The sequence below is a fragment of the Rattus rattus genome, chromosome 3 (genome assembly GCF_011064425.1).
Source record: "Rattus rattus isolate New Zealand chromosome 3, Rrattus_CSIRO_v1, whole genome shotgun sequence".
NCBI classification, from domain to species: Eukaryota; Metazoa; Chordata; class Mammalia; order Rodentia; family Muridae; genus Rattus; species Rattus rattus.
In genome coordinates, this window is record NC_046156.1 from 62,452,047 (window position 1) to 62,595,024 (window position 142,978).

Sequence of the window (142,978 nt, forward strand, 5' to 3'; positions counted from 1 at the left end):
GATGATACTTTACCTTTAACTGAGTCTGGCCTTGGCCAGCCTGGTCCATGTGTGTCCTCACGCCTGCTCTCTCATCACGATCTCATCTTGTTCTTTCCACATGGTTTCACCACAGCGTCCTCTGTCAGTGGGCCTTCTTCTCTGTCTTTCTCTGTCTCTGTCTGACTGTCTCTGTCTCTTTCTGACTCTCTTGTCTCTGTCTCTGTCTCTCTCTCTTTCTCTCCTCCCTGGGATGACTCCCCTCTCCCCTCCCCCTTCCGCCTCCCCCTCCCCCTCCCCGCTATTCCCTTCTGCCCAGCTATGATCATAGTTGATCAGCTATGTATTGACCAGCCAGAAGGTGATGGAGATGATTGTTTACAAAGCACTGAGACAGATTCTTTGTCTCATACAAATAACAATTCTGAAGTCTGGCCTGCACTCAGCTCTGCCAGTCCAGAAATCAGCATTTCAGTAATGCAAAGACAACCTTTAGGGAGATTATCCAACAGGTTTCTTTTGTTTTTATTTTTAAGGGCATGGTGTTTTGCCTGCATCCAAGTCTGTGCACTGTGTGTGTGCCTGGTGCCCAAGAAGAAGAGAGGTCACATCCCCTGGAACTGGAGTTACAGCTGCCATATGGGTGCTGAGAAGTGAACCCTGGTCCACTGGAAGAGTAGTGCTTTTAACCACTGAACCATCTCTCCACTCCCTAAATTATTTTTTATTACATTTTCCAGATTAATTTGTTCAAACCTAATCTTTTTTTTTTTGTTTTTAAAGATTTATTTATTTATTTATTATATATCAGTACACTGTAGCTGTCTTCAGACACACCAGAAGAGGGCATCGGATCTCTTTACAGATGGTTGTGAGCCGCCATGTGGTTGCTGGGAATTGAACTCAGGACCTCTGGAAGAGCAGTCAGTGCTCTTAACCACTGAGCCATCTCTCCTGCCCTCAGAATGCCCTCTTACCAGGCATTGTATACTTAGCACTTCTTCTTACCTTGGTGACAGTGCACTAAAGCTGGACAGATTGTTCCTTACAAGCTAGGTGTCAGTAGTAGCTATGATACTTCACCTTCCTACCCCTCAGTTCATCTGTAAAGTGAAGACGACGGTAGCACCTGCTCATGGCGCTGTGGAAACCCACATCGCACGTACATTCGCTGGAGCTGGGCTTGGCGCACACTGAGTGCTCAGTGTTGGCCACTGACGTTCAGCAACAGCGCGGTCGTGCTCAGAGGCCGGGACGCAGCTCAGCAGCTCAGCAGCTCAGCAGCTCAGCAGCTCAGCAGCTCAGCAGCTTGTCAGGCTCCACAGTGGGGCCCAGCAAGATGGCTGGGTGGTAAAGACACGTGTCCCCAAGTGTAATAGCCTAAGTTCAAACCAGGACAGGCAGGCAGGCAGGCAGGCAGGCAGTTGTGAACAAGCGTGCGTGCGTGCGTGTTTGCACACACACACACACACACACACACACACACACACACACACACACACACACACACACACACGGTGGGAGGAAAGAACTGGCTCATGCTCTGCTCTCCACATGCTAAGAAGCAGGGCTGGATTCTGGCCCTGTACGATGTGTGAAAGTGAGCATTTCCATGCTGCGTCCCAGAAGAACCCAGTTCAAGGTAGAGAGAGCTGATGATAACGGAACAAATGAACAAAACATCTCACATCTCTCATTCCTGTGCATGCAGTTTTTGTCCCTCTCGCCCTCTTGTGGCCATGGGGCTTGCTGTAGGCTCTAGGTGTTTAGAGAAGAGCCAGAGGGAATAGGTAACCCAGGGTTACTCTGTTCCTCTGTGAGACTGGGGTGTACCAGAAGAGAAGGGCAGTCAACAAGTTCAAGGGGACCGTGCCTACTGCATACTTCTTTCTCCGTCCGTCCCCCTCTTTCTTTCCTTTATGCTAGTGACCCAACCCCGGGCATCACACAGGCTGGACATACACTCTACCACTGTTCCTCCCCAGTGCCCAACTTCTCAGTCCCAAGTTCACTTATGGGGCTAGGAGTGTCATGTCAACCTGCCATAAAAATGAAGTCCAGGAAAGTCTAGGCAGTTGATAAGGTTTTCTTAAGGATCACATGGGGTTCTCAGAAGGAGGAATTAGCTCCTCCCTCCAGAACTCACCACAGAACGAATCTACTTGAGCAATCAAGGGGCAGAAAGATGTGTGGCTAAAAGCAGATTCTGGCTGGAGCCAGCCTGTGTGAATGCTGTCGTTTTCTGTGTGACCTGGGGCAGGACCCTTCTCTACGATTGCCTTCGCCTAGGGGCTGGGGGTTTAGTTCCATGACTGTTTTGGTCTGGCTAGTCCAGGCTTTCCCTGAAGCCATGATTTAAGGAGGACTGTTCTAGGCAGAACCGGTAATGGCCTGGGGCCAGGGCCTTGGGGAAAGCTGTGGCTTCACATCAGGAGAACACAGGCTTCCCTCTGTATGGGGCTATGGTTATCAGTCCCAAGGCTGCAGTGGGCTCAGTCTGTATGTTCTTGAGATATCCCGTGTTCCATTTGTGGAATGTCGTTTAACTTCCCTCTGACTTGATCCCATTATATGACAGTTTCTGCTGGCTTTGTCCCACTTCTCAGCTGTACATAGTATATAAGATGATTTACTTCTCAATAAGCTTGCTTGGCATAAGATACAGCTTGTGTAAGACCTCTCATCCCAAATTTATGTACTTCCTTATCTTCTGATTGCCTGGTGCTATTACTGAACCTGTCACTGAAGAATGACCCTGTTTGTTGAGATCAAATGACAGAGCATCTGCCTACCATGTACAAGGCTCTGGGTTCAATCCTAGCATCATAAGTAAACACAAACAAACAAACATACATACAGACACATTTCTTCTCTTAAAATGGGGTTGATTCAGCTGGGCAGGAAAATACAGACCTTTAATCTCAGGAGGTAGAGGCAGGTGGATCTCTGAGTTCAAAGCCAGCCTATTATATGTAGTGAGTCCAAGGCAGACCAGGAGTATATAGTGAGACCTTGTCTTTAAAGGGGGGGGGCAGGGATGGTTTTGGGCTGGAGAGATGGCTCAGCAGTTAGGTGGTCCTGGGTTTAATTCCCAGCACCCACTTGGTGGCTCATAACTATCTGCACCTTTTTATTATTATTTATTTCATGTATGTGGATACACTGTAGCTGTCTTCAGACACACCAGAAGAGGGCATCAGATCCCACTACAGATGGTTGTGAGCTACCATGTGGTTGCTGGGAATTGAACTTAGGACCTCTGGAAGCAGTCAGTGCTCTTTTTTTTTTTTTTTTTTTTTTTAAGATTTATTTATTTTATTTATAGATGGTTGTGAGTCACCATGTGGTTGCTGGGATTTTGAACTCAGGACCTCTGGAAGAGCAGTCAGTGCTCTTAACCGCTGAGCCATCTCTCCAGCCTTACCTATAACTCTTGTTCCAGGGGATCCTATGCCAACTTCTAGTGCCTGTGGGCACTAGGTATAGGTATACACCTATATATACAAAAAATTAATTGAAGTCAAATGGTGATGGCACATGCCTTTGATTCCAGGATTTGGGAAACAGAGGCAGGCAGATCTCTGAGTCCAAGACCAGCCTGGTCACAGAGCACATTCTAGGATAGCCAGGGCTACTCAGAGAAACCCTGTCTCAAAACAAAACAAAACAAAACACAACCTCCCCCAAAAAATCCAAAATAGCAACAAAAAACAAAACAAAACAAAAACAAAAACAAAACCAAAAAACAACGCAGGCTGGAGAGATGGCTCAGTGGTTAAGAGCACTGGCTGCTCTGCCAGAGGTCCTGAGTTCAAATCCCAGCAACCACATGGTGGCTCACAACCATCTGTAATGAGATCTGATGCCCTCTTCTGGTGTGTCTGAAGACAGCTACAGTATACTTATATATAATTAATAAATAAATCTTTAAAAAAACACAATAAATATTAAAATAATACATACACACATTTTTAGAAGAATAGGGTTAATACTATCTACCTTATAAGGCCATAAAGAAAATCAAAAGAGATAGTACTTAGGAAGTAATTAGAATTATAATTAAATAGCAAATTCTTAACTTTTGGTGGGTAGAGGTTGAGACAGGGTTTCTTTGTGTAGCCCTGGCTATCCTGGAACTTGCTATATAGACCAGGCTGGCCTTGAACTCACGGAGTTCCAAGTGCTGGGATTAAAGGCATGCACCACCAGACCAGCAAGTACTTAACCTTTAATATGTGAACACAGAGCAATTAGAGATTCTAAAATAACACTCATCAGGTGTCTTAGCTCATGAAGAATTCAGAAATGAGAATAGTTGGGGTGAGGGTTCAGGTTTGTACTAACAAGTGTGGGCTAACACGGTAAAGAATGCAACAGATCCAGTGAAACTAAACAATGGGCAGGGGTCAACGGGAGGACCCGTCCTGGAGGCCAATAGGCAAATGTGCAGACAGAGACGAGCAGGGCTCAGACATCGTAGCTGCAGGGAGAGGAGAGAAACATAGTGGGAACAGAGACACATGGGGAATATGAAGTCCTAAGACGGAGACCTGACTGCATGAGACTTTGCAAGCTGGAGAACTGTTGAGACTTCCCAGAGGTAAATGACATGATGAAGTGGAGGTTTAGGAAGAGCCTTCTGGAAGTAGCTCTTCTGGAAAGAACAGGAAGGATGAGGAGGGATGGTTATTAGGAGGTTGTAAGTAATTCTGCTCTGACGCTGGGGGCTTATTTATGTTACACTAGACATACAGGAGAGGGAACGAATTTGATAAATGCATGCTTTCACACTTACTTTCAGAAAAGAAGGTTCACTTAGAGTAAAAACATCTAATAGCATATTGAGGTAGAAAAGGAAAAGCAGGGTTAGCACTTAAGAGAACTGGCTGAATTTCCAGAGGACCCTTCAGCTCCAGCGGACCAGAGGCCCTCTTCTGCCTTCTGTGAGCACACTCACGTGCATAATCTAACACTCTCCCTCTCTCACACACAAATATGTGTAAGTAAAAAAAAATAATAATAATAAAGCCAGATGTGGTGGCATCACAGCACTGGGGAGGCAGAGGCAGGTGGGTCCCTGAGTTCAAAGTCAGCCTGGTCTACAGAGTTCTAGGATAGCAAGGGCTACACAGAGAAACCCCGTCTCAAAAAACAGCAACACTAAAAATTAATTTTGAGACAAGGTTTCATTCTGTAGCTCAAGCAGGCCTTGAACTGGAGATTCTTTGTGCCTTTGCCCCCTGAGTGCTGGGATCACAGTGTACAGGGTATTTTCAATTGAAGAGTATGGAAGCTGCTCTATGTATGTGTCTACTTAGTCTCGCTTTCTGGAATGCATTTTGTTGGTTCCTTAACACTGAACTCACAGGTAACTCATGCCTGAAGGAAGCTTATCTAATACACCGAAGCCTTCTCCAGCTCAGGAATTCTAGACATCACTTCCACATGATTCTGAGGATCATGTTAAATAACAGCCCTGCCAACCATGTGTCACACTAAATATAATACATTAGAGAAAGAGATGCTTATTTATGGAGTAAGCCAGGGGCCAAAGAGAAGCAGTGTCACCTCACTTGGCCTCAGCTGGTAATATAATAACCAGTGACTTTTCCCCCTGCTCTGTGCATGTCCATCAGTGACCATGCACACACTCTGCATCTTGTTGGGGCAATTACAAATCAGTGTTAGCAAGTCAGATGAACGGGCAAGCGCAGAAGCAAATGCCGAGAGTCCGCTGTGAAGAGAGCCCAGCTCCGGGACCTGTGCTGTTGCATAGCACCCTACTCTGAAGGGTCCCAGGCTTGCTTTGCTGCTTTCCTGTTGCTACTGAGTGGGAACTCTTGGGAACAAGGCTCCTGTCATTTAATTCTGCACCGAGCTGTCAACTATGGACCTGCCCCTGTGTGTCTGTAATTTCACGAATGAGACCATATCCACATCACTCTGAGCTTTGTTTCCCTTGTGTGTTCTTCTGTCCTTTCCTTCTTTAAGGAACTCTGGCAATCTTCTCTTACTGACGTACACAAATCTGTTTCCTTCTAACAGCCCAACACCCATAGTACAGATAGGTGTACTATAATGTGCGTATTGACTCTCCTTACTTTATGCGTAAATTTTTTTGGTTCTTAGAAATTATTGATCTGCGCATGGTAGCAATCATCTTGTAATCCCAGCACTTTAGAGGCAGACAGGAGGACCAGCATGGGCTCAAGGCAGACTTATATATGAGGCCAGCATTGTATAGGGATGTGCCATTTAAAAAAAAAAAAAAAAAAAGGCAGGGGAGGCTGGAGAGATGGCTAAGCAGGTCAGGAGCATTGGTTGCTTTTTTGACAACCCAGGTTCAGTTCCCATCACCCACATGGCCGTTCACAATGGTCTATTACTCTAGTACCAGGGAATTTGATACTGCTTTTCCATGGGCAACTGGTACGCACATGGTACACAGACATACATGCAGGCAAAACACGTGTGCATAAAGGAAAAATAAAAATAAAAAACAAATCTTTCAAGAAAAAAGAAGAAATGTGTCCTCCTCACACACAGCATGCACTTTGTCAGACCTCAAAATTATTCTCACACCTGATGTAGCAATGGGGTTTGTCACTGAGTTAAAACATAATTGTATTTCAAATGACAGTTATTGGGTGGTTGCTCACCAACAAGATTGAAATTTTTCTCTCCTACCAATATTATTTGAGGGCTGGAGAGATGGCTTAGCAGTTAAGAGCACTGACTGCCCTTCCAGAGGTCCTGAGTTCAATTCCCAGCAACCACATGGTAGCTTACAACCATCTGTAATGGGATCCAATGCCCTCTTCTGGTGTGTCTGAAGAGAGCAACAGTATACTCACATATATGACATGAATAAATAAATCTTTTTTAAAAAAAGAATATTTGAGAATGTCTATTTACTCACAGCGTGCTAATGCCAGACATTTCCCAGCCTTAAAACAAAACAAGGGTTGGGGATTTAGCTCAGCGGTAGAGCGCTTGCCTAGTGAGCACAAGGCCCTGGGTTCAGTCCCCAGCTCCGAAAAAAAGAAAAAAGAAAAAAACAAAACAAAACAAAACAAACAGGGCTGGAGAGATGGCTTAGTGGTTAAGAGCACTGACTGCTCTTCCAGAGGTCCTGGGTTCAATTCCCAGCAACCACATGGTGGCTCACAACCATCTGGGATCCGATGTCCTCTTCTGGTGTGTCTGACAGCTACAGTGTACTCATATACAAATAAAATAAATCTTTAAAAAACAAACAAACAGGGGTTGGGGATTTAGCTCAGTGGTAGAGCGCTTGCCTAGCAATCGCAAGGCCCTGGGTTCGGTCCCCAGCTCCGAAAAAACAAACAAACAAACAAACAAAACAACAAAACTCTGCCAACCTGATAGACAAAAATATGATGTTTTGGAGTTGCTCAGATCTGCATGTTGGTTATGTGTGAAGCAGAGTGCTTTCCTCTGTTTTGTGTTGGCTGTGTTCTTTTTGTGAAACTACTCATAGGAACAAAGTCCTTCCCCTTGAACTTAGGGGGCCAAAGTCTTACAATCAGAATTTCATTAGCAACTAGAGCAGGTAGCCCAGGCTGGCCTCGAATTCTCTGTGTAGCCAAGGATGGTCTTGAACTCCTGATTGTCTTTCTTCTACCTCCCAAGTGCTGAGAATATAGCTGTGTGCCACCATGCCAAGGTTATTATCACTTAGTGGTGTGTGTTCTTTAGACAAGGCCTCATTATTTAGCCGAATCTTGCCCTGAATATATGAAAATTCTCCTTTCTTGGCCTCTTGAATGCTGGTATTACAGCGTGTACCAATTTTTGTTGAAATTCCTAGAAGGAACAAGGTCCTTCTCCTTGAACTTAGGATGCCAAAGTCTTACAATCATGCACTTAAAAAAAAAAAAAAGTAAATAAAATCTAAACCTAATAACAAAATCAGTTTTCCAATTCTTTATGTCTGAATATCAATACTATGGCATATTTATAACAATTACTGCTATTAGCTAAAGGCCAAACTTCCTTTTCCTTTCTTAGTTTCTTTTTAAACTGTGTGTGTGGTGTTTGGCCTGCGTGCATGTCTGTGCGTCACTTGTGTGCCTGGTGCCTGTGGAGGCGAGAGGTGGCACCGGATACCCGAGACTGGACTTACAGTTTTGAGCTGTCGTGTGGCTGCTAGGAATCGAATCCTGGTCCTCTGGAAGAGCACCCAGTGCTCTCAGCCCCCGAGCCATCTCTCCAGCCCCTGCCTCCATTTCTAATTTAGTGTCTTCTCTCTGTTCCAGGATCCTATCCAGGACACCATGTATTTCTTTTTGCATTTTACTTATTCATTTTGTTTCGACTGCTCGGTTGTAGCCGAGGAATTTCTGCAGCTTGTGCACAGCTGTCATTTCTCATCAGCTTGCTGCCCCGTGGTCAGAGTGAAACTCCTGTATCAGCCCTGTCCAGGTCACAGAATCGCCAGAACTGGAATCCAAGCTGCTAGCCCTTGCTGCCTCCTCCCTCTTCTCTAGGCTCTCAGAGATTCCCTTCTTCCCTATTTTTGTGCCCTGAACAATCTGACTTAAGCCTAGCAGTGACCCATCTTCTCCAAAGTCGATGTTACTTCCCAGCCTGCTTTGCCCAAGGCTGGACCACTCCAAATAGTCCATCAAGTTGCACCGAGTTTAATTATTTGTTTTCAAGGTTCCGTATTCAGGGTGGGCACCAGGTCGTTTGTTAGCTTGGTTTGTTTCTTTTTCTTTGAGTTTTAAAAATTTATTTGGAAAAAAATTTATTTTGATTTTATTTGTGCATGTGTGTGTCAGGGGTTGGGGGTATATATGCATACGCACATAGGTGCCTTTAGGCTGGATGAGGCTATCTGTAGTTACAGGCAGTCTGTGAGCTGCTAATTGTAGGTACTGGGATCCAAATCCTGCTCTCACGATTGATTAGCAAGCTCTTTTAACTACTGAGCCGTCTTTTCAGCCTGGGTTTGGTTTTATTATTAATATCATCATTATCTTGTTTGATGTTTATGGTGTTTTGCCTTCAGGTATGTCTGTGGACCACATGCGTGCCTGGTGCCTTCAGAGACCAGAAGAGGGCACTGAGTCAGATGGAACTGTGGTAGGTACTTTATAAACGTGACCTGAACGAGGGGCTGAGTCTATGCTGTCGGTGGATAAATCTGTTCTGGTGAACTCGTAAGACTTTGTCGTCTTACTGTTATAGTTGGTTTTGTTGTTAGTTTGCTTTAGAATGTATTTACTATGTGTGTGCATGTTTCGTTTGCATGTCTGCATGCTTGATGCCCCAGGAAGTCAGTCAGAAGAGGGCATCAGATCCCCTGGAACCAGAGTCCCAGATTCTAGGTTGTGAGCCTCCGTGTGGGTCTAAGAGGCGAGCCTAGGGGCTGGAGAGATGGCTCAGCGGTTAAGAGCACTGACTGCTCTTCCAGAGGTCCTGAGTTCAATTCCCAGCAACCACATGGTGGCTCACAACCACCTGTAATGAGATCTGATGCTCTCTTCTGGTGTGTCTGAAGACAGCGACAGTGTACTCACATGCATGAAATAAACAATAAATAAATCTTTAGAAAAAAGAAGCGAGCCTAGGAAGCAGCAGCCACTCTAACCACTGAACCATCTCTCCAGCCCCTCTGGTTTGGTTATTTTAGGACAGGACTCCACTCTGCTCTAATTCACAGCAGTCCTCTGACATTACAAGTGTGAACCACAATGCCCATTTGGTTTTCCTAATTGCTAGTCTCTAGTATAATTTTAAGCAGAGTCACTCCTCATATCTGGGTGATTGAGGGCTGTGAGTAGTGAAGGCAGGAACTCTGGGACAGAGGTGATGTGCTGCCGAAGCTCGTGCACCTACCTACTTTGTGCCCTAATCAGAGGTGAGATGCGCAGGTGCAGCGTCCGGGGGAAAGCGGGAACAAATTTGGTTTATGGATGAGAAGGCAGGGTTGACAGAGTTGAGAATTGTCTAGATTTAGAAGCAAAAGTAGAAAGTATGAATGCGAACGAACCCCTGAGGGAGAGGAGCCAGGGACACAAGAAAGGAAAGACCTTTCCTACGGTTAGGGAACAGGGAAGAAACACCCACAATAGTTCAGGGGCGGGCATGGAGCTGGCGAAGATTATAGACATCGCAGCAGTGGCAAAGCCAAGGAGAAAAGAGGACAAACACCTGGGAATAACCCCGCAAGTTACTGCCGGGCGGCATCAAGAGTCTAACTTTTAGTCTCCCCATGGAAAGAAGCAGAAGAACTCAATCCAGGCAGGCAAAACGCACTATTTGTTCCGACTCCTGTTCCATACCTTGAGCCTGAAACAGTGTGGCACCAGATAGCAGTCATTCAATAAAGACCGGTGAATCGTGGCGGAAAAACAGGACTTCAATCTAGATGCGAGGATAGGCTGGCAGGACAAAGGAGGTCTTTTTCTCCTACTACACAGGGAATATTGAAATAGCAAAGACCTCATGCCTAATAGCCTCAAGCAAGAGCCAGAGCCAAGGGCAGAAATCCCTCCTGCTTCCACACTGAGCAGCCCCGTGCTGCGCGCTGGCCCAGAATCCCCACAGAGCACTTTCTCAGGCCTCTGCAGTCCCGCGGAGCCCTGTGTTCAGTGAAGAGAGAGAGACAGCCGTGTAGTGACAAGATTGCTGTTAATGAGCTAGGGAACACCTGCCAAGCGGGTGGGTAGCACGTTGGTTTTCTTTCCTGACTACTTTCGCAGAATTTTTTTTTTTTTTTTTTTTTTTTTTGTAAATGACTCATCTTGTTTCATTACCCAGAGTACAAATTTGTGAGCTAATAAGAGGTCAAAACTCAGGGAAAACAGATCCGCCCTGCACTTCAACTTCTACACTTGCTATCTTGCGTGCAGGAGGGATTCCATAGATGCACGCACACATGGGAACTTTCCTACAGTACACTTTACATTTGAAGTTTACCATATGTCCAACATACTTTAATAAGCTATTTTTCAAAAAGAAAAACATTCCAAGTAAAAATTTTAAACCACACAACTTAGATATTTAACTTATATGCCCTTTTGCATATAAAATTCATCTAATTCATGTTTGTGCTCAAATAAATTTGTTTTGAAATAAGGTTTTTTTCCCCCTTTCTGGTGCAAAGGAAGAAAGCCAGGGCCTCCTCCCGTGATACACAGGGCTCTACATCTGAACTGTACCATAGCCCTAAGTAATTATTTTCAGGAAAAACAAAGGACAGCTCAGAGATCCAAGGCATAAAGCACACCATTGTGGTATTTTTAGACATTCAGGATAAGAACCTCTCCCTTCCCTGAGAATCAAAGAAGAAAAGTATTTTGTTAGTGGGGTTGAGAGCTTTTGCAAACTTTTTGTAACTTTTATTTAACTGGTTGGCTTCATCCTTGGTACCAATCTTTGTGTTTAATCTGCAGAAAACCCTCCCTGTTACAGCCCCAAGGAAGGGATGACTTTCTCCCAGGAAAGCAGGCTACTCTGCTGCCCTGCTGCCCCAGGGTTCCACCGCTGTAGGTGTGTATAGGATGTGAAAGGCATGTTAACCCACCCACTTCCTAGAAGAATCCAGCGCTCAGTTCTGTTTCCTGCGTCTAGAATGTAGCACGTAATCAGAGCTCAGCAGAGGAAAGCTTAATGGGACTTTCTGAAGAGGGTTTGGAAATCATTCTCCCCAAATTTAAACTGCAGTGACCAAGCTTTAGATTTATTTATTTATTATATATGAGTACACTGTAGCTGTCTCCAGACACACCAGATGAGGGCATCAGATCTCATTACAGGTGGTTGTGAGCCACCATGTGGTTGCTGGGATTTGAACTCAGGACCTCTGGAAGAGCAGTCAGTGCTCTTAACCACTGAGCCATCTCTCCAGCCCGTGACCAAGCTTTAAACAGCTCCTAGCTGGGTCTCCCTCATTTCGGTCTTTGGGGTTTACTGACAGATCACAAACACAAACACTTCTGGGTTCTGCTTCTAATCCTAGAGACAAGTAAGTTAGTTAGTTTGTCCTTCCTTCCTTCTTCCTTCCTTCCTCCTTCCTTCCCTCCTTCCTCCTCCTCCTCTTCTTCCAGATTTTGTGTGTGTGTGTGTGTGTGTGTGTGTGTGTATGTTATGCCTGTGATATGTCCGTACACCACATGCATGAAGTGTTCAAAGAAGCCAGAGGCCCGAAGAGCGCATCAGATCCTTTGGAACTGGAGTCACAGATGATGTTGTTGCAATGTGGGTGCTGAAAACTGAACTCAGGTCCTCTGCAAGAGAAGCCAGTGCTCTTAACCATTGAGCCATCTCTCCAGCCTGGCTGCTCTTGCACACCCCAAAACAAAAGGCTCTACTTTAAAGGGGCAGAGGGTTAGATGGGTTTATTTTAAGGACGACGTATGCCACCATGTACATGTGGAGGTCAGAGGACAAATTGTAGAGGTTTAGTTTGCTCCTTCCACAGTGTGGGTCCTGGGGATCAAACTCAGGTCATTAGGTTTAGCAGCTGAGCGCCTTGGCTTTTTTCACTGTTGCTTGCTTTGTTTCTTTGAACTAGGGTCTCACTCTGTAGATCAGCCTAACCTCAAGCGTGTACCAATCCTCCTGCCTCAGTCTCCTGACTGCTAAAATTAGGTACACCCTACTGCTTCTCAGGTTTTGACTTGAAATTCAAAAAGTCTTGAAAAATTCAGCTGCCTGGGGAGGTGGGTAATAAGTTAATATTTACTTTGTACATTGGAGCTAGTCTGCTTCGTATAGCTTATTCATGATTGTGGAGGATAAGGCTGAGCTCTAGGTAGAACTATCTTCTTGAATCAACAGGCCTTAACTACAGGAGGCATAGGGCCAAAGGTACCTGTTACTGTCTCCCAATCCTTCAGGCTTTGGCTCAAAGCCACCTCCACAGAGGGACACCCTACCCAAGCCCCCACCTCTACATCTGGTCCTCCTGACCTTACTTTTTAAAGATATCTTTATTGCTATTATCAGTCTCTGAATATATTCATTAATCTACGTGTGTTTTTGTCTTGCCTTTTATAATACAATCTCCATGTGACATGCCCCTTCCCTGAGTTTGAGGCCAGCTAGGGCTACATTGTGAGACCACACACACACACACACACACACACACACACACACACAACCATGTGGGGGGGGAAGAAAAGCAAGAGGAAGAAGAGAAAGAAGAAAAAGAAAAGGTAGAGGCAGCAGCAGCAGCAGGAGAAGAAGGAGGAGGAGGAGGAAGAGGAAGAAGAAGAGGAGGAGAAGAAAGTTGCTCTTGAGACAGAAGGAAGTTAGTATCGAATTTGCTATAATTGTCCTGCCTCAGCCTTCCAAGTGTTGTGATTTCAGGTTGCATCACCACACAACCAGGAACTGAGATCTTATCTTCTGTATCACAACAGTAGTATAAAATATTGTCCTTCAAAAGCTGTCACCATCCTAAACCCCAGAGGCCCTTCATTTGTTATTTTACAAGACAAAAGGCATTGCCAAGGTGTGATTGTTAAGGATTTTGAACCTAGGTTTGGTAGCCCATGCCTGTAATTCCAGCACTGGGGAGACTTAGGCAGGAAGATTGCCACAAGTTCAAGATTAGCCTGGGAAATGTGGTGGGTTCATGGCAACCCCAGGTTACATTTGAAACCCTATCTAGAAAAAAAAGAAGAAGAAAGAAATGGGTCTTGAGATGGGGAGATTATTCTGGAAGGAGGAAAGAACTTTGTACTCAGAGAAGGCTCAGTCAAATTTAAGGATGCTTCTGAATATATCAGCCTATTAAATTTAGCAGAGTTTATTTGAGCAAAGACCAATTTGTGAATGAGGAAGCACTCAGGACTAGAAGACATTCAGGCTTTTATAGGCTGCACACAGAAGCAAACTAGAAAAATCACTTGATTGGCCGGAGGCAGGTGCCTGCCTTTTTTGGGCATGGTGTGACAAGTTGGTAGCCTGTGATTAACTGAGACTGGACTCCTGCGTTCTCCTAAATTAGGATTCAGTCTGCTTACATGCTAAGTTAGCTTACAGTTTGTTACTACATAGGAACTCGAAATATGGAGATAGCCTGAGGCTAATGACCTCCTCCTTAATTTAACAATGCTACCTTGCTGGCTTTAAAGATGTTTAAAAGGGCCAGGAGCCAAGGAATGCGGAGAGACAAGGAAGCCAGTCCTCCCCAGAACCTTCAGACTGCACAGAGCCCTGCTGAGAGTGGGAAGTCAGGATTTTTGGCCAGAAATGTGAGATAATAAATTTGTGGGTTTTTAAAGCAACTAAAGTTGTGATGGTTTGTTGTAGCAACTAAAGAAAACCAATGCGCACGCGGTCCCCAGCAAGCACAAGGTCCCTCCCTCATAAACACGGCTTCTTGACTACCTTCATTGTATCTTGAACCTCAGTCAGTACCTTAAAGATTTTTTTTCATCTAACTTTTGGTTTTGATTTTTCGAGACAGGGTTTCTCTGTGTAGCCTTGCCCGTCCTGGAACTCACAAAAGGATAGTCTTTTGTTGTCTCAAAACAACAATGAAACAAAAAGGGGCAGAAGGTAGTACATTTAGAAATAATACCATTGTTTTTAATTCGGTAATATGTTTAAATAACCCTCCTAGATACATTCCCTGCCAAGTTTCTTTCATTTTCTTTTCTTTTTAAACGCATACACACAAAGTTTATTTTATGTGCAGTGGTGTTTTGCCTGCGTGTATGTATGTGTGAGCATGTCAGAACTAACAGGTGTGAGCTGCCATGTGGGTTCTGGGAACTGAACCCAGGTCCTCGGAAGAGCACTCAGTGTTCTTAACACTGAGCCATCTCCTAATTTTCTTGTATTATATGCATCTGTCTGTGCATCACATGTAGTATCTATAGAGACCAGAAGAGGGCGTAAAATCCCCTGGAAATGGACTTACCAGCAGTTACAGGCCATCACGGGTGCTGGGATCCAAGCACAAGTACTTCCTTTCCTGCTACCAGGTTCCTTTACTATGCCTGTCTTCTTTTAGCTCTCATCTATATACATATCTTTCCCCCTGGTGCTATGTACTAGATTCAGGACCTTGAGCATGTGAGCGAGAGCCAGCCCTACCACTAAGCAGCTATACCCTACTCCTAAACTATGTGCACACACATACAGACTCATAATTGCATTGCGTGTGCACACATACACATAGTTGTAGTTTTAGGCTGATGTGATGGCAGAAACCTTTAACCCAGCAAAGGTAGGGAGATTTCTGAGTTCAAGGCCAGGCTGGTCTACAAAGTAAGTTCCAGGATAGCCAGGTCTACACAGAGAAACCCTGTTCAAAAGCAAAACAAAACAAACAAAACAAAAATATATATATCATTTTGTTTTCTCTCTCTTTGGAATTTCACTTGTTTTCCCATTGGGACACTAGAAAACAGCAAGAAAGAGGTTTGTTAGGAGTCACGGAATGATAGCTAAGAGCAAAGGCAGCCAGATGAGGCAGAGAACCATGAAGGTCTGACAAGGTCTCAGGCAACCCCTTGGGAATGGGGCAAAGTTGCCAGAGTAGTCAGTCTCACGGTCTTCAGAAATGACCAGGCCTGGGTGTGCACACCATTTTCTATTCGTTTCTAGGGTGTGGGTGGGAAGAATGCAGTCTTGACTTGAACATGATAGTAAATTTGGACAGAGTCGCTTTGGAAGAAGCAAGATAAGGACATTCCAAACAAAGAGTACTGTCCTCCTCGGTGTGTGGGGGTGGGGGGTGGGGTGGGGAGGCTGGCTTCACAGTCCTCCTGCCTCAAACACTGAATTACAAGTGTGCTGGAATTACAAGTGCGCTCCACCACACCCCAACCCCCCCCCTCTCTAGTTTTTCAAAACAGAGGTTCTCTGTGTAGCCCTTACTGTCTTGGAACTTTCTCTATAGACCAGGCTGGCCTCGAATTCATAGAGCTCTACCTGCCTCTGCCTCCTGAGTGTTAGACTTAAAGATGTGGGCCACCACCTCCTGGCACATCTCTCTCTTATATATTTTTACATTTAGTGTGTGTGTGTGTGTGTGTGTGTGTGTGTGTGTGTGTGTGTGTGTGTGTGTGTGACTGAAGAGTGCTCGTGCCGTGCACATGTAGGGAGGTCAGAGGCCAGCTTGCAGGAGTGTGTCCTTTCCTCCTACCACGTGGGTCCTGAGGATTGATCTCAAGTCGTCAAGTTTTACTTGCTGAGATATCTTGCTGGCCCCCAAATTATGTCCTCTCTTACTGGTAATCCAATTGGGGCATAACTCTGGCTACTCCAGTCCACCCCGTGTGTCATGGGAGTTCAGTTCTCCATACGTATTTGATAAGGGTTTCCTGCCTCTCTCTTCTTGCGGGAAAACACAGATGAGAGATGAAGAAAGTTAGTAGACTGTTGGGTATCCTTTCCTCTTTCTCTTGGAGGGTAGTGGAGAGTGGGGGGGCAACAACTGATTATCATGCCTAGCTGCACCTAGCCTGAAACTTACTATGTAGCCCAGGCTAGCCTCAAAGTTTTAGCAATCCTCCTGCCTCAGTCTCCTAAATGTTGAGATTACAGGCATATGCCACCATAACCAGCTTCCTCATTAATTTCTCTAAAGTCTCCTTAACCCAGGTTTTGCCTTCATGTATCAGATACCAGGGTCAAAACTAATTCCTGAGGGTCTAAGGTCCCCTTTGCAGCCTGAACTTGCTACTTAGGTTGACATTCATGGTCGTACTTAGGCATAAGAGTACCAAGAGGTGCCTAAGTGTGTTTCTACCCACGTTCCTTTCTCTATGTAATAGCAGCCTTGCTTTTTTTTTTTTTTTTGGAGCTGGGGACCGAACCCAGGGCCTTGCGCTTCCTAGGCAAGGGCTCTACCACTGAGCTAAATCCCCAACCCCAGCAGCCTTGCTTTTTTTCTCTTTCTCTTTCTCTTTCTTTCCTGGTGAGAGGCTCTCACTCTTGACAACATGGCTATTTTCTTTCTTGCCCGGTAATCTCTATCGAGACAGAGTTCAAAGCACCCAAGTGGCAGCCACAGAATGTCTTTCAACGCGTGCCACTTGCTAAAAGGAATTTAAGCCTTTGGGGATTAGAATTTCTAACCCTGCAGAACCAGGAAGCACAAAGTCCCCTAGGAAGTCAGTGGACAGCTTCATGAAGGGTTCCTCTCCATCTCTCCATCTACCTTTCTGTGGTTCTGGGAAGTGAACTGCGTCTGCCAAGCTTCAAAGACCTTTACCCACACAGCCGTTTCACTGCTCCCGGAGTGTCAGTCTTTTGGGTGCCTAGGTATATGGGTCAGAGCAGTGTTTCCGGTGAGGAAAGGGCCCTACCAGGCACTGTGAATTCCTTTTTCTGACGAGGGTGGGGTGGGGCTGGATTTGATTGAGCCAGGCTTTCACCATGTAGCTGTGGAAGACCTGGAGATTGCACAGACCCTCCTGCCTCTGTCTCTGGGATTCCGGGCATGTACCACAATGCCCGACAGCAATGGTGCCTTTTACATTGGAACAGATGTCCCATAAATACTGGATTCTTAAAAATGTGACCGGTGCTGCAGGCCCCACTTACTTCCATGTCCAGGAGGTCATACATTTTACAAAGCCAGTTACTTTTGCTCAGCCTAACTCATTAGTATGATGCCATCCACAGGATGTTCTAGCAGGCTGTTCTAAGTAGGGTAGCCTCCCTGGCAGCTGGCCTTTGGCTAGGGTGCTATTTGTTACCATGCCCAGGGGGTTTCTAGGTATCAGTGACAGTTCAGACGTCCACCAACCCTCCAAATGCCTATGTCTCCTCTCCTTTGTATATTAAAGAGGAGGAATATCATAAGCCCCATTTTGGAAGGATGGAGATCAAATCAGTAACGCATTGCTCATACATTACTGGTGTTGCCAGACTTCATGAACAGTCCACCAGTCAATGAGTTTGAGATCTGAAAAGTGGCTCAGGTCAGGAAGCTAATCCAGGGAGTATGAGTTAAAAATTAAGCAAACAAAAACTCAGGATCTCTCCTCAGCTTTCTGCCCTTCTACTCGTCCTTGCTTGTTTTAATGTGTGTGCTTGGGGGCGCACATGCGTGTGTACAGGGGTCAGAGGTCACCTTCCTCAGTTGTTCTTCACCTTATATTTTGAGACACCATCTGTCACTGAATCTAGAGCTTACCAATTAATTGAGGCTGACTGACCAGCAAGCCTCGGGGATGGTCCTTGTCCCAGCTCCAACAGTGCTGGGATAGTAGGTATCTGCTGCTGTGCCTGAGTGCTTGGAAGGCTTCGAGGTTCATCACTATACCACCAACCCACCATTGTACCCAGTTTGTTTTCCTTCTCTTCTGGGACCCAAGGATCCAAACCAAGATCCTCAAGTTTGTGTGGCAAGCACTTTGCATTTTCAGCAAACTCCTTGTTTAGTTCCCATCTGTTCTGCTGTGAGAGATGGTTCTATTAACCACTTGTTTCCATTCACAGTGTCAGACTCCTCTGGCTGCCGTCTAGTCTTACTAATCACTACAGTAATTGTGACCCCCACCCCGGGGTCCTGGTAATTAAATGCTGCAAGCAGCCCCTATCTCACCAGACCATCTCTGCTGCTACAAAAGGGCCAGGCTAGAGACAGTGCCACCTTCTCTTTGCTCTGCAGATCCAGGCTTCTCTAAGCTTCTTGGTGCTGTTGATAATTCTCTTCCCAGCGCATTCCTGGGGCACTAGTAATCACAACTGGGCTTTCTGTGGAGCATTCTTTGGTAGGGCTTTTGGCATCTTAAGGTCAACTCTGGTCTGCATACTTCCATGAAGTATTTAGTCTTTTCTTTCCCCAGTTACTAGAATGTTCAGGTATTTGACTTTCTCTCAGCAAGAGAGGTTACTTCCTCTGTTTGCAGGATTCCCTGGGGTATGTCCTTACCGGGCTGTGAAGAAAGTGATGCCGTCCACACCAGGGTTGGTGGTCCATGCCTGCCATCCCAGCACCTGGGAAGTGGAGGCAGGAGAGTTGGGATTTCAAGGCCATCTTCAGCTACTTAGTGAGCTTGAGACCAGTCAGAGCTACACAAAACCTGGTCTTAAAACAAAAACAAAAACAAAAACAAAAACAAATAAACAAACAAAAAAACAAACCCAAAACCAACAGGCCCAATAACAAGAGAAGTGTGGCCTATGCTGATATCAGTTCTCCCTCAGGCATTTTGTTCTCTAAATTACGCTCATCTATTCCCAGAGATTCTGGAGAGACGGCTTGGCAGTTAGGAGCCATCCTAACCCAGCACGGACATGGTAGCTCGCAATCACCTGCAACCCCAGTTCTGGGCATTTGGTGTCTCTTCTGGTACACAGGTATGTGTGTGCACACATATACACACACAGATAAAATAAAAAATATATAAAAAACAACCTCAGGGCCTTATTGAATTAAAACACACACACACACACACACACAACTATACAAGAATAGGACACTCCTATGTAAGGTGAAGGAGAAGGTTTACTGTAGATATGAGGCAGAGACTTCTCAGAGGATTCAGAATGAACTGGGCTGTGATGGGGGAGGGGAGAGCAAGAGAGGAAGAGAGGAGAGGAAAGAGGAGGGGAGAGGAGGAAAGGAGAGAAGAGGGGAGGGGAAGGGAGGAAAGGGGAGGGGAGAGAAGAGGATTAAAAGAGGAGCGGAGAGTGGGGAACAAGTGTCCAAGAGATTTCACAACCCAAAATGGCTGAAATTATATAGAAATCAGAGAAGCTGAGGGGAGGGGTTAGGGTAGGGGCAGGGTATGCCAGTCAGGATGACTCTGTAAAAGGTCCCGAGAGCTGCTGGGAGAGCCCGGTAGTCAGTGTTCCTTTGATCTGTTAAGTAGCCTTCTCAGCCATTTGTCTAGAGGCCTAACCTTGGTAGAGAGCCTGCTTTCACAGCATTCTGGAGACCTAGCCCTGCTCCCATCAGAGTCCCCAGGTACCTCTTAATTTGAATCACTCAGATATTTTGAGGCCTAGTCCCTTTCTCTCCTTACAGGGCCCATTATAGCCTCACAGGACTGTGCTGCAACTGAGCCTTCTTAGCATCCTGGTGGACCAGAGAGAGTCTAGCAGGAAGAGGCCTCTGCAATGTCTCCTTCCCACGGAGGGAGAGCTAGCTCTTAACAGACAAGGGTAGGCACCCTCTTAAGACTAAGACGATTCAGAGAAGTATAGGCAACCAAATCCTTTTCAGTGCCCTCCTAGATTCTTTTTTTTTTCCCCCTTTTTTTCTTTTTCTTCTTCTTTTTCTTTTTTTCCGAGCTGGGGACCAAACCCAGGGCCTTGTGCTTGCTAGGCAAGTGCTCTACCACTGAGCTAAATCCCCAACCCCGCCCTCCTAGATTCTTATGGATTCCTGGCTTTCCCACCCAGGACCCTGAGCTTGATTGCAGATGGGCCTCTGGGAACTCTGGAGTCAGGAGTTTGGTCTTCAGATATTTTGCAGTCACACATTGCTGTAGATAAAGGCCTCTTTATAGGCCATCAAAGGGGCCCTCTGGCCTTCACAGTTAACTCTCAATGTTTGTTAGCTGCGCTCAGCTTTTCATTATCTCCTAGCAGGGCTCAAAGCAACTTAATAACAGCCAGCCGATTCCATGCTCTCTGTGTTCACCACTATCTCTCTGCCTAGCTCAGAGGCCTGAATTGTGGGCTCTGATAGGGCTCTCCCACTTCACCTTCAGGGACACAGTTAACACATGGGCCAACCTCCTTCCAGAATCTATCTGTACCTTAACCCTATCCTGAAGATTTTTTGTTTGTTTGTTACCCATAACCAAACTTATGTTGCCTAGCCTGACCTTGAACTCTTGGGCTTAAGGGGTCCTCCTGCCTCAGCCTCCTGAGTAGTTTAGCAATAAGTGTGTATCAGGAGGGGCTCCACTTCTTTTCTTTTCTTCTTTTTTCTTTTCTTTTGAGACAGGGTCTCTTTTCTTTTCCCTTGTTTTCCTGGAACTCACCAGGTAGACCAGGTAAATAATGCTTTTTTTTTTTTTTTTAAGATCACTCTGGAACAATAGAATCCATTCGGGGTTGGGGATTTAGCTCAGTGGTAGGCGCTTGCCTAGGAAGCGCAAGGCCCTGGGTTCGGTCCCCAGCTCCGAAAAAAAAAAAAAAAAAAAAAAAAAAAAAAAGAATCCATTCAAGTGGTCGTTTGGAAGCAGGTGCTAAGACAAAGCTGTTTGGGGCAGTAATGTCTGTGTAGGACAGGGAGGAAGCAGGAACAGATATAGAGAGTCTTTGGCACAGACCCAATACCCTTCACTGAAATGGACATGAGAAACAAAATCAGGCAAGGTGGACCTTAAGCCACAATGCAAATCCTACCAATGGGAAGCTCTCAAGCGGAGAGAGCTGGAGCTCCCCTTAAGGGGCGTCCAGTCCAGCAGTGAGCAGAAACTGCTGCCCCCCTCCCCCCATGATGCTGTGCTCAATGACTAGAGGCCTCTGGGAAAAGTGCTGTCTTAGCTCTGACACTGGGGCAGATCCCAAAGCCAGTGGAGCTGATCCTCTTTTAAAGGAGCCAAGGCTGCTCTGTCAGGTGTCTCATCTCTGAGTCCAGTTCCCCCTCCTCCCCCTTCTCATGTGTTTTCTGTGTCTGTGCCCTCATGTGTGCCCGTGGCTGTGGTTCTTCAGGAAGCCTCCTCACCTTCGTTTTTTGAGACAAAGTCTCTCATTGCTCACGAATACCTAGAATACCAAGTAGGCTGCTCTAGCTGGCCAGAAAGCTCCAGTAATCTGTCTGTTTCTGGCATTGCACGTGTGCACACACACTGTACCCAGCTTTTTAACTGGGCTCCGGGGAATCGACCTTAGGGCCTCAGACTTGCAAAGTAAGCGCTTTTCTGACTGAGTTCTCATCTCATCCCAGTCTTGATTATTTCTGCCTGTCCACTGGTCTCTGCAGTATGAAATATAAACTTCGGGAAAAAAAATTCAGATGCAGAATTGAGGCAAACCAATCAATCAGTACAGTTCTATCAAAACTCTGAGGCAGGACAGGGAAGACGAGGAGCCCTGAGGAGCTGGGGATGTGTGTATGGATTCCAGTTGCCAGGCTTGTCTTCTTCACTGAGGGAGAAGGGAGAGACGGGAGGTGCGATCAGCTGTTGTTTGAGTGTGTGGTGTGTGGGGAGGAGCTGGCTCTCTGCACAGAGTGTTGTTTCAACAACTCTTAAAAAGAAAAAAAAAAAAAAAAAAAAAACGACGTGGAAGGAGCCTGTTCTTTTTTTTTTTTTTTTTTTTTTTTTCCGAGCTGAGGCCAGAACCCAGGGCCTTGCGCTTGCTAGGCAAGCACTCTACCACTGAGCTAAATCCCCAACCCCGAGCCTGTTCCTTTTAATTCCATCAGAATTAGGGATATGTGACTTTCTTGTTATGCCTCTTTCAATTTTTCAACTGGCAATTTTGAAGATACTGGATTTAGTTGCCCAGGCTACTAGAGAGACCCTGGTAGGTGCTGGAGGACAAAGGAGATAGAGGATGGGGGCGAAGCAAGGAGCTCCCAGATGGGTCTTTCTTTCCCTTGACGGGAATGGTGGTGGGAAGAGTGGCTTGGGATTCTCTGTTCTGAAGAGTTATCTTGCTATGGCTGTGTTTACTCATGCTGCTAGCTGAAGAAAGAACATGACACACCTGCCCTTAGGAGTTCATGAGAACAACATGACTATGAGCTAGGTGTGCTGACAAGCTGTCATACCAGCACTCAGGATACGGAGGAAGGGGTGGCCATGACGCCAAAGATAAACAAATAGATGAATGAATAAAAATATGGATATAAAATGTGGATGCTTTAAAAAAAAAAAAAAAAAAAAAAAAGACTGTGTCTCCCGGTGGAGCCTTGGTTTACCTGGAACACAGAGCTCATCTTCCTCCTGAGTGCTGGGACAAGGGGAGTGTGACCCCACGGCCAGCCTGGGTTCACCTTAATTCTCAGGGGAAGCTGAAGATGGAGGGCTGTGAAGAACTGAGGTGACTTGGCTGGAACTGTAGCTCTCCCAGAAGTGGTTAGAACGTGGTGTCTTGCCTCCAGAATCAGGGCTCTGCTAGGAGGTCACTGGTCTCCATGGCTCTGCCTCCCAGGCTAAGCTGAGAAGACTTGAGAAATGGGTGAGGGGAAGGAAATGCCATCTGGAGACCCTTGGAGGTCCTGGACCCCAAAGTTGGAAGAGCATATGAAGTACTACTGGGACCTGTTCTCCCTTTCCCCTTCCTTCTCTTCCTTCCTTCCCTTCCCGACTCCTCTATCCTCCTCCTGCCTTTATTTTCCCAGATAGGGGCTGCCTTAGTTATTTTTCTATTGCTATAAGATACCATGGCCAAGGCAACTTACTGAAGAGTTTATCTGGACCTTACGGTTTCAAAGGGTTAAAGTCAGTCAGTGTGGCCATCATGGTGAGGAGCATGGCGGCAGGCAGGCACCATGTTGGAGCCAAGAGCTCACATCTCCATTCATGGCTTGAGGCAGAGACAGATACACTGGGAGTGGCCAGAGTCTTTGGAAACATCAAACCCTGTCCACAGTGACACACTTCCTCCAACAAGGCCACACCTCCTAATCCTTGCCAAACAGTTTCACTTAACTGTGGACCAAGTATTCAAACATATGAACCTACAGAGGCGATTCTCATTCAAACTACCACATTTTCACTCTGGAGCTCAGGTTAGCCCAGAGCTTACTATGTAATCCAGGCTGGCACTGAGTTTGTGGCAGGTTTCTTGCCTCAGTCTCCTGCCTGGTAGGATTATGTGCCTGGTTCATCTGTGACCATATTTAATTATCTTTCCTAGCCACACCAAGAATAGAAATTCAACTCCATCAGGAAAAGCATGTTTTAATAAACTATTATTGCTAAAGACTATGTATTTAGTTAGGCATGATGTAGTCCAAGTACCCAGGAGGAAGAGGCAGGGTTGTCATGAAGTCAGGACCTGCCTGAGCTACATAGTGAGTCTGAGGCTTGCCTTACATCATGAGACTCTTGTTTCCAAAAAATAAATAAATAATAATCACAATGAACTATGTAAGTAAAACTCAAGAGCTGAACAAACAATGATAAACATCCTGAAAATGTTTCTCAGTAGTGGTCTCCTGTCCCGAGGAACCATCCTGCCTCCTTCTCGGGCTTGAAAGCCCTCTCATTGTAAAGACAAACTAGGTTTGCTCCTGCTTATGATTAAATCTGTCTCTCAAGGACTGGGCTATGCCCCCCTCCCCCATAACCCTAGTGGTTCTGTACTGCCTGCTCCAGGAATGGCAATCATGCCTTTGTTCCAAAAAGTTGTTTATAACCATCTTGCAACCCTACCTCTGTTTTGTAAGGTTGTATGATGACCTTGTTATGCCCACCTTGCAACCACATCTTTGTTTCAGGAGGAACTGACTTGTTATGTTCTGCTCCCATAACTCAGCCTATTTTGTCCACCAAATCCCCCATTTAGGACTCCCCTGCCCCTGGTCTATAAAAAGCATTGTCTCATCTCCCACATCCAATGCTGACCTCTCAAACCCCGCCACAGGGGAGTCAGTCCATGTCCACGAATAAAAAAGCTTGCTTTAATTAGTTTAGCCAAGGTGCTTTGGGTCAGTGGTCTTTCTCCTCCCATCTTCGCTTTGCACTGCCTTAGGACAAGGCTGGCTGCTTCAATCAAGTCTTACTATTGCATGTCATATAGCCCTACCTTACCCTTCTGCCAGGCCTCAGCTGTCTTGCTCCGAAGCCTTCAGTAGGTAGGGTGTCTTGGTGTAATCTTGCAACTTCATGGCTCTGAGGCTGAGGTTGGAGGATGGAGAGGGTCATCCTGAGCTACATATAAACTGTACAGTTTATCTATTTAATATTTAACACCCCTTATCTTCCCACTATGTCCTGGTCTCTGTGCTCACCCTATGGGCTCCCACTCCTTCTGGTTCCCTCAGCAAGCATGTTTTCCTGCTCCTGGCCACCGGACACTTTCCTGTCTCCATGCATCTTTCTCCAGCTACTTTTTTTCTAGGCAGGTGCTCCCCTGTGACACCCTTCCTCCAACTGGTTGAACCTAGAGCCTTAGACATGACAGGTAATATCTTTCTAATGAGCCAAATCCTCCACACATGCTAGGCAAACACTTCTGAACCAAAGACCACTGACACCCCCGCCCCCACCCCCACCCCTGAGCTGAGGACCAAACTCAGGGCCTTGCTAGGCAAGCTCTCTACTGCTGAGCTAAATCCCCAACCCCCCTGTTTCCTTTCTTTTTCTTGATCTGCACAATTAAGAGAAATCTCTCTAGTATGAACATAGGAATGATCCCTGTAAGTATGTATATAAAACCTTACCTGTTTTCTAAAAGTTCACATTGGGTGACACCTCAATTGGGTTGAAAAGAGACCTTCCAGTAAGCAAATTGTTTGTGCTTTCCCACTGATCCCTATCATGCCACCCCCCACTCCTGGCTTATAGATAATTTCAACAGCTCCAAAATTTTTGTATTTTCAGCCTCAAAGAGAATAAATAACTTTTCTCTGTGGCAGGTAGGTCCAGCAACCTGGCGTTTAAAGTTATCTACTCTCTCTTCAACTCTCTCTTCTTTCACAACTACTTTTCTAGAAAAGGGGTTTTCACTTTTATTTAAGTCGGGGGGGTATCATTTTAGTGTCTTTCTGTGACATCCTCCCCTATGGTGTACCTCTGGTTGGCTTGGAACTTAATTTGAAGATCAGGCTGGCCTTAAACTTTCTGCTAGGATCAAAGGTGTGCACCAGGATAGATTCTCTCTCTTTTGGGCCAATTCATCAGTCTGTTTGTTTGTTTAGTTATTTTTAAAATCTCTTTTCCAAACCACTCTTTGGTCTAGAAGTAACCTGATCCAGGAGGGACACCACCTCTGCAGAAGGTCGCCAAACTGCACATTTTCTCATTCTCTCATTCCCCCCACCCCCTCTCCCTCCTTGTTCTTCCTTAGGGCTCTATCCCTTATAGAAGGCTTCTCTTGGAATGCGGAGACCTAGCAACCCAGCTACAGAACAGGTAGGTGGACTTTCCCCTCCAGGGTCCACGCCCAGCATCTAAAGGCTGGGGGAGGGGAAGGGAATGATCTCCAGCTAACGCCACGGAAATGCTAGCTGTATCGAAGATTCCTCTTCAAACCTAAATATATTACAATAAATATTTACCGAACAAATAAAGGAGAGAACTATTCAGAGGCCAGCAAGGTAAGCTAAGCCAATCTTCTTTTTAACATACCTCAGCGGTTAACATTAGGAGCCAGCTTTAATGTTACCTGCCTCAGTCTGCAGGCAAAAGCACCCCAGAGTCTTTTCGGTGTAGTGGGACCAAAAGCCCTACTTGACAGGCTTTCAAAAAAGGTGGATTTTACAATCTGTGGTTGAGTCCCTTTCTGCTTATAGAGGTTATTCTGATGCGTATAAATTTACAGCACTAGGTTCCCAAGTCATTCATTCTACACGTATTTTATTAAGAGCCAAGAGTGCTGACCTCTGTTATAGGCGTTTGAGATGAAGCGTACAAAACAAAAGAAAATGAAGCTCTCGGCTTTGGCCGAGCTTTTCATAGGGAGACAAAACGATGAAAATGATTTTTAGGATGATGTAAATTAGGTGATTTCATATTACAAAGAAAAAAGGGTGCAAATGATTGTGGAGGCCAGGAGCCCGAGGATGAGAATCCAGGACTGGGGTTCTGGTTCAGATTGCTGATAAGGCAGGCGAGCAGAGATGCAGGACGTGCTGACGTCCGGAGAAGAAATTTTCTGCGGAAAGCGACAGAACAGTATTCCGGCTTATGCGGAGGCAGATGAAGGGTAGAAAGGGCTGTGAACCGAGATTTGCTCTGAGAAGAGCACTCGGTAGGCATTTCCCACAGAACCCAGGGGATGCTCTGGTGCTAAGCTACCAGGGTCCGCAAAGCCCCGACGCCCCCAAAATGGCCTCTTAGGTCCCCCCCGTGCCCCGCCCCCGCCCGCCAGCCCACGTGACCCCACCGCCCCTCCCGTCCACCGGGCTGGGGACCCCGGTTCTGGGTTCCCGCGGTGTCTGCTCCGCCCCTTGCGGGAAGCTGACCAATAGAAGGAGGGGTGAGGCGGGGCGGGAGGTGACGGCCAATGGGGCGGAGCTCCTGAGGAGTAACAGGTTGGTGGGCGGGGGAGAGGAGGGAGCTCAGAGCTCCGAGGGGCTGGGCTGCAGCGGCGCGTGCAGCTCGGGCGGACAGAGCGCGAGCCCCTGCGGGGTGTGCGAGCCCGGGAGCACCGATCTAGACCCGGGTGAGTGAGTCTGCCGCGAGCGAGGTCACCTGCGATGCGGGTGAGCCCTCAGGAGTATGCCTGAGGGGCGGAGTGGAGGCATCAAATGCCCTCCTCCTGGGCACAGGTGCTGAGTTTAGGAGGAAGGGCGGTCAGAGTGCGGTGGCAGAACTACGGGCTGACCCCTACTCCACAGTGCCAGAAACGAGTGGCTGGGAAGGTGCCAGGTGTGAGGCACCTGAGGGTAAGGTTATTCCCAGGGCATGCATGCATTTCAGCGCTACAATCTCTGGAGGTCAGGCGCCAGCCCTTGGGGCAGAATTTCTCTTGGAGACCAGCATGGGGGCGGGGGAGGGTTCATTCTATTGGAGCAAATGGAAGTGCCGCCAGAGGTTCAGATACTAAAGTGATGATACCCGCATGTGCTTGATTTGGGGGGTAACTACCCCCACCCCCTGTCAGACCTTACTGGTCTCTGACACTCTCCTTCTGGCTTTGGAAATGCTCTGAAATGTGGGATCATTCGCTGACCATTTGCCTACAGGTTAAAGCAGTTGCCAGTAAGACACTTAGGTCAGAATACGAGGGCACCAGTCTCTTTCCTAGGTGTGAGATTATTTAAGGCTGTTTCTTTCTTTGCTTTCATGCCAGGGAAAAATTTTTCCTTTTTCCTCTAGAAAGAACTGCGTGTAATCTTCAAGAGAGGGGAATGGAGAAGCATAAATCCCTGAACCCACAAAATAGCTGAAAATGTTTGCTTTCTCGGGGATGTGAAACGAGGATTGATACTGGGTTTCACATAGCCTATGCTAGCCTTGAACTTACCATATAGCTGAGGCTGGCCTTGAACTGGTGGTCTGCTTCAGCTCCCAGGGCCAGGATTACAGGTTTATGTCACCACACCCATCTAGAAATAGTCTTCTTTCTTGAGGCTGATGTAAAATCTTTCATATATATATATATATATATATATATATATATATATTTTCTTCTCCTCCTTCTCCTCCTTCTCCTCTTTCTCCTCCTCCTCCTCCTCCTCCTCCTCCTCCTCCTCCTCCTCTTCCTTCTCTAGATTGGGGGACACTGGTGAGATCTGGGAGTGCAGCTAATTTCCTTGCCGCTTCACAGAATCCTGATTCCCTGAAACCCTAGTAGGCATCCCTGATTCATGATCTTTGGCAGACTAGTACTAGTGATACAGAAACATAGGCAGAACTCCCTAGGAGACCAAAAGACTAGGGGAATTACACCTCCACATTCCTAGGCCACATAAGAGGTATATATTGGGCACCAGACAACTTCTGAGGTGAATTTCCTTGCCTTAGGCAGCAGTGGAAGCAGAGTCAACCTTAGCTTGGCCCCTTTGATGCTCTGTCTGAAGACAGTTGCTATAATTGGGAAATAATTAGCAACCGCTATGTTTGTAGACAAGCTGCCTACATGTTCCTTTCATCCTGAGTATTTGGGAGTATGGGTCTGGCTCTGGGGCCTGCCGATTCAGAGATTTGCCTGATTCTAAGAGGATTCTGGCTTCCTGTGGTTCCCAGACTGGCTTGCCTGCCCTTACCCTTGTGGGTGAAGAGGGGGTAGGGCTGCTTCTCTTTGTGCCAGGGAGGGGGGAACCAAGGGCCTGGGAGTTGACAGAGGTAAGTGTAAGACCAGGAATGCTGCTTTGGGAACTTGAGAGGGAGTGGTGGAGGGAGACAAAGTTCCTGTCACACACTGGCTTGTCACCAAGTTCTTTGTGCATCTGTAACTCCTGTCTCCTCCCCACCTTCTGCCTCCTCCTCCTCCAGAACCTGGGCCTTGGCCTATCGGCTGGACAGAGCTTCCACTCTTGGTCTTGTCCCTCTGCCTTTAGTGGGGACCTGCAAGGTTCCAGTGTAGCCTTCCGGGCCCTCCCTTCTCTTTGCCTCTCAAACCAGTCCAGCCAGTTTGTAAGGGCCCAGTTCTTCATTGTGTTTTACCCCCACTGGCCAAGCAGCTCTAGTTGGCTCTCAGGTTTCTGCTTTTCCAGTGAATATGGTCTGGAGTCCACTTGGGAGTTCTGTTTGTGCCTACAAGGAGCCTTCTTATCAAATGATAAGGTCCCTGAGCGTTCCATTCTTATTTTCACCATTTACTTGCTTTCTTGTTTCCACTGAGATGGTTCTAATTGCCGTTCGTTGTTGTTTGTTTTAGTTTGTCCACTTTGTAAATGTTCCGGTTATTCAATATCTGCACATTGCCTGGCCCTGTGTCTATCAGCCCTTCCTCCATACACCCGAAACACCCCATCCCCCACCCTCACTCACTTCCTGCCAGAAGTCCAGGGACCCTGTCACTCCTAGTTGGAAGCCAGATGCGTATGGCTGGGCCAGAGGTGATGGAATTGGGGCAGGGCAGGCTAATGAGTAACTCAGGAAGAAGTGGCTGTCTGGTACAGGTGTAGTGTGCCTTCTCCCTGTGCTCAGGCAGAAAGGGCAGAGGCAGACAGATGGCGCTGAATTAACTTCTGTCCTGGTCTTTTCCCAGAGTACAGTTGGTGAGAAATGCCCTGGGCATGTGCCAGGGAGGGAAAAGAGGGTCAGGCATCTGGTGAGAGTCCAGGCCCGGACTTCGTGTTGGTCTTGATCATTGTTTACCTGCCTAGGGCTTATGCAAGTTCTTGGAGCTGCCCTGCTCCCGTGGCCCCACCCCACTGTCCTCTGTAACTGAAGGCGGGTAGGTTTCGGGTTTTCCGTGTTGAATCATTTAGAGCTCTGTTTTCTGACCCACCCTAAAGATCTCTCAGTTCTGGCCTCTGACCCATAGGTCGAGGATCTGATAGTGCTTGAAGTCAGAGGAAGGGGGTCTTCAGAACCTAGGGGATCATGGAGAGCACTCCTGCATTGTCTGGACCTCTGGCCCAAGGGGTTGGGCACTTTGCTGTGCCTCCACTGGAGTTCCTTGACCTGAGCTGGAAGATCTGCAGATATCCCTGACAGGGCAGAACTTTATCATGAATAAATCATGTGATTCTCGAGAGCTGGCAGTTTAGGCACACCTGATTGTAAGATCAGGACTGCATAGGGCAGCGAGTCCAGGAAGGCGCCTCATTCCTAAGGCACAAAGAACTCTGTGAGGCAGCCACGGGCATCTCTCTGCTGCCGGGAGAGCCTGCCTCGGTTTGGGATACAGCCTTCCAAAAGTATTCATTTGTATGCTTCCGTGTTCCAGGCCGAGGACAGCTGAGCGACTTTGTCCTGTAGGACTTTATTGTCTAGTGGAGGAGACAGCAAACACTCTCTTAGGTAAATGTGTGGAGGTAAACTGAGGTAGCCCTGCTGGGAGTATGAATACATGACGGAAGCTTTGTAAGAAACTATCTGCTTTTCCCAGTGAGACAAACACAATGGCGCCTCTTTCTTCTATTTCTCTTTCTATTTCTCTTTCTTTCAGATCTCTACCGAAGCTTGGGTGCGCTTTCACACATACACGGCTTTCTATTTTCCTCTGAAGCCCTTTCCCTTTCTGCTCTGCAGCTGCGTTTCTGCCATGTGGTTGGATGCTGACCCCCACCACTAAACCTGCAAACTTTTCTTAAATCAAGGCTTTCCCCTTTTTGCTTCTGGCAACTTCTTTCCATTTCCTGCCTCCTGGCAACTGCTGAGATTGACAGTTTGTCTGCCCTATTGTTTCTCTCTCAAACTCTAATAAAATTGTATCGAAGCTTCCTTCTCAGTCCCATTTATAAATTCTTATATTAATGAAATTTAAGACCCCAAAGGGGGAACTTCGATTTCCTCAGCAGCAGTCCCTAGCTACTTAGTGAGTTCAAGACCAACCTGGGCTACATAGACCTTTGTCTCAAAAAAAGAAAAAAATTAAATGTTATAAAATTGTTGCATGTGAAGATGAAGGCAAACAGTCTGTTTATTACCCCCCTCTTTATAATTTCTTTTTATTATTTATGTGCTTTTTTTTTTTTGCCTGCTTCTCTGTCAGATGCCGTGGAACTGGAGTTACAGACAGCTGTGAGCTGCCATGTAGGTGCTGGGAATTGAACTTAGGTCCTCTGGAAGGGCAGCCAGTGCTCTTCACCACCGAGCCATTGCTTCAGTCTTTATTACTTATTTTATTGAGACAAAAATCTTGCTATGCAACTGATCTTGATCTCACGGCAATCCTCCTGCCTCAGCCTTACAAGTGCTAGGATTATATGTACTTGCTTTCCCAAGTAAGATCCTCACTCTAGTGCAGTGGTTCTCAACCTTTCTAATGCTGTGACCCTTTAATACAGTTCTTCAGGATGTGGTGACCCTCCAATCATAAAGTTATTTTCATTGCTATTTCATAACTGTAATTTCGCTACTGGTATGAGTTGTGATGTAAATATCTGTGCTTTCCAGTGGTCTCAGGAGACCCCTAGGAAAGCGTCATCAACTCCCAAAGGGTGGAGAACCCAGAGTGGTTGAGAACCACTGCTCTCAACCTCTGGGCTCTGCCTTCACACACTTAATTCTGTGTTAGAAGTTTGTGTGGGCTGTGCCCTGAGGAGGTGCCTGCTTTCAGTCTCATGACCCCAAGTATTACTCATTCTCAATGAAGGGGTTCTCCCTGCCCATCCCTTTTTCCAGTTGGGAAGGGCTAGGGATGCTAAGAATGCCCTCAGTGTCCATTTCTCCCCGAAACCCTTTCTCACCTGGACTCTGCCCCTCCTGCCCCTCCTCCCTTCTGCTGCCCAGTTTCTTGGCTTCCTAGAGCTTCTACTATCTCTGAGAGGAACCTTGCCAAGTTTCCTTGGCCAGAACCTCACAGGGAGGTTGAATTGGGTGAGATTCTTTTTCTGTCTGGCACACTTGAGACGACTCCTTCCAGCTTGGTGCTGGGCTCTCCGTTAAAAACTATCAGGAAGAGCAGGGAATCTTAATTTGCTTGGAACAAAACTTCCCTCCCAAGTTCCTGGAGCCAGAGCACACCTGGAACACATTCCATTTGCTGACGCTAAGCGTGAGCAATGTGGACCAGGAAGTTGACCTGAGGAGGGCCTTGGCTCTATCCTGAAGCCTACCTATTCACAAGTCCTTGAACACTCAAACTAGCACGCTCAAATCTGTATTTAAAGGGCTGGAGACGAAGCTCTGTTTGGTAGAGTGCTTGCCTAGCATACATGAAGCCCTGAGCTCCATCCAAAACTCCATAAAACCAGGCCCAATGCTCACCTTTGTAAGACCAGTACTCAAGGAGTGGAAATAGAAGGAACCGAAGTCCAAGGTCATCTTCAGTAGCGTAGGGAGTGTGAGGCCAGCTTTGACCACATATGACTTTATTTTAAAAGAGAAAGAAGGAAGGAAAGTCTTCCCTCCTCTCCTGTTTGCTTGCTTGCTTGCACGCATGCTTGCTTGCTCTCCCCTTCCTCCCTTCCCTTCCCCTCCCCTTCCCCCTCCTTCCCTCTCTCCCTCCCTCCCTCCTTCCTTCTTTCCTTCCTTCCTTCCTCCCTCCCTCCCTCCCTCCCTCCCTCCCTCCCTCTCTTGGTGCTGAGGACTGAATCCCAGATCTCACAGATGCTTTACCACTGAGTCACAGCCCAGCCTGAAGTCCTTTCTCAGCTAGGCAGTACATGTATACGGTACCAAGGTCAAAAGGGTCAAACAGCAACAGGGGAGATCCTGGAGAGTAGAAACCCTAATGTCACTGTCTAGCCCTCAGTACCCTTACTGCAGAGACATCACCGCTGCCAGCTGAAGTATCTTCCCCAGAATGGGATGCCACGTTTTATAATCTATTTATTTTAATAAACTCTACAGTCAGAGGTTTCCGTTTTCAAGGCAGTATAAGAAAGAGATAGGCAGGTTTTGGGGTTCACCTTTACCTGGTGGACCCCATGGCTATTTGTTGTAGGTAAAGATCAGAAATTATCTTCAAAGTCTTAATAAGCCACAATTCTCAGGATTGCATCAAAGGAAATGAATTGTTTTGCGGATGTGGGCTTCAAAGTGTGTTATATTTCATTTTGATTTTTTTTTCTTCCTATGTTTGAGTTCAGACTCGGCCTTGTACACACTAGGCAAGCTGTCTACTAATGAACTATCTTCTTAGCCTTTTCTTTTTTTTTTCCTCCATCTTTATTTTATTTATTTATTTATTTTTTTCCGGAGCCGAGGACTGAACCCAGGGCCTTGCACTTGCTAGGCAAGCGCTCTACCACTGAGCTAAATCCCCAACCCTTTCCTCCATCTTTATTTTATTTTTTTTTTTTTTTTTTTTTTTTTTTTTTCGGAGCTGGGGATCGAACCCAGGGCCTTGCGCTTCCTAGGCAAGCGCTCTACCACTGAGCTAAATCCCCAACCCCCTCCATCTTTATTAAATTGGGTATTTTTTTATTTACATTTCGATTGTTATTCCCTTTCCCGGTTTCCAGGCCAACATCCCCATAACCCCTGCCCCTCCCCTTCTTTATGGGTGTTCCCCTCCCCATCCTTCCCCCATTACCGCCCTCCCCCCAACAATCACGTTTACTGGGGGTTCAGTCTTAGCAGGACCAAGGGCTTCCCCTTCCACTGGTGCTCTTACTAGGATATTCATTGCTACCTATGAGGTTGGAGTCCAGGGTCAGTCCATGTATAGTGTCTGGGTAGTGGCTTAGTCCCTGGACGCTCTGGTCGGTTGGCATTGTTCCTTCTTAGCCTTTTCAAAGTGCGCTATCTGGATCAAGAATATCGGCATCACCCAGGAGAAGCTGCTGAGGAATGCCAATTCTTCTCAGGTCCTTCTCAGGACTAATAAGTCAGAAACTGGGCGTAGACTCCCATACCCTTCATTTCTTCTCCTGCTCAGATAAGATATGAGAACCATTTTCTATGGAAGGAACTGACTAGGCAGCCAGCTCCCTGAAGCTACGTTTCTACTTGAGGCTCTTGAGCTAAAACTTGTTTTCTTCATCTTCTAGGAGCCCTCTTACATGTGGAGCTGGCACTCATGATGGCTGATCCCCGGGGCCCTGTAGACCATGGAGTCCAAATTCGATTTATTACAGAGCCAGAGGGTGCGGCTGAGATAGGCACCCTTCGTCGGAGTGGGCGGCGCCCTGCCAAGGATGCTAGAGCCAGCACCTATGGGGTCGCTGTGCGCGTGCAGGGCATCGCCGGGCAACCCTTTGTGGTTCTCAACAGCGGAGAGAAAGGAGCTGACTCCTTTGGGGTCCAAATCAAAGGGGGCAACAACCGGGGGTCCCCAGGTGCTCTGAGCTCTGATTCAGAGCTCCCCGAGAACCCCTACTCTCAAGTCAAGGGACATCCTGCCACTTCTCAGGGCAGCACATCTGATGAGGAGCCCAGGGACCACTTGAATGGACAACTACTCCGTTCCCAGTCGCAAGCCTCTCTGACAGGGCTTGCTCTTATGAGTCCTAGTAATAGGAGCACCAGCTTGCTGGAACTAGCCCCCCAAAAGACTCCCCCAGTTAACGCCATTGACACTGCTCCCTTGTCGTCAGTGGACTCGCTCATCAACAAGTTCGACGGTCAGAAGGGAAGCCAGGTCCGGGGCCGCACAGGCCGCCGCACAAAGACTCTTCCCCAAGAGCAGCATCGGAAGCGGAGCCAGAGTCTGGACAGCAGGCTCTCACGGGATACACGTGAAGATCGGGAACTCCAGTCAACCAACCACTGGGCTCGTGGAACAAAGTATGACAACCATATGGACGGTTCAAAGACCCTATCCCACAAGCAGAGCCCTTTCAGCAGCTTTAGCCGTTCCCGTCAGACTCAAGACTGGGTGCTTCAGAGTTTTGAGGAGTCACAGGAGAAAGTACAGGATCCGGCCATGGTGCAGGTCAGATGTCATCCCTCCCCATTTCCAACCTACCTGGCTTTTTTATCATGCCACAGACTCCTTTGCTAACTCAGATAAAATAGGAGAGAAATTCTTTGTCTTTTGTTCGTTCTCCATTTTAGCTACTAAATATCCACATACACAACAGACTTCCAAGGGTAAAATTCTAAGGAAAGTGGAAATGAGCATGGAAAGTTAGCCAATCTTCAGTTGTCAGCAAATGCTAATCTGCTAGGCAGGAAGCTATGGAGAGCTCCTTGGATAGTCTTGGTGAAGACTACGCTTTGTCCTTTTTTACTCAGTGGCATAACTAAGTGGGGAGCATCTTTACTTTGAGACAAACACATGTGCATTCTACAGCTCTGTGCATTTATAAACTCTAGTAATCTGTTGGCATTACTGACAAATTACTTGGGACATAGCTCACAGATGGTTATTGAGAAAAGTCTCGTCTGCAGCAATATTGCAGAGATCTACCAGCTTTTGGACATTTTCCTCTGGGCTGTTTCTCAGGCCCGAAGTGTTGTTCCTCATTCTGAGAGGCCTTGTCTCTCAGCTGCCACCCCTGTTCCATTCAAAACACACACACACACACACACACACACACACACACACACACACACACACACACACACACACACACACACACAATATATATATATATATTGTGTGTGTGTGTATATATATATATATATATATTTTTTTTTTTTCTTCTGGCCTAATCTTCCCTCTCTTCCTCTCCTCTTCCTTTTCTTTCTCCTTGTCTTCATTTTTCTCCCCCAGTTCAAATCCACTCCAGACCTTCTCCGAGACCAGCGGGAGGCAGCACCACCAGGCAGTGCGGACCATATGAAGGCCACCATCTATGGCATCCTAAGGGAGGGGTGAGTGGGGTCTACCTGATGGTGGGAGCATACACTTTCCTCCGGTCCCTCTGGCTTCATTTCCCATCTTCCTTGCTTTTCCCTTTTCTCTACTCACCCTTGCTTCTATCCTTTTGTCCTCCAGAAGCGCTGACAGTGAGGCATCTGTGAGGAGGAAAGTTAGTTTGGTGCTGGAGCAGATGCAGCCTCTGGGGGTGAGTGGCCTTCTGTGGGGTCCGAGCAAGGGTCAGAGTCTTGAGGCCTCCTGGGATGGGATTGTGGGCTCACTTTCCACTCCTTATTTCCTAATACCTCTGGCAGATGGTTTCTCCTGCGTCTACTAAGGCCCTGGTAGGGCAGGCTGAACTTACCCGGAAAATGGAGGAGCTTCAGAAAAAGCTGGAAGAAGAGGTGAAGGTGAGGCTGGTGACGAAAGATACAGGAGGATGCCTTTAGCTTGTCCTGGGGATGGATGGAGCTGGCTCCTTTTTGTTTGTTTTGAGACAGGGTCTTACTGAGTGACTATCCCTGACTGGGCTTGAATTCACAGAGTTCTTCTTCACTTTGCTGGGATCAAAGATGTGTGCCACCATACCTAGCTGGACTGGTTCTTCTATGTAGTAGGACAAGTACTATCTGTATTACACGAGACAAGAAGTCAGTGTCCTCATCCCGGCAAGGACTTTGAGTTTCTCTGGATTCAAGATGGGTGGAGCACATTAGAGAGCTAACTACTTCCTTTTCATTTTCCCTAGGAGTCCTTATCTTGGGCTTGCTACTAACTACTTATATAAAGCCTGAGAAACTTGCTTTCTTTTGTTCTCTAGTCTAGTGGTCTAGTCAGTTCATAGAATGCTCACCTCACATGCGTCAAGCTCAGGGTTCAGTCCCTAGTACCAAATGCAACCAATTGTGGTGGTACTTGCCTGTACCAGCACTGAGGAAGTAGAGACAGGAAGATCAGGAATTCAAGGTCATCTCTGTCTATTTATCAGGCTTGAGGACAGACTGAGTTACATGAAACCATATCTCAAAAAAATTACTTATATTCTATGTGTCTCAAGTCTTTTTCTCATAACCATGATAGCAATAATAGTGGAATTCGTTGAGTGTAATTTTTATGGCAGATACTGTCCTGGGCAATACATGATCATTTCAGTGGCTGTGCAAAGTATACTAGGACCTCCTTCTCTAATGAGAAATCTGAAGATCGGAAGAGAGGCTGAGGGAATTGCTGTGGCAGTAAGTTGCAGAGATGGAATGAAAAGACACGGCCATTCTTCCTCTAAAACTTACACCTTTTAATTTTTACTTTTGTTTTTGGAGTTAGGAAGGCAGGATCTCAGAAGGACTGACCCTGAACTCACTATGTTAGCCAAGAATGACCTTGTAATCTTCTTGCCCCTACCTTCTGAATTTTGAATTACAGATGTCCATGACAATGCCCGGTTTATGCAGTGCTGGGGATGGAACCCAGGCAAGCACCCCACCATCTAGCCACACCCTTAGCCCCACACCCCTTATAAATGCTTCTTCCACCTCTCACAGTGTTGCCCTGTACATAGTTGGAGTTCAGCTTGTGTTGGTTTGCAGTTCTCTTGTTAAGGAGAAAGCAATACAAGGTTAATGGTTAAGTGGAGTCAACTAAGAACTAATCTTAGTTGAGTTCTTCAAGTATTCCAATCCTGTTTCCTTCTCAGTAAGTAAAGATAATAATATACTCTCTATTTATTTGTTGCAAAAGAGATTACTCCAAAATGTAACATCTTTTTTTTTTTTTTTTTTTATTGTATGTTTGTGAGCACATTTTTTTTTTTTTTTTGGACTTTCACAAATTTTGGTTTTTTTGTTTTAGGTTTTATATCATCCACTCTGCATCACCAGTTAACAAAGAATTTTTCTCCTTTTTCTTAGACATCATTTTCACTCATATCAAAAAGAAATTTCAACTTTTCAAGCCCTTATTTTCAATTACTTATAGGGCAACTTTTTTTTTTTTTTTTTTTATTAACTTGAATATTTCTTATATACATTTCGAGTGTTATTCCTTTCCGGTTTCGGCAAACATCCCCTCACCCTCCCCTTCCTTATGGGTGTTCCCTCCCCACCCTCCCCCCATTGCCGCCCTCCCCCACAGTCTAGTTCACTGGGGGTTCAGTCTTAGCAGGACCCAGGGCTTCCCCTTCCACTGGTGCTCTTACTAGGATATTCATTGCTACCTATGAGGTCAGAGTCCAGGGTCAGTCCATGTATAGTCTTTAGGTAGTGGCTTAGTCCCTGGAAGCTCTGGTTGCTTGGCACAAAATGTAACATCTTAAAACAACATTTCTCAATGTCTGCTATGAAGAATCAGGGATCAGCCTAGCTGAGTAATTTCAACTCATGGTTGCTATTACTAGGACATTTAGGGGACTTAAGGAGGTTTGGTAGATTGATTGAGTGATTGACAAGGTTTCAACTCTGTAGCCTAAACTGCCAAACTGGCCTGGAATTCACTCTGTAGCCAGGCTAGCCTTGAGTTCACAGTGATTTTCCTGCTTCTGTCCCCCCAAGGACAGGATGACAGTCTTGTGCTACTGTGCAGAGCTATACTAGATCTTTCTACAAGCTTTTCCTGTTCTCCATCTCTCTTCCAGAATCGGCAAAAGCTAGAACCATCCAGGACTGGGCTAGAGAGGCAGCTGGAGGAGAAGGCTGAAGAGTGCCACCGACTGCAGGAGCTGCTGGAGAAGAGAAAGGGGGAGGTCCAGCAGAGTGCCAATGAGTGAGTGTGCAGATGGGTCATGTGACATGTGGGCCATGTGGGTTGTCAGGGCCTGGGCCTAGAGGTGGATCCTCCCAGAGTTGAGAGAAGCAGAGGGGAAATCTTCAGAAGCTAAAGGAGCGGGGATTGTTTTCTCTTTCCCTTTCTGTGGTAATGGTGATAGTGCACGATCTGGAGACAGGTTACCTGAGAATGCTGGTCAAGGTTCTTAGTTTGTAAAATGGCCCAAAAGCTATCTCACAGGGTTATCGTGAGGATATTTACTCACTGGTACAGCAGGTGTCTTCTGTCTGTGAGTGATGTTGTTTATGGGACAGGCTGTGACGAGGTCCGTCAGTGAACCTTACAGGTAGGGCTCTCCACTCTAGAATCTTAGCTCCTGGGGATAGGGAACAGCCAGTGAGGAAGTGTAGTGTGTGAGTGACTGTAACACTTGAGAAGGTGGTGAGGATGGCAGACTAAGATAGAGCAGGAGGGGCTCATGCAAAGACAGCTCCAAGTATTGATTGAAGTTGGGTGTAAAAGTTCGTTTAAGGCTTAGAGCTGGCACGGCTGGTAGAGGCGCTTACCACAGAGCTGGAGGACCCGAGTTCAGTCCCTGGGACACACAAGTGGGAGGGAGAGAACTGACTCCTGCAAGTTGTCCTCTGACTGTCACACTCTCATACATATATTCAAAGTAAACAAATAAAATAAAGGAAATAAAATAAAGAAAAAAATTTGAATAGGGACATGGTGTAGTTCATTGGGGAAGTGTTGGCCAGTTTGGCAAGGCCCTTCTATCTCTAACACTGCAAAACAAAATATGCAAAGAATAGATATTTGAAGGAATTTTAAATAAGTCAATGTGTGGCAGACGTGTAACTGCCTAACATAGTATCCAGTAATGCTATCATCTATTGTCAGGCTTCAGAACATGAAGCTCCTGCTGGACCAGGAAGAAGGACTACGACATGGACTGGAGACCCAGGTGAAGGAGCTACAGCTCAAGCTGAAACATAGCCAGAATCTTGATCCCGGAAAGGAGAGTCTCCTGAAGGTAGGACAAGAGGTGTAGGGTGTAGATTCTCGGTTCCCTCAGCATCTTCAGGCCTGCTCATCCACTGTTTGCTTCAAGTATGAAAAGCTTGTAGGTTTTCTCTAGGGCTTTTCTGTGTGCCTTCAGGCAGACTCAGAGGCAGTGTGAGGCAGGAGGCCAGAATGAAAGTTTTCCTTTATTCTACGGGCAGCTTAGAGGGCATGAAGCACTTAATACCAGACTAATACAAAGTATGAATACATTTTCTTTTTGGAGGTGGGACTTGGCTAAGTTGTCCATTCTGGCTTCCAACCTGTGATCCTTCTGTCTCAGCCTTCTAATTATTAGAGTTAGACGCATATGCTTCCCTGCCAAGCTCTCAATAAATATTTTTTGGCTAAATGGGTGAGCTATTTAATAGACTGAATGAGTCCTAATATGACCATATTGCTTTCACCTTCCTATCCCCCAGGACTTGTTAGAGACCCGGGAACTTCTGGAAGAGCTCGTAGAGGGTAAACAACGAGTAGAGGAGCAGCTTCGGCTGAGGGAACGGGAGCTGACAGCCCTTAAGGGGGCCCTGAAAGAGGAGGTGGCCTCCCATGACCAGGAGGTGGAACATGTCCGGCTGCAATACCAGCGAGACACAGAGCAGCTTCGCCGGAGCATGCAAGATGCAACCCAGGCATGTGACAGGAACTGGAGCTGGAGAAGGAAGATGCCGCCAGGGAGTGGGGCTGCCTTATTAGTGTATTTTTGAACTTTTCATAGTTGCAACTAAGAGTCTTCTTTAAAGGATATGTGAGATGTAGTGAGAAGCCTTGGTTAGGAAACCTACAGGGCAGGGAGATGCATTACAGGCCTTGAGTGTGGTCAAACTCCATAGGAATATAATGGAGGGAGCCTTGTTACAGAGGGCAGAGAGGCGGGCTGCAGCTTCTGAGCATTGTACTTCTTCTGCCTCAAAAGTGAGCTTTCCCCTCAGCCTCCTGGTGCTCATTTTTCTCTTTCCCTAGGACCATGCTGCATTGGAGGCTGAGAGGCAGAAGATGTCTTCCCTTGTGAGGGAGCTGCAGAAAGAGCTAGAGGAGACCTCAGAGGAGACAGGACATTGGCAGAACATGTTCCAGAAAAACAAGGAGGAGCTGAGAGCTGCCAAGCAGGAGTAAGACCCTCCTGCCTTTTGCAGGGGCATTTAACCTGACTCTTGGACCCTCTAGTACCCCCACCGCTGCCTTCTCTCCCGCTTTTATTTCCTAAGCTGGTTGTTCTCCTTGAGTTAGTGTCTATGGCAGTGGCCTCCAGAGGGCTGGTTTCCACTGTCTGGTGAATCTCCCCTATGTGTGACGTTTGACCTTGACCTTTTATCCTTTGTTTAAAACTTTGCTGAACTCAGACTGCTGCAGCTGCGGATGGAGAAGGAGGAGATAGAAGAGGAACTTGGGGAGAAGATGGAGATCTTACAGAGGGACTTAGAGCAGGCCCGAGCCAGTACAAGAGATACTCAGCAGGTTGAGGAGCTCAAAAAGGTACTTGGCACTTGGTGTAGAATGGCAGGTTGGAATGATCTCCTGCCTCACTTGAGACACTTCTGCCCATGATAGTGGGACTGTCTCCATGAGTGTGACTTTCAAGCGTTATCCTAGCAGCTCAGTTTTGGCTTTACAGCTGTGCAGGGCCAGTCTCCTTGTTGGTTATAGAGTTTTCTAATGGGAAAACAAACAAACAAACAAACAAACAAACAAACAAACGGCTGTCAGCAGCCAGTTTGTGGTATAGACAAAAGCTGCTGCTGACTACCTCCTAGACGACATCCTAGGAAGCTGAATACAGATGGATTTGTAAAACTCCAGGGTCATTTTTACAGGCTCAGAACCTTAATTTGGTCAGCACTGCAAAACCTGCTCTTTCAAGGGGAAATTCATTAACTATGTGATAAAACAAATATTTTTTTTTAAGAATGCCTGTTTATTAATTTACATTGAGAAATATAATCCCTGAACTGGGATGTTGGTATCTGCTTGGCTAGCTGACCTACTTGTGGAAACCAAGTTGTAATCCGAAGGCTATTTGGAAAGCACACAGTCTGGACATGGTGCTCAAGGAGCACAGCGTATGATGTGCACCTACTCAGTATCCCAAGCCACAGTTTTGCTGGTTGGTGATACAACACTCCAAGATTCCTACTTCTTTTTTTTTTTTTCTAAAGTCAATCCTTTTTAATCATTCATGGATGATAGTTCATAAAAGAGTCATGAGGAAGTCATAGAAATTAAAATAAACTCAGTTTCATATTCTTGGTGTTGTAGTTTATGAAGGATAAAAACATGGTTAATAGGCCAGGTATGGTGGTGCATGCCTTTAATCTTAGTATTTGGGAGGAAGAAGCAGGTGAAGCTCTGTGAGTTCAAGGCCAGCCTGGTCTACATAGTGAGTTCCAGGATAGGCAGGGCTCTATAGAGAGACTGTGTCTCAACCCCACTTCCCAGAAAAAAGAACCCCTTCACAAAAAACCCCAACCCAAACCAAATCAAAAAAGAGCACAGCTAATTGTTTTTGGGTAACATATGAATAACTATGTTGTTGTGAAGTTAGGAATACAATGAAGGGTCTGAAGTCTATTAATATATTAGCTGACATGGCCAACTTGACACAACCCTCCAGATAAGCTCATAAATCCTTATGCCTCACATAGGAGGTATATTTTATCAAGTATTTAAACAACATAGAGAAGGCTGGAAAGATGGCTCACTGACTGCTCTTCCAGAGGTCCTGCGTTCACTTCCCAGCAACCACATGGTGGCTCACAACCATCTGTAATGAGATCTGATGCCCTCTTCTGGTGTGTCTGAAGACAGAGACAGTGTACTTATATATAATAAATGAATAAATAAAGTTAAAAAAAAAAATAATCAGGGGTTGGGGATTTAGCTCAGTGGGAGAGTGCCCGCCAAGCAAGCGCAAGGCCCTGGGTTCGGACCCCAGCAAAAAAAAAAAAAAAAAAAAAAAAAAAAAAAAAACCAAGTAAACAACATAGAGATTAGGGAAGCAGACTAAGGAAGACCGACACAGAAGAGACCGCGGCCAGCGGCCCTGGTTCTTTGTGAGGAGATTTGTTAGTGTCTACATTTTAGTCACTGAATGCTCCCTGCCTGGCTCTTTAGTCTTCTGTCTTATTGGCTATTTCTAAATCTCAAAAGTGCTATTAACTATTTATAGTTCTATAACTAAGAGATTTAACTACCCTTTAAAAAGAAATTTAAGATGTATTAGTATTTATTGTATCATAATTTTGTGTTTTGATATTATTTTATTTATTTATTTATTTTTTGGCAGTCAGTCTTGTTTTATAAAATTCTATACTATAAAATTTCTCTTTATTTTTAGTTTTTTTGAGACAAGGACTCAGTACATAGACCAGGCTGGCTTTGAACTCACAAAGATCTGCTTGCCTCTGTTTCCTGAATGCTGGGATTAGTGCACACCACATTTGGTCTAAAATTTCTCCCTTTAAAGTTGGTGGGTTTTAGAATATTCATTGTGCTGTGAAACCATCACCATTCTCTAGTTACAGGATGTTTTAATAACCCCAGAAAGCGAGCACCCCATGTCCATGGGCGGTCCTTCCCTATGTGTTCTGACAACTTTGTCTCTCCAGATTTGCATAAGCTGAATATTTCATATAATTGTAGTTCTATAATATGACCTTTTATTTCTGGATATTTTTCATCCGGTATAATCAAGATTCAACTATGTGTAACAAGTATCTTTAGTTTTTTTTTTTTTTGTTTATTTATGTATTCTTCAGTTTTTTGAGATAGGGTCTTTTGTAGGGCTTGCCTGGAACTTGCTATGTAGCTGAGGATGCCGTGAAGACCTGATCCTCCTGCCTCTGCCTTCTTGTGTTGGATTATAGGTGTGTACTATCACACCTGGCTCCATCCAGCTTTATGGATATATGATGTTCTGTTCATCATTAGTGTATTTTGTTCATTTTCCGATGTAAGGACATGTGGGTTGCTTCTGGGTTTGATATACAGTGACTGATCTTGCTATGAGCATTTATAAACGAGTTTTTGTGAGGACTGTGACTTTTCTTAGGCATATTGCTTTAGAATAGGATGGCCTTGTCACATGGTTAGTCTGTTCAGCTTTTCTGAGTCTGCCCAGTTGCTCTCTAAAGCAAACTTTATCATTCATATTTCTTTCCACATGTAAAGTCTTATTTTCCCTGCTTTCCAGAACACTCATTATAGTTGAGTCTCGCCACTGTTTTCTTTCCTCTCTAGGAGCTTCAACGCACCCAGGGGGAGCTTAAAGAGCTTCAGGCAGAGCAGCAGAGTCAGGAGGTGGCTGGGCGACACCTGAACCAGGTGTTAGAGAAGCAGCTGGCGGTGCTGCGGGCCGAGGCTGATCGAAGCCGAGATCTGGAAGAGCAGAACCTCCAGCTACAAAAGACCCTGCAGCAACTGCAGCAGGACTGTGAAGAGGCTTCCAAGGCAAGGGGAGTGGGCCCAGGGCTCAGGAGGTGGAGGCTGAGGGGTCAGGAGGGCTGAGAAGCCAGAGGTCCTGCAAAGTTAACCTATGCTGGGTATGTACCGAGGAGCTCTGGAGGCTCATGTGTGCGGTGAATAGCAGATTTTGGCAGGGTGGCTGCATAGGTGTAGGGGTAAGGTTATCAGGGAGGTTCCTGGCTAGGACCACCTCTCTATGCCTAGTTCCTGTGAGCTTTTAGTGGGTTCTTGGCTAACCCCTTTTCCTGGATGTAAATGTTTACCCCCTTGAGCCCCACGGTCTGAGCCGATTCTCCCAACTGCCCGCAGGCTAAAGTGGCATCAGAGACAGAGGCCATGGTGCTGGGGCAGCGTCAGGCAACAGTGGAAACCACACTTCGGGAGACCCAAGAGGAAAATGACGAATTTCGAAGGCGCATCCTGGGTCTGGAGCAGCAGCTGAAGGAGGCCCGAGGTCTGGTGGAAGGTGGGGAAGCGGTGGAGGCACGGCTTCGGGACAAAGTGCATCGGCTGGAGGTAACATTCCTGTTCCCCTCCGGACGTGGGGTGGTAGTGGTGGTGGGACTTTCTCAGTCATGTGCCCTCGTGCACTGCGACCCCTCAGTACTCAGCCATAGGTTTAGAATGCCCCCATGCGCCGTGCTCCCATCTCAGTATGCGGCAGCAGTCGGTTTTACTGCCAGTGTGCACTGACTGTCCTTATCCCTCATGTATCTATTTCCCTCCTGGCCTGGACTCAGAGGTCCACATGCGTCAACCTCAAGTTCCAGGACTAGAGATGTGTGTCACCACACCCAACATTACCCTTTCCATCTGCCTGCCTCCAGTGCTTCAGCCTAAGCTTTCCCTTCTCTCAGCCCACCTTCCTCCTCTCCCGCCTCCCAGGTAGAGAAACAGCAGCTGGAAGAGGCTTTGAACGCTGCCCAGGAGGAGGAGGGGAGCCTGGCAGCAGCCAAGCGGGCTCTGGAGATCCGGCTAGAAGAGGCCCAGCGGGGGCTGGCACGCCTCGGGCAGGAGCAGCAAGCACTGAACCGGGCTCTAGAGGAAGAGGGGAAGCAGCGGGAGGCTCTCCGAAAGAGTAAGGCAGAGCTGGAGGAGCAGAAGCGTTTGCTGAACAGGACTGTGGACCGACTCAACAAAGAGGTGAATGTAGGGAGTGTGGACCCTTGGGAAGGGGTGCTAGCCCTGCAGAAGCTAACCCTAGAGGTGGGTCAGGATGTGTAACATTTCTTCCCCTCAGACAGTATTTCTTATAGGCAGGATGAAGGTTTTGTGGGTTGACTTTCTTATCCCTCCACTGGGAGTCCTGTCTCACAACAAGATGGGGCCACTTCAGGCTCCCCCCCTCCTAGGAGTCTCAGCTAGAGTCACCTTCACAGACTCCCCGGAGCCTCCCCTACCCCAGGTTTCTGGCCGTCGTTTTATTTCTCCTTCTGCGAAGCTTCAGCCATCCTTGCTTGGGCCTTCTTGTTATTAGCTTCCTTGGCTCTGTGGAGTGTGGTGTGGGTATCCTGTACTTTATGGCTAATATCCACTTATAAGTGAGTACAGACCATGCGTGTCCTTTTGGGTCTAGGTTACCTCACTCAGGGTGATATTTTCTAGTTCCATCCACTTGCCTGCAAATTTCATGATGACCTTGTTTTGTTTTGTTTTTTTTTTCCTTCGGAGCTGGAGACCGAACCCAGGGCCTTGCGCTTGCTAATCAAGCACTCTACCACTGAGCTAAATCCCCAACCCGATGACCTTGTTTTTAATAGCTGACTAGTACTCCATTGTGTAGATGGACCACATTTTCTTTATCCATTCTTCAGTTGAGGACATCTGGGTTGTTTCCAGTTTCTGGCTATTACGAATAAAGCTGCTATGAACATAGTTGACCAGATGTCCCTGTGGTACAGGGTATATGCCCAGGAGTGGTAGTATGTACTTATGTACTTAACCAGTGAGCCATCTCTTTAGCCCCCCCCCCTTTTTTTTTTTGAGAAAAATCTCAGGTAGCTAAAACAGCTTTCATAGGCACGTGCTACCATGCCAGCCAGGATTGTGATAGGCTACTTATGTGTCAGTGATTTCGTCCTGCGGTCTCCGTTCTCCTAGTCCTAGGCGTTTGCTTTCGAAGTCTAGATGACCTAACATAAGCATCTGCATTAGTAGCTGGGTATGGGATACATGACTTTAATTCCAGACTCGGAAGGCAGAGACAGGTGGATCTCTGAGTTAGAGGCCAAGCCTGGTCTACGGAATAAGTCCAGAGCAGCCACCTCTATTACACAGAGAAACTCTGTCTCAAAGCACAAAACCTACAAAAAAGAACCTGCATTATTAAAGATTTAAATTGTAGGGAGAGCAAGGGAAACAAGGAAGTTGAGTTGCTTTTAGCTGGTAAGGTTCTTCCTCCCAATCTTTTTTTTTTTTTTAAGATTTATTTATTTATTTTTATATGAGTATTACAGATGGTTGTGAGCCACCATGTGGTTGTTGGGACTTGAACTCAGGACCTCTGGAAGAGCAGTCAGTGCTCTTAACCGCTGAGCCATCTCTCCAGCCCTTGCATATTTTTTTTTTCCCTTTCTTTTTTCTTTTTTTCGGAGCTGGGGACCGAACCCAGGGCCTTGCGTTTGCTAGGCAAGTGCTCTACCACTGAGCTAAATCCCCAACCCCTCTCCCAATCTTATTTTAAAAAATAAGGCCAATTACTGGCAATGTCAATTTAGAAAAAAGATACATAATCTTATTTTCTCTGACATAGTAATTGAGGGTTTGTCGTAGTTTAGTTGGCAGATTTTCTGTCTTAGTGTAGTATATCTTATAACTTGAGTTCGCAGAAATGTGGTTATTGAAGGTTTATTTAGTATCAGCCACTTTATAGTATTTTAAATAATTAACATAATCCAGTATCAACTCAGCAATGTAGGTGCTGTTGTTACTCCATTTTATAGATGGGAAAATGAGACCAGAGATGATAAGTAAGGGCTACAGCTACGATGTCCAGACATTTGAATATATACTATTAGCTATACTAGGGATCTAGACCAGGCAAGCTAGAGAGAGCTGCTTGGCAGAGAGGAGGCTCTTGGGAGACTCTTGGAAGCTGGGTCTAGAGAAAGGACAGAACATGTACTACAGAGGTGCAGTGTTGACTGGAACCCTTTTCTCTGCATTTCAGCTGGAGCAGATTGGGGATGACTCCAAGCTTGCTTTGCAGCAGCTCCAGTCCCAGATGGAAGATTACAAGGAGAAGGCCCGGAAGGAAGTAGCTGACGCCCAGCGTCAGGCCAAGGACTGGGCCAGTGAGGCTGAAAAGAATTCAGGGGGCCTGAGCCGGCTTCAGGATGAGGTAGGAACGTAGGCAACAGGAACCTGTCCATGGTTTGAAGGTCTTTGCCTCCTCACTGAACCTATGGCTGGAGTGCCAGGGTCCAGACTCAGGCGGAACCACAGACGAGAGCATTTGTCTCTGGGGCTTTCCACCTCTGCTGCACGTTAGGGTCACCTGGGATGAGTTTTAAATATCTTTTTTGCTTTTTTTTTTCCTATTATTTTGAAATAGGATTTCTTTGTAGCTCTGACTGTCCTGGAACTCCGAGATCTGCATGCCTGCCTCGGGAGTGTTGGGGTTAAAGGCATGCACCGCCACTTTGAGGCTGAGAGTTTTAAAAATCTTACTGCCTAAACATCATCTCATACTACTTAGATCACAATTTGGGACCTAGAATCAGTAGATATTTTTCGTTTGTGTGTGTGTTTGTTTTGAGGGAGGGTCTTACTATAGCTGGCTTTGAACTCAGAGATCTATTTGATCTCTACTTGGCTAAGTGCTGGGAGTTAAGGCATGTACCACCACGCCTGAAAGGATTGGTAGTTTTAAAAACTCTTCAAATAGGCACAGTTATGCCTGCTCCCTATTTAAACTTTCACGTCATTCCCATTTGCGTAGAAAGTTTTAAGACAATAAAGAAAATGAACTAAAAGTGACTCTTCCGGCAGCTGAAGCTGGCAGCTCTAGGCTTTCCCACTAATCTGTAGTCCCAGCCTGGCTCTAACGCGTGTCAGCGGTGAGGTATTTCTCCCCTCCGGCAGAGCACTCCCACCCCCCACATTTCAATTGGGCTGAGCTGTACGTTATCTTCGTGTCCAGCTGCAAAGGCTGCGGCAAGCCCTGCAGACATCCCAGGCTGAACGGGACACAGCAAGGCTGGACAAAGAGCTGCTGGCCCAGCGACTGCAGGGGCTGGAGCAAGAGGCTGAAAACAAGAAACGCTCCCAGGATGACAAGGCTCGACAGCTGAAGAGCCTAGAGGTAAAGACACCGGTTCAGGTTCCGGAGGGACACAGGGCTCTGGTTCTGGCGCAGGTGAGATTTATGTGGGAAGAGGAGCCAGTTTATTCCAAGCCTTTTTCTGTACTAGAGAAGCCACAACTGATGCTTTTGCTAGGTTACAGAGTTTTAGCAACTGTGAACTAAACGTAGATATAAGAAATTTATAGATGTCCTAAAAAATTTGGATTTTTTTTTTTTTTGGTCATTTGCTGCATTTGGACAGTAGTAACACTGACCTTCTAGACCTGAGTTCTGCATGTCAGTAGTTGGCTAGAACTAAGGAGTGGCTTTCCTCAGAGTGAATGGTAGTCAATTTGCTGTACTTGAAAGTGAGACTAATAGCCACAAGGGTATAGTGCACTGTGGGTGTGGCATGTGAGACTCATCTCATCCTCTGCATCACCCTGTGTGGTAGATAGTCTTGTCTCCATTTTACAGATAAGGGAAACTGAGGCACAGAGTAAGTAACTTTGCAGTGGAGTGGGTCCACTACTAGAAAGCAGTAGTTCTCATTTCCAGGCCTAACTTCTGCCCATACCGTGCGTCTTGAGTTTGCTTCACGCTTTGGAATGCCACCTGAGCTCCTCCACCTTGGCCTCCCTCTGCCCGGAAACGTGAATTTCACTTTGAGTTTTTCCATTAAGGAAATCGTTCTCCAAGAAGGAACAGGTTCTAGGGTTTGCCTTCCTGGTCAGCAGAGGGCGCTGGCTCCATGGCGGCTTTGAGCAAGCTGGAGCAAGGACCAGAAGAAGGATTCTGGAATATGCCAGGGAGAAAGGGCTTTGGTCTGAGTTTGGCATTCCAGGGCGCCGAGTTGGGAAGAGAATTGACCTTTTGTTCTTCTACCACAGGAGAAAGTCTCACGGCTGGAAGCAGAGTTAGACGAAGAAAAGAACACTGTGGAACTGTTAACAGATCGGGTGAACCGTGGCCGGGATCAGGTGACTTCTCCTCACCATAACACCCCAGCGCGCTCTCTTTCACAGACAACCTAGCTTTCCTATAATCCTGAACAGTTCTGGCAAGGCAGAGTGTACTTCAGGCTCTCATCTGCTTCTGCTCTGGAACAGGTAGACAGGTTTCCTTAGGTGGAAGGAAGCCAAGAACTGGAGTCTAGAGAGAGTCCTGGAAGCCTAGGCTGCTCTAAACCTAGTGAGGACTGTTTCAATTCAGGAGTGCTGGCTGTGGGATTTCCAGAGCCTTCTTTCAAATAGCCCCTTCCATTTGAATTTCTTCTTTTAACTTGACACTCAATCACTTTTTGTGTTTTGTTGTTATTGTTGTTATTGTTGTTCTTGAGACATGGTCTCTCTACGTAGATCTGACTGGCCCTGGAACATGCTATGTAGACCAGGCTAGCCTCAAACTCAGAGATCTGATTGCCTCTGCCTCCAAGTGCTGGGATTAAAGGTGTGCACCACCATGCCTACCTCTAAACATCACGTTAAGAGTAGTCTACCCCTGTCTCCCCTTCCATAAAACCTCTGTCACTATCATAATGCAGAATGCATTCGATCCAATTTCCAAAGCCCCTCTTCAGAATCCAGAGTTCAAAACCTGTTCAGAGACTCAAAGCAGTCTTTTAATTATAAGTTCCACACCCATGTCTAGAATCCAAGGCTCCTGGTGACATCATCTGGCTCTGTTGTTCTTGGGCAGCCCTTCTCCTCAGGATCTGCTGCCTGCAGCACACATACCCTTTCCTCTCTCAGCAGCTGCCCCCATCTTTCTACTGCCAATGTCCCACGTTCTCAGTACTTTAGACGTCTTGGGGTCTCCAGTGCAACTTAAGCTTCACTTTCACAATTATGCAGTAGCCTTTCAGGGCCCCCTGAAACCTATCTAACTGAGTTTTGGGGATACAATCCATCATAGTGAGGTAGCTTTGACACAGTGGAAATGGCTTCCTCAAGTCTAGTTAGGCCAAGAAACATGGAGAGAGGAGTGCTGGGTTATAGGGTGAGAGTTCTTAGTTACCTGAGAATTTGGGAGACTGGTGGTTCAGAGGGTCCTCCAGGGAACTGCTTCTGTTGACTCACTTTGCTGGTTTAGCCTTTGTCTTTTCCAAGTCTGATTCCCCTCGCCCATCCCTAATAGGTGGATCAACTGAGGACAGAGCTCATGCAGGAGAGATCTGCTCGGCAGGACTTGGAGTGTGACAAAATCTCCTTAGAGAGACAGGTGAAAAGGTGTCTTGGGGATAGAGCAGGGGACCAGTCAGAGGACCGACTGGAGCGTTAACCGTGGAATCTTCCCGTCTCTCACAGAACAAGGATTTGAAGACCCGGTTGGCCAGTTCAGAAGGCTTACAGAAACCCAGTGCTAGTTTCTCTCAGCTTGAGTCCCAGAATCAACTGTTGCAAGAGCGGCTCCAAGCTGAAGAGAGGTGATATGAACCTGTCACTCAGTCCTCTCACCCTCCCCTTCTTCCTCTGAGCTTTTCTTCTCTGGGTCTTTCTCTATCGTCTTACCTCACATCTGGCCAATCTGGCTTCATCTTCAGGGAGTCCCCCTTGGTTCTGATACAGAGTAGAGCTGTGGAAATTCTGGGATGTGAATGGCTTCTGTCTTCTTGGATCTTCCCCATCTACTGGTGAAGCCCCTGACAGAGAAGTCCTTGGAGGCAGTACAGTGCTAAAATGCTCCCTTAGAAATAGCAATGGCCATAGACCTTCCTCCCCTGTCCCCCTCTTAGAGAGAAGACAGTTCTGCAGTCTACCAATCGGAAACTAGAACGGAGGGTTAAGGAGCTTTCTATCCAGATTGATGATGAACGGCAGCATGTCAATGACCAGAAAGACCAGGTGAGGACATGACACACAGTGTTCTCTTAGGCCAGGGCAGGCCATCCTCCCCCATAAGTCTCGACACTTCCATTTTGCTTTGTAAGGACAAAAATTAGTCTGAGAGGTCCAGCTCAAGAGGAGTCATGGCCTCTATACTAAGTGTGCTGGCTTTTCTAAGTACTATATTCATATTAGTTCATCGGAACCTCAAATAACTTTTGTTTTGTTCTTATGTGGGGTGTATATGTGTACGTACGTGAATGAACGTGCACATTTGTACAGAGGCTGGTTTGGAATTTGCCAAATAGGTTAGGGTTGCGTGGCTGGCGAGTGTGCCCTAGAGAGACTGAACTAAGATCCAGTGCTTGCTGGCAAGCATTTTATTGTCTGCACTATCTCCTCAGCTCCCTAACTCTTCTCAGCAGTTCAGGGACTGGAGAATTTACACATACAAGGTCACCTTGGGGAGTTAGGAAGGTGGGAGAGTGTATGGATTGTCTCTTGCCAGAGTCATTGCAGGGAGGTCCCAGCCCTTGGATGCTTTCCTAATGTGCTGTTCGGACTTGGTATCCTGCTTAGCTAACCCTGAGGGTGAAGGCTTTGAAGCGGCAGGTGGATGAAGCGGAAGAGGAAATTGAGCGACTGGACAGCCTGAGGAAGAAGGCACAGCGGGAACTGGAGGAACAGCATGAGGTCAATGAACAGCTCCAAGCCCGGATCAAATCCTTGGAAAAGGACGCCTGGTATGACGTGACAGCCCTTCTCTACCTCCTTCTGCACCACGCTCTTGGGGAGTAGGGGATGGTCCCTCCCAAGCTGGAGAAATATGTAATCCCGTACCCTGCCTAGAAGCCAGTATGGTTAGTCCTTAGTGTCTTAGCTTCTGTCCTTCACTTTGTCTTCTCGATCCCTGAGCAGTAGGAGACCGTGTGAGTAGTGTGAGGTCTTAGAAGAATTTCTTAGATTTATTCATTTATTATATATAAGTACACTGTAGCTGTCTTCAGACGCACCAGAAGAGGGCATCAGATCCCATTACAGATGGTTGTGAGCCACCATGTGGTTGCTGGGATTTGAACTCCGGACCTCTGGAAGAGCAGTCGGAGCTCTTAACCACTGAGCCATCTCTCCAGCCCGAAGAATTTCTTCTTTAGTGTGAAAGTACGATTGTCTTAGTCTGTTCTTTTTCTCTCTGACTCAGGCGAAAAGCTTCCCGGTCAGCTGCTGAGTCAGCCCTCAAACAAGAGGGGCTGAGCTCCGATGAGGAGTTTGACAGCGTCTACGACCCCTCATCCATTGCATCACTGCTTACTGAGAGCAACCTGCAGACTAGCTCATGTTAGCTCATGCTCTAAGGACCACAAACGGGCTTGTGGTCAAGCCTGTCCCAGCCAGCCCTGCTCTGCTTTGCTCTGTCCTGCCTGCCTCAGAGTCTTTTTTATTTTTTTCCCCTATTAGTGACCCAGTTCAGACTTAAGACTGGGAAGGGTCAGAATGATGGTGATGAACATTAGCAATGAGCTGGTGGGTGGACTTGTCCTTTTCACTGGAGGAGTAGGTGTTTAGTCCTGCCGAGTCCTTCCTATAGGACCTCTCTACCATCCCTTACGGTAGGGCCGATGGTCAGCATGTACACTGAGTGGGACTGGGAAGGACAGGAAGGGATGGATATTGCCATGTTTGTAAAGCTTTATTTCTTTAATATTTAATCATACGGCTCAGGGAAATAACTCAATGTTGTTCTGCTCCCTCTCCCTGGATCCCTGCAACCTTTCCCCCTCCCACTCTGGATCAGGGAGGGAACATTATGGATTATGGACATGTAGGCATGGCGCTACCCACTTCTCAGATGCTTCTTTTTGCACAGTCATAGGTCCTAGCATCTCTTGAGTTGCAATATTTTTGTTTTCCCCAAGTCACTGGGTCCAGGGGATCTTTGGTCTTTCTTTTCCATCCCTGCCTTGCTGCTTTACTCTCAGTGCCTTACCAGTGTGCGAGATGGATGAGGAAGCTGCTCTTGCCTTTTATAAACCTGCACATTCATACCTCTCCAAAGACCAGCCTTTCCTCATTGGGGGCCCTCAGCCTGTCCAGACCCCAGTGACTGAGCAGCTACAGGCTGCTCTGCCAACCAGCCCCTGGGAGAAGGGCTTTGATAGGCCTTGGTAAGGTGGTGGGGACTGGTTCTGCTCAGGGTTTCCATCTTCCTCGCCCTCTGTGACTGAGGATGCTGCCATGAGGTGGCTGTACCTGGGAACCATGACGACTGTTCATACAGGTTCTAGAGTCAAACATCTAGTCCCGGTGGCCTCCTTGTGGCTTCTCTGACCAGATGTGCCCAGCTTCTGTGGGAGCCAACAGATCCTTGCTTTTCTCAGGAAGTAGGCCCTGATTCAGAGCTTTGCCTGGGGTTAGAAGCTGACTCTCAGTAGAGAAGGGAAGGGGTAATGGAGAATGTATTCCTCCTTTGGGTTTTGGGGTGTGCCAAGCTCTGGTGGGTGAAGGTAATGGGGATGGTTCACCTCTTATCTTTAAAGTAAGTTTTGTTCTCATCAATGACTTGTAATTTCATGATTTAAAAAAGATATTCTGCAAATCAGATATTTTCTCCCAATCCAGCCTTGGTTTATTTTAAATTAAATATTAAAAATGGCATATCTATATGAAATTCTTGTCCTCATTTTTCTGGCTAATTTGAAGGCCTACTCTTAAGGCTTTTTTTTTCTTTACTTTTTTTAAACATTTGTGTGTGTGTGTGTGTGTGTGTGTGTGTGTGTGTGTGTGTGTGCGTATACATGTGAATGCTACATTTGTAGAGGTGAGAAAACTTTTTAAAAAAGATTTATTTATTGTATATATGTGAGTACACTGTTTGCTGTCTTCAGACACAACAAAAGAGGGCATCGGATACACGTTAAAGATAGTTGTGAGCCACCATGTGGTTGCTGAGAATTGAATTCAGGATCACTGGAAGAGTAGTCAGTGCTTTTAAACCACTGAGCCATCTCTCCAGCCCAGAAAATAACTTTTGAGAGAGAACAACTTTTTCATTTTCCACAGGGTGGGTCCTGGGATTGAACTCAATTCATCAGGCCTGGCTGCAGGCACCTTTCCCCGCTAAGCAGGCCCTCTTTCATGAAGTCATTTAAACTGTACATTAAAATGAGGCTTTAGCTCACTTTTCAGAGGGCTCTTAATGGCTGATCAGGGATATAGGAAACAGACTACTTATGGCAGAACCATTCTGTCCTAACAACTTCTGAGAGTAGCACGAGTGCTGTGTAAGTTACTTGTCTGTTGCCATGAGATAAAACAATGGCCAAGACAGCTTATATAAAGAAATGCCTATGTGAGCCTATGGTTCCAGAGGGGTAAGAGGCCATCACCATCATGGCCGGAGGCACGGCATCAGGCAGGCAGAAAGTTGATAGCTCAGATCTCAAACTGCAAGCAGGAAGCAGAGAGCAAACTAGGAATGTTGGGAGTCTGAACTCTCAAAACCTGCCCCAGTGACTTGGTTCTCCAGTAAAACCACATTTCCACTCCCACACCCCAAACAGGGCCTCCAACTGAGAACCAAGTATTCAAATGACAGAGCCTGTGGGGGACTTTCTCATTCAAACCACCACAGATTCCTTCTTTGAGGGCTAAAAGCCAGAAATGAGTTTTTTTCTTTTCTGGGTCATCGATATCCTAGTATTTATCTTCCAGGTATAGACAGAGCTTTATATCCATTTATAGCTGACAAGTGACTCAGAGTCCAGTCCAGTCCCTGCCCACCTCCTCTTTCCCCACCCCCACCTCCTCAACCTAACACTTTAAGGACCTAGCTGTTCACCAAAACGAATTGCTGGCTACAGTGGTACTGCCTAGTCAAACTGATGAGCCCTTACACGCTGTGCCTGCTGTTCCTGTGGACCATCACACAGTGCTGATAGCCATCTACCAGAGGTCAGCCCTCCAGATCCAGCCTAAGCTTGGGAAGCAAATGCGTTGGTGCCTCTGAGACTCTCTTCTCTAGGGTGCAAACTCCTTTTAAGGCTATGTGTCCCGCCTCTCCCAACCATATAAGGCTAGTTTCTGCAAAGCAAGCCCCACCCAGAGCTTAGCTGGCTTTGACTTCGACCTGGGCCACTTGCCAGGGAAAAGCACCTGCCAGACTGGCTTAGACTAGTCTGAGTGAGCTGGTCCTTGGTGCCTGTCTTTCTACCTCTGTGGCAGAACTCTGAGGGAAAGATTTACTCAGTTCTAAAAAGCCCACAGGCTGGGTTTACATTTAGGGAGAGGGAAAACCATAGAAGCATGTGCAAGCCCCAACTCACCTACAGAAGACCAGACCCATTCTTTTCTGCACGGAACCTGGAGAACTGAAAGGAGACAAGACAAATGAAAAATACCACAAGACACCACCTTGTTCTGCCCTAAGTAAAACTCTTAAGTGGCCACCCCACCCTCACTCCCAAGCCCCACCTTTATGTAAATCGTCCATAGCGCGGGTAGGCGAGTCCTGAAGTCTCTCGGCACCGCCCACCTCTCGCTACCGCTCATTGACAAATACCGCTCGGGGCGTGGCCCACTTTAAGCCCCGCCCCCGACGCGTCTATACTAAGGGGCGGTTCCGTGCGCGCCAGCCCAGTTGCTCCCGGACCTCAGAGTTGAGGACGCTCGTGCGACCTCCGCTGGAAGATGAACGGGACGCGGAGCTGGTGTACCTTGGTGGACGTGCACCCGGAGAGCCAGACCGCGGTAGGTCGTCATGTTAACCCCGCCTTCCCGCTCAGGCACCGTGGCTTTCCAGTTCCTCACGCTGAGGTAGCCTATTTCACCTGACACCGGACTCAGTGTGGTCAGCTCCGGGTCGCCCCGTGGGCTTTTTCCTTTGCCCTGTGGCGGACTGTGGAGTGGGAAGCACGGGACGAAACCCTGGCGGCTTCAGGGCTGGGGAGAACCTGTCCTTGGCGAGGACACTGCAGCCCAGGCCCGGGGATAGGGAGCGTTACTCAGGAGTCTCGTGGGCAGCTAGATTGGGTCGTGGAAGACGCTCGAGGGACCGGATCCCAGCGCTGTTTCAGACGGTGTGCCGGCCCAGGGGATTACGCATTTCAGCATTTCCCGATGGCTTCAGAAGCCCTTTAAAGACTTCTGTTATGGCGATCCTTTAACTAGGAAAGGGGGCAGAGGATGGAATCCTAGGGCTGGGAAAGGACAGGGGAGAGCGTGCGAGGGACGGTTAGGTCTCAGACAACTACGGAATTGGTCCCAGATTCTACCATTGGCCGAGAGGATGGATAGAGTTCTCCACTCGACGGTCACCTCTTTCAGATGTCTCCTTTTTTTAAATCTTGCTTTTCTGATCCCCAACCCCCTTTCGTCCAATCAGTAGCTTCCTTGGTTTTGCTTCCGTGTCCAGATGCCAAGTCCTGGTAGGGGATGAAGGAGGTGCCTCGGAACTCCGGTGGAGATCCGAACCCATCTGGAATGGTGGGGGGGGGGGGGGGAGAGAGAGAGAGAGAGAGAGAGAGAGAGAGAGAGAGAGAGAGAGAGAGAGAGAGAGAGATCGTTTTTCCTGTGCAATCCTGTCTGCCCTGCTCCCCTTATGCCCTCCTCACTCCACCACCCTCAGCTGACCACATGATTTTTCTCTCTCCAGAGGGAGAGGCCTGTAATTTGATGCTGAATGCTTCTAGGCGTTGCTGGGGGGAATCCAAACACCGTAGATCTGTGCTAATTAATTTATTTCCAAGTCGTTGTGGGAGAATGAAATGAGAGCCAAAGTGATGGGGAGTTTGCGCCTCCCACCCCCCCCATCTGATTCCTTTGCTTCTGCCTGTCTCAGCATGTTCCTGAGGCAAAGCTAAGCCAGTTATAGCTGGATTGTGGCTCTTCAAAGAATAGTTGTAGAAGAGGTGCTTATTTGAAGTTTACAGTACAGCTGATCATTGAAGTCTGTTTACTGTCCCCTTGACATTTTTACCTAGAAATAGGAATTTTTCTTTCACATTACAAGTCTTAACACTGCTCAAAACCCAGCTTACCCCACCCCCACCCCAGGTAAGAGAGGCTGACCAAAGTGGACAGAATCGAAGTCCAACCAACAACTAGTCATATCCTATTGTCCCAGCCTCAAGTGCTCCATGCTCTTGACATTTTGGAGTGGTTGAGTCAGGGAAAGAATGTGGAATGAATAAGAGGGGTCGTGGGCTTCTTTTTGATTCTTTTTTGCTGTAGAAAAAAGACCCACATCATATAGATGAAAGATCTTTAAAACTACAACATCAACAGTACAGAGAAGGAGATGTCACCAGTTGCTGTCCCTTGATACTTTTATTTCTTGTTTGTTGGGACAGAAAGCAGAGGTGGAAAATAGCAAGGCTAACTAGAGAGCTGTATATCAGAGAGGAGACAGACTAGCCCTGAGACTTTATGATAAAGCGGGGAATGAAATAACCCTTGCCTGGGTTTACTCTTGGAGACATTCCTGGGCTCATGAGGAGGAAGGCAGAGTAAACAGTCAGTCAGTCAGGAGACAGGCTTTGTCCTGGATTCTTTTCCTCTGAGCCAACCTGTAGATAGAGTTTATGGCTCTGGACAGTCCCTGGGAACTATAGTCAGTCATCTACTACTCAGACCATTGAACAGTGCTCAGTGAGGGTGCAAAACATGTGAGTAAAGAATCAACAGATGCCTGATTTATGTGACGCTGAGAGTCAAACCCAGGACTTTGGCCACACCAGGCAAGCATTTGTCTAATTGATCTACATCCCCAACCCATCCCAACCAGGAAAACACTATAGGTACTGAGGATTGAACCTGGGTCTTCATGCGTCCCCTCCCCTTGCTAGTACCCAGAATTTCGCAGTATAGATGGTAGGAGTCAGAATCCTGGGACCATGTATTCCAGGCCATGTGTCTTTTAGTGCTTTATTTATTGATATGAGAGTACAGCTAATACATTGTAGTGCTTTTAATGTTGGACAAATGTAAGGACAGAGTTTTTTAAAACTGCAGACTATAGCTCACTAGTGGGTCTGATATCAACATAGTGGGGCAGAAAACTTTTGAGGTTTGGTCTGTTCCCAGCACTGTACCCCACCTTTTTTTGGGGGGAGTGCCTTTTTCTTCCATAATTAACTGTCTCTATTCCTGTCACTAAGCAAACAAAAACATAGTGGAAATGCTGAGCATAGTAGTAAAAGCCTTTAATTCCAGAACTTGGAAGGCAGAAGTGGACAGATCTCTGTGAGTTTGAGGCTAGCCTGGTCTACATAGTAAATTTCAGGCCAGCCATGACTATATATCAAGACTGTGTTTCAAAACAAAAACCTTAGTGGAGGAGAAATAGCATTAAAAAAAGAAAAGAAAAGAAAAGAAAATCCCTAGAGAGTTGGTGAGGATAGTCTTTCTGACAAAAGCTTTGTGTCAGCTCTAGGCATATTTGATGGGATTAAAGGTGCAGACCACCGCATCTGGTTGTAAAATGTATTTTAATGTCAAAAATGTTTGCTTAAAAGTGGCTTTGGTAAATTATATTGGCGTATAAAGGACAGATAAATCTCAAACTCATTAGACAAGTCTATTACCGTCTTTTGGTTAAAGTAAACAACAGAAGGTAACCTAACTAGCAAAAGAGGAGTTTATCAGAGGGAAAAGAACAGCGCCCCGAAGTTAAAGCTTAAAAGGTCCGAGCCGAGGGGGTCCTGGGAAGTAATGCGGATGATCCCTGCTTCTGGGTGGTTCCGGCCATCTTACATCATTTTGCCATTCTCCTGAGATTCCAGGGGCCATTGTCCCCTGAGATTATCCTTAACTGGGAATGGACAGAGTTCCTTGATTGGCAGGTTTAAAGATTGCCCAGTGAAGTGCGCCAGAGCAAACTCCAAATGTCTCAAGGACCATAGAGGCAGTGTGTAGAAGAACACATGTACACATAGAGTCTCTGGCATGGGTGGTATCTGCCCGCCTTCTCCTTCTCTCCCTCGTTTCCTCCCTCCCTTTGACTTTGTAAATGAAAATATGTTAGAGGGATAGAGAGATGGCTCACAGTTGTAAGCACTAGTTGGGTATGGTTTTCAGTGCCCACATAGTAGCTCACAACCATCTACAATTTCAGTTCCAGGAGATCAGGTGCCCTTTTTAACCTCCATGGGCCCCAAGTGTGTGTGTGGTATCCATACATATAGGAAAAACCCATCATACATATTAAATAAATAAATAATGAAATGTGACGAATACTTGTTCATAGTTTATTTTTCGGCATTTTGAAACAAGGTCTCATGTACCCTAAGCTAACAGTGAACTCCTGTCCCTGTCTCTATCTTCCAAATGCTCAGACTAAAGCACGTGCTGCCATACCGCATCCTGCTCTTGTACAGGATTTAAAAAAAAAAAACTAATATCAAATTGGTTTTGAAAGAATGTATTTGTTTTCTACTTTTTAAGTTCTGCTACATGGAAGTGGCCACTCTGAAATCTTAGCTGTTTGTTCTGGTGTGAGCTTCTGTTTCTAAATAAAATACTTTTAGTAGCATTTTTCTTTCCTCTTTTGAAAGTTATAGTTTTTATTTACTTGGGGGCAGTAACACAGGCATGCCATGCACAAGTGTGGCAATCAGGGGACATGTCAGAGAAGTCCATTCTCTCCTACCACGTGGGTCTGGTGGTCAGGTTTGGCATCAGACACCCTTTTCCTGAGCCATTTAGTTAGTTCCCGTTCCTCACCTTCCTCTCCTCCCCCTTTTCTTCAGTTCTTGTATTGAGGTTGGCCTCAAACCCAATGTTAATATCCTTAAACTTCTGATCTTCCTGCCTTCACCTCCTGACTGTTAAGGTTATAATCATATGACAATGTCACTGATTTAGGTGGTGCTGGGGGTCAAAACTAGTACTTTGGGCATGACAGGCAAGCTTCTAATTGAGCTGTACCCCAGCCCAATCTACACCCATTCTCCACCAGGGAAACATGAGGTATGGAGAATTAAACCTTGGGCCTTGTACATGTTAAGCAACTGATGTACCACAGAGTTGTGCCTTCTGTTTAAGTTTTTTTTTTTTTGGGGGGGGGGTCCGTTCTAGGCAGTTATTGGCTCCTACTGTAGGAATTACAGGGAGCTTAATATTCTCATTTTTTTTTTTACAGACTCCTTTCTTGTGATTATAGTGTAATCACAATTTTTAGTTAACCCATGATTCCCATTAATAGCATTGCGCTTAAGAGCATGACTCTGGGGCTGTTAGATTACTTGTCTGGGATCCTCAAGGCCCTGGATCAGATCAGACTATACTGACTGGATATATTGGCACATGCCTGCAATCCCAGCAGTCAGAAGATTGGTCAGGGAGTTCAAGGCCAGTCTAGGATACATGAGAACTTATCTTAAAATAAATTAATAATTCAAAGTAAAGAAAAAAAAGCATAACTTTGTGATTCTGACTAAATACTTTGCCAGAGCACTTTGGTAATTAATTTCTTCATTCTCAGTTTCCTCATACGTAAGAGGATACAATAATCATGCCTTCTCATAAGATCATTATGAGGATTAAGTAAGATAATATGTAGGAAACATTAAACGTGGTGCTTGGCACGTGGTAAGTGCTCAGGTGCTAGCTTTATTCTCTGTTTGCCACTGGTATGGACTGGATTGTCTTAACTGCATCTGGGTACCACACTGGGGGTGGAGTAAATCTGAAGGTTCTATGTCTATGTGGTTATATGTACAGGCCAGATGCTGACATCAGGATTTCTTTCTCAGTCTCCAGGCATCTTGCTAATATGGCAAGTACTTTGTCCACTGAACTGTCTCCATCTCTACCTACCACATCCCACCCCGTTTTGAGGCAGTGTTTCACATTGCTAGCCTAGTGTCACCCAGGCTAGCCTAGAACTCATGTAGCCCAGAATGGTCTCAGATTTGCTGTGATCCTCCTGCCTCAGCCTCCAAAGGGCTAGGAGTGTAAGCATGTGTCACTGTGCCTGGCCTGACTTTTGGTAATGGGGGGGGGCGTGGGGAGACCCAGGATGGAGAGCTGAGTGACCTTTGCTAGTCAACAGGGCTGAGTTTTCAGTGAGGCTGAGGGTTAGTGGACTCCTTTCCTCTTCTTTTTCTTGAGGGCAAAGCAGCTGGCGTACTCTAGGCTCTCTTCTCTTCATCATTCAGTGTTACTCTTCCTTATACACTACACATTTTTCTCAGTCTTCCCACCCTCCCTCCCTTCTCCCTGTCTGTCTGTCCTTCCTTTCTTTCTCTCTCTCTCTTTCTCTTTCTTTCTTTCTTTCTTTCTTTCTTTCTTTCTTTCTTTCTTTCTTTCTTTCTTTCTTTCTTTCTCTCTGTTTAGAGACAGATTATCTCTCTGTGTAACCCTGGCTGTCCTAGAACTTGCTATGTAGATCAGGCTAGTCTTGAACTCACAGAGATCTCCTGTCTCTACTTTCCAAGTGCTGAGGTTAACAACATGCAGCACACCACACAAGGCTTTTTTCTCCTCCTTCCCCTTCTCTTCCTCCCTGCTCCTCTTCCTCCTCCTGTCCTTTTTTCTTGGCAAACCTGAGTAGGTTTGGGATTTGTTTTATCTGTAGGCTGAGCCTTTGTCTTTCCTGTGGATCAGATGTTTCCTGTAAGACTTCAGAAGGCTAAGTATCTTATGCCTGAGGCTACTTTTTCTTTAGTTAAAAACTGAGCTGAAAGGGGCTAGAGAGATGGCTCAGTTGTTAAGAGCACTGGCTGTTCTGCTAGAGGTCCTGAGTTTGATTTCCAGCACCTACATGACAGAACTCAAACATCTGTAACTCCAGTTCCAGGGGATCTGACAACTTCTTCTGACTTCTGGGCACCAGGCACACATGTATTACATAGATATACATGAAGATAAAATACTTACGTACATGAAACAAAGATAAATATTTTAAAAATTGGGATGCGATTTATTATAAGCTAACCATGAATTTCAACCATTTTTATAAGCCTTATTAAAATATTGTGCCACATGACTCACCAGTTTAAGGTATTTAATTCTGCGTTTTTTAGTGTGTTCAGTGGTCACCTCTGAGGCAACTTTAGAACCTTTTGCTCACTTCATAGAGAAGTCTTCATCCACGGTCAGTCACTCCCCATCCCCACCAGTCTCTCAAGCCCAGGCACCTACTTGTCTGTCTGTCTGTATTTTACTTATTCATTTGCACACTTCATGTAAGTGGAGTCGTGCAGTCTGGGGTCCTCCCAACCGGCTGCTTACAGGTTGCATGCTGCTCTAAAGGCTCACACACATGTAACATGTTAGTTCTACACTCGTTTTACTTGTTTATTTTGGTTTTTCAAGATGGGTTTCTCTGTGTGACAGCCCTAGCTGTCCTGGAACTTGCTGTGAATACCAAGCTCGCTTCTAAGCTTAAAACTGCCTCCCAAGCGCTGGGATTAAAGGCATGCGCCACCACGGCCTTTGTATTTTAGAACTGAATGATATTCCATATTTAACTATATTATCATAGATATATGTTCATATGGACCTCTGAGTTGTTGCTACTCTTTGGCTCTTGTAAATATTACTGGTATGAAGTTTTATAAGTTTTTGTGGACTTCTTACCTTTCCTTTTTACTTGGGAGTGAAATACATGGGAATGGAATTGGATATTCAAAGAGGAGTGAGGGGCTAGGGACATAGCTTTGTTGTTAGAGTGTTCACCTAGCGTGCACGAAATTTCTGGGTTCAATTCCTAGAACCTCATAAACCCAGCATGGGAGGTAGAAGCAAGCTGATTAGTTCATCGGTGGCTACATTGTGAGATTGAAGCCAGCTTAAGAGAACACAAAGTAAGGGCACTCCTTGATCATTGGTGATTACTCCAATGAGATGAATTCTAAAATGATTGAAGGCCAGTCTCCGTGTCACCTGGGTGGGGAAGAAACTCTTGGGTGGAGGAATCTTTCAGGTTTGGAGACTATTGTTTCTGTCCTTGACTCTGCCCCAGACTCATCTGGTAAGTTTATCTTGACACCATGGCCCCTATCCCTTTTATTGCCAGCTCTGACTTTTCAGTGAGGTCTCCAAGGCTGCCAGGTATTCGGGGAGAGCTTGGCTTTCTTGCCTGGGGAGGGAAGGGAGGCTATGAGGGAGGAAGATTACTTAATCCTTAGGCATGTGGCACTAACATTGCCCATATTTCTCTGGGGTGGAGGGAGGTGTGTACCGGATGGTTTCGGTTCCAGGACCTGTGCTCAGATCGGGTGGGACGAGCTTCCCCGCCTGTTGGTAATTATGGCATGTGCCTCTTTGGGTCACGGTGCAGTCTTGTGAAACACCTGTTTCTTAGGGGTGGGCAGGCTTAGTTGGGGGAATGGACGTGTGCCAGGAAGACTGTCGGCCCAGTTTTAAGCCTGGGCAGCAGAGGCAGAGAGAGGAGACTATGGAGTAGGGTAGAGTAGGGCGAAGTTGATAAATGAAAGAGTATGAGACCAGGAAAACCAAATCACAAGGCAGTGTCTGAGGCTAGAGAAGCTTCAGCTCTTGGTGGTATCTGGTCTGAGTGAGTTTTTCCTTCCTGCTGCCCAGAGGGCAGGTGGGAGATCTGCAGGTATATTTTTTGAAGCTGGGGTTTGGGACACCCCCCCCACCCCCCCATGTACATATTCTCACTCACCACCAGGCCACAGATTATGAGAAATGGATGTCCCAATAGGATGTTGCACCCAGTCTCCTCTTCTCATTTTATTTCCCCTGTTGTGGTGCTTGTCTAGGTAAGCATCCAGATTAATGGTAAACTGTTCTGTTAGTTTAGCCGGCAGGGGGAGGGGAGGGGGAGAGGAGGGGGGGAGGGGGAGGGAAGATTTTTTTGTCTTCTGGAGGACACCAGGAACCTTCCGTAGGAGACTGTGGGCATCTGGCCATCCCATTTTATCCCATCCTCTTCTGTGACTTCATGGGGCTTCTCCTCTTGCTGGCCTTCAGGGAGCCAGTGTTATGAGAAGGTAGACATTGTCAGTTATTAGGTGGACATAAGCTGGTCCAGCCACAGACAGGGCTGGCAGTGACTAAGGTGGTCACTACAGCAGCAGCTTGTAAGACTGCACATGCCTCCAGAAGTTGGGTATACGGAGAAGGTGACTCAAAGATTGTCAACCCAGAGACCATTTCTATTTCCTTTACCTTTTTGACCCTGGCTTTCTACCCTGGAACTCCCCACTCCTAGTATTAGTGGCTCCCTAGAAACCTGGAGAGTGGGTTCTAGGGAAACGGGATGTTCCCATGGATCTTTCCCCATTCAATAAGCCTGTGGTGTGAGAACCCCTGGGGCCCCCCGGTTTATCTCCTTGGGGCCTCCCTATTTATCTCCTATCACCTCTTGCTGAGCTTCTTGATGTATTAAGCCCTTAGCTATGTGTTTACCCCCTCCCTGCTTTGAGGAGTGAGTCATGCTGCTGGTTTGTTTGAACAGTGGAGAGGCTGTTGTAATTGGAGGTAGCTGGGCTTCTCCAGAGAGTGTTTATGAGGTTAGAGGCCTGCTCACCTTGTGATTAGTGCCTCTGTTTCTCCCCCAGAGAAGACTCCACTTCCCATGTAGCCTTGCAGAGGCCCCAGTGGGACCATCCTACCAGACACTTTGGGGTGTTTCTAAAGGTCTTTCCTGCCACTCACAGCCCTGCAGCCACTCTAGCCCCAGAGGACAGCTGGGCTCATGGAGCAGAGAAGAGCCCTAAGTTTCCATCCTTAACACTGGTTTGGAGTTGTGGGGTGAGGTTCGTGGCTCTGTAGTGTTGTCAGAGAGCCCTGGACTTTTCTCCAGGGCCATTTTGACAGTGCTAATGACGCTTCCTTTGAGCTGCTTGGGCACAGTGTTGCTGCCATACTTCTGTGGGTTATGAGTACTTTCACACTGTCCTTGCATACCTCCTACTCTGCCTCAAACTGAGCCAGATGGCTATAATCACCCCCACTCTACAGACTGTAAACAGGGTCCAGAGAGGAAGCAGCTTGCAGGATTAGTGGATGCCGGATGGAATTACATGCTCTACTTCTGACTCCGCTTAGTACCTCTCCTCTCCTCTCCCCTGTAATTTTTATTACAGGAGTGTTAGGCAACATGTCCATTACAGTATAGAATATCACCAGGCGAGGCTGGGGGTGGCTCAGTCAGTAGAGTACTTGCTGGGTAGGCTGAGGACCCCTGTGTATCAAACCCAGGCATCGTGACAGGACCCCGAAACCCCAATGCTGGGAGGTAGAGACAGGAGGCTTCCAAAGCTTCACTGGTCAGCCAGTCTAGCTTACTGTGTGAGCTCCAGGTCATGGAGGGACCCCTGTTTAGAAGAAACAATGTAGATGGCTACTGAATGACACTTGAGGTTGACCTTTGGTCAACATACAGGCACACTCATGGGCATGCTCACTTACATGAACATGCACACAGACATGCACACATACAAACCCGAAACTTTGGAAGTATATGTAAGAAAAGGCCCCTCACACCCCTCCCCTCCTCTCTTGTTCTTTCCCTTGGTCCACCTTTGATGTTCTTCCTTTCCAGGGGCTAACCTCAGCCTTGCTGTATTGTCAGGATGACCTTGAACTTTTGATCCTCCCCTGACCCGACTGTGTGTGTGTGTGTGTGTGTGTGTGTGTGTGTGTGTGTGTGTGTCTGTCTGTCTGTCTGTCTGTCTTCGGTGCTTTTCTTGTGTATTTATGTAGCACAAATGCCATGTGGCATCTTGGTTAGAAGCCCAGACTGGAGCTGCAGGTCTTAGATTTGAATCCTGGCTCTGTCTCTGATTAGTTGCATGATGAGACTCTTAACTTCTCAACCTGTTTTTAAAATTGGAACGTTGGTGCCTACTATATATGATATTGCTAGGATTAAATGAGTTAGCACATGTAAAGTCCTTGGAACAGAGCCCAATAGGGACCCACACATAGTAATTGCCGTGTGTAGGAGTTGGCAATTACTGCTGTGTTCATGTACTTAAATAAATGAAAAGCCATGTTTTGGGAATTAGTGTCTATTTATTTTCTTTAATTTAAAAGCCCAAATTCCCTAGAACTCATGTGTAGCCCAAGCTGACTTCAGGCTCTCATCAGCCAGTTTCTCAAGGATTGGGACCACAACTGTAAACCACTTTTTTGTTTTGTTTTGTTTTTGTTTTTGTGGTTTAAAATTTTTCTAAATTTTATTTTATGTATATGGGTGTTTTGTCTGTATATACAGCCTGTACCACAGTGCCCATGTGCTTGCAGTGCCCACCGGGGCCAGAAGAGGGCGTCTGATGCCCTGGAAGTGGAGTTATAGGCAGTTGTGAGCCACCATGTGGGTGCTGGGAACTGAATCAGGTCTTCTGCAAGAGCAGCCAGGGCTCTTAACCTCTGGGCCATCTCTCCATCACCACCCCACCACACACCTTTGTGTTTTGAGCCTCATTGATGTGCCTGTCCCAGAAGAGCATCCTTCGGGTATCTATGGGTCATTTGTAATCCTTCTTAAGATTGCCTGTTTTGGCTTTTGCTGATCTTTTTCATGATATTCCTCAGCCACTGTCCGTTGGCTTTGTCTAGTGTCCCTGACTGTTTTCTCTAAATGAGAGAGCCCGGCTGGGCAGTGGTGGAGCATGTCTTTAATCCCTTCACTCAGGAAGACAGTCAAGGCTACACAGAGAAATCCTGTCTCAAATAAACAAACAAACAACACTCCCCACCCCCACCCTCAATATTTCTCAAAGAAGGGGCATCAGGAAGATCCCTGGGTGGATCACCAGAATTCATTCAAGTGTCTTCAGAGCCCCTACTCCATCCTGTCACTGCTAAGTAAACTGTTCAAGGATCTGTAAAAGAAGCCAGGCATGCTGGGATACTTTAATCTCAGTACTTGGGAGCTGAGATAGGCACATCTCTTGAGAGTTTGAGGACAGTGTATGTATATATATATATATATATATATATATATATATATATATATATATATATTGTGTGTGTGTGTGTGTGTGTGTGTGTGTGTGTGTGTGTGTGTGTGTGTGTAGCAAGTATATATATCATATAGCAAGCTCAAGGCCTGCTGGGTTATACAGTGAGATAGTTGCCTTGAAACAGAAAAAGGGAAACAAGCGAAAGGTTATAAAAAAGAACAGTCAAGGGGCTGGAGAGATGGCTCAGTGGTTAAGAGCCTGACTGCTCTTCCAGAGGTCCTGAGTTCAATTCCCAGCAACCACATGGTGGCTCACAACCATCTGTAATGGGATCTGATGCCCTCTTCTGGTGTGTCTGAAGACAGCTACAGTGTGCTCATATATAATAAATGAATAAATCTAAAAAAAAAAAAAGAACAGTCAAGTGCTTGCAATGTCATATCAGTCGTGGAGTTGCTGCCTTCTTTTCTGGAGTGAGCCTTGGTGGGAAAGGGGCATCACGTTCCATATAGGGCTTTTTATTTATTCTTTTACAATTTCATATATGTATATACTGTGTATTGAACATGTCTACCTCTAACTCCCACACCCCCTCCTTAATTTTTTTAAAGTTTATTTTATGTGCATTGGTGTTTTGCCTGTATGTATGTCCCTGTGTGAGGGTGTGGGATCCCCTGGAACGGGAGTTACAGGCAGTTGTGAGCTGCCATGTGGGTGCTGGTCCTCGTGAAGAGCAGCCAGTGCTCTTAGCTGTTGAGCCATCTCTCCAGCCTCGCTTCACCCACTTTCATACCTTCCTCAACCCAGTGAGCCTAATTAGTGCTGCCTGCTGCCTGGATTGCTGATCTTGTTGCCTTGGTCGCATACAGGTGACCGCAGCAGCAGTGAGATCGTGAGCACAAAGGCCATGCATGTCGTGTCCTGAAGACAGTATTTTGTGGCGCTCCTCCCCATCCTCTGGTGCTTATGTGCTTTTTGCTGCCTCTTCCATAGTTATTTTATTTTATTTTCATTTATTTATTTTTGTTTTTGAGACACCATCTTAACTATACAGCCTTGGGTAGCCTAGAACTTGCTGTGTAGATCAGGCTGGCCTTAATCTCATAGAGCTCTGTTTGCTTCCACTTCCTAAGTGCTGGGATTGAAGCTGGGCCCTAGTCTAAACAGATTGCTCCGTATGACCTGGTTTCGATTCCCAGGATCCACATAGCAGCTCACAAGTGTTTGTAATTACGGTTCCAGAAGATCTGACACCCTTTTCTGGCTTCTTTGGACACTGTATACATGTGATACAGGTAAATACATGCAGACAAAACACCCATACACATTAAATAAAAAATGTAAGTCATGTGCCACCAGGCCCAGCCTATTCACTCTATTTTATATTTTAAAGACAGGTTCTCAAGTAGCCCAGGCTAGCCTTAGACTTACTGTGTAGTTAGTTGAGGATGACCTTGGATTCCTGATCGTCCTCTGTCTCTATTTCCCAAGTGCTGGTTACAGGTGTGTAGCTTTACACCTGGTTTATGTGGTGCAGGGCCTCACGCATGGTAGGCAAGCTTTCTACCAGCTGAATTATATTCCTGACCCGCAAGTTGAGCCTTGAAAGCTGAGTAGGAATTCTCTAAGGAGATGCGGTTGGGGTGGGTATAGTTGCAAGGGACTCTTCCAAATGCTATGCCTTTTCTGCAAGGAGATGGAAAGCGATCCAGGTACAGGTACTGTCATGGATCATGTTGCTCTATCAAATGAAAGGGTTTTCTTTAAGGTTTATTTATTTTATATCATCTGTATGAGTGTTTTGTCTATACATATACATGTATATGCACCATATAGTGCATGCCTAGTGCTCATGGAGAACAGAAGGAGGCACTGGGTCCCTGGAACTGGAGTTACAGGTGGTCATCAGCTGCCGCATGCATGTAAGAACCAAACCCGAGTTTGCTCTTAGTCTCTGAGCCATCTCTCCAGCCACAGTATTTTCTTTTAAAGCCTGTTTTATTGTGTGTGTGTGTGTGTGTGTGTGTGTGTGTGTGTGTGTGTGTGTGTGTGTGTGTGATAGAGGACAGCTTTGTAGAGTTATTTCTCTCTTTACACCTTTACCCACTGAGCCATCTTGTGGCCCCAGAGAGGTTTTTTAACGTGTATGTGCATGAGAGAGAGAGAGAGAGAGAGAGAGAGAGAGAGAGAGAGAGAGAGAGAGAGAATAGAAACTGACAACTTACATAGGAGTTAGTTTGAATAAATTTATTTATCTACAAATAATAGAATGTTAGTTACCATTAAAAGTAGTTTTGGGGAGTTGGGGATTTAGCTCAGTGGTAGAGCACTTGCCTAGCAAGTGCAAGGCCCTGGGTTCGGTCCCCAGCTCCGAAAAAAAGAAAAGGAAAAAAAAAAAGTAGTTTTGGGGCTGGAGAGATGGCTCAGTGGTTAAGAGCACTGACTGCTCTTCAGAGGTCCTGAGTTCAAATCCCAGCAACCACATGGTGGCTCACAACCATCTGTAATGGGATCTGATGCCTTCTTCTGATATGTCTGAAGACAGCTACAGTGTACTCACATACATAAAATAAATGATAAAAAATTTTTTTTTGATTCTTTTTTTTCGGAGCTGGGGACCGAGCCCAGGGCCTTGCGCTTCCTAGGCAAGCGCTCTACCACTGAGCTAAATCCCCAACCCCTTTAAAATAGTTTTGGCTGAGGTAGTAGGATCACAAGTTCAAGCTGGGCCACCAAGTGAGAGCCTGTTTTACAAAAATGGAGGATTGGATCCCCTATAACTACTACTCATTTCAAATTCCATACAGTGTATTACAGGGTATTGGCATGGAAACCAATCGACTGAGCCATAAGAATCCCTTACATTGCTGCTTCAGAGTCAGGCCTGCTCTCCTGCCTCCACCCTTCCGTTAGCTCCCAGCAATCTTTTCTCTGTCTTCCCTCTTCCTCTCTCTCTGTTTCTTCTGTCTCTCTGTCTCTCTGTCTCTGTCTCTGTCTCTGTCTCTCTGTCTCTCTCTCTCTCTCTCTCTCATTTATTTGGCTGACTCCATTCCTGGGCTGTAAGTCTCTTTCTTCTGTGCAGCCTCCTCTTCTGGCTGAGACAGTTTGTTCCTTGTCAGGGAAGGGTCACCCCATGTGACAGGGCAGCTCATATATGGATTAATAATAAGATCATGAGTTATGACATTGGGTGCTTTGTTTACGTGGATATGTTCGGTGACTAGAGAATCCACAGCTAAACCTTTAAGTTGAGCGTTACTTCTGACATTTTTCTTTTTTTCTTTTTTTTTCGGAGCTGGGGGCCGAACCCAGGGACTTGCGCTTGCTAGGCAAGTGCTCTACCACTGGACTAAATCCCCAACCCTACTTCTGACATTTTTAAGCATGTGCATCAAAACTTAAGCAGTATTTTTAGCACCAGTCCCGCCCAGTCCCACTGTTCAGCCTGGGCACATCCACTGACTCCGGCAGTGTAATGTCAGAGTGGCAGACATTGCCCCTTTAAAGTGACTCTTTCAGATACTTCACGGTTTCCCATGGCTTTTGGACATGCAAACCTTTGATAGCCTGGACAGTTTCATAGTATTCTTAAAGTTAACACAAAGATTTAAACCACGTGGTTTGCCCAATTTTGTAGAGATGTCTGGATCAAGAGAGTAGTGAACCATTTTCAACAGGTCATCGCAGGCTGCTTACAGGAAGAGGGTGCCTCCGTTTCTTTCTCATTCATCCAAGAATATTACATATATGGACTTGTATAACACCTACCTTCCTATTTCTATTTTTTTTATACTTATGACTTTCCGGAGATTTCAGGTACATCTATCAGTATTTGTTTCTTTTTATTGCTGAATAAGGTTCTGTCATAATGGATTTACGAATTTAACAGTTCACAGGGCTAGAGATGGCTCGGCTGCCAGAGCACTGCTCTTCCAGAGAACCTGGGTTTGACTCCCAGCACACAAGGCAGTGACCTCTTCTGGCTTCCTTGGTCATTATGCACACATGGTAGACAGATGTAGGGGCAGGCAGAACACCATACGTACAACATCAAGTGAACGAACGCACTGTCACCTGCTCTCTGGGTGGGATTGTGTAGAACTGGCACTACTTCCTGAACAGCCCATGAGCTGATGGCGTGGAGAGAGCTCCCCGGCCTGGCGAGGTTATAACCCGATTCCTCAGGAGCTAGAGTCTCACATCACTCCCTTTGGACTGGGTGGCTCATAGTGGCAGAGGCTTTTTTAAAAAAAAAGATTTATTTATGTATATGAGTGCACTGTAGCAGTCTTCAGACACACCAGAAGAGGGCACCAAATCCCATTACAGATGGTTGTGAGCCACCAGTGGTTGCTGGGAATTGAACTCAGGTCCTCTGGAAGAGCAGCCAGTGCTCTTTTTTTTTTTTTTTTCTTTTTTTCGGAGCTGGTGACCGAACCCAGGGCCTTGAGCTTGCTAGGCAAGTGCTCTACCACTGAGCTAAATCCCCAACCCCTACAGCCAGTGTTCTTAAGCATGGTGGAGGGTTTTTACTTACTGTTTTTCCTCTCATTTTTAGGAATTGGTTCATTTAATCTAAATATCAAGTTTATGCTCAGAGTTGTTCATAGTACTGCTTTATTCTTTTGATAGCTACAGGGATTTTAGAAATGTCCATTTCAGTATCTTGCAGGTGGGGGATGGCTTTAAAACAAGATTCAACTGTGTAGCCCAGGCTCAAACTTGTTATCCTCCTGCCTCTACTACTCAGGTGGGAGGATTACAGGTGTCCTTCACCACGTCAGGTTTTATGTATTACTGAAAACTGAACCTGGGACTTTTTCCATGCTTGTCAAGCATTCTAACAAGTGAGCTATATCTCGGTACATAAATACTATGTTGGTGGTGGTGTTTTTGTTTTTGTTTTTTTTTAGACAAGGTTTCTCTGTGTAGCCTTGGCTGTCCTGTAATTGTGGACAGGCTGGCCTCTAATTCTCCTGCCTCTGCATCCTGAACTCTTTGGCCAAAGGCGTGTGCCACCATTTAATCTAGACAATTTCTCATTGTTATCCTTTCCCAGGTGTTCTAGATTGTGTCAAGCTGACAATTAAAACCAGCCATTATAGTTTACAAGTCTGCCTTTCTCTTAACTAACTGGTAAGATCAATGTGTATCAAAGAACCGTCTTAATTCCCTTGACTGAGATTAGTGGTGCGTGCTTCTAATCCCAGCACAAAGACAGACAGATCTCTGTGAGTTCAAGGCCAGCCTGGTCTGCACAACAGGTTCTAGGCTACATAGTAGGAACTCGTCTCAAAAAGGCAAGTGCTACCACCCCTGACATACCGGGTTTTTCTAAAGGACAGATAAAATTGTTATATGTGATTAGTGTGAGATGATAATCAGCTAATCGTGTGCCAACACTAGGCAGCGTGTGCACTGCCGCACAGTTATCACTGTTGGTGGGAATGTGTCATTTTAGAGAACCTGTGGCAGGGGGGCTGCAGAGACGCTCGAGTTTAAGAGCGCTGGCTGCTCTCGCACCGGACCTGGGTTTGGTTTCCAGCACCCACGTGGTGGCTCGCAGCGCTCTGTAACTTCAGTTCCAGGTGATCTGATGCCCTCTTCTGGCCTCCAGTGGCACTGCACACAGATGGTGCACACGCACATGTGAAGGAAAGCACTCATACGCATACAATTTTAAAAAATCTTTAAAAGCAAGACAAGCAAACAAAAAACACCTCTTGGAGCAGGGGAGACATACCTGCCAGGCAATCAGGAGAACCCGAGTTTGATTCTTGATGGCAGTACCTGCCTGTAGTCTCAGTGCTCGTGTCTGGGGACGGGAGGATTCGGAGGTGCTTTGCTGGCTTTCCAGCCTAGCCAAGTAGGTGAGCTCCAGGTTTACTGAGTTACCTTTGACCCCAAAAATAAGGGGGACTCAGGCAGATCTCTGTGACTTCAAGGACAGCCTGCTCTAAATCGTGAGTTTCAGGACAGCTAGGACTACACATTGAGACTCCCAAAAATGGGGGTGGGCAGTAGTTGAGGAAACACGTGAGCTTTCAAATGCACTTGGCACACACACACACACACACACACACACACACACACACACACACACACACACACACACACACACACCCACTATCATATTCTGCTAATCTTTTTTTTTTTCTTTTTTTCGGAGCTGAGGACCAAATCCAGGGCCTTGCGCTTGTTAGGCAAGCGCTCTACCACTGAGCTAAATCCCCAACCCCTCTGCTAATCTTTTTTTTTTTTTTTAATTTATGTATTGGGGGGGGTATGCTCATGCATGGAGGTGAGAGGACAATTTGCAGGAACTGGTTCTCCTTTTACCATGGAGATCATGGGGATTGAATTAGGTCACCATGCTCGGTGACAAGAGCCTTTATATGCTGGTCAATCTTACTGGGACTGCAAATCTGTTTCTTTTTAAAATATCTTTTATTTTTATTTATTTAATTTATTTATTTTGAGACAGGGTCTCACTCTAGCTAGCTCTGTGGCCTGGAACTTTCTACGTAGACCCATCTGACCTCAAACTCAGATCTACCTGCTTGTGCCTCCGACAATAGTTCAAGGATGCTTTCATCCCTGGATGCCCAGAGCACCCATCTTCTGAGGTTTGGGGTGCAGTCAAGTAGTAGAGGGCTAACATAGGCAGGCAGTCTGGGTTCCATCTCCAGCACTGCAAGGAAAACAGAAAGAAAGGAAACAGGGCTTTCCATTTTCTCCTCCCACCCTCTTGCTGTCACACTTTGACCGTTCAAGCCCTCATTTTTTCCTATTGGAACTGAGGTTCAGAGTGTCTAAGTCCCTCATGCATCCTAAATTTTTAGCCTACTTTTCTCTCACTTTTGTTTTCCTCTCTGAGGTTTTAGTTGTCCCCACAGGTGTTTGGAAACTCTCCTTCATCCTTTGAAATTAGTCGATCTCAGAATCAATACTCATTATCCTGCGGTCTGTAATCTGTACAACTTCTGTATGGCTAATAGAGGCTCTGTTGGATTCAGGCTTTTGTTTCTTTGTTTGCTGTTTGCTTGCCTTGTTTTTGTTTTTGTTTTTGATATGTCTCTCTTGTGTTACTCCAGGCTGGCCTTGAATCGATGATCTTCCTGCCTCAGCCTGTTAAACGCTAAAATCATAGGGCATGTGTGTGTGTGTGTGTGTGTGTGTGTGTGTGTGTGTGTGTGTGTGTGTGTGTGTGTGTGTGTGTGTGTGTGTGTGTGTGTGTGTGTGTTCATTTCCAACTTGGGATTTAGTATATTATTGTTTGGTTCTAGGGTTTATCCTGGGTTTCAAGAACTTCCTGGCTGGTTGTCAGGAGTAGACATTCTGGTGTCAAGAGCCAAGTACAGTAGGGTGCACCTGCAGTCTGAATACTGGCAAAGCGGGGACAGGAAAATCAGCAGCTCAGGGCTATCTTGGGCAACATGAGACCCAAGCTCCAAACAAAAAAATTACTGGCTTAGAGACGGCAGTCCAGGAATAATTTCTCCACTGTCTGAGGAAGAGTAATCTATGCCCTGTGTTCCTGTGATCTGAGAATCGAGGTATACCCAGGAGCCACATGGAGCCATGGGCTTGTACCCATGGGCTTGTGTGGACAAAGACCTGTTAGAGACCTATCTACCCAGGGCGACCTGAAACTGGACAAGCTGAGCACACTGCTCTAGGACTGTCTTTGGATAGGGATAGACAGGCCTGCTAAGAGAACACTTTGGCTGGCTGTTCTTGTGGGCTTGAAAGGTAAGGGGTCACTGTTGCTGTTGTTGTTATTACTAGGAAAGCGTGGACATTCTCAGGCTGACTCTCCAGAGTGAACTGACAGGAGATGAACTTGAGCACATAGCCCAGAAGGTATCAGGGTGTCTGTCGGCGGGGCAAGGCCTCTCAGCCAGTTCTTTCGCTGCTGATCCCTCACCCAGGTGTTGCCTGGAGCCACCCACCTCTGTTGCTGCAAGCCTGAGAGCATCTCCTTTCAGACACACCCAGCTAGCTCAGCCTCATGCTTCGGGAAATGGGAGACCCCCTCCCCCACTAAAATGAAAGCTAACCCAGGTTTTCTACTAACGTTCCTTGTCCCATGTCCTTGTTGCTGTGTGGCTGTCTGCTCTTGGAGGGGAAAGAAGTCAGACTGAAGCTTCTTGTAGGTCGTGTGGGTCAGGGCAGGAGGTCCTGGTTGCTGTGTGGTTTCTGAGTCACTTCTCTCTGTCTCTCTGGCAGGCGGGCAAGAAGACCTATGCCATGGTGTCTGGCCACTCCTCAGGTCATTCTCTGGCTTCAGAACTGGTGGAGTCCCACGATGGCCATGAAGAGATTATTAAGGTGAGCCCAGTCCACTTTCCCTTTTTCTGTCTGCTTTACCCCTCAGGTGCAGCTCAGAGGGGGCTGCTGATTGACAGAGAGCGTGTAGGTGGGAGAGAAGGGAGGGTGCTTCTGCTCGTCTTCAGCGATTTTAACACCCAGAATCGAGTCTACAGTGAGTGACTTTGGCTGAACCTGGCCCCAGGCATGGGGATGAACAGTTTTCCTTCTTTTTCAAAATAGCTTTAGAGGAGGCTAGAGAGATGGCTCAGTGGTTCACCACTTACTGCTCTTGCAGAGGACTTGCGTTAAGTTCTTAGCACCCATGTCAGATGGCTCAAAACTGCAGGTAACTCCAGCACCAAGGAATCTAATGCCCTCCTCTGGCCTCCCTGGGCAACTGTACTCATGTGCACAGACTCCTACACAGACACAAGATTATATACATGTGGCTAAAATTAAAAAAATCTGTGGGTAGAGAAATGGCTTTGAGGTTAAGAGCACCGGCTGCTCTTCCAAAGGACCTGGGTTCAATTCCCAGAGCCTATGTAGCATCTAACAACTGTATGTAACTCCAGTTCCAGGGGATCTAATGCCCTCTTCTGGCCTCAGAGGGCACCTGACACGTGTGTACAGACATACATGCTAGCAAAACCCCAACATGCATATAAATAAAAAATAATTTTTAAATAAAAATAACTTTATAATATATAGTTAGATAATTTACATGTGACACAGTGAACTTAGATAAAATAGTCAATCAGTGGTTTTTAGTATAGCCATAGAGTTGTTCAAATATCATCACTTTAAATTCCAGGGGTTTTGTTTTATTTTTAATTAAAGACCAGGTCCGTGTAATCCATTTTTGCCTCAAATTTTCAGTCTCCTTTCTGCCTTAGCCTCCTGAGTCCTGGATCTTGCTTGAGATGTATGCCACCAGGTTTGGCTTCAGTTCAGAAACATCTCCAGTTATTTCTCCAGCTCTGGCTGCAGCATAATATCTTTTTATTCTTGCCCGTTTTGGATTTTTCTATATATGGAATCAATAACATGTGACACCTATTTTCTTCAGTTTGTTCCCTTCTTAAAAATGTCTACTTTTAATTAATATGTTAATTAATGGGACTCAGTGTGACCTTTCCATGCGTGCACTTAGCATATTTTCTTGCTTGTAACAGTGATTCTTCTAATCTGCCCATCAGTCCGTAAGACAGTGCCATCCTGATTAGGGATTACCGGAATATTGTGGCTAATTTTGAAATTGTCCTTTTAGGTTTTTTGATTGATGCTCAGGGTTCCTAACACCCCTCTGTAAACTTTAAGCTCAGTTTACCAGTTTTTGCAACGAAGCCAGCTTGAGGGGATGGAGAGAAGGCTCAGTGGTTAAGAGAACTGCTTGTTCTTGCAGAGGACCTGGGTTCAGTTCCCTGAAGCCATGGTGGCTCACAGCGGAGTAAAACTCTAGTCCCAGGGGAGCCAACGCTTCTTCTGACTTCATAGGCACGTGGTGCACAGACATGCATGCAGACAAAACACTTATACACATAAATAAGTAAATCTCTCTTAAAAGGAGCTGGCTAGAGTTTTAATAAAGATGGGTTGAATCCGTGGTTCAGTTTGGGAGGGAACTATCTGAGTCTTCCTGTGCAAAAAGATGGGATAAAGAATGAAGTTAATTTTTTTAAGATTTTCTTTAATTTTTTTTACAATAACTAATTCATAAATTTCAAAATTAGAAAACTTTAGTTTACCATTTAAAAATATTTATTTTAGATTTATTAATTTTGTTCTGTGTGCACAACTGTTTTGTTCCAGTTTATGTCAGTGTACCATGTGCATATCTGGCCTGGTGTCCACATATATCAGATGAGGGCATCAGGATCCCCTACAATTGGAGCTACAGATGGCTGTGAGTTGCCTTATGGGTGCTGGGAACCAAACCTCGGTCCTCTGCTCTGCAAGAACAAGTGTTGTTAACTGTTGATCCTTATTTCTAGCCCCTCATTTGCTATATTCTTTTTTTTTTTTTTTAAGATTTATTTATTTTATTTGAGTACACTGTAGCTGTCTTCAGACACACCAGAAGAGGGCATCAGATCCTATTACAGATGGTTGTGAGCCACCATGTGGTTGCTGGGAATTGAACTCAGGACCTCTGGAAGAGCAGTCAGTGCTCTTAGCCTCTGAGCCATCTCTCCAGCCCTTTTTTGCTATATTCTTTTTTTTTTTTCATTTTGCTATATTCTTACATTATAGGCTAGGCTAGATTGGAACTTGCTATGTAATGCTGGCCTCAACTCTTAATTCTGCAGCCTCTGCCTCCCAAGTGCTGGGTTTAAGGACATGCACCACCGTACCCAGTGTTGGAATCTATTATTACTTTTAAGATAGGATTTCACTTTGTAGTTCAGACTAGCCTAGAACGCCTGCCTCAACTTACCATGTGATAGGATTACAAGTGTGAGCTCCCACACCCAGCTGTAAATGAAATATATTATTTTATGTATCTATTTGTGTGAGCTTGTCAGTGTGATCATATGTAGATGCATGTACTTTATGCCTGCACACATATGCAAATGCCAGAAGAAGCCATTGGGTGTCACTGTCTGCCTTTTCTTTTGAGGCAGGGGTCTCTCCCTAAGCCTGAGGCCTGTGCATTCTTAGCTAAACGGGAGGCCAGCAAGCCCTGGTGATCTTCCCTTCTGTGCCCTGCTTGGAGCTGGGGTCACAGGTCCTTGTGGGGAAGCCAGCTTGACACCTTGGTGCTAGAATCTGAACTCCAGCCCTCATGGTTTCAGAGAAGTGCTCTTAACCATTGAGTCACCATCTCTCCAGCTCCTGTAAATGAGATTTCATCTTTGGATTGCTAATTGCTAGAATGTAGGGAGACCGCCTGGTGTACACTGAGGTCATGTCTTTAGCCTTGCTGCTCTAAAGTTGTCATCAATAGGGCTTCTTAGGCTGTTCTCTCTGGAAGGTTCTGCCATCTACAAATAGGCATATTTCTTCCTCCCCAAACCGAGTGCCGTTACTTACTTTAGAGGACAGTGTTATCCCATAATCTAGCAGGGTAATTATTGTAAACATCTTGTTTTATACCCTCCTAGAAAGGTATACCTTTTTTTTTAAAAAAAGAAAATCAAATTATGTTACTATACTCTGTCGTGACATCTTCTCCCATACTTATGACACATTGTAACATCTTTTGTGTCTGCGTCTGGCATTTTAGTGGCTGCATAATAGTCCATTAAAGACCTACTATAATTTATTGAGTTAATTGCCTGTCGTTGGACATTGCGTTTATTTTTATTCTTTTGCAACCATATCTAATACTTACCTGAACACAGATGTATATTCTAACAGTCAGAGATGTCTCCTCAGCTGGAAAATGCTGGTGTGCTGAGCAGAGCAGTAAGTCCCTCCCTCAGCTGGTGCACTTGTCTGGAATGAGTGAGGCCTGCATTTGGTCCCCGGCACTGCCACACAGAGTAATAGGAATCCGTTTTTAGCTCTGCTAAGTCAAATCACCAAGTAGTCACCGGGTAAATAGGTGGGGACAGTATGTTCCTTCCTCCCTCCTGGGTATGGGCTGTGTGTTTCTTTTTTTTTTTTTTCTTTTTTTCGGAGCTGGGGACCGAACCCAGGACCTTGTGCTTGCTAGGCAAGCGCTCTACCGCTGAGCTAAATCCCCAGCCCCTGGGCTGTGTGTTTCTTAACTGAGCAGTGTCATCCTTTCTGCAGGTGTACTTGAAAGGGAGGTCTGGGGACAAGATGATCCACGAGAAGAACGTCAACCAGCTGAAGAGTGAGGTCCAGTACATCCAGGAGGTGTGGACCCTTTCCTTGGAGGGAGCGCCTAGATTCCCTGAGCCTTAGATTTTCAGGGCTACCTTCTTTTATGGGTTCTGATGGTTTTTCCTTCTGTTCCTTTGATGTCACTGAAGTGCCCCCATACCTTCCTATGTGTTAAATTATATTTAGTTCTATATTTCTATTTGTTACTTGGTTTTTTGAGTCAGGATCTCTCTGTGGAACCGTGGCTGTCCTGGGACTCTATGCAGACCGGGTTGGCCTTGACCTCATAGAGATCTGACTGCCTTTGTCAAAAAGCATTTTTGACCTTTCCAACCTCACCCATTAATCAACAAATAATTAAGTATCCTGTACCTAGCCAACTCTGTGATCTGTTTGGTCTTAATCCCATCTTCCTCAGTCTTTCCCTGCCCCTGCCTGGCTTCTTCCTCTCCTTAGCACTTACCACTGGATTCCATACTAGACATCTTATTTGTCTTTCGTATCACGTGTCTTTTCAACTAGCATGACAGTGCTGCCAGAGGAGGGGATTAATTTATCTTGTGTGTACAAGACAGGTTGGGTTGTCACCCCAGTTGAACACAATTCCTCTGTCTGCAGCCAGTGACCCAAAGGTTGTTTACTTTCCCTGCCCTGAATCTCAAGTGTTTGGCCTTCTTTTCCCAGGCCAGGAACTGCCTGCAGAAGCTCCGGGAGGATATAAGTAGCAAGCTTGACAGGAGTCCAGGAGGCCCCCTGCATCAGCAGGAGATACAGGTATTTTCTAATGGTGCTGACTCTCAGGACATGGTAAGGAAGGGAGAGTGGATCAGGGATCTGGTTTCCTGAGAATTCTCCGAGACAGGCTTCCCAGCACATAGTTGGAGACAATCAGCCATGGATCCAAACTCTTATAAGTTGATCCTGCTGAACTTGGGTGACCCTAAGTAAAATGAAAGTCTCTTTTTTTTATTTATTTATTTATTTATTTATTTATTTATTTATTTATTTATTTATTTATTTATTTATTTATTTATTTTTCGGAGCTGGGGACCGAACCCAGGGCCTTGCGCTTGCTAGGCAAGCGCTCTACCACTGAGCTAAATCCCCAACCCCGAAAGTCTCTTTTTTAACAAGGATTTTTGCTTGTGTGTTTATTCCATTTCATCTATCTATCTATCTATCTATCTATCTATCTATCTATCTATCATCTATTATCTATCGAGACAAGGTCTTTCTTTGTAGCCCTAGCTATCCTAGAACTTACTGTGTAAACCATGATGGCTTGTAACTCGCAGATTCACTAGCCTCTGCCTCTCAAGTGCTGGGATTAAAGGTGTGCACCACCACACCCTGCTAAGATTTATTATTTTTATTTTATGTGTATGAGTGTTTCCCTGCCTGTGTTTATGTACCATGCATGTGCCTAGTTTCCCAGGAGGCCGAAAGAGTGTTAGATCCCCGGAACTGACGTCACAGATGGTTATGAGCTGCCGTGTGGGTGCTGGGAAGCAAAGTCAGGTCCTCTGCAAGTGCTGCTCCCTCTTCAGTTGAAAAGTGGAAGTCTCGATCCAGTCCTGTCTCAGCCCTGGGCTGGGAAACTCCTTAGGGGTCCACCATCCTGTCCCTGTGCTTAGCCTGGCCTATGATGCAGGATGCAGAAGCAATAGTGTAGGAGCAAATACTGTATAAATCTTCTCTGAGAAGGTAGTGTGGGATTCCAGCTTTTTCAAAGTTCCAGGAAAGGAATGTTCTCAGAAGTAGGGAATGTCTTCTCGACCTTTCACTTGGGCTCCTGAGAGCAGACTTCTGTCTCCTTTGCCTTTTGCTTTGAGTCAGGTGGTCTTTCTCCAGAAGTCCCCTCCCTGTTCTGAAGGGAATAGTGGCCTAGTAGCTGGTGCCAGATGGGTTCCTTGTAGTCTTTTTTTTTTTAGAGATTTATTTATTTCATTTATGTAAGTACACTGTCACTGTCTTCAGACACACCAGAAGAGGGCATCAGATCCCATTACAGATGGTTGTGAGCCACCATGTGGTTGCTGGGAATTGAACTCAGGACCTCTGGAACAGTAGTCAGTGCTCCTAAGCGCTGAGCCATCTCTCCAGCCCAGTTCCTTGTAGGCTTGACTGGGTTCTGTGTTGTGATCATTTCCAGATTTATTTTGCTTTAGCTGAAGCAGGTCTGTGGAGACCAGTTGTCTGGTGGGAGGCACCAGAACATTTTGTGCTCAGTCAAGAGTCGGGCCACAGTGTCCAGGCCTCTAGTTGGCACAAATAGCAGGGTCACGTGGTGAGTGGTCTGGCTTTGGGTTAGATGGGATCATGGAAGAGCTTCTTCCTTTCTTGATTCTTGCTTGGCCAAAACCTGTCAGGATCCCTACCGCAAAGAGAGCGTGGTGTATATGGCATGTGACGGCTTGTACTCCTGGGTGGGATGTGTCTCACACGTTTTCCAGTCCACACAGCTTTAGCCCGAGGTCTGTTTGCTCCACCCCACAGGTTATAGTTCCCTCAAGGCCATTTTACAGCCCTCTTTCTGTTTTCTCATGGAGCAGTGGAAATCTGTCTCCCTCCCTTGCTCCTCTCTTCTCTTCTGTTTGTCCCTATTCCACCCCTTTCCTGCTTCCTCCTCTTTCCCTCCTTTTCCCCTCTCTCTTTCCCTATAAGATTAAAAAGTGTTTTCACATTTATTTTGCATGTGAACGAGCATGCATGTGAATGCATATGTGCATGCACTTACATCACAACACACATGTGGATGCCAGGGACAACTTGTAAGAAGCAAATTTTCTCCTCTGCTAGGTGGTTTCTGGGGCTTGAACTCAGATTGTCAGATTTGGTGGCAAGTGCCTCTGAGCCATCTTGCTGGTTTGTACCATTTGACATCTTAAAATATAATGCTTCAAAATTATTTGCTTGGTTAAATTGTTTTTTGTTTTTGTTTTCGTTTTTGTTTTTTTTTGGAGCCTGGGGACCAAACCCAGGGCCTTGCACTTGCTAGGCAAGCGCTCTACCACTGAGCTAAATCCCCAACCCCGGTTAAATTGTTTTTAACTCCTGATTTTATTTTTCTTCAAACAGGTGGTACTAGAAAAGCCAAATGGCTTTAGTCAGAGTCCCATGACTCTCTACAGCAGCCCACCTGAGGTAGGTAACAGGGAAGAGACCTGGCCATCCCACCTCATACTTACTTGGTATAAAAAGTAAACAACAAAGACAAAAAAGGCAAAAATACCCTAAGCTTACTGCTTAGAAGCAACTACTGTTGGTAGTGGATCCTCCTACAGCAGTGTCTCTGATTGGCTGCCCCTTGGATGAGCCCTAAGAGCTTAAAAGGAGTTGACGCCTTGGTCCCCTCCTGGGAGATGTGGAATAACTGTTCTGAGTTGTGGTCTGAGCATGAGGACTTTCTTTTTGTTCATGAGTGTTATCCCAGTGCGTATATATACCACATGTGTACCACATGTATGCCCATGCACGGAGGGTGGAAGAGGGTGTTAGATCCCCTGGAATTAGTGTTTTGGACAGTTGTGAACCATTAGGTAGATGCTGGGAGCTGAACCTGCCTTCTCTGGAGGGGCAGGAAGAACTCTTCACTGCTAAGCCATCTCTGTAGCCAGCATCAGGGCTCTTTGAGAGCTCTAAATGATTCTAATATTTATCCAAAGTCTAGTACCATTGTTTTCTAGGCAAAGATACTTATTTAAATACTGTGCTTATTAAACACACCATTTGTGCATGCACAATTGAGGGTCACGTTAAGCACAGTTTTGTTTACTTTCCCTCTTTTTTTTTTTTTTCTTTTTTTCGGAGCTGGGGACTGAACCCAGGGCCTTGTGCTTGCTAGGCAAGCGCTCTCCCACTTAGCTAAATCCCCAACCCCTTATTTTCCCTCTTGTATGCTCTACAAGCATGTTTACTCCCGAGGCACATCCCCAGACACCTGGCTTTTTATTTAAGTCTTTTATTTTTATTTTATTTTAAAGACAGAGTCTCTCTATGTAGTGTCAGCTATCCTGGAACTCACTATGTAGACCAGGCTGTCCTGGAACTCACTATGTAGACCAGGCTGGCCTGGAACTAACAAGAGATCCTTCTGCCTCTGCCTTCGGAGTGCTGGGATTAAAGGTGTGCACCATCACGCCCAACGTTATTTGAGTTTTACATCCTGTTGCTTCATAGAGCTTCATATGGTGGGTGTCCTTTTTTAAAAATGGTATTTGTTGCCTTATGTGATTAAATAGTCAGATATACTAACTGTAGAAAATCTTGGAAATTTAGAAACACAGAAAGTAAACCAAGAAAATGTTAAAAGTTTTAGTCTCAGCATCAGTGGTGGCGGCAGCTTGTAGACAGCCTAAGGACTTTGTGTCTCCGTGAGGGACTGCCGCTGAGGAGGAAAAGCCAGATTCCTGACTGCCCTGCAGAATAACTCCAGGACCAGTCAGAATGAAGGGAAGATGCAGGATTGTGCACATTTCAGACTGGGGGGCACATCAGGAAAAGCGAGAGGCTTAGGAAAAAGAGCACACATGGAAGGACAGGCTTCCCTAGACGAGCAGTCAACCTAGGTGTCTTTACAGTGGTGGATGGTGATCTTGTGGCTTTCTAAATCACACTGTTCAAAGGACATAATTTACAACATGTTTTGAAGACTAAGCAAAACTTTTTTAAAAATTAAGTAAAAAAATACGTGAAGTAGTCTATTTCTTGTCTTAAAGAATTTCCTTTTGTAAATGAAATTGTCAGGTAGTTTGGTTTAAAACATTGTGTTTTGCACCTATTTATTGTGTGTGCACTCAAGTGTGCGTGTACACTCAGGTGTGTGTGCATATATGTATGCATGAGCATTTGAATGCCCCCATGTGTGTGTGAAAGCCAGAAGACAGCTTAAGGGAAATGGCTCCCTCCTACCCTGTGAGTTCCAGGCATCAAGCTTGATGATTGGTCACAAACCTGTTTATTACCGAGCCATCCCATCACCCTGGAAGGTGGTTTTATGAGGTATATTGTCTGGGTATTTGGGATGAGAGAGAAGCAATACTATGGTCACCTTTACAAACATTTGGCCCAAAGTAAGCTGAGGTCTCTTGTTACTTTTAGCATCCTATTTAACTCCCTTTTAGGAAAGCCAGTGTCTCTGTAAGCACCCTCATTTTTCCTGCCTCTCTGCCCTGTCTCGTCTTCAGAGAAGTTACACTCGGATGAAGTTTCTGTCTTTTCATCCATGCACCTCACACCACATCTCTTTGTCTCCTGTTTCTTTGGTAGGTGGCTTTTTGTTTTTGTTTTGTTTTAAGGGGCTCTGTTTGCTCGGTGCTGAGAACTGTAATTATGGCCTCTACCACTAAACCACACACCCAGCCCCAAGGCCAGTTTTTGGGGGTTGGGTGTTTTTGGCCTTCAAGTGTGGAACTGAATCACACCTATTCATTAGTCACAGTGTGTCATAGTTCATCAAGGCCTCTCACTGATCAGACTGTTTTCTTCTTCTTCTCCCACTAACTATAAAATACTTAATCTATATGACTTTAAATATGGCTGTGAGGTGTTTTCACTTTATGTGCTAGATTTTATCTCCTTTTCCTGTTTTAAAAATATTTTTTTCTCAAAATACATTTTAGGGTCTATGTACATTACTGTATGAAGTCTGGTTTGTAGAGTCACAAATGATGGCGCCTGCCTGTAGTCTCAGGACCTGGGAGACTGAGGCAGGAGGATGAATGTCAGTTCGAAGCCTACTTTGTTAGTTGTTTTTCTCACATGTATTTTATAACCTCCTCTCTGTAGTGCTGGGAACAAAGCTCGGAGCCTTACAGCAAACACAGTCTGCTACTTAGCTTAAACGCTGACGTATTTTAATTAATGAAAAAAGTCAGGTCATTAAAGGGGTCTTGTGAGAAGGCTCGTTGAATAAATGTGTCAGAGACACATTCAGGATCCTCTTGCAGGGTTTCCACTTGGCCCAGGTGCTGGAGTGACACTAGAGAGGAACTGACAAGTGACTTAATTAATGTTCAGATTTCAGGACGGTTCCAGCCACGTGCTTAATGCTAAACATGCAGCTCGGATTGTTCTTTTTCCATAGAACACTGCATTTGGCAAATAAGTTGTTGGTAATAAATTATACGGCAATGTCCGCCTAGATTTTCTTACGAGCTCCAAACTGTACCAGATACTGTCTTTCCGACTTTGGACATAGCCTGTGAGATCTGGCGTGGTGAGGAGCCATCCCATCTCATATATGTAGAAATGGAGGCCCACGGGAGCCAGAAGACTACGAAGGCTGGGAAATGCCTCTCTCCACCCAGCTGAGGGTTCTGTGGGGAGGCAGAGGTCTTGCCACTGCCTACTGTAAAGCCCAGAGTCCGTGCCAGGCTCCCAGGGAGTTATGCAGTGTTTCATGCCTTTGCAGCAAAAACGAGAGCGAGACCCTACACGTCTGCTCAGCCCTTACCACCAGCCCACGGTCGGGTGTGTCTGGGAGGGACAGCAGTCGCCTCAGTGAGACACCCTTTTCATCACATCAGATCCCTGTCTTCATGCCTTTGCTCTAAACCTGTCTATCCAGAAGCAGCCCTATTTATGCATCCCGTGTGAGGTGTGAAAACAACAGAAGATGTGCCTTTGGGCTTTGGGTCTGCTGCCCTCTGAGAGATGGGAGTCAAATAGCCACTGTCCTTGGGGAGCCTAGCCTTAAAGGGAGGCGAGGCCATTTTTCTCAGCTCTAATCTGAAACTGGGACTGGTAGTTCATACCTTTAATCTGAGCCAGGGAAGGCCAATGAATGACCACAAATTTAAGGCCAGGCTGGGACTATGTATAGTGAGTCCCAGATCGGCCTGGGCTAGAGAATGACGTGTGTCCAAACAGCAAAGATAGTTCTAATCTAGAGGGAAGCAGGGCATGCCCATAAAGACAGCACACGCACGCACACCCATGCATGTACACGCACGCACACACGCTGAGACGTCATCCACTGAGCCACCGAGATGATCAGGTAAGAGTGACTGTGGCCAAGTTGGGGTTTGTCCTTGGCACCCACAAGGTGGAAGGAGAGACCTACCTCCAGCAAGTGGTCTTCTGACCTCCATACGTGCTCTGTGTCGCACACACCGTCACCCCAATACATGTAAATACAAATACATGTAAAAATGTTTTAAAAGAAACCATTCCTGGTCAGTGGTAGTGGTGAACGGCTTTAATCCCAGCACTTAGGAGGAGGCAGGAGGATCATTGTGAGTTCCAGCCCAGCCTGGTCTACAGAGCGAGTTCTAGAACAGCCAGAGCTGCACAGAGAAACCCTGTCTTGAATGTACCCCCTACCCCCCAAAAAAAGAGAGAAACCATTCCCTTGATGTATTTAAAAGTTACTGTGTCCTAAACAGTTGGGTTATCTGAGACTAGCCAAGTCCCTTAGGGATTAAGGGAGACTGTGTGTGCGTGTGCGTTTTTGTATGTGAGTGTTGTATGTGCGTGTGCGTGCCTGCGTGTTTGGTTGTGCTTTCTTGTGTTATGCTAATTCTTTTGTGAGGGTGATCCCCACAGATAGTCCAAATCCCAGTGTGGCAGGTGGCTTGGAGGGACCTCCTCTCACTAAGTCACAGATGTGGCAGCTTTCCCTTCCTGTCTCTGCACTGATTCTAGCTGGACCCCAGCATGAGTGAAGATGTTGAGAGCTTGAAGAAGACTGTGCAGGGGTTGCTTGCCAAGCTGCGGGAGGCTGAGCAGCGACACCAGTCAGACCGTGTGGCTTTTGAGGTAAGAGTTGGCATCTGGAGAGAGGGTGCCCTGGGGGACTGGCTCCTGGATGAAGGGCCAGTGACTTTCTCAGCATGGACTTCATTTTTCTGGTGGATGCCAGCCTAGAAGAAGTGCAGTGCTCCAAAGCCTTACTCAGCTTGCCTGCCTTTGCTTTCCTTAGATGTTAAGTGTTTGCTGCCCAAATCTGGTGAAGCTCATGTCCTTCTTTTCTCTGCAGTGCTGAGGACAGAGCAGCCCATGCCTTGTGCATGTTAGGCCCTGCTCTACCACTGAACATGGCTAGTCCTTGAAGGTTAGATCTGGATTCTCTAGTCCACTGAAGCTGAGTATAGTTCTAGTCTAGAACAGCAGGTAATTCAGAAGTCATCACTGTCTCCCATTTATAAGAATCATGGGATCAAAGGTTCCTTGTGGGCAAGGACCGTTGCTATCAGAGTCTGGTATAATACATGGCATAAGGTAGGTATTTTGTAAATGTGGACAGTGATTGAATAAATCTGTCTTGTCAAGAAATAACTGCCAGTAGACACACAGGCAGTGTGTCTTAATTATTGTTATAGTCATCTTTAGATTGTATTTATTTTATGTGTATAGCTGTTTTGTCTGCATATATGTGTATCACGTCCATACCTGGTGCTTGAGAAGGTCAGAAGTGGGCATTCGATCTCCTGGAACTGGAGTTCTGGATGGTTGTGACTGCCTCATGGGTGACGGGAGTCAAGCTTGAGTCCTCTGGAACCCCGAGCCCTCTCCAGCCCCTGTTGTATTTGAGACAGGGTCTCATGTAGCTTTGAAAGAATCCCTGATTCTCCACCTTCCCAAGTGCTGTATTATAGGACTGTGGCGTCATGCCTGGTTGACGGGGAGCAGGGCGGGGAGCAGGGGAAGAAGGAGGTCCTGGAGATTGAATGCACACCAGACCGGCACAGTGCCAGGAAGCTAAGCTACATTTATAGCCTTATAGTTGATCTTGTTAAAAAAAAATTACATTCATTTATTTGTGTGGTGGGTGTGGGCCTCTTCCGTGGCATGCACATGGAGGTCAGAGGACAGTTTATAGGGGTCATTTCTCTCCTTCCACCATGGGGCTCCTGGAGATTGAACTCAGGTCATCACATTAGGTGGCAGTACCCTGCTGAGCCATTTCACTAGCCCAATTTTTTTCCCTCCAGTAATCTAGATTGTTTTAGAAGAATTTTTTTAAAAGTCTGTAAATGTAAACCCTCTATCTATTAAGAGTGTGCAAGATCTTCAGTTCACTATGGAAAATTCTTTGGGTATAAAATGAAGTGTACTGTAGTGGGAATTCTAGAATTTTGCTTTCGTTAAAAAAAAAACAAACCCAGAAATATTATAAGAATATGTTTTTTGTTTTAATCCGGGTGTGGGATATGGGGCTGCTTCAGATTGTTCACAGCAACTGACTGTGATTTGTCTTGTGCTCTAGCAGGGGTGTGATTTTTCCAGCTGCGGCTAGTTTCTGCGATTGTGAATATTTGGAATTCTGGGAACTTTTCAGGGATGCATAAATGCTAGGCTCCTGAGAGGCACGGTGGGTTGTTGTTGGCTGTTGGTTGCTGTTGGTAGTGGTTTCCTAGGTAGTTGTACACAGAGAAGAAACAAGAAGAAATTAGGTATCCTGACAGGAAAGATCAAACTTGCCCAAGGAACTCATCAGCGGGTGTAGCTGCCTGCACCTGCCCAGGAGCTATCTAGATTCAAGAATGAAAGACAGACAGACAGACAGACACACCCCTTGGCTAGCTCAAAGGCTGGGCAGTTCTAATCCTCCCCTCAGCTAGCACACATTTCCCTCCTGTAATCCTGGTTTAACGCCATCTAATTCTGTATTTTATCTTTGTTGCCCTGGCTCCTTCTGGGTGACTCCCTAGTTTTTGCTGCCCAAGATGCTTCTGGGCAGCCCTTCTGAGGGCCACATTCCTCCTTCTTACCTGTATTTGGATGATTTTCCTTCTGCAGCACTAAATCTGATCCATCTCCTTCTGAATCATGGCGATTCTTTTCTCTTCCTCATCCCAGTCCCTAGCTATGCCAATCTCAAGGTCATGCCTCATTCTATCTGCCCAGCCATTGGCCATTGGCTCTTTATTAATTCAATCAAAAAACAATTGGGAACAAGGACCTTCAGCGTTTGGACATGCAGATTCCTGATTTTGGGGGCTGGTTTAATTCAAAGCATTAGAACCAACCCCCAACAAGCAGGAAATAGTGTAACTATAATGTTGTCCCCTTTCCAACCCCTGACTTTATTCAGGGATCTCTTTCCTTTTCTCTCTATCCTTTTTTCTCTTTTATCCAGTGTTAGGGGGTTGAAAGGGTGGAAGAAGAGGGGTGGAGAATGTTGGAAGGAAGAACTCACAGAGTAGCAAAAGCTAAGTACAGTGCACTGAGCAATTGTCTGTTCTGTGTGCAGTTAGACCAATAACCCTTCTGTTATTGTTCACTCACAAATAAAATATGTTATGATTGGATTCTCTTCCTCATAGGCATACCGGGATCTTGCAGGAGGACAGCCAGCCTGAATTCTTTTTTTATGGAACTAAAGAGATATTTTTTTTCATTGTGGATGGGTGGTGTGTCGCAGTGCATGTGTGGAGGTTGAGTTTCTCTTTGCTAGAATGGGTTCTCTCCGTCACTGTATTGCTGGGGTGGGTCCTCTCCGTCACTGTATTGCTGGAGTGGGTTCTCCCCGTCACTGTATTGCTGGGGTGGGTCCTCTCCGTCACTGTATTGCTGGAGTGGGTTCTCTCTGTCACTGTATTGCTGGAGTGGGTCTCTCCGTCACTGTATTGCTGGGGTGGGTTCTCCCGTCACTGTATTGCTGGACGGGGTCCTCTCTGTCACTGTATTGCTGGAGTGGGTTCTCTCTGTCACTGTATTGCTGGAGTGGGTCCTCTCCGTCACTGTATTGCTGGAGTGGGTCCTCTCCGTCACACTGGAGTGGGTCCTCTCCGTCACTGTATTGCTGGAGTGGGTCCTCTCTGTCACTGTATTGCTGGGGTGGGTCCTCTCCGTCACTGTATTGCTGGAGTGGGTCCTCTCTGTCACTGTATTGCTGGAGTGGGTTCTCTCTGTCACTGTATTGCTGGAGTGGGTCCTCTCTGTCACTGTATTGCTGGAGTGGGTTCTCTCTGTCACTGTATTGCTGGAGTGGGTCCTCTCCGTCACTGTATTGCTGGAGTGGGTCCTCTCCGTCACTGTATTGCTCTCCGTCACTGTATTGCTGGAGTGGGTCCTCTCCGTCACTGTATTGCTGGAGTGGGTCCTCTCCGTCACTGTATTGCTGGAGTGGGTCCTCTCTGTCACTGTATTGCTGGAGTGGGTCCTCTCCGTCACTGTATTGCTGGAGTGGGTTCTCTCCGTCACTGTATTGCTGGAGTGGGTCCTCTCTGTCACTGTATTGCTGGAGTGGGTCCTCTCTGTCACTGTATTGCTGGAGTGGGTCCTCTCCGTCACTGTATTGCTGGAGTGGGTTCTCTCTGTCACTGTATTGCTCCTGAGCATCAAACCCAGGTCCCCAGGCTCAACGCCAAGCACCTTTGTCTGTGCATCTGTCTTACTGACCCTAGGCAAGAGAAGTTTCGAGAGGAAGATGGAGGATGAAGAATAACACTGAGGATGATGAACTGCCCTGAGGTTAGGGAAGCTGAGCCTGTGACACAGCTTCTCCGAGAGCTGTTGGACACAGTGTCTGGATTGTGGGAGGCTGTGTGTGAGCACCGTCTTCCCTGGGTTGAGAAGAGGGAGCGAGGTTTTGTTTTTCTTGGAGTTTGACTTGGGACAATTTGAAGACCAGTTGGTGCTCAAAGCAGCTGTTTGGTAAAGGTGTTCCCGGTCCCTTTTCCATGACACAGTTTAGAGAATCTGGTATTTATGCCAGTGACCACCTAGTCCTCTGTTCTCTGCAAAAGCTACAAGGAGAGGAGACTAAAGCTGCAACCCCAGCAGGGTCAGGGTGTTGGAAGCCTTGGGAAGTTGAGACGTTCTAGACACACTGGTCGTTTCTGATGCCTGTGGTGGAACCAGCTGCTCCTAAGGAAGAGCTGCCTGAACGTAAACTTCAGGCACAAGGCCGGGATCTGACGCCATGGTTTGGGACAGTGGGGCTATTCTTTACCCACCTGCAGCAGGCGCCTTTTGTCAGCTTCTTCTGCGAGCAGGGCAGGAAGAGCTTTTACTGGACAGGGGGGTCTGGCTTTCTTTGTTTGGGCCTGTTGGGTTTTTATGTTTGTCTTTTGCATTTCTGATTCTAATTGGAAATTTAGATCGAGGCTTTAACTCACTGTGTATGGTATTTGTGTACTGAAATGAGAGCCCCTTTTTCTAAGCACCTGCTCAGGAGGCCAATACATATATCATTGACTCCTAAGCTCACTGGTGAATAAGACTGTGCGGTCTGGTTTTCTGAACCTGGGGGTATGAAGGGCAAGATGGACGGTTATCATAAATATCGTCTGTCGTTAACCATGGGTTCGTGTTCTGCCTGCTGTCAGGAGGGATTTGCAATGAACTTGCTTGGCCAGGGCAGGTGGTATGCAGACAGGTCCCTTCATACATTTCCTGCATGGGCCTCTTCCGCCCTGATTCTGACATTAGGAATAGGCAGAGAAACTGACTGCTTGCTGTCATCCATGCCTTCTGGAGCTCATCTGGAGTCTCTTTTACCAAGCAATCAGGTGTCTGGGGTGAGTAGGAAGCAGTGAAATGGCGAAGTACCCTGATGGTAGCATGGGCCCTGCCGTTCCCTGCCTTTATTTGTAAGGGGCAGGAAGGGAAAAACAAGTGAGTGCCAGTTCCACTGAGACCTGTCCAGCAATGGCTGTATGCAGGGAACTTTGTGGCTCTTTGGCAGCGTGGAAGGACCCAAGGCCTGTCTGCCATGAGCTTGCACTGTGCTCATGGGTGCTCGGAACCTGAGAAGAACCTTCCCAGGGCTGGGAGGGACCTGAAGGGTAAGCAGGCGTTAGCGAGATGAAGGCAGGGAAACAAGGCATGGCCTTTCCTTACTCTCCCATTCTAACAATTGAGGTTCCTGCTGTTCTTTCCCTCGTGGCTTCTCTGCTGCTAAAGGACCGACCGCCTGCCGCAGCACCTTGTGCAGACGCTGTTGGCTTGACTGGAGGTGGCAGAGTGGGGAAATGGAAAGATGGGAATGTGTCTCCTAGGTTGTTTGCTTCTGACCAGCAGAGAAGCCCCAGCATTGGGTTAAGCTGGTCACCCCCACAAGTGTCATGGAGGTGTTCTAGGGTGTCAGCTGGGGGGTCCTGATGAATTGTGTGCCAGTTGACCTTGGAGATGGAGTTAGTCTGGGAGGGGCCGGTGAGTCTCCATACAGTCCCGAGGGGACGGGAAGTGACAGTGTGCCCAGTATGGTTGCTTCCTTTGTCCAGCCTTCCCTGAAGCCACCGCAGCCAGGTTCCCTTTCCAAGGTTTATCTATGTTTGCCTTTTCCCGTTCACCGTTGAACACACCCTTCTGCATTGTAGGTCACACTCAGCCGGTATCAGCGAGAAGCAGAGCAGAGCAATGTGGCCCTTCAGAGAGAGGAGGACAGAGTGGAACAGAAAGCAGCAGAAATCGGGGAGCTGCAGAGGCGTTTGCTGGGGATGGAGGCGGTAATGGTGATGTTCTGGCTTCAGAGCTTAGCCCTGGGGCAGGACGGGACCTAAGGCTTCTTTCCTTAACAGCCCCCAAAGCATCCCTTCTTAGCAGCCATACACACACGTTCTGATACCTTCCAGCGCTTTAGGAACGGAGGGTCTGTCATCCAGCCTCAGTCTCCTGCTGCTGCAGGTGAAACTATTCCCACCTTAGCCTTATTCTCACATAGGGGTTTCTGCAGCCTCAGATTCGGAGCCGACAGTCACTCAGTGTTTCATTCAGGATTAGCCAGAGGTGGCAGGTGGGCTTGCACAATGCAGGGCCAAGTTCTCCCTCAGGCCGCTGGGTGAGGCTGGGAAGGCTCTGTATGTGAGAGTGGGAAGGGCTATTCCCTGACAGGGGAGGCCACCCATCAAACCAGCCTGGCCTGCTGTTCTTTGGCAACAGTCCCAGCCCCAGTAGCAGCCAAGCCCCTGTTCAGGTACCCATTTCACCCCAAGGTGTTGATGTCTGTTCTTGCTACAGGCCTTTTTTTTTTCGTCCCACCCAGGAGCATCAGGCCTTACTGGTGAAAGTCAGGGAAGGAGACATGGCCCTAGAAGAGCTTCGGATCAAGAACGCTGACTGTCAAGCAGAAAGAGAAAAGTAAGGGCCCTTGTTCACTGTAAAGCTGGGTGCAGGGAAGAGAGGGCGAGCTATGTGCCCTCTGGAAGGAAGCTGGTGCTGATGTCAGATCTTCCAGCTCTAACTCAATGTGCTTGCATAGGGTGGAGCCCCACCCAGCCAGATACTGCTCCGAGGGCTGCCTCCTTCAGGGAGTTCATTTAACATGGGGCCAGAGACCTAAAGAAAAGGATTTATAAGGTCAGGCAGAGCTGAGGAGCATGAGCTTCACGGCTCTCAAGGCAGGAGGTTTTGTTTCTCTAAGCAGTTCAGACAGAAACCGAGAACCGCCTGCCGTCCTCAGAGGTCTACAGGGGTTGTTGAGCGTATTAACTACCAGGTTAGAGGGTCTGGCAGATTTCCTCCGAGGAGAGGGGATCAGAGACTGCAGATCAGTTCTCCTCAGAGCAAAGACTGCCTCCTGAATGTTCAAGACTAAACAAGACGTTGACAGAGCATGGTGGCACATGCCTATAATCCCAGCATGTAGAAGGCTGAGGCAGGAGGATTGCTGTGAGTTCAGGGCCAGCTTGTGCTACAGAGTGGAACTGATTACGATCTTTCTGGATGCAGTAGTGGTAGTCTGAACCTATTATTCCAGGGACTCAGGAGGCAGAAAGAGGAGGACCATGAGATCCAGGCAAGCCTGTGCAACTTAACCGTTTAGTCTCAGTAAGCCACGGTGGGTCTGGTCATCAATGGATCAGTGATCTTTTTCACATTTGGTAGACATTCCTTGAAGGGCCAAGATCAGCAGACCAGTCTGCCACCGCTCCTCTGTGTCCAGAGGGTGTTTTCTCTTCTTTAGGACAACCCAAGTTTGACCTTCCCGGCATAGGAAAGTACAGCATCTTTTTATTCTACCTTCCTTTCTATTTGATCTGAGTAATTAAAAGAACAGTTGGAGCTGGGAGTGGTGGCTCATGCCTTTATTCCCAGTACCCATGAGGTAGATGCAGGTGGATCTTTATGAATTTTAGGCCAATCTAATCTACAGGCAAGATCTAGGCCATTCAGGGATACAGAGTGAGACCGTGCCTCAAAGGAAACAAACAAAACCAGGAAATTTGAAGTTCTCTCTTTACTGAATATCTGAAGTCTTATTTTGTTGCCATTGGCCCCCTAGACAAACAAAGCAGTTATTTCAGTGGCATTTATATTGTATTAGGTAAAGTGTAAGGGAGGGTGCACATGTGGGGAACGTGCAAATGCATTGAGGGGTTCTATAACCATCCTCTTTGGGTGCTGAGGGATGGCCGCATACAGACCTTGCTCTTCCTCTGTGTGGGAGGTACTAAGGGCAGAGTAAAAAGGAAGAGCACAAGAAACAAAAGATGAGGTAATCCCAAACTAATGCTCTGGAATAGTGTTTGATCGCTGCTCACCTCATGTGGAGAACTGAGGGTGGGATTTAGAACCTTCAGGAAGGATGTTGGAGCACCAGTGCATTGTTACCACTTCACCCTGAGTACTGCCCACTTTTGTTTTATTTTGTTTTGTTTTTGAGAGTTTTCTGTGCACCCAGGCTGTCTTGGAACTCACTCTGTAGACCAGGCTGATCTCAAACTCACAGATCTGCCTGCCTTTGCCTCAGCAGTGCTGGACTTAATGGCGTGCGCCACCACTGCCTGGGTGCTACCATTTTCTGACAGCACGTGCTTGTTGATACTTTTAGGCAGAACTGGGAATAACCAGAGCTTTTCAGGAATCTCTGGGCATTCTCAAAAGCGATTAGGGAAATTGCTCTCTGCTCACAGCATCATAGCATCAAGGCAATCTTCTGCTTCTCTCCAGACACTGACTGTGGGTCTCGCTGTCTAATTCAAGTCTGAGACCTAATGTGGACCCCACATGTCAAGGCTTCAGTTCTACCAATTAGTGTGCTCAAGTGTGCCCATGCACCTTTCCCATTTGTGGGGGGGGGGGGTTGGGGAGAGTTCTACCCAGTTGCTTCCTCAGGTTCAAGAGTTTGTTGTAGTGGCTCATGGAATTGCTAAAGCAATATTATAGGTTCTTCCTTCCTTCCTTCCTTCCTTCCTTCCTTCCTTCCTTCCTTCCTTCCTTCCTTCCTTTCTTTCTTTTTTCTTTTTTTTTCAGAGCTGGGGACCGAACCCAGGGCCTTGCGCTTGCTAGGCAAGCGCTCTACCACTAAGCTAAATCCCCAACCCCTCTTTCTTTTTTTTAATATTATAGGTTCTTAAAGGATCCGGTGAACAGTCAGTGAAATAGTGTGTAGGGTGAGGTCTAGTTGGTGAATGTTGTTCTCTTGACATGTGTATGCATTTCTTGACCTGACAGGTCTTTGAACATTTTGTTCAGGATGTGGGGAATGTTTCAATGTGCAGGCATGTTTGGTTTCTCCCCCAGATGTTGGAGAGGGGTTGAAGTATATAAGTTTTTAACTAGGCCATCCTGCAGTCGTCTACACAACCCAATCAACACTCACTTCCTCTGTGTACTTAAGACCTCCTTAGTCCTCCTGAAGATTCCAAACATCTTATCAGGAGCTAGAAACCCAAAGACCAAATTCTATACAGTAAAACACATCGCCATCGTTCCTGTGCTTGTAGATTTACAAGGGGTTGAGGAATTCTCTATTAAGAATTAAGGACAGGGACTGGAGAGATGGCTTAGTGGTTAAGAGCACTGACTGTTCTTCCAGAGGTTCTGAGTTCAAATCCCAGTTATCACATGGTGGCTCACGACCATCTGAAATGGGATCTGATGCCCTCTTCTGGTGTGTCTGAAGACAGCTACAGTGTATTCATATAACATAAAATAAATAAATCTTAAAAAAAAGAATTAAGGACAGAAGGGTTGAAGAGATGGCTCAGCAGTTAAACGCATTGGCTGCTCTTCTATAGGACCTGAGTTCAATTCCCAGCACCCATGTGGCAGTTCACAATTTTCTGTTACTCCAGTTTCAGGGGATCCAACAGATACATGTGTAGGCAAAACAGCGCACATAGAATAAAAATAAATAAATAATTAAAAATTATAAAAATATATAATTAAAAAAATTAAGGACAGAGAGCAGATATTTCTTATTGAAGATGTTGGCTTTGTTTGATTAGAATAATCCTACTTTCTACCTAAATCTTTGGAGTAATCAGAAACTTACAACACACAAAGCAGCCAACTTTCTCCTGGCTTTTTTTTTTTTTTTACGATTTATTTATTTTACAGGTGTGAGTGCTCTATCTGAATGTACACCTATATGCAAGAAGAGGGCATCAGATCCCCTTATAGATGGTTGTGAGCTGGGAATTGAACTCAGGACCTCTGGAAGAGCAGCCAGTGCTCTTAACCTCTGAGCCATCTGTCTAGCCCTCTCCTGGCTTTAATACTGAAAAATTTTAATACCAATGTTAATATTTAAAAAAAAAAAAAGAAGCCAGGCAGTGGTGGCACACACCTTTAATCCCAGCATTCAGGAGGCAGAGGAAGGTGGATCTCTGAGTTCGAGGCTAGCCTGGTCTGTTCCAGGGCAGCCAGGGCTACACAGAGAGTGCTGTCTTGGAAAATCAAAACCAACCAACCAACCAACCAAACAATCACCCTGACCTAGGCAAGGCATGATTGTACTGCCTGCAGTCCTAGCAGCTGAGGCCTTTTGAGGTTGAGGCCTTTGAGTTGGGGCTATCACCTAAAACAGAAAAGCTGGAAAAACAAACAAATCGTGCTGCCCCCTAATGGCGTGCAGATGGCTTACCCGTCTCTTGTCAGTTTTAAAGTGCCTGGTAACTTGTTCTTTAGGGCAAGCCACTGGAGCACAGGGACTCACCCTTGGTGGCAAGTGTGACCTCACCTCAGCTTCCTGGTCTTTATCTCCAGGTCTGCTTCTCTAGAAAAGGAAGTGGCTGGGTTTCGGGAGAAGATCCACCACCTGGATGACATGCTGAAGAGCCAGCAGCGGAAAGTTCGGCAGATGATAGAGCAGGTAAAGGGGTCCCGTCTTAGCTGCCCTGTGTGTACCCCAAGCCTGTGTGTCCATCACTTATTCCCCTGGGTAATTAAATTTAAAACAGCGGGTCCCGGGAGCATCAAGGCTGCCAGTTACCCGAGTTTAGGTATTGCTTTCCACAGTCCTTCCCTAACACTGATTTTGCATTGAGTTTCTGCTTTTCCAATGGTCTCACTTATGCTCTAAATCTTTTTGGTAAATGAGTAATGGAATCATAATAAATCCGGTTATCGGTGAAGATGAAGGAGGATTTGTCCCTCCTGCAGATCTCCTGCCTAACAGTTCTGCCTGAGCATCAGAGTAACGTGTTTGGAATAGGCCCAATTGCAAAACTGTTTTGAGACCATAAGTTTCCCTCCCCAAACAGGGAGGGGTCATTTCCTCCCCTCATGCCAGCTCCCTTTACTTGTATCATGTTGCTGCCATTTCTCGTTGTCTAGAACGGTATCTGTGATGTGGTGTGCACTCAGTAAACGCTCCCTAGACAAACGAATAAATAATTTACATTTTCCAGAACTAAGGGTTTTGCTTCACCTATTATGTACTTTGGCTTTGAGCTTGGCATCCCCTCTCCTCCTCCTGCTTCTGGGTTCATTAGTGATGAAAAGAAAGGATTTAAGGGGTTGGGGATTTAGCTCAGCGGTAGAGCGCTTGCCTAGCGAGAGCAAGACTCTGGGTTCGGTCCCCAGCTCCGAAAAAAAGAAAAAAAAAAGAAAGGATTTGTAGAAACACCAGTGAAACGGTGAGGGGGCAGAGCTGCCCTTTTGGCTCTGCCGTCTGCCCTATAACCAGTGTAGAGTTTGACGAGTGCCTGGGTAGTCTCTGCAAAATGAATTCTACATCTATACATCTTTGCAGCTCCAGAATTCAAAAGCTGTGATCCAGTCAAAGGATGCCACCATTCAAGAGCTCAAGGAGAAAATTGCCTATTTGGAGGCTGAGGTTTGTGTGTTGGAAGTCCCCAACACAGAGCTGGGCGCTTAAGCATAGGCAGGAGGGGGACTGGTCCTGTCTAGCGGCTGCTTGGGGGGAAGTATCTGGGGGCGTTGTTCCCTGGTGGCGGAGAGCTTCCAGGGAACAGCTGACTGGTAAGACCTATCCCTGCCATTCGGGGCAAGCATTGTGGTACAAGCCACTACCGTGACGCATTTCAACCATTGGAGCTTTGCGACAGTGGTTTGAAGGAAGAGGGCACGTGCAATGGTTGGCATCTCCTCATAGCTCTGGTAATGGGTGCAGTCGGCTATCAAGGTGACTTCCTAGTCTCATTCCTGCTTTGCGCAGCTGTTGACTCCCTTGCAAGCCACTGTGTAATAGAGACAGATAAGAGACAGGGTATTTGGAGAAAGTATGGTCTAGAGTTAAAGATAAAAATAGCAGGAAAAATCAAGCCAAAGCAAAAATATGGGGTGGAGAGGTGGCTCAGAGGTTAAGGGCTTGCTGCTCTTCCAGAGGACTTGAGTTCAGCTCCCAGTCCCACACCTGGCTGCCCACACCCACCTGTATATCCAGTTCCTGGGCATTTGACACTTTTCTTCTGGACTCCGAAGGCACCTGTATGCATGTGGTATATACTCACACAGACATACATATAAGCAAAAAGTAAAAACAAAAACAAAACTACAGATATTTTAAAAACTAGGCTGCTGACAAAGACATAAAACGGTTTTGACTGAAGACAAGAAGCCCGTCCAGGAAGTGTATATGGAGGGGAACCAGAAGTGACTAGTGTTGCCGAGTTACTGAAGGGCAGGTACTTGAGGCAGAGTGTGATCCGTCTGATGAAGGGAGAGGACACCCGTGGCTGCTAGTAGACATGGGGCTAACAGGAGCATCCATGCAGGCTAGATGGGGCATGCAGCAAGCCAGAGAGACCCACTGTAACCCGCATTCACTTTTCAGAACTTAGAGATGCATGACCGCATGGAGCATCTAATAGAGAAGCAGGTCAGTCACGGAAACTTCAGTACACAGACCCGGGCCAAGACAGAGAACCTGGGCAGGTAAGTACGTGTGCAGAGTGGGCCCAGGAGAACAGGAGAGCCTTCCTTGCTGAGGAAGACGTAAACCCGGCTTGCTGCCCCAATCTCCCATCCAAGTTCCACAGGCTACTCTGTAGCCTGGGAGGACCATGCATGGCTTCTGGGAGTTATGAGCCCCCGAAGATTGTATGTAAGATACAGTTGTAATATTTCCCTATCACAAATTTATACATATAGTCCTGTATTTCTAGAGAAGGGTCTTTTGTTTCTAAGAGATTCAAAAAAGGCCTTAAATCTTGGGGGGAACCCAGCTTTGTCCAACCTCTTGGATATGTAACTGTTCCTGTCTGTCACCCTTGACACCAGAGAGAAGTGTCAGGCCACAGCTTGTCCTCCACACTACTGAGCTCTCTAGAGATAAGTCAGCCCCGCAGTGTGGTATTCCAGAGGCACCATGGAGGGGAGGCTCTTTGGAGTTGGGCACAGCCACTCTCCTCAGTGTTTACTCCTTCTCTCCAGTGTCAGGATATCGAAGCCCCCCAGCCCTAAGCCTCTGCCTCTCATCCGAGTGGTGGAAACCTGAGCTGCCAGGAGATGGATGCTGCCATTGCAGTCGCCTCAGTCTTGCAGAGAAGCCCTCCACCCTGAGATGGTTGATACTGACTCTGACTTCCTGACTATCCTGGTGGCCCCAGGTCTCGGGCTCCTGCCCCAGGCTCCTCTCCGCTGCTTGCTGGCAGATGGTCAGGAGCACAGTCTCCGGACACTGCAGACCTTGGGAAGACAGACTCCTGCTAGCAGGAACGGAGCAATATCCTTATTCTCAGTTAGTGTTTTTCCATGCAACAGAGCTTCCCTGCTGTATGCACTGGAATCTGGCTGCCCAAAAGCCAGGCCCTCATCAAGTCCAGAGAAGTGACAAAATTCATCTCAGCCCCAAAAGCTAGAAGCACAGATGCACAGTGATTGGAGCGTGTCCTGGGGGAACAAAGTTCCTTCTGCAAACACAGCTCGGTTCTTAGCAACAAACTGTTTGCTTTTCCATTTGGCTCCACCCTTGTGCCATGCTGACCAGGGCCTTTTACAGGCAGCCAATGGGGCTAGCTGGTCTTAGCCAGGGAACCTTGCCTACTAGATAGCCTTGCCTTTTGGGGGACAAAGGAATGTATACTCCGGCAGCAGTTTTAGTAGGTGGATTCTCTAGGGCTGTGGAAGCTCCCCATCTGTGGGTTTTCCCCTGCGGTGTCCTGAGAGGCACACCTCAGTCTTCCTAACGCAGAGCTGAGAACTGCTACTATATAACAGCAGAGCTGAGAACTGCTACTATATAACAGCAGAGCTGAGAACTGCTACTATATAACAGCAGAGCTAAGAACTGCTACTATATAACGCAGAGCTGAGAACTGCTACTGTATTTATTTTGCTAAGTTATTGCTGGTTTTGCTTACATCTTATATTTGGTTTAGTGCCAGTGTTCTTCAGCCTTCTGCTAGGGTATTTGGGTTTACCTGGACATGGGGAAAGCATTCTGCTTGGCCTGGTTGGTTTCACAGTGTCATGCTAATTCCTCATGACATCCCTCTAGCTGCTGCTTTTCCCTTCTTTCTCCAGAGTGGACCTGGAACTCAGGAGGCTCGTGTGCGTGCCTGGGTGTGTGCTGTTTGGGGAATAGGGCAGTCAAGATTGTTTGGGAGGCCGGTTCTTCTCATCTCTCTGAACCTTTCCACCCCTAACAACCTCCATCCCAGCCCTGAATGACCCTGCAGCTCGTCGTGTTCCCTGTAGTGTGGTGTGGTCTAGTAGCCTCGAGAGTATTCACGCATCTGAGTGTGGGACCATAGGAACAGGTTCAGTTTTAGATCTGCTTGGCTCACAACCAGAAGCCTTAAGTCTGTGTGTTTCTGTGCCAGGACTGGACCCAGAGGCTGGCTTTGTCTGTACTTCAGGCGGAATGAGGGGTTGAACGTAATCCCTTCAAATTCTTTTCTTGTCTGTAACACACACAGTCTTTGTATGGGACTTTAATAAATTATGCTAACATGTCTCTTTGCCCTGTGAACCTTTTACTGTTTTGGGAGAAGGAAAATACCTAATATACGTCTCTCAAATGTGGCATCCTGTGTCAACATGGGAACAGTGAGTTACAGCTCTCTCAGACCATGGTGTGCAGGAGTGGTGGTATTCAGGAAAGTTACAGGCCATCAGGTAGTGACCTCTCGGGATCCCTGAGTTTGGCCACCTTTCCTCCTGATTTGGTTACAGGTCCTGAGACTGCACGGAGGGGCCGCAGTCACAGTAGGGTCACACGGGCAGTTCACATCCTTTGCCAAAGTGAAAAGCTCTGGAAATGCTGACTGCAACTCTCTGCCAGGGTTTAGTAGTTTCTGGCAATCTCTGTCGTACACTAGCTTTTTTCTTTCCCTCCTTTCTGCCAGGAAGCTAGTTGGCTACAGGGCCAAACAAGATATAGCTGAAATTACACAAACTCTTCTGGGCCAAGGAAATGGGAAAACAACACAGTCCTGCTGCCTGGTCCCTCTGGTTTCCCTTTCTCTTTCCATTGAGAACGTAACTTTTCTCCCCCTGCTTCAGCTGTATTCACAGTACAGGCATCAAAATGTGCTGGAGACCTCCCGGCCCAGATCTGGATGTGTCTCCTGACTCCTGGGATTCTCTCTCACTGGCAGTCTTGCTTGGCACAGGTATATCCAGACTGCTTGTCTCAGAATATTAAGAGGGTGGAAGCAGGGTGGGGTTGGCAAGGGTGCCAAGAAGACTGGCCCAGCTAGAGGATGCAGGAGTGTTGCCCTGCAGGAGAGGGAGGCTCTCCAGCAGGGCCTGCTGGGCTACATGGGAGGAGCAGAGATGTGGGGTGGAGATAGGAAGTGGGCAGGAGACGTTCTGGAGATCAGAAGCAAGGCTCTAAAAGATTCTTTTGGATCCAAAAAAAAAAAAAAAAGACAAAACAGGAGGGGAGCTCTGGTATCTGCTTCCTAAGCCACCGCACGCTGTGGAAAGGAGCAAGGCCAAGGAGGAGGCAGGAGAGCGCCTGGGAAGCCACAGCATCTCGACAGCCTTTCTAGTCAGAGATATTGGATGGGATCGAGGAGATGGCAACTCCTGGCTTCTGCCTTTTTTTATTGCCTGTGTTTTGTGGTGTTTTCAGCCAACTCCTGTGTGCTACTGGAGAGAGGTTGAGTTCTGCCTCTCTGGGACATTTGCCACGAGGGCGTTAAGAGCTGCCCAGACATGCAGCCATCATTGTCAGCCTCCTATAAACCTGGGCTGCAAGCCTGGTGGGAAGAGAAGCTCACAGGAGTGCTTGTTCCCGGCCTGCCCAACAACTGCCCGTATCCCATGTCTTCATTTTTCCTTGCGCTAAGCAGAGAAGAGCCTGGTAGCTCCTGCTTCAGCTAAGAGGAGCAGGTCGTTAGCCTCCGCTGCTTTGGTGATGAGGGAGGAGGACTGAAAATGGAAGGGCAGCCTGGTCAGCTTAGTAAGAGCCTGTCTCAAAATAAAAGTGTGCCAAAATAAATGAAAGAACTCAGAGCATAGTGGGGCACACATCTAACCCCAGTCCTCGGGAGGCAGAGGCAGGTTGATTCTGTGGAGCTGAGGTCTACGTGGTCTTCAGAGTGAGGTCCAGGCCAGGTGCCTCCTGTCCATTTTTTTTTTTTTCCGGAGCGGGGGACCAAACCCAGGGCCTTGCGCTTGCCACTGAGCTAAATCCCCAACCCCTCCTGTCCATTTTCTTTGTGTCTCTGGATCTCTGTCTGAGTCTTTCTTGGGAGTCCCATCATATAGCTCAGACCAGCCTCAAAGTCACCATCCCCCTGCTCTGCCGGCCAAGTGCTGGGACCACAGGTATAAGCCACCATGCCTAGCCTCGTCCCCATTTTAAATCACTGTTCACCGTGAACTGTTCCATGAAACATTTCTCCTTTGGGAGGATGTTCTGCTTGACACCACACCTTAATGGAGGAAGATAATGCCCACTGGGATAGAAAAGCAATGCTCCCTCTCTAGCCAGCTCCTGGTTCTGGGTGGCTGTTTTTGTGGGGCCTGTGTAATCCCCCGAGTTCTCTCATTCCTCAGAGCCAAGCTGCTGAGCTAAGGCCTAAGTCTGTTCAGGCTATGACTCAACAACAGATGTTAGCCTAGGGCCCTTGGCCTCTTTTCCAGGCTTTGATTTAGAGCTCTGGCTTTGCAAAGAGCAATTGTTTCCTCTAGTCTGTCCCAATTATAAGACCGTGGCCTTGAAACTCATAAATTGGAGACCTACATATACCCCCTTTCCCAAGGAAAATGCTTATCCAGGCTGAGAATGAAAGAGATGGTTCTTAAAGGTAAGTATTTCTGGCTCGCTGAGACCGAATCAGGACTCTTAAATGTGTGTGTGGCCTTTTTGCTAAAATCTCTTTCCCTGGCGCCCCGTGGGAGAAGCGATTGAGGGTAGATGGCAGGACAATTAGTTTCCCGACAGGGTGTTGGTCACCAAGTCTTAAACCACAGGGACCTCAGCATGCTGAAGGGAAGGAAATGTTTAGTCTCTGAGTCGAGTGAGCTTTTGCCCAGTCAGCCTTTTCCTCCCTGTTACTGGGGTTCCCGGCCCGGCCTCACCCTTCTCTCTGTCCTGTAACTTTCAGTGTGGTTTTGTGTTTTAACGGACATGCTGTGTAAAATATATACTACTTGGTGGGAAGTTTTGCAAAACATTAATCAATGAAAAAAATGGACTTTTCAGGGCTGGAGAGATGGCTCAGTGGTAAAGAGTACTCTCTGCTTTAGCAAAGGTCCTGAGTTCAATTCCCAGCAACCACATGGTGGCTCACAACCATCTGTAATGGGATCTGGTGCCCTGTTCTGGCATGCAGGTGTACATGCAGATAGAGTGTATATATATATATATATATATATATATATATATATATATATGTATATATATATGAATCTTTTTAGAAATGGACTCCTCTCCTTGGGTGTTTAATCTCAGGGTCAGGATCCTTGTAACCTGCTTCATTCCACTCCCTATCCAATCTCTCCCTCCCTCCAGTCCTTGTCTGTTTTGCTTGTGAGTGAGACAGACTCTCACTCTGTAACCCGGGCTAACCTTGAGCTCTTGATTCTCCTGGCTCAGGTTCCTATGTGCTGAGACAACGGTGTGAGCTGTTGCAGTTTCTCTACTTTGTCTTAGAACTATAACTCTTCAGACCAGACAGCATCTTTGACTCCTCTTTCCTTTTTTTTTTAAATCTAATTATATCTGGTTTGTTGACTTGTCAGTTTCCTCTCTTGAAATAGCTCATGTGTGGCCTGTATCATGGTCACAGCCTGCTCTCAGCCTGTCTCCTTAAGCTTGAATTCACACTGAAGCTCTATCTTGCTGCCCTGCACCTCTAGTAGCCACCACAGATTTCTTTGAATCTTGTCTGAAAGTACTAAGTTCTTGCCTAAGACAGGTGACAGCTGCCTGTAATTCCAGCCCAAGGGGATCCAGTGCCTCTGGTCTCTGTGTACACAAAGCCATACACATAATTAAAAATAATAAAAATAAGTCTTTTAAGAAAAGAAAAATACACAGATTGTTATTGTTAGGAAATAGGAAAAAGAAGCAAAGGAAGAAATGAAAAAAATGAATAAAAAACCACCCCTAGGGGCTGGAGAGATGGCTCAATGGTTAAGAGCACTGCGAGTTCTGAGTTCAATTCCCAGCAACCACATGGTGGCTCACAACCATCTGAAATGGGATCTGGTGCCTTCTTCTGCTGGTGTGTCTGAAGACAGCTACATCGCGTGTGTGTGCGTGTGCGTGTGCGTGTGTGTGAATATAATAAATATTTTTTAAAACTCACCCTGTTATTTGTACAGTGTTCAGCCAAGCTCTCCCACAGGACAGGGCTGTCTTCTTCCAGAATTCTGCTGGGTTGCTGGGGCCAACTGTGAACGGGTGGATGACAATGAAACACACTGAGACAGTGGAAGGGATGTGATACTAGAACTGGGCCTGGAAGCCATGAGGCTGGGAGAAACAACAGGAAGAAAGCGTGCAGCGGAAATCCGTGAGCATATTTGGAGGACAGGAAGAGCAGCTGCAGGCATCTTGGGGAAATGGTGGAAGAGACCAGTAAGGCAGGCCCTCTCTGGGACTCCTAATCTTTGTTTTTGACACAGGGCCTCACTACATAGACCAGGCTGGCCTTAAACTCAGAGATCCACCTGTTTTTGTCTCCAAAATGCTGGGATTAAAGGCATGGGCCACCACTGTGGCTTACATAATACTCTATCAGCTAAAAGTATGTTCTGCTTCCTGTTGTTGTTGTTGTTGTTGTTGTTGTTGTTGTTGAGACAGTCTTGCTACATAGCTCTTGCTGTCCTGGAACACAGTCTGTAGACCAGGCTGACCTCCAACTCAGAGAGATCTGCCTGCCTCTGCTCCCCAGTGCTGGGGTTAAAGGCACGCACCACCATGCCTGATTACAAATAAGAATTGAATGAACTGATAGGTCAAGGGGAGGGGCTGTTCAGCTGAAAGAGACAATGCCTGCAAATGCACCAGTGGGACTATGCAGAGGGCATGGGGACTACAGTCTGACTGAAAGAGATAAGCAAAGCAAAGCACCGGGAAAACGAGGAAACCGAAGACAGGGCCCTGAGGAGCCAACTTTGTCAGCATGGCAACATCCAAGTGTTTACTTCAGCCTCTTTAGAAACTGCCTTTTTCCCCTGTCAGAACTGTAGTAAAGATTCTGTGTCCTCCTCTACCGTCCCCCCATGCAGTACACTCCTCACAACGGGCGTTCGTCTGGCACGCACGCTGTTGCCGTACAGCGCATCCTCCTCTACCTTACTGTTGAACACGGTACTTCCCATTGTGTGCTACTGTGATTGGCACATAACAAACTTGTGCTGAGAGACATACAAAGAAACGGAGTCTTTGGTGAGCCCCTCAGCTGTTGTCACAGAGTTTGTGACCCCTGGGGAAAGACCATAGATTTGATTCTATTGTAATTAAGAGATTTGTTGATAAGCCTCTAGCAGGACGAACAGTGTTTGAGCCGAATTTGAGACTGCCGTCTAGGAGGGGTATAGGGAAGGACCTTTAAAAGGGACTCTGTTCTCTCAACTCAAAACAATGTTTGGGTATCTGTGTAAGCAAGTTACAGGTACAAAGGCAGCTAGTCCTGTAACAAGTAGATAGTCCTGGCTGTCCATCTTTGGTGGGGGTCACTGAGTCAGCGTTACAGGGTACTTATCCTCCAGAGACTGGAGTCAGAGACCAACAGCCGGTGTGTACTGAAGATGGGTACCTGGCATAAAATGGAAATTCTTCAGTCCTAACGTTGCCTGATGAAGGCCACTGAGCCTCAAGCATCTCTCTCTGAGCCAGAAAGGTACCCTTCCTCTACCAGGCCAATTGTAGTGGCATCATCTCTGATCGTCTCCTACCCTGCCCCACCTAACACAAGACCCCCAGGGGCAAGACCACACTTGCCTTCAGCTACAGCTTCTTCCAAAATCCTCAAAAGCATGGCGCTCCATAGAGTGGGAGGAGCTTAATAAATATGTGCAGGAAAAAAAGGCTGTGACCTCTGATCATTGACTCAGTAGGACCTTAGTGTTTCTATCAGCTTGTTTGTGTTTACTGATTGAATATCTCTGTCTTTTTAACTTCATTACTTAAAAATAATTTAAAAATTCAGTTTATAGTTTGGGGCTAACCATGTTTTCCTTTGTGATCTTTTTTTTTTTTTTCTGGAGCTGGGGACCAAACCCAGGGCCTTGCACTTGCTAGGCAAGCACTCTACCACTGAGCTAAATTCCCCAACCCCTTCCTTTGTGATCTTGATAAAAATTTTAAACCATTTTATGTGTTTGCATGTTTTGCCTGCATACATGTCTGTGCATCATGTATGTGCCTAGTACCCACAGAGACCAGAAAGGTGTTACAGGACTGGAGTTACAGATATTGTGAGCTGCCATGTAGGTGCTGGGAATTAGACTCTGGTCCTCTGGAAGAGGAGCCAGTGCTCTTAACTGCTGAGCCCTCTCCTCAGCTCCCTTGTGACCTTTTATATAAACATTCTAATGTTAACTTCAAGTTTTGATATGTAATTGTACTTCCTTTTAGCTTTTCTATAGTTAATTATAATGATTAATTAACTTACCTAGAGTTTGTTTAGGTGTACAGTTAAGCTAGGTCCTGTGTGTACATAATACACACAGACATCTAAACAGTAATTCTGTGTACTGTGTACATAAGATTTGTGTACAATCATGGGACTTCATACATATTTCAATATATACATACAATGGATATTTTTCCCCAAAATTTTAACCAACTGTTCAAATGCTGTTTTTCCCATTAAGCTGCAGTATTTATTTAGAATTGGGTCTATTTATGTCTAGCTAGTGTGTTAAATTGATGTGCAAGCTGCATGATGTCTACTTGTCCAGCTTATCTCTCCACCAGTAAAGCTCTGTCCGAGGGTTTTGTGTGCCTTCCTTTGCACTTAGTGTGGTGGTCAAACCACTTGAGGCAAAGGCTCTACAAAATGAGGTGTGTCCCAGTGTCTTTAAGGTTTTCTGTTTTTTTTTCCTTCCAGGTGAAATTTTAAATAATTATATCCAACACTAAAAGAATTATATTGAATTAAAGTATAATTTATTGTAATTACCAAAACAAGTAAATAATAAATATTCAATAGCTCTACAATTTTAATTTTCCCATCCAGAGAAACTCTTTTTGGTTTTATTTTTAGTTGTGTGTGTGTGTGTATGTGTATATGGTTTGAGGAAGCAATTTAAATTATCAGTGTATTCAGATTACAGGTATAAATTAAAAGTCACATGATGAACCAAAAATTTATACACAGTATAAAAATATATTTTCCTAAAAAAAAAAAAAGAATAAGATAATAAATGCACTTCTACATTCTTACAGAAAAAAATATATTTTCCTACAGTTGAACTTATAAGTATGCTGGGTCAAAAGCTCTTCAACAATGAGAAACTGAGGCAGACATCAATGCAAATGAAGACATTTCAGAGGTCTCTTGTGTCACTGAAAGCCAAAACCCACCAATCTTCACTCATAATCACCCCCTCCCCATCAATCCCTAGGCATTAAAAAGAATTTTTTATTGTTATTGAGACAGAATCTCAACGTGTAGCCCTGACTAATCTGGAACTCTCTATGTAGACCAGGCTAGCCTCAAACTTACACAGACCCACCTCTGTCTACTGAATGCTTGAATTTAGGTGTGTGGTACCATGCCAGGTTCTGATCAATCTTCCTTCCTTCCTTCCTTCCTTCCTTCCTTCCTTCCTTCCTTCCTTCCTTCCTTCCTTCCTTCCTTGTTGTTTGTTCTTAGGCAGGGTCTCTCTATGTAATCCTAGTTCTCCTGGAAGTCACTATGTAGATCAGGCTGGCCTCTAATTGACAGAGCTCTACTTGCCTCTGCCTCCCCAGTGCTAGGATTAAAGGTATGCTCCACCTTGCCTGGCCTGGATTTTCTTCTTTAGGATCCTCCCAGAATCCTCAAACCTGTGCTGTGTCTTTCTGGAACTCAGTTCATGTAAAATGTCTTTTTCATCCTGTCGTAGAATACAGTAACACACTATTTTGCATTATAATCCAGACTTTTCATGTTTCTTTGTCTAACTAGACTGCAGACAACAAATGACCAAGGATATTTATTCTGCACAGTGCCAAGCCACAAGATGATTTAGAATAAACCAGTATTTTTCTGTGCCAAAGGCATCATTTGTTGTTTTTCAAAAGATTTATTTACTTTTTGTTATGTATGAAGTTTTTGTCTGCATGTCCGTATGTGTATCACATCCATACCTGGTGACTGTAGAGGTCAGAAGAGGGCATCAGATTGCCCTAAAACTGGAGTTACAGATGGCTGTTGTCTTCATTAGGGTTTCTTGCTGTGAAGAGACACCATGACCTAGGCAACTCACATAAAGGTAAACATTTAATTGGGGCTGGCTTATAGTTTCAGAAGTACTGAAGGAGCTGAGAGTTCTGTCTTGGTCCAAAGGCAACCAGGAGGAAGCTCTCTTCCACACTGGGTGAAGCTTAAGTACTAGGAGGCCTCAAAGCCCACCCGCACAGTGACACACTTCCTTTAACCTCCTATGGGCCACTCCCCATGGGACAAGCATTTAAACACAAACCTATTCAATCCAACCCAGTTGCCAACCACCCTGTGTGTGCTAGGGACCAAACCTGGGTCCCCTGCAGGAGCATGAGTGTTCCTAACAGCTGAGCCATCCCTCGGTAGCTGCACCATCTCTTCTGTCTTCCTTGCCCTTCCTCCAGCTCCTCTCCTCTTTTGGTGCCCAGCAAGGCCTCAAGTCCCTCGGCCTTCCAAGTACTAGTACTGTTGGTATGCACCACCACACTTTTCTTTTTTAAAGACAGGATCTCATATAGCGGCTGCCCAGTGTTTGAACTGGTTATGTAGATTATAGCTTTGCCCATAACACCTTCCTGCTTTCATCTCTTAACTTTGAGAGTCATGTGCTGCCAGGACCAGCTTCAGTTTCCTTTTTAAAGAATTCTTTTCAGCTGGACGTTGTAACACAGCTCTGAAATCCCAGCACTTAGGAGGCTGAGGCAGGAGAACAGCCTGAGTTACCAAATATACCTTGTCTTAAAAAGGGATTTTTTGGGGCTGCAGCGATGACTGCACTGACTGCTCTTCCAGAGGTCCTGAGTTCAAACCCAGCAACCACATGGTGGCTCACAACCATCTGTAATGAGATCTGATGCCCTCTTCTGTGTCCGAAGACAGCTACAGTGTACTCACATATATAAAATAAATAAATCTTAAAAAACTTTTTTTCCTAGCCAGGAGGTAATTCGTCTTTAATCCCAGCCTTTGGGTGGCAAAGGCAGGTAGACTTCTTGAGTTCAAGGTCTACAAAGTAAGTTCCAGGACAGTCAAGGCTATACAGAAAAACCTTATCTCAAAAACAAAACAAACAAACAAAAATTTCCTGGGGACTGGATGGATCGCTCAGCGGTTCAGAGCACTGACTGCTCTTCCAGAGGACCTGGATTCAATTCCCAGCAACCACATGGCACTGCACTACAGAACCTGACACCCTCACACAGACAGACATGCAGGCAAAGTGCCAATGAACTTTAAAATAATTTTTAAAAGTTTTTTTGTTTAGCTGAAGGCAGACTGAGTGGTTTAAGGCATGACCGACTGTTCTTTAAGAAGACCTGGGTTTGATTTCCAGCACCCACATGATGACTTACGACTATATTCAGTTCCAGTCCCTGGTGATCTGATGCCCTCTTCTGACCTTTAAGGGAACCAGGCATGCAAAAGAAGCACATGTAGGCAAAATACCCATACACTTACAACTTTTAAAATTACTAAGAATTTTGTCTCCTGTAGCTGGTGTTTGCTACTTTGTGGGTTATTTTTTTTCATCCTTTATCTCCCCCTCCCCACCCCAGTTTTATTCTCTAACACTAGATAGGAGAGAAACAAGGAGAGAAAGGACAGAAGAGTTAAGAAAATTCCTGAATTTAGGAAATGTTTCTTCTTTGACCCTGGCTACTAACAAACTGCAACCAACCTCCCTACATAACCCATAACCAACAACCACCACTACCCACCACCCACAACCACCACCCACCACCACAACCACAACCACCACCTACCACAACCACTACCACCCACCACCCACACCACCACCCCCCCACCCCCCCACCACCACCCACCCCCCCCCCCACCCCACCACCACCCCACCCCCCACCCACCCCACCCCTACCCACCACCACCACCACCCACCACCCCACCACCTACCACCTCTACCCACCACCACCACCCACCCTCACCACCACCCACCACCACCACCCACCACTCACCACCATCCAAAAACCACCACCCACCACTCACCACCACCCACCACTCACCACCATCCACTACCACCCCCACCACCACCACCACCACCCACTCTAGGTTTAATATACTCTCTGAAAAGTTCCCAGAATTCCAGACGTCATACAATTCAAGAAACTGTCTGCTGCCGTAGACCACCCAGGGGAGTGTGTCAGCAGAGGGACCAAGGCTCGGATTTCAGGTAGAGAACAGATTCGGCGTGACAGACACAAACTCGAGGTGTGTGCTGTTGCAAAAAGCTTTACTTCTTGGCATAGATTTAAGCAGTTAGAACAGGTACATCATAATTGGCAGTCATCCAGCTCTTATTCATCACCCCATCAATGTCCCTTGCAAGGAGGAAAACAGAACGTACAGTCTATGAAACAATTCTCAGCCACAAACAATAGTTTAGAAAACTGCAGTTATACTGCCAGACCTGTGGGCACCAGGTATGTATTCATCATTTATATTTGTTTTAATAAAGTTTAAACTCTATATTTATGGCCCCTCAGAATAGTAAGGAAACTTTTGTAACCATAGTTAACTCTTGATAAGTTTGTTCAACTTGTTGGAACTTGTCTATGATTATCGCGCGCCCAATGTCCCGTCAGCAAGAACGACGCGCGGCAACAGGATTCTTCTGCAAACAAGCCTTAACTGTGTTACAGCTCTCTTGAACAGGGACCCCGAGCAGCAAAGTCGCTCCACTTATATACACAACAGTATGCTAATTATCTCTCAGGGATTGGTGGGGCATGGATCACCCCACTATCACCCCACTACTTGTCCTCCAGGGATTGGCGGAGAATGAATCACCCCATTAGCATGGTACCGCCCCTCATTAGCATATTAACAGTCAACTGACACCTGGTGCAAAAACCGCACATGTGCGGTACTGTTGTTCACCACTGGAGGGCGCCCTACATCTCATTATCGTATGGCCGCCCTAGCAAGGGGACAAGCCTGCACATGTGCAGTAAGTTGTCAACATCCAGACAAGGCTGGATGTCGGCGCCATCTTTGTTTCGCCACGCCGCTCTCTACATCTCCCCCTTTTGTTTAATAAAATGACTGGTCTAGATCTGGGTGTCACATCAATCTTGTCATTGCTCCTGTCTTAGGTCGTTCTCATCCAAACTCGGCCTTACCCATCGTAGAGTTACCCTATCGCCACTGGGCCCCGTGTCTTGGGTTGGTCCGAGCTCGAGGAAAGTTGCTCGTCCCTGGATACAATGACTCCACATGACTGTGACAAAAATGATCTAGGGCGAACTCTTGATCTTTCAAAGAGGCCAGCCATATGTTGGGAGAAGCACCCTTTTTAATGGTGGTCATAGCCTGGTAAACAACCACTTTGTGTCTAGCATGTTCTCTTTTTAAACGGCCAATAAGCCAGAGACCTACTCCGCATCCCAGGAGGACAATAGCTCCCCGGGACAAACATGCCCGCCCACTCCTTGAAAAGGGAGAAAGCATTGGTAATCCATGAGGTAAAGTCTTCAACTGTGATGGGGTCCAGCCCCGTGCCGCTGAGGACAGCAATCTACATCAGCAATTGTCTTGATAGTTGCTCTGCTTTCATGGACCAGTTTCCTTTCAGATAATTCGAGATTTCTTTGCTCTGTTGAAAATGCTGAGAAAAGTTAGTTCGCAAAGGAATAATGCATAAACCTCTAAGGGAGGAAATGTAAGACAGCTGTGTCATATGATGTCCCGCGCTACGTCTCGCCAGCAGGAACGACGCAGCACACACAGGATCCTACTACAGAAAAGCTTTAATGCGTCTTGAGAGGGAGAGCATAAGCTTACAATGCGGAGACGCCGAGTGAGGAATAACGGTCCCTTATATAGGAAACTATCCTCGTCTAGGACGTGTCACTCTCTGACTGGTTGCTGCCAATTATGCCAGATGACGTACCATAATGTACGTGTCCCTTTGAGTAGGGAAGTTACCAGGCGCCTGCGTATTGCCCTTTTTACTAGGTGCGTTCTGCCGGATGCCGGTGCCATCTTGTAATGGAGTATGTGAGGACAGCTCCTCACATATGTGAGGACAGCTCCTCACAATATGATACAGTGCTTCAATTTGTTCTTGAACTAAATCTATCCTTTGATTGGCTAATAGAAGGCCAGATGCCAAATGGGTATTAAATTCTTCTTGTATCTCTAGCGCCACTGCAGTTCTTTCTACAATCTGATTGACAGTCTCAGCCGTCTGTATTTGATTGGTCATAGCGATTGCAGCTGTGGTAGCTGCGGCAGCAGACAGCACAATGGCTGAAATTATGGCTGCCGTAATTCCAAAATCTCTTTTGGCTCTCAGCAAATTAAGAATAGGAAAGCTATCTGGGTTTGCCTCCACTGGGATTGGCACAAAGGAGGGAATCTTAACCATCACTGCGGTGTCATTGGTGCCATCCCAGCATTCAGCTAAATAGCAGACTACATCAGAGCTATTACAATTTAAAGCACCATTGCTGACATTAGTGCTTATCAGAAAGAAAAAAGGTGATCTAAGACATACTGAAGTACTAGTGGCAGTATTATTTACCAAGAGGTTATTATATTGAATATTGGTCAACCTGTTATCATTTTTTCTGGTAGCCGAAACATTATACAGCGTGAAGTTCTCACCCATCAACCTAGCAAAGGGGGTCAGGGATATATATGCCCCTTGCTCATTGGACAGCACCCATTGAAACCAAGGCCAGAGATTATGCTTGCCAGTCTTATTCTCAAAACAGTAGAATTGCTATGAACTGGCATGGGTACTGGCCAGGATCTGGCAATAGCCCACAGGGTGAGCGAATTAACCTGTATTACCATTCCCAGTAGTAATAGTAGGGTTCGTAGTCTCATCTTCAGGAAGAGCAGAAGGCAATTCGAGTCAAATGCTCAGGTACCCAAATTGGATTTTCTTGATTCTGTGGAAAACACAAATCGCTCCCTAGATCTAGAAATCACGGGATCTGGGCCCGCCATTCATCAGTTAAGACATCCTTCCACTTTACTTCTGCATTAGTTATAGGTGTAGTAGTAGCATGGCGATCCTCGGCAGAGCAGCCATGCACATCCAAAATTAAGAAATTTAGAGTAAAAAGAGCTAAAGAAAGTTGTTCTTTTGGTGTTCGGCCACTGGCAATTTCCTCTTTTTGTTTTTTTATAAGCTCTTTTAAGGTACGATGTACCCTTTCCACAATTCCTTGACCTTGGGGATTGTATGGCAATCCTGTAGTATGTTTGACCTGCATTGTCTGGCAAATTGCCTGAAAGGACTTTGCAGTGTAGGCAGGCCCGTTGTCTGTCTTGAGACTATCAGGCTTTCCCCAGGCTGCCCATGCCTCTAAGCAATGGCTAATGGCATTACGAGCCTTTTCACCAGTCATCAGAGTAGCATGTATAATACCAGAACAGGTATCAACAGAAACATGAGCATATTTTAAATTTCCAAATTGAGATATGTGTGTGACATCCATCTGCCAAAGTTTTAGCGGGATCAGACCACGAGGGTTAATCCCCACATGAGGAGGGTGGTGAAATTGAACACAATTCTGGCAACTTAGCACCACATGATGAGCTGTAGCTCTAGAGATTTTAAATTTTTGTTGAAGAGTAAAGGCAGGTACATGAAACTTTTGATGAAATTCTCTAGCGCGATCAACCGGAGCTGCATGAAAAATAAACTCTCTACGAGTACTAGCATCCACCAGGGCGTTATTACTGGTCATGGGACCAGGCAAAGTAGTATGGGCTCGAATAAGTTGTATGAAAAGTTTATTTTTTCTGGCCCAAATCAAATTTTGTAATTCTAAAAGAATTTGACATACAGTACTAGTCGACCGAATTGGCCCTGCAATTTCAAGTGAGCGCACTGCATTAACTACATAAGCAGAGTCAGAAATTAAAAAAATCATGAAATCTTTTGAAAACTTCCAATACAATTTTACATTCTGTAATTTGGGGGGTGCCTGGACTGTATTGAATTAATACTGGTTCTTGAGAATCAACCATATAGGCACCTGTTTTGGAGCCATCTGTATAAATATCTAGTGCTCCCGGCAAAGGCTCTGAGGCAGTGATCTTAGGAAAGATCACTGGGTGTTCAGTAAAAAATTGTAGCAAAGGATCCTTAGGATAATGATTGTCAAACTCTCCATCAAAACCACAGCTTAATATGGCCCAATCATCTATCAAGGCACACAATGTTTCTATCCGAGCAGTTGTATATGGTATAATAATTTTCTTGGATAAAATACCAAAATGCTGAATACAAGATTTAACGCCTAACACAGCAAGCTGTGCAACAGCAGAAGGGTAATATTCAAGGGTCTTATTAGGTGAAATATGGGGATAAATCCAAAGAAGTGGACCTTGTTGCCATAGCACTCCTGTAGGCTGACGAAAGGTTCTTAGTATACACAAAAGGAGATCTTCCTTTTCCTTGTACCTTCTTAGCATTGCCTTTTCTAATCTTTCTTCTACTTTCCTCAAGAATAATCGTGCTTCCTTGGTTAAAACACGGGGTGAAGTAAGCTGAGAATCCCCTTTCAGGATCTCATAAAGTGGTTGTAAATCTACATTGGGCATTTTAATATAGGGTCGAATCCAATTTATGCTTCCTAGTAATTTTTGAAAGTCATTTAATGTTTTTAAATGATCTTTTCGTAATTCAATTTTTTGAGGGGAAATACTATGAGGAGTGATTTTAGTTCCTAAATATTCTCCCATTTGGCCCATTTGAACCTTTTCAGGTGCTATGAACAATTGATTGTTTTCAAGCACCTTAACCACTTTCGCATAAGCCGCTTCTAGGGTGCCACAATCTTCATATCTCTCCCTCTCACACTGAGCAGCCTCTTCCTCGAGATCAGCCTCATCATCCCAAAATCCAGTCTCCAAAACACCTAGTCTATCCTTCATGCTACAAGGTTTGACTGCCAATTCCTACATATGAACACATGATGGTGCGGTCTCCAATACCTCAACAAAGAGACATTGCCTTAAAATCTTTTAGAAGCCTGGTTTCTAGGATAAGATTTCCATAAAAATATCCTCCCAATTTAGATCTGTTTTCCTAGATTGGCTCATGCCACATGTTGTCTAGAATGACTCCATCCAAATTTACCAGTTTTAGTCAACTTTCTGTTACCAATGTCACATTTTTTTTAACCATATCCAATAACTTAAAAGCCAATAGTCCATAACCAAGGCATGTAGAGAATATTTATACACTTAAAACCAATCAGAAACAAAAATGAAGTGGCTACACATACTTTTAATATTTAAATCAATCACCATTTTTATTTTTTCTAGCTGTAGTTTTAAGAGAAACAACTTGTCACCTGTTGAGTCCAATAATCACAGTCAAAGATTTTTCTAAGAGAGACAGCCATCAGTTTCATTTCCTTAGAAGCTGTGAAGCTCCTGGTGTCTTTAGGATCGGCTAGTATAAACATTTAGCCAGCCCCCTGGGGAGCTTACCCAGCCGACTTAGGCTTCTAGCTACAGATGCAGGCTCTAAAGCCAATTGAAACTTTTTATTTATTTGTTCCTTTCTTGAAAGGAGTTAAAGCTACATCAATGGGTGAATCAACCAGCATTTAAAATTTTAACCTTTTTCTTTTAAACATGAAACACAAAACATTCAAGCAACGAGAAGCAAAACCCAGACATAAATTGACACACATGGACAGCTTGGTGCACCAAGGACAGACAATAGACACAGAGGAAAAGAACTAGATGGTGTTCCACCAAAAGGACCCAAACATCCTACCTAAAGAACCCAGAACCAGAAATAAGCACTTCTCCAATAGGAGCCAGCAAGGAGGCAATAATCACAATAATCTCCTTCTGGTCCCAGGAGAGCTCCAAAAAGTTTAAGCTCATTTCCTTCTTTTGCCAAAGCATCTGTGGAGAGTTCGGGAGGACTGTTTTTCTCAACCCCATTCTCTCTCTTGTCTAGGGTGTAAACTGTCTCTAGTCAGGGTCCAAAGACTAAAAGCATCTATGAGAATCGACTTTGCTTCTCTAGATTTTAACATAACTCTAAAAGAACACATACACAAAAACATTTTACCATTATTACCTTGTCCCCTTTTGACCACTACCACTACCCCAAATCTTTATCTTTGCACATGCTTTCAATTTCTGCGATCCTTCTGAATTCTGCTTACTGGGGCCTTTAAAATCTGTATCCACCACCTGAGTTCCCATTCGAGGGGTCAATACGAGTCTGGTGGTGGAACTGAGGTTGAGTCCTGCGCTTCCTTTTGTTACTCTGCGGGAGGCTCCGGACCCGATGGTTCTACCTTTAGTTTCACTTTCTCTAAGCTGTCGGTGATGCTTTCTAGATTGTCTGACATTTCTAAGGTCAAGGCTTTTAAAGAAGAATATATCTTATTTGTTTCCTGGTCCTGATTATCCTCTTTTTTTATCTCTGCCTTCTCTCTGTTCCTTTTATCTCCTTTTCTTTTCTTTTTTTCTTTCGAGACCTTTTCTCCCTCTGACATACTTTCTTGTTGCTCTGCAAGGACCCTCTGACCTGTCCTAACAGCTTCCTCACATCGTTTATCCTCTAAGCAGGCAGGGACCATTCGCCAAAGAGGTTTTGGTCCGGGTTTAAGCTTGCTGTCTGTGGCTTCTCTATCCCACACAAAGAAAAAAAGAAACAAAATTACCAGCCTTGCCCACATAGGATCCATAACTTTCGGGTTCTTCACAGTGGCTCTCCACCTAGGCCCATATCTTTCTTCCTCATATCTGGCTGTCTCTTCCTCTAATTCCTCCTCCTCCGACTCTGACAACTCTTGCTCAGAGTTACTGCCAGCCAGTTCTAAGGCTTCTAATTCTTTTAATGGATACAAAGTATCCTCTCCGGATGACTTGTACTTCGTCCTCCGGGGCATACCTATTTTTTCCTCCGGTGGCGTTTCTTCTGCCTTTTGTATCTCTTTCACTTTTGTTTTAGTAACCTTTTCCTTTTTGCGCGCTCCTAATTTTTCACTCTGCTCCGTTTCTGACATGCTCTCTTCCAAAAAGGGGCATACCTCTCGAAGCTTACCTTTTAATTTACCTTCTCGAAGTTCTGAATCCTCTTCAGCACACTGAAGGGTCCCCTTGGCACTGGCGATGTTGGTTCCCAGGTTTCGGCACCACTTATTGAGCGCCCAATGTCCCGCCAGTAAGAACGACGCGCGGCAACAGGATTCTTCTGCAAACAAGCCTTTACTGTACAGCTCTCTTGAACAGGGACCACGAGCGGCAAAGTCGCTCGCCTTATATACACAACAGTATGCTAATAATCTCTCAGGGATTGGTGGGGCACGGATCACCCCACTATCACCCCACTACTTGTCCTCCAGGGATTGGCGGAGAATGAATCACCTCACTAGCATGGTACCGCCCCTCATTAGCATATTAACAGCCAACTGACACCAGGTGCAAAAACCGCACATGCGCAGTACCGTTGTTCACCACTGGAGGGCGCCCTACATCTCATTATCGTACGGCCGCCCTAGCAAGGGGACAAGCCTGCACATGTGCAGTAAGTTGTCAACATCCAGACAAGGCTGGATGTCGGTGCCATCTTTGTTTCGCCGCGCCGCTCTCTACATATGATCTTTCTAAAAGAATCATTACTGTTTTGAATCATGCTAAACAAAACTTTTCCAAAAGGGGGGAAAGGCTTTTCTGGAACAGTCATGTTGTTAGTAACTGCAATTAATTTCTCTCCTATTTACTGGGAACTAATGGATACAGCAGTTGAATTCATCGCAGCCGTTGAGTTCATCAGGATCATGATTGTGTGAGATGTTTCCGTCTCTGAACTTTCAGTTCCTGAGACATCTAAGTACATGACCATCTTCCCACACTGCTATATTCTTAAAATCAGGTATTGTTGACAGGCTTAAAGCTGCTAAGATCACCAAGGCTAGAACACAGAAGGCACCTCCACCGCAAGCATAGACCCTGGTCATCATCTTTTTGTAGGGAGATGGCCAGGGCCCTCCAGGAGGCCAAGCCATTCCAGGCACAGGCCTCTGTTCTGGACAGAAACAAAGCACAAGAGCTTCCTGTCACGCAGACTCCACTGGAGTGGGTGTGGCAGTCTGCAGCTGGCAAAACCACACTTCTGCTAGAGCACGAGGCAAATCATAGTCAGCTGCAGCAGACAGTGACACAGCCTCACGCCTACAGCTCAGAAAGAAAGCACATTCTTAGGATATTTCTGTGGCTTTTAAAGAAACCAAGTCATCACTTCACCCGCTATCTTAGTTGATCCCAGGAAATGGGGAGCAGGTAGACTCTGTGTGTGGGGAGCGGGTGTGGCGGCAGAACCAAGATGGTGCCCGGGACTGCAGCTAAGTCTCATGACTAGCACCTGACTTCCTCACACACCTGAAACTAGCCACATCCATTGTGAGAGCTGCGCAGGGCACCATGACGCAAGATCAGGCCATGTGACATGGACCTATGAACTGAGATTACGCAGTCTGGACTGAGGAGGCGGAGTTGAGGGAGGATATAAGGGAGTGTGCTCGGGGGCTGGGGAGAGAGAGAAGAAAAGAAAAGAAAGATTCCTGTTTGCATGTTGTAAGGTTCCTGAGTAAACCGCTTTGAGAAGAATGCTGTGTCGGCACTCTTTTCTGCGGGTCGGAGACAGAAGCGACATCTGTGTACTCCTTATAGAAGAGTCAGAAGGCAGCATCAGTAATAAAGAACCTCATCTGATACTCCCTTGTCCTTGTGTTTGGTCATTCAGCAGTCATGAGCCCATAGCATAGAGCTGAGCGCTGTCATGGGATTTGTTGCTTATTGTATCTTTTTTACAATCTGTGCTAGTTGGAAAAGTTATCCAAAATGCTCTAACCTTCACAAGATGATAATGTGTACTTAGTAAGAACATTTAATGAGTGTCTATAGTAAGCTAGAAGCTAGGCATCGTCATTTCCCATTTGACAGATGAGGAAGTTGAGACACAGGAAAACAAGTCTTGCGTCAAAAGCAGACAGTATCGTTGTAGGCTGTCCTGGTGCTGTGTGTATTCTGATGTTAATTCTGCCTCCTCAAGAGGGGCTGCCCCGACGAGGAGTGGATCATTCTCAGGTGATTCCATGTGAACCTTCTTCCCATCTTAACTGGTCAAATAAAGGCTAGCGCCTGTGATTGGGCAGAGGAAGGGAAAGTAGGGCTGGAGGTTTTAGAGGATGAGGGAAGAGAGGGAAGGAGGGAGGAAAAATATGGGGGAAGAGGAGGTGTAAGGAAGGTGGAGCAGAACCATCTGGCCTGGAGAAGCCACAACTATCAAGGGGTCTCATAGCTGGGAATAGTGTAGAGGTAGATCTGCCCCACCTAGGCATGCAGCTTATAAATACTGTAACTGAGTGTGTGTGTTTTTGCACGGGCTTATTGGGGTTGGAGATTTACTGCAACAACTTGTTACCTAACGTGGGGCTTGTGCTCACGATCCTGAGATTAGGATTCTCATGCTCTAAGGAGAATAGACTCTGGAAGAGGTGCTAGAAGAAACTGCAGACATTCACAGATGAGACTGAGCAACAGAGACAAACTTAAGACTGGGCAACACAGCCTAGAGGAAACACTACACCTAAGATTCAGGATTCCTTAGGTCAAGATAAGCAACAGAAAGAGGAGAATAAAGGTTGGAGACAGGAACTGGAAAAGATGCTCGAAAAAAATACACAGAATTTCAAACATCAGACTAAACAGCAAAGAGAGAGAGATTAAATTTGGAAACAGAGTCTAGAGGATAATTTACTAAACCTAGTAAATCAAAAATAAGGTAGATGTTACAATATCAGAATTACAACATAAAGAAGGTTAAATATGGAGGCAGAACCTGGAACAGAGACTACAGAAACTGAAGGAATAGGAGGGTGACCGAAGGAAAGAGATGAGGCATGGACACAGACCTTAAGAGAGGACTTTAAATTTTCAGTTAAGGAAAATACTCAGGTACAGACAGAAGGTAAAATTAGATGTAGTGAGCGGCGCGGTGAAGTAAAGATGGCGCCGACAGCCAGCCCCGTCTGAATGTAAACAACTTACTGTGCATGCGCAGCTTGTCCCCTCCTCAGGGCAGCTGTATGATCCGGCGCCCTCCTGTGGTGAACAACAGTACTGCGCATGCGCATTCGGGGTTTTGCACCTGGCGTCAGTCTGGCTGGGGCGGTACTATGCTAATGGGAGGTTCATGCCGCGCCAATCTCTGGAGGACAGGTAGCTGGGATGACAGTGGGGTGATGTGGGGTGACTCGTGCCCTGCCAATCCCTGAAAGAATATTAGCATACTGTTGTGTATATAAGGTGAGCGCTTTTGCTGCTCCCATCCCCGTGTCAAAAATGAAGGTGTCCTGCAGTAAAGGCTGTTGAGAAGAATCCAACCGTTTTGCGTCTTCCTTGCCAGCTGAGGTGGGCGCGACAATTAGAGAAAACCAATCAAAGGTTACTAGAACACAAACTTTAGTCTATCTGGTTAGTGTACACAAAGACCTCCAGATGATGATCAGGACAGGGTTATCAGGAACTCAAATGGCAACCTGTGGATGTGTTAGAACTGAGGAAATTTAAGTAAAGTGTCACTAATTTTGGGATGCAGTCACCATTTGTAAAACAAATCCTGACTTCTTGTGCTATTAAAAATAGAATACTCGGAGAGCTGGACACCCAGGAGTGCAGACATCCTGAGACCACAGGACAGAGTACCACTTCTGCACACCTTTGCCCACATCCCAGGTCCAAGGGGAAACTGCACAGTGCCTCTGGACACAGGAATATAGGAACAGTCAGTTGCCAGTACCCATAGTTCTGGTCTGCGCCCAGGACTGAACTGACCAGCCGAACAGCTCCCTGCACCCAAATCCCATGGGGGAGAGAGCTAGACCCTCAGAAGTCTGAATACTCCTGAGAAGTCAGAGGAGAACACCCTCTGTCCACAGTCCAGACCCAAGAGGGAATCACCTAGTGCCAACTGTGCCCCCTGGGTACAAGGACCTAGGAACAATCAGGGGCAGGACTCTTTGATTCCTGCCCATGCCTAGAGCTGAAAGACAGTCTCCAGCAGTGCCTACACACCTGAGATCAGCACCTGTTCTCAGAAAAGGCTGAAAGAAACCAGGAAAACAGTTCTACAGGAGTGCTGACACAGAGGTCTACAGGAGGGTCAAGTCACTCTCAGAAACAGCAAGACAAGCAAACACCAGAGACAACCCAATGCCTAGAGGCAAGCGGAGGAACCTAAGCAACAGAAACCAAAACTACTTGGCATAATCAGAGCCCAGTTCTCCCACCAAAGAAAATACTGGATATCCAAACACACCATAAAAGCAAGATTTAGATTTAAAATCACATTTTTTTTTGATAATGATGGAGGACTTTAAGAAGGACATAAAGAACTACTTTAAAGAAATGCAGGAAAACACAAGTAAACAAATAGAAGCCCTTAGAGAGGAAACACAAAAAATCCCTCAAAGAATTACAGGAAAACACAACCAAAGAGGTGAAGGAATTGAACAAAACTGTTCAGATTTAAAAATGGAAATAGAAGCAATAAAGAAAGCACAAAGGGAAACAACCCTGGAGACTGAAAACCTAAGGAAGAGACAAGGAGTCGTACAAGCATCACCAACAGAATACAAGAGATAGAAAAGAGAATCTCGGGGGTAGAAGATACCATAGAAAACATTGACAGAACTGTCAAAGAAAATGTAAAACAGAAAAAGCTCCTAGCCCAAAACATCCAGGAAATCCAGGACACAATGAGAAGATCAAACCTAAGGATAATAGGTATAGAAGAAAGTGAAGACTCCCAACTTACAGGGCCAGTAATATCTTCAGCAAAATTATAGAAGAAAACTTCCCTAACCTAAAGAAAGAAGTGCCCATAAACATACAAGAAGCCTATAGAACTTCAAATAGATTGGACCAGAAAAGAAATTCCTCTGTCACATAATAGTTAAAACACCAAATGCACAAAACAAAGAAAGAATATTAAAAGCAGTAAGGGGAAAAGGTCAAGTGACATATAAAGGCAGACCTGTAAGAATTACACCAGACTTCTCCCCAGAGACTACGAAAGCCAGAAGATCCTGGACAGATGTCATACAGACCCTAAGAGAACACAAATGCCAGCCCAGGTTACTGTATCCTGCAAAACTCTCAATTAACATAGATGGAGAAACCAACATATTCCATGACAAAACCAAATTCACACAATATCTTTGTACAAATGAAGCCCTACAAAGACAATAGATGGAAAACTCCAACACAAGGAGAGAAACTTCACATACAGAAAGCAAGAATATAATTTCCTTGCAATGAAACCAAAAGAGAGACACATAAACATAATTCCACCTCTAACAACGAAATAGCAGGAAGTGACAATCACTATTCCTTAATATCTCTCAACATCAACGAGCTTAATTCCCCAATAAAAAGACATACACTAACAGACTGGATATGTAAAGAGGACCCAGTATTTTGCTGCATGCAGGAAACACACCTCAGAGACAAAGACAGACACTACCTCAGAGTAAAAGGCTAGAAAACAACTTTCCAAGCAAATGGCCAGAAGAAACAAGCTGGAGTAGCCATTCTAATATCAAATAAAATTGACTTTCAATCAAAAGTCATTAAAAAGATAAGAAAGGACACTTCATATTCATCAAAGGAAAAATCCACCAAGATGAATTCTCAATCCTAAATATTTATGCTCCAAATGTAAGGGCCCCTACATTTATAAAAGCAACCTTACTAAAGTTCAAAGCACACATTGCACCTCACACAATAAAAGTAGGAGATTTCAACAGTCCATTCTCATCAATGGAAACAGAAATTAAACAAAGACATAGAGAAACTAACAGAAGTTATGAACCAAATGGGTTTAATGGATATTTATAGAATATTCCATCCTAAAACAAAAGGATATACCTTCTTCTCAGCACCTCATGGTACCTTCTCCAAAATTGACCATATAATCAGTCACAAAAGAGGCCTCAACAGATACAGGAACATAGAAATAATCCCATGTAGGGAGCGGCGCGGTAAAACAAAGATGGCGCCGACATCCAGTCCTGTCTGGTAGTAAACGACTTATCGCGAATGCGCAGGCTTGTCCCCTTGCCAGGGCGGCCGTAGGATAATGAGGTGATCTGGCGCCCTCCTGTGGTGAACAACGGTGCTGCGTATGCGCGGGTTTTGCACCTGGCATCAGTTGGCCAGGACAGTAATATGCTAATGAGGGATTCATGCTCCACCAATCCCTGAAGGACAAGTAGCAGGGGTGATAGTGGGGTGATTCGTGCTCCACCAATCCCTGAAGGACAATTAGCATAGCCACAGCCTGTTGTATATATAAGACGAGCGCTTTTGCCGCTCGAGGTCCCCGTATCAGCAATGAGGTGGTCCTGCAATAAAGGCTGTTGAGAAGAATCCGACCATGTTGCGTCTTCCTTGCCGGCCGAGGTGGGTGTGACAATCCCATGCATCCCATCAGATCACCATGGACTAAGACTGGTCTTCAATAACAACAATAATGACAGAAAGCCCACAAATACATGGAAGTTGAACAATGCTCTACTCAATGACAACTTGGTCAAGGAAGAAGCAAAGAAAGAAATTAAAGACTTCTTAGAATTTAATGAAAATGAAGATACAACCTACCAAAATGTATGGGACACAATGAAAGAGGTGCTAAGAGGAAAACTCATAGCTCTGAGTGCCTGCAGAAAGAAACAGGAGAGAGCATATGTCAGCATCTTGACAGCACACCTAAAAGCTCTAGAACAAAAATAAATAAATAAACCCAAGAGGAGTAGAAGGCAGGAAATAATCAAACTCAGGGCTGAAATCAACCAAGTAGAAATGAAAAGGACTATACAAAGAATCAACAAAAACAGGAGCTGGTTCTTTGAGAAAATCAACAAGATAGATAAACCCTTAGCCAGACTAAGGAGAGGACACAGAGACAGTATCCAAATTAACAAAATCAGAAATGAAAAGGGAGACATAACAGAATCTGAAGACATTAAAAAAAAATATCAGATCCTACTACAAAAGCCTATATTCAACAAAACTGGAGAATCTGGAGGAAATGGACAATTTTCTAGACAGATACCAGGTACCAAAGTTAAAACAGGAACAAATAAACCATCTAAACAACCCCATAATTCCTAAAGAAATAGAAGCAGTCATTAAAAGTCTCCGAACCAAACAGAGCCCAGGACCAGATGGGTTTAGTGCAGAATTCTATCAGACCTTCATAGAAGACCTCATACCAATACAATCCAAACTATTCCACAAAATTGAAACAAACAGAGCACTACCAAATTCCTTCTATGAAGCCACAATTACTTTTATACCGAACCCACACAAAGACCCAACAAAGAAAGAGAACTTCAGATCAATTTCCTTTATGAATATTGATGAAAAATACTCAATAAAATTCTTGCAAACCGAATCCAAGAACACATAAAAACTATCATCCATCATAATCAAGTAGGCTTCATTCCAGGGATGCAGGGATGGTTTAATATATGGAAATCCATCAATGTAATCCACTATATAAATAAACTCAAAGATAAGAATCACATGATCATTTCATTAGATGCTGAGAAAGCATTTGACAAAATTAAACACTCGTTCATGATAAAAGTACTGGAATGAACAGGAATTCAAGGCCCATACCTAAACATAGTAAAAGCCATTTACAGCAAACCAATAGCTAACATCAAACTAAATGGAGAGAAACTTGAAGCAATCCCACTAAAATCAGGGACTAGACAAGGCTGCCCACTCTCTCCCTACTTATTCAATATAGTACTTGAAGTCCTAGCCAGAGCAATCAGACAACAAAAGGAAGGCAAAGGGATACAAATTGGAAAGGAAGAAGTCAAAATATCACTATTTGCAGATGATATGATAGTGTACTTAAGTGACCCCAAAAGTTCCACCAGAGAACTACTTAACCTGATAAGCAACTTCAGCAAAGTGTCAGGGTATAAAATTAACTCAAACAAATCAGTAGCCTTCCTTTACTCAAAGGATAAACAGGTTGAGAAAGAAATTAGGGAAATGACACCCTCTACAGTTGTCCCAAATATCATAAAATACCTCAGTGTGACTTTAACCAAGCAAGTGAGAGATCTGTATGACAAGAACTTCAAGTCTCTGAAGAAAGAAATTGAGGAAGATCTCAGAAGGTGGAAAGACCTCCCATGCTCATGGATTGGCAGGATTAATATAGTAAACCGGGCATTTTGCCAAAAGCAATCTACAGATTCAATGCAATCCCCATCAAAATTCCTACTCAATTCTTTTTAGAGAAAAAAAGAGCAATTTGCAAATTCATTTGGAATAACAAAAAACCCAGGATAGTGAAAACTATCCTCAACAGTGAAAGAACTTCTGGGGGAATCACCATCCCTGACTTCAAGCAGTATTACAGAGCAATAGTCATAAAAACTGTATGGTATTGGTACAGAGACAGGCAGATAGATCAGTGGAACAGAATTGAAGACACAGAAATGAACCCACACACTTATGGTCACTTGATCTTTGACAAAGGAGCTAAAACCATCCAATGGAAAAAAGATAGCATTTTCAACAAATGATGCTGGTTCAACTTGAGGTCAGCATGTAGAAGAATGCAAATCAAACCATTCTTTTCACCCTGTACAAAGCTTAAGTCCAAGTGGATCAAGGACCTCCACATCAAACCAGACACACTCAAACTAATAGAAGAGAAAGTGGGGAAGAGCCTCAAACACATGGGCACTGGGGAAAATTTCCTGAACAAAACATCAATGACTTACGCGCTAAGATCAAGAATCGACAAATGGGACCTCATTGACAAATGGGACCTCATTAAACTGCAAAGCTTCTGTAAGGTAAAAGACATTGTCATTAGGACAAAATGGCAACAAACAGATTAGGAAAAGATCTTTACCAATCCTACATCTGATAGAGGGTTAATATCCAAAATATACAAAGAACTCAACAAGTTAGACTCCAGAGAACCAAATAACCCTATTAAAAAAAAAACATTCTCAGCTGACGATTATCGAATGGCCAAAAAAGCACCTAAAGAAATGTTCAAAATCCTTAGTCATCAGGGAAACGCAAATCAAAACAACCCTGAGATTCCACCTCACACCAGTCAGAATAGCTAAGATAAAAAACTCAGGTGACAGCAGATGCTGGCGAGGATGTGGAGAAAGAGGAACACTCCTCCATTGTTGGTGGGATTGCATTCTGGTACAACCACTCTGGAAATCAGTCTGGAGGTTCCTCAGAAAATTGGACATTGCACTACCTGAGGACCAAGCTATACCTCTCCTGGGCATATACCCAAAAGATGCTCTAACATACAACCAAGACACATGCTCCACTATGTTCATAGCAGCCTTATTTGTAATAGCCAGAAGTTGGAAAGAACCCAGATGCCCTTCAACAGAGGAATGGATTAAAAAATGTGGTACATCTACATAATGGAGTACTATTTAGCTATCAAAAACAATGACTTCATGAAATTCATAGGCAAATGGAATGAACTAGAAAATATCATCCTGAGTGAGGTAACCCAATTACAGAAAAACATACTTGGTATGCACTCATCGATAAGTCGATATTAGCTCAAAAGCTCGAATTACCCAAGATGCAATCCACAGACCACAGGATGACCAAAATGCGGATGCTCCCACTCCTTCTTGAAAGGGGAAAAAACCTAGAGTTATCTGTATTTTGATGCTAATTCCACTGCCCCAAGGATAGTAGTCTAGTCTCGTCCTCAGGAATCAGGTGACTTTACCAGAAATGTCTCCCCATTGAATTTGTAAAATACAGGTGAGGGGCAAGTACAGGATAGAAGGAAGCCTGTCATTGGAGGAGAGGGAAGGCTGGGCGGGAGAGAAGTTTAAAGGAAGAGGAGGAGACAGGAAGAGAGGAGGAGGAGAGGGGGAGAGCCGGAGAGACGTGACAGGACAATAGAGGCTGACGCAAAGATTCTGCTCTGTGTATTTACAGGATGTTATCAATGTTCTTAAAAGATAGGTGGCACCAGGCTTTGTATGTTTAAGTGGGCAATTATGTCTTATCAATTGGATCTAAGATTATTGTGTTGTGTGTTCTTTTATGTGACGGTTTGAGTGTAAGAAAGTGTGTGGTGACTGGAGACACTGGGCAAGGTTGGCATGTGTTTCTGCCAAGATATCTAGCAGATATCTTGGGACACTGAGGTGCAGACCTAGAGAGGTAAAAGACAACTATACTTTTTTTATTTTTATATTTTTACAACAACATCGATGCTAGCAGCAAAACACTGAACTGACAACAGGACCTCCTTTGGGGGAATTAGAGGAAGGATTGAAAGAGTTGAAGGAGCTTGCAACCCCATAAGAGCAACAATGCCAACCAACCAGACCTTCCAGGGACTAAACCACTACCCAAAGACTATACGTGGACTGACCCAGGGCTCCAACTGCATAGGTAGCAGAGAATAGTCTTGTTGGGGCACCAGTGGAAGGGGAAGCCCTTGGTCCTGCCAAGGCTGGACTCCCAGTGCAGGGGAATATGAGGGGGCAGTAACGGGGATGGATGGGGGAATAACCGTATGGGGGAGGGAGAGGGGATGGGGTGTTTATGGACAGGAAACTGGGAAAGAGAGTAACATTTGAAATGTAAGTAAAGAAATATATCTAATAAAAAAAAAGAATTAAGGGCTGGAGAGATGGCTCAGTGGTTAAGAGCACTGACTGCTCTTCCAGAGGTCCTGAGTTCAATTCCCAGCAACCACATGGTGGCTCATGACCATCTGTAATGGGATCTGATGCCCTCTTCTGGTGTGTCTGAAGACAGCTACAGTGTACTTATATATAATAAATGAATAAAAAAAAAAAGAATTAAGCTACCCTATCAAAAAAAATAGAATAATCCCCCAACACTAGAAGGACATGGCAAGACAATACTAGAACCTGGGTCACATTTACAGTGGTTCCCATGGTGGAGAGAAGAGGGGAAGGAGACGGCACGACAAAATGCAGCCGGCTGGTAGATGCAGCAAGCATTAAGCTCCTCAGAAGGGAGGGAGAAGTTAGGGAGCCTGAATGAACAAATGCTTCAGGGAAGATCTGAAAAAGTCTTGCAGGACAATTTCTCAGGTCTTTGAATATGGTCTACTCATGAAATGTCTGGGATTTCTTTGCCTGGTATGACAAATAGAGCCTGGAATTAGGCTTGTACAGTAAGTAGACAAATATGAAATAATAGTTTAGGCCCTGATCCCATGAAGGGCGGGGCAGGAGACAGCAGACACACTGTCATTGGTTAACATTTGCTCAGATTGCTTCATTTGCTTTGATTTGTTTTATTTATCAAAATGAGTGTGGCTTTGAGTCTGGTAGTTATATTAAAATTTCTCCGGGAGAGAGGACAGCTACATGTTTAATGATTTCTGGTTACTGGACCAAGGACTTGAGGTTTTTGTTTGTTTTTTTTTTAATTATTTATTTTATGTACATGAATACACTGTAACTGTTCAGACACACCAGAAGAGGGCATCGGATCCCATTACAGATGGTTGCGAGCCACCATGTGGTTGCTGGGAATTGAGGACTTGAGATTTTTTTGGAAGGAAGGCTCTGCATTTGTGTTGACAGGAAAGGAGAACAGGCTCTGGGCCCCAGAGTGACTGGGGTCAGATATGACAGGAGGAGACCCCTGAAGAACCAGAAACATCTCAAGAGAACCAAACCAGACAGGTAAGGGTTCTTTGTGCCATCCCTCACATGGCATGGGTGCATATTACAATTGGTTATTGATAAAATTAACTCATAAAAAAGCTGTCTTCCACTTGCTCAAACATGAAGAATTTCATCCTTAACTGATGTGTGCACCCTGCACAAGTCCATACGAATATCTTAATGGTACTAAAATTCTGGTTGTGAGATTCATAGATCACAGGATGTACAGCTGTGGTGAGATTCATCCTCAGAGATGCTGAGCTGACCTGCTTGGCCCCCTGCTTCCAGTTGCTGCCCAAAACAGCTCTGGGGATTGCCTGGGATTCCAGGCCATCTTTCCTCATCCAACCTTTCAGACGGATCTAGTCAGAACTTCAGTCAAGCCCCAAATCTTCCAAAATATGCAGAGACTGAATAGCAGATGCTAAAGCTAGCTTTCTTAAGTTTAACCAAATTTCCTAACTTTCCTACCCCTTCCTACCCCCTTAAAGAATTTTTCACTGCCCCATTCAGCAGGAAGAAGTTATGGAGCGTCGTCAGCCCAAGTCCCTTAGGTTGGGCTGGGTGGTTCTGGTTCTTTTATGATTAAAGATATGTTTTCATTTAAGGGATACTTTATAAATGTTGTCGCTTTGGACACAGGGGAAAGTAAGGAGCTTAGGCTCAAGGATTTCTGCCTTTCCTTTCCTCTTCTTTATCCTTCCTTCTTAGATAAAGGAAAGGGGGTGGAAGAGAAAAGGGGGAATATAGTAATATCATAGGAATTAGAGGAATAGACAAATCGGGATAGGTTATCAAATTTACTCTTAAACAAAACATTGCATAGCCATATCTTACATGGGTAGAAGTCTTTATATTTAATGCAAATGAAGTTTTAATTTTACATTGGCATGCAAGTTATAGACTGATGCAGATTTAAGGTTTTCATTGGTGTAAATTTCTTATACTGATACAAGGTAAGGGTGGGCTTAGGCAAGGGTGGGCTGCTTTAAAGGATCCACAGTAGGGGCTTTGTCCTCATTCTCAGAAGACCACCCCAAAGCTGGAAAGAAATCCCTACCCTGAGCTGGTGTAACTTAGGTGTAACTGTTTCCCTTGGATGCAGACGATTGGGGTGCAGAGTGAGTGAGTGGGGACACTGTTCTCCACTAGACCTTCCGATCCTCTGGGCTCACATAAGTCACCTCAGTTCATAGTGCTAAGGGTTGAACCCAAGACCTCACACATTCTGGACAGAACTCTACTACTGAGCGGCAACCCTAGTGAGTCCACGTTAAAATTGCTTTCTTTGAGGTTTTATTTCCATTTTATGCATGTTAGCTTTGTTTTCACGTATGTCTGTGCACCACATATGTGCAGTGCCCTCAGGGGCCAGAAGAACTGGAGTTAACAGACAGTTGTGAGCCACCACGTGGGTGCTGGGACTGGAACCTGGGTCCCTTGGAAGAGCAGCTAGGTTCTCTGAACAGCTGAACCAGCTGTTTCTTCTGCCACTTGTATTTTTTTTTTTTTTAGAGAGAGAGAGAGAGAGAGAGAGAGAGAGAGAGAGAGAGAGAGAGAGAGAGAGAGACAGAATGCAGGCGCCTGCAGAGGCCAGAAGTGGGCATTAAATTTCTTTGGGGCTGGAGTTACAAATGTCTGTGAACCCCCGCATGGGTAGCGAGAACCAAATTCCAGTCCTCTGCAAGAGCAGGAAGCATTCTTAACTACCGAACCATTCTCCATCCCCCTAGATGCCTGTTCTTAAATGCCATAATGCCTTTCCAAATTCAAAGAGGTGACCATTTTCCCTCCCCGTCCTCTAAAGAGTGTGGGCGTCTTGCCTGGCTGCTACCTTAACGTCAGTGTGTCTTTACCTGAAAGTTTTAACCTCTGTGAGCTTCAGTTTCTCTGTTTAAAATAAATAAATAAATAAAAATGATGGTGGGGAGAGAGGGTGAGACTAAAGTCCTTTTCAGCTATACGAGCAACCCCAGGTTGCAACCACTAGAGGGCAGGCCACTGTGAGCTTCACAGAAGGACAAGCCGGAAACCTCACCTGGGTCTCAGGAGTTTTCATGATGTAAATACCAAATCCCTTCCCTCTCTCCCTCTCTCCCTCCTTCCCTCCCCTTCCCCCCTTTCTAAAGCAAAGGGCAACAGCCGAATTAGATCGAGATGAGGGATTGTTTTGCAAACTAGGTCCAGCACCAGAAAGATAAAGGCCAGGCCTAAAAAGAAATTGGATTACAGTAAAGTAAGTATTTATTTAAAAAACCGAACATGTCTCCTGCTCTAGTTTCATTGCTTGCTCGTTGCAGACCTCTGGGAACATTTTAAAGGCGGGTAAACATTTTGGTGAAATGAAAGCTGATTTTAAGATTGCGTTTATAGCCAGACAGGAAGAGCCCTGCCTGTCATCCCAGCGCTTGGGAGGCAGTAGGGGTGGGGACGGGAGAATGTGGAATTCAAGGACATCCCGCACAAAATGTCTGAAGCTGGCCTGGGTTTACGATACCCTGCCTCAAAACAACAGAAAGATCTCACGTGTAAGGCTTGGTGTTTAACCAAGAGGTTCTTAGGGTCACTGGAGAAATGTCAGTTCCTTTGCTCATGTTAAATAAGTTCCTGTCGGGGTTGGGGATTTAGCTCAGTGGTAGAGCACTTGCCTAGCAAGCTCAAGGTCCTGGGTTCTGTCCCCAGCTCCAAAAAAAAATAAAAAATAAAAAATAAAAAAAAATAAGTTCCTGTCATGAAAGAATTGGGCCTGGAGTTTCCAGAAAGCTCTGTCAAGCCACCCGTTTTAGAGAGGATGATGTAACTGGAATTGTCATGTGTTCATTGGATGACAGTCACCAGCCTGAGCACTCTAAGGGGAAAGGTCAGTGTGGGTGGTAAGGAGGGCTGGCTGCTGGTGGCTTACCCACCAGGCATGTGGCTTGGCAGCTCCCCTTTCTCTCAGAGGGCAGGTTCTTTGGGTTCCAATCATCGTTACCTTGTGCATAATCACAAGCTGCCTGAAGACTTGAGCTGGGTGTGCGAACACAGACATACTCGGGCGAAGGCCCGAGAATCAAGAGATTATGGTTGGCAGGTCAAAGAGATTGCTCAGTGGTTGAGACTGTATGCTGTTCTTACAGAACCTGAGTTCAAATCCCAGCTTCCACATGGGTGACTCACAATTGTCTGTCGTCACTTAGCTCTAGGCAATACAACACCTTGAGTGGCCTTCATGGACACCCACAAACACACACACAGACACAAACGCACGCAGAGTCACACACTAAACCCACACATAAATATTAAAAAAAAAATTTTTTTTTTGAAAAATGAGTTCAAGGTTGGGCTCAGTGAGTCAAATCACTTATCCCTGCCCTCCACATCTGCATGACTCCTCCCAGACAAAGGAAGAAATAATAAACAACTGCTCAGAAAGCACGAGAAACTGAGACCAGTGCAGCAAATTTACCTAAAAGTAGAGAGAATCAACTCCACAAAGTTGTCCACAACTAAACTGTAGAGACCCACAGAACAGACCTAAGGGGCTGACAGCTGCATAGAAAGATAATTTGGCTCACAAGGTAACAGCAGGGCTGAGGTTTTTCTTCTCCTACCCCCAGGCCACGGAGATGTGGCAGCTGAATTGAGCCTTTGCCCCTCAGCCTGGTTACTGGACTTCTGTGCAGGTTGTTTTCTGAGACGCAGCGACACCTTTCCCCTGCCTTATACTTTTGTCTTCTTTCAAACTCTATTCAGAGGCCAGGAGAGATGGGGGAAAGGAATCTGTTGCCAAGGCTAGTGACCTGAATTTGCCATGTGACAGGTGAGAACTGACCAAGCTGCAAAGTAGCCAGCAGGTAAAGGTGCTGCCAAGACAGGAGATGGGAATTCAACTCCTTGGACCCATATAGGAGAGAAACTCTCCCCAAACATACATTTCCTTCTCGCCTCCAAAGATGCTCTTGGCAAGAGCACCCCTTCCTAAATAAATAAATAAAGTAAAAAAAAAAAAACCAAACAGCCCTACTCGACAGTGCTGCTCACCTGTAATCCCAGCACTTGAGAAGTGAACACACTAGGATCAGGATTCTATTGTTAACCTTGGCTACATACTAAGTTGGAGGTTAGCTCAGGCTAGTGAAACTGTAAGGTTAGAGCTTTCAAAACCTACTTTAAAGGGTTTTTTTTTTTTTTTTTTTGGAGCTGGGGACCGAACCCAGGGCCTTGTGCTTGCTAGGCAAGCACTCTACCACTGAGCTAAATCCCCAACCCCTTTTAATTAGGGTTCTTAAACGCTTGAACCTCCTTTCTCGACCTCCAATCAAAGGAAGGGAGGAAAATGGTTAATAGGACAAGAGGGCGTGGACCTGTTTAGAAGTAGTTCTTTATCTTCATTGTCAGGATACCAGCAGTCTAGTCCAATAGCAAGCCACCATGCTCCACCGAACAGGCATGAGTCAGCGGAAGAGACAAGAATCAGCCGGAATACCACGAGAAGTCCTTTTGTGCGTTTCTCTCTAGGAAATGAAGACCAGCAAAGACCACCGAAGGCTGGAAACATCTCACTGACCGCTTCCAGAAAAACGTCACGTGACAAACTGAGTTTCCAAAGAAACCAGAAATTTCCACTTTGTGAAAACCTGTTTAATAAAAAAAAACAAGGCCTGTGGCTACGGTGCAGTTGGTAGAGTTTATCTTGCCTAGAGCACAAAGTCCTGGGCTTAATTCCTAGCACTGCATAAAAACCAAGCTATGGAACACATTTGAGGCTATGGTCTATGTTTCAAAAACAAAGAAATCCCTCACACCTGATATCTGTTGGTGAATCATTTCCCCTCCTCAGGGGGTGCCAGACACTGTTAGTCATCCCTACAGTGCTATCTCAGCACCTGGTATGTAGCCTCCCACAGTACGTTTGTCCTCTTGTCTGCCGCTAGCCAAAACTGAGAAGTCCTAAATGGCAGGGGTTATCTGTCTCCCGATCCCAGTATTGGCCCAGTGCCCAATGGCTTGTGGGTACTGGGCCTACATTGTAGGAGTGTAGCGAACTCTGCTGTGACTAGCGGGATGTTCTATGAGGTGACTGCCCTGGATCACTGAAGGAAAGAGTTGCTCCTGAAGGGAGCCCTGGGGCACTTGCCTGGCACCAGGAGCTGAACAGAGAAAACTGTCTGTGCGCTGGGTGGTCCGTCATTTAGAACTGATGGAGCTGAGTAGGGTGGCAGGCATATGTAATCCCAGCAGTTTGGGAGGCACAGCGTTTGTGTTCCAAGCCAGCCTAGGCTACATGATGAGAACTTGTGTCACAAACCAAAGCCAAGTGTCACATTAGTGTTGACATAGTGAGTTCCAAGTTAGCCAGGACTTACGGCTTTAGACAGCCGAGCCAAACCAGAACCAAAGACTAGATACAGAGCCAAAGACAGACGCTGACTGAAATCTATTTTAACTTCAGAAGATTAAATACAAAGATGAGCTTGCTCAGAGTGTGGGGGTGAGCTTCAGAGTTTGGGTTTGAGGGATTGGGACGACCATAGTCAATGATACTTTCTAGAAAAATCATCTGGAATTACCAGATTGAAATACATGGCTGATCTATAGTCCAGGTTCATAGACTGGAGACTGACAGGCCTTTTGCTCAGCTCTGGTCATGGAGCACAGGCTGGGTTTCAATAGTGTCATCTAGAGTGTCCTCCTGCCCCAGAGTGGGTATGGGGTCAGATTCTCCCTGCTATTCTTGGTGTGGCTCTCACTGCTTTGCCTCATATGTGAACTTCTGAGGGACTGTAAACATTACTACACTTAAGTTGTCGGTAAACAGACTTTTCAAGAGCTGCCAACCCCAGCCAGGCTCTGTGCCTGGGCTTCTCTGTGACTCGGAGACTTCCTCTCTGCCTCCCTGTCCCAAGGGCTCTTGGCATAGATACAAGGTGAGCCAGCGGTGTTGAAAGGGGACAGGAAACAAAGGAATAAATGAACAGGTGACCTTCAAGGAGAACTGGAAGTGGACAAGGCAGTTGATCCCACTCTGCGAACAACAACCCTTGCAGTGCTTTTAGGGTCGTCATTGTTGTTGTTGATGATGATGATGATGATGATGATGATTTAAAATCTTTAAGGGAGCTTCCTGAATTGAGTTTTAGTCACAACTTTGGAAATGTAACTGAGCGTGGTAGCGCCCACCTGTAATCCCAACAACTGGGAGAGTTAGATAGGAGGGTGACTTGAGCCAAAGAATTTGAAGCCATTAATAAACAACCCTAGGGCTGGAGAGATGGCTCAATGGCTGTTCTTCCAGAGGACCTGGGTTCAATTCCTGGCCATTTACAATCACATGGAACTCTAGCTCTAGGAAAATCTAATGCCTCTGGCCTCTATTGGCACATGTAGTCATCCACATAGAGACCCCACACATACACATAAGTAAAAATAAAATAAATCTATAATAATTGTAATCCGTATGTCTCAGTTGGTTTTCTACTGCTGTGACAGAACACCATGCCACAGGCAACTCATAAAATAATTTATGTGAGGCTTACTCCTTCAAAGGGTTAGAGATGACAACCATCATGGCAGGGAGCAGGCAGCAGGTAGGTGGGCATGGTGCTGGAGCAGTAGCTCAGAGCTCCCATCTTGAGACACAAACTCTAGACAGAGTGAGCTAACTGGGAATGGCTTACCCCCAGTGACTTACCTCCTCGAACAAGGCCGTACTGTAAAGATGGTTTGGGTATTTTGATTTCTTTTTAAAAAGCACAGAAATAATGTAAGAATGTATTTTTGTTTTAATCCCAGGTGTGGGATGTGGGGCTGCTTCAGATTGTCCGGCTTACGAGCTTTGCCTCGTGCTCTAGCAGGGGCGTGATTTTGCCAGCTGCAGAGAGCTTCTGTGACTGGGAGACGTTTGGAATTCTGGGGACTTTTCAGAGTAGATAAATGCCAGGGCCCCGGGAGGCGGTAGGTTGGTGGTTCGATGTTGGTTGGCTGCTGGCGTTGCATTAGTTGCTGTTGGCCACAGTTTGTTTAGTAGGTCATGTGCAAGAAAAAACAACAAGAAGAAAAAAGTAAGTATCCTGACTGTGAACCTCAAACTCCCTCTAAGGAACTCGATGCTTCTAGTCAGCAGGAAGTCGTCTAACGATAACGTCATCCCCTTTCTGACCCCTGACTTTAAAGATTCAAGGATCTCTTTCCTCTCTATCCTTTCTTCTCTCTTCTCTAGAGTGAGGGAGTGAAGGGTGGAGAAGGATGAAAGAAAGAAGGACCCACAGAGGCTAAGACCAGCTACACAATACCCCTTAATCCTTCCCAAGCAGTTTCACCAAGCGAGGACCCAGTATTAAACACACTTTCTGGGGATTTGAACCCCTACATCTTGGCACTCAAGAGCCAGAAGCAGTAGGTTCAACATGAGTTCAAGATCAACCTGGTCTGCACAGTGAGTTCCAGGCCAGCCAGTCTACACAGAGAAACTATGCCAGGAAATGTATTTAAAAAATAAATAAATTTAAAAGCCCATGAAACCTAACTGAGGAGCCAAGGAAAGAGAGAAGGTACAAAGGTACAAGACTGGGAAGAAGCAATGGCTGATGCTAGGAAACGGTTACCACTCACGGGGAAATGTGGGTGGGTGAAGTTCAGCATAGAGGGCCATGAGAAACAACCATGAAGCAACAGTTTTCTAGCTTAGCATAATCCTTTTGCTTTGCATTGTGAGTATCTTCACTATTTTCTCTATGTCGTCCGGGTTATCCTGAATCATGCGGTGTAGTCCAGGCTAGCACAAACTCAGAGGTCCACCTGCCTCTGCCTTCTGAGAAAGTCTCTCATGATGGTAAGTTATATATAACAAAAAACTTACCGCCTAACCAGTTCTAAGTGTGTGGTTGTGGTATTACTTCTACAGTGTCGCGCAACCATCCCACCCCACCCATCTCTGGAGTTCTTTCACCTTTCCCACTCCAAACTCTGTACCTCTTAAGATTCCTTCCTGTTCCTCTCTCCTCAAGTGCTTGTGACTGCCATTCCACTTTCTGTCCACGCCATATACAAAAATAATCACATAATACTACAACTTGGATTTGTATGCTGTAACTTGGACTGTGTTTTATAACTGGCTAATTTCATTCTGCGTCATCTTCAAGGTTTACCCTGTTAGAGCATGCATTTCATTTTTTAAAAAATTAAACTGGGGTTGGGGATTTAGCTCAGTGGTAGAGCACTTGCCTAGCAAGCGCAAGGCCCTGGGTTCGGTCCCCAGCTCCGGAAAAAAAAAAATTAAACTATTTTTCATAAGGGTACCCTACAGCTGGGCAGTGTGGTGCATGCACAGGTTTAGATTTTTCAAAACTTACTTTAATAAGGGTTCTTAAATGCGTCAACTTCCCTTCTAGCCCACCACCCACCAGAGGTAGTAGAAAGGAAAGGTTAAATAGGTCAAAGGAGGATGCGAACCTGTTTAAAAATAATTCTTTGGGGGCGATTCCAATCTTCATTGTCAGGGTATCAGCAGTTCAGTTCACACAGATCAGCAGTGGTAGCTCAGCTCACTCGCAAACACCATTCATGAACACACAACGACAGTTTGATCCAGAAGAAACCTCGAGGTTCTGCCAATCGGCCCGAGTTCACAGAAGCAGCAAGAACCCTCTAGACCACCATCAGAAGGTCTCTGCTGCATTTCTCTCTGTGAAGTCAGAACAAATGATGATCAGTAAAGAAGGCAAAGCGAACCAATGCTACCTCATCAGTCAGCAAAGCCCAAAAAAGACCAGCAGAGAGCGCCGAGGTGAGTCAATGCCACAGCCTCACTCACTGTCTGTTGGGTTATACTTATAACTTTCCAAACATCACATGTTCTCCTAATCGTCAGCCCCAGCAAAACATCACATGACCCTTTCCCAGGCAGTTCCAAGAAAAAAACACCATGTGTCTGTTCTCCGCAAAACATCCTCCCACGTGTCTGCTTCAGCAAAACATCCTCTCATAAGACAGTTTCGAAAAACATCACATGACACAACTGAGTTTCCGAAGAAACCAGAAATTTCCACTTAATGACTTTAACCCCAACACTTAGCAGACAGAGGCAGGCAGATCTCTGGGTTTGAGTACAGCCTCGTCTATAGAGCAAGTTCCAGGACTGCCAGGGCTTAAAAAAAAAAGAAAAGAAAGAAAGGAAGGGAAGAAGGAAGAAAGAAAGAGAAAGAGAAAGGAAGGAAGAAAGAAAGGAATGAAGGAAGGAAGGAAGGAAGGAAGGAAGGAAGGAAGAAAGAAAGAAAGAAAGAGAGAGAGAGAAAGAGAAGACAGAAACCAGTAAAAATAAATAAATAAAATTAAGTAAGAGTACCCTGCATTCTTTTTTTTTTTTTAATTTTTATTTATTTATTTTTTTTTTTGGTTCTTTTTTTCGGTGCTGGGGACTGAACCCAGGGCCTTGCGCTTCCTTGGCAAGCGCTCTACCACTGAGCTAAATCCCCAACCTTTTTTTTTTTTTTAAAAAGTATCTACATGGAGATGAAGTGGCATTGTGTGGAAGCTTCTAGAAACCCACCCATCTATCGCTTCTTGCTCCCACCTTTTGTATTTGCAGAACTCTCATTTGAGTCTGGTATTCAGTGGAAGCTATAAATTCAGGGATAGCCCTACTCGTAGTCCCAGGAGACAGTCCTAACGAGTTTAAGCTAGCCGTGGTAGTTGTGTTTATTGTTGTTGATGGTTGGTTTAGCACTTTGGCAGGTGAGACAGGAGAGGCCACTAGGAAGGTGACTGCTTGGGAATTTGCTTTCCTTTGTGTGCGAGTGCTTTGCATACAGGTGTGTCTGTGCATACTTGTGTGTCTGGTGCCCTCAAGTCAGAAGAGGGAATGTGACACTGTGGAACTGGAGTTATGGATGCGTGTGGGGCATTCTGTGGATGCTGGAACTCAAAGCCGGCTCTTCTGCAAGAAGAAATGTATCTTAACCCCATATGACTAGTATGGGGGTTTCCAGAAGCTTGCATTCAGCTTGGACAGCTAAACCCCAGCTAGATACTTGCTGTCATGTTCTAAACTGAGCTGTGTTGACCGTAAATAAAGTAAGGGGTTATATTGATTTATTTTTGCTGTTTTTATTGCCTCAGACCCAGCAGCTTAAAACAGCTATTCCTCATATTGGAGGGCTTGGTGTCAAGAGTCTATCTAGGACCAGCTTGTTTGGTCCTCTACTCAGATCTCACATGGCTACAATGGAGGTACTGCTGGACTGTTTCTTTGTGGAGCTTGGATCCTCTTCCACGTGTCATGTTGTTGTTGGCAGAATTTCATGAGGATAAAAGATGGTGGAACCTATTTTCTTCCTGTCCCCAAGAGCCACTCAGGCCCTGAAGTCCCCTGTGGCTGCCCTCCTAGATAGTTCTGAACCTTCCACAAAGCCAGCAGGACCAGTCTTGCTAAGAAGCATCATTACTTGACACAGCAGAATCATGGGTGTGACACAGCTGTCAACTTTGGCATATTTTATTGCCCAGAAGCAAGTCACAGGTTCGACTTACCTTCAAGGGAGAGGGTTACACAAGAGCGTGACTCATTAAGGGGTCATCCGGAACTGTATTTGCCTCAGGGATTTAGAAAAGGGAAATGTGAGAGAGAGCAACAGTCTTCAGGGACGCTGGAGAGAGACTATAGCTAGGGCTTGGGCGAGGAGAATTTAGAATAGCAAAAAGGTAAAACATCTATGACCCAAAGGCTGTGTGAGCGGATGTCCAGGGGTAGGTTTTCCACCTAAGTATCCCTGCTTGAAAAGGGTGACAGGACCCACTGCCCCTGCAGGTCACAGGATGTAGGAAGAACTTATCCAGACAAGAAGGTGGACAGAGAAAAAGAGTAGCCTGGCTTTGGTCAGAGCACTCGGGTTCAAGGTTCAGTTCTTGGGTTAATTAGCAGACTTGCTGTTATCTGAGCCTTTGCGAGGATAAACTGGGCTCCGAGGTGGGACCTGCTCTGCAAACAATGAACGGCCCAAGTCCGATGCTGAAGACAGCTTCACTGACTTCCAAGACTCCTCCGTGTGTGAGCCCCCAGCTCTCTGAATCCTCTTAGTCTTCACCAATCTCTTTGCTCTTCTATATAGTGTCGAGGGGGAGCATTTCCTGGGTTCTGTTTTCAGCACTCAGCTTAGCTTAGAGTAAGGTGTTGTCTACCTTACTCTATCATTTGTCACTACCCAAGTGGCCTAGACTCTAGTGTCCAATCATGACTTGACAAATCATCGTGGGCCTCTCTTCAAGTCCACCAGGCTCCAAGTGGACTCTGTGTTTCCTCTTCCTTTTTGTGCTTGGGGGACTGTGTACCATCACTTCCTCCCTGTGCCACAGCACCTGAGATCCTCCCAAGCTCCAAGACTCTCCTCTCCCACACCTTGTATCCCCTCTCCTATGGCCCTAGTTTGAGTCCCATTAATTCTTCCGAATCACTGCAACTGCTTCTTAATTATCTATCTCCATTCATTTTCCACACATGCTGCAGCATGAACTTTTCTGAAGTGCAAGTTTGATAATGCGGTTAATCCGTTCAAAGACCCCTAAATTCTTAGGAATGAAATTCCAGTTCCGGGGCACAAAGAATGTCCAGTAACTGGAGCCTCCCAAGTTCTAACTCTCCTGTCTTCCAGCCATGTTCCCTCTGCAGCAGTGCTACTGAGCAGCGCTCCCCACACTACACTGATATTCTTTCAGACCTCAACATCCCTCGCCATCGCCATCGTTCTCTGTTGTGAACCACATCTCCCTATGTCCTCACCTCCAGATGCTCGAAGGCGTCTGTCACATCTCTCATTGAGATTTAACTGTTAGTATTGTTTTGTCTTTTGCTATCCTGACTGCTAGACTATAAGCTTTTAGGACATTTCATGTAGCCCAGGCTGGCCCTGAACTCAGTATGTAACTCAGTGAGGCTGGCCTTGAACTCCTGTATCTAGTTCTCCAGTGTTAGGATTATCTGTATGAACCACTGCATGGGCTTAGCAATTTATTTTCACACACACACTCACACATACACTCACATACACACACTCTCTCTCTCTCTCACACACACACCCACATGCACGTATTTTTTTTTGTTTTGTTTTGTTTTGTTTTGTTTTGTTTTATTTGTTTTGAGGCAAAGTTTCTCTGTGTAGCCCTGGCTGTCCTGGAACTCACTCTGTAAATCAGGCTGGCCTCAAACTTAGAGATCTGCCTGCCTCTGCCACCCAAGTGCTGGGATTAAAATCATGTGCCACCACTTCGAGGCTAGCCATATTTTTAGATTAGATTTACTCCTGTGTGTGTCTCAGTCAGGGGACATCTTATGGAGTTGGTTCCCTTGGTGTCCCAGTGAGAGAACTCAGGTCCCAGGAGAGAACTGGCTGACACTTTTACCCTCAGAGCCACCTCTGTGGCCCTGGCTGGCCTGACTGTGGGCATCGTTACCCACGGATCCATCCCTGGGCCCGGATTTTCTAATTCTTAGGATATGCTGACCCCGTCTTTCAGTTTGATCTTTTCTAAAACTGTCTTTTTGAGGCAAGACCTCACTCTGGACTTGTGATGATCCTCCTGCCTCACCCTTCCAAGTGCTAGGATTACAGGTGTAAGTCCCCACTGCTGGCTCATCTAATTAGCTAATTAATTAGGTTTCTTTTATAAGTCAGGGTCCCTAAGCCAGACTGGCCTTGCACTTGCTTAGCAGCCTAGACTACCTTGAACCTCAGATCCCCCTACCTCTACCTGCCCAGTGCTGGCAGCCTAGGTGGTGTGAGAGCTGAAACCTAGGACTTCGTGCATTCTAGGCAAACATCGGACCATTGAGCCTTATTGGGTTTCATTCGACTGAAAGTTTGGAAGGAAGAGTTAAAGAAAAGAAATAATGAGGAAGGCCTCTCTCCTACTCCTGTCCCCAGGCAGCTGTCCAGACTCCCTTTGTTGCAGCAATCTATGCTATCAGTGTCGTGTATTTCTGAAGACACAGAGTCATACGCTTCCCTCATTTGTACACTGATGACATTACGTGTGTGTTCTGTCCTATTCTTGCTTCACGGCACATGGTCTCTGTGAGCTCATTCCGTGTCACACCACAAAGAGCTTC

The 142,978-nt window shown here is 45.8% G+C and overlaps 2 protein-coding genes across 3 annotated transcripts; both read left to right on the forward strand.

The window, feature by feature from the left end:
- Positions 1-34,102: 34,102 nt before the first annotated feature.
- On the forward strand, positions 34,103-53,923 carry Cgn (cingulin). The gene is made up of 20 exons (XM_032897807.1): positions 34,103-34,986; positions 35,770-35,870; positions 35,995-36,064; positions 36,171-36,266; positions 38,486-38,613; positions 39,520-39,652; positions 40,104-40,316; positions 40,648-40,796; positions 41,028-41,160; positions 43,921-44,130; positions 44,455-44,661; positions 45,031-45,288; positions 47,315-47,485; positions 48,287-48,448; positions 49,321-49,410; positions 50,567-50,650; positions 50,737-50,855; positions 51,165-51,273; positions 51,835-51,998; positions 52,457-53,923. The coding sequence occupies exons 1-20, from the start codon at positions 34,132-34,134 to the stop codon at positions 52,596-52,598; spliced, it is 3,594 nt and encodes a 1,197-aa protein (XP_032753698.1). The 5' UTR covers positions 34,103-34,131; the 3' UTR covers positions 52,599-53,923.
- Positions 53,924-55,925: 2,002 nt separating this feature from the next.
- Positions 55,926-101,282, forward strand: Tuft1 (tuftelin 1). 2 transcript variants are annotated; one of them, XM_032897808.1, is made up of 13 exons: positions 55,926-56,001; positions 74,925-74,999; positions 75,366-75,467; positions 79,188-79,274; positions 79,926-80,015; positions 82,320-82,385; positions 86,886-86,999; positions 92,510-92,638; positions 93,175-93,269; positions 97,122-97,227; positions 98,110-98,193; positions 99,154-99,254; positions 99,753-101,282. In XM_032897808.1, the coding sequence occupies exons 1-13, from the start codon at positions 55,942-55,944 to the stop codon at positions 99,814-99,816; spliced, it is 1,173 nt and encodes a 390-aa protein (XP_032753699.1). In that variant the 5' UTR covers positions 55,926-55,941; the 3' UTR covers positions 99,817-101,282. The 2 variants fall into 2 exon arrangements, with proteins under 2 accessions (XP_032753699.1, XP_032753700.1); XM_032897809.1 differs by lacking the exon at positions 74,925-74,999 and having other exon boundaries at positions 99,753-100,699.
- The last annotated feature ends 41,696 nt before the right edge of the window (positions 101,283-142,978 follow it).

Excerpts from the sequence above, each read along its gene's own strand:
- Tuft1 (XM_032897808.1), top strand. The coding sequence starts at position 55,942 with ATGAACGGGACGCGGAGCTGGTGTACCTTGGTGGACGTGCACCCGGAG. Across the intron at positions 75,000-75,365 it reads TTGAGCACATAGCCCAGAAG|GCGGGCAAGAAGACCTATGC; the intron begins GTATCAGGGTGT and ends TCTCTCTGGCAG. Across the intron at positions 79,275-79,925 it reads AGGTCCAGTACATCCAGGAG|GCCAGGAACTGCCTGCAGAA; the intron begins GTGTGGACCCTT and ends TTCTTTTCCCAG.
- Cgn (XM_032897807.1), top strand. The coding sequence starts at position 34,132 with ATGATGGCTGATCCCCGGGGCCCTGTAGACCATGGAGTCCAAATTCGA. Across the intron at positions 39,653-40,103 it reads GAAAGGAGAGTCTCCTGAAG|GACTTGTTAGAGACCCGGGA; the intron begins GTAGGACAAGAG and ends CCTATCCCCCAG. Across the intron at positions 45,289-47,314 it reads TGGACCGACTCAACAAAGAG|CTGGAGCAGATTGGGGATGA; the intron begins GTGAATGTAGGG and ends TCTGCATTTCAG.